At 41.1% G+C, this 121,896-nt stretch overlaps 2 protein-coding genes across 2 annotated transcripts; one reads left to right on the top strand and one right to left on the bottom strand.

The window, feature by feature from the left end:
- The first annotated feature begins 1,253 nt into the window (after positions 1-1,253).
- ACO1 (aconitase 1) lies at positions 1,254-37,107 on the top strand. The gene is made up of 21 exons (XM_084305459.1): positions 1,254-1,376; positions 11,988-12,108; positions 13,788-13,956; positions 16,432-16,569; positions 18,567-18,636; positions 18,744-18,927; positions 21,254-21,393; positions 22,453-22,624; positions 23,100-23,200; positions 24,212-24,328; positions 25,557-25,716; positions 28,917-29,052; positions 29,591-29,675; positions 29,930-30,086; positions 30,637-30,761; positions 31,530-31,634; positions 32,322-32,464; positions 33,698-33,845; positions 34,260-34,382; positions 35,370-35,555; positions 36,352-37,107. Exons 2-21 carry the CDS (start codon positions 12,012-12,014, stop codon positions 36,463-36,465), a joined length of 2,670 nt encoding a protein of 889 aa, XP_084161585.1. The 5' UTR covers positions 1,254-1,376; positions 11,988-12,011; the 3' UTR covers positions 36,466-37,107.
- A 1,799-nt stretch (positions 37,108-38,906) lies between these two features.
- On the bottom strand, positions 38,907-60,764 carry RIGI (RNA sensor RIG-I; the record flags this gene model as incomplete). The annotated part of the gene is made up of 18 exons (XM_084305000.1): positions 38,907-39,731; positions 41,483-41,629; positions 42,992-43,143; positions 44,733-44,903; positions 45,617-45,707; positions 47,043-47,191; positions 48,097-48,232; positions 48,554-48,711; positions 50,815-50,916; positions 51,780-51,942; positions 52,520-52,778; positions 53,651-53,804; positions 54,907-55,020; positions 55,859-55,984; positions 57,154-57,304; positions 58,282-58,460; positions 60,384-60,515; positions 60,659-60,764. The coding sequence occupies 18 exons, from the start codon at positions 60,762-60,764 to the stop codon at positions 39,417-39,419; spliced, it is 2,805 nt and encodes a 934-aa protein (XP_084161126.1). The 3' UTR covers positions 38,907-39,416.
- Between the last annotated feature and the right edge of the window lie 61,132 nt (positions 60,765-121,896).

Raw genomic sequence — 121,896 nt, 5'->3', positions numbered from 1 at the left:
GAAGTCATTGGCCTTTTCCTTCTACTACCAAATTACAGAGATAACTTCATTCCAAAAACCTGAGTCTTCTGAACCTCTTTGAGTAAAGGTTTGAATGGATGCCCATTTTCATGTCTGAGTTAACCGTTTCTTAAAGCCAATCAGTTGTTCTAAAGACTGATTTGATTCGAAAAAGAGAAGTTGGAGAATATATATTACTCCACGAGATACTTACACTGAACATAAAGCAGGCCGACCTGTAAAAGATTTTGAGTGATAACTCTAAAGTACTGTATTTTGTAGGTGACATGACATCTAGAAGTATCAAGATAATAGTAGGCTTAAGTACAGACAGACCTTAGAGGACATAATTATGCCACTTAAATCAAGACCAAGTGTATTGACGTAAAATACAAAAGAAGGAAGGAAAAATAGCAAGACAACTACGTATCTTCTTTGCTAGACCCTGAGATTCTGCCACCGATTTTCCCTGGCCTGCATGTTCCAGCTGGACAGTGCATAGGCAGGAGGATCTGCCAGCACAGGTCAGCGTGCAGAAATGCAACCGGCAGACAACCAGACAAGCTGTCTTGGGCATTTTATAGGTTCCTGCAGTCTTTTCCAGCAGAGAAAAGTGCTTCCATTTTCACTCTCTGCATCACCTCCAGCATCTGAGGTCCGCTCCTCTCCTGCAGTGTCAGCGAGAAGCCCTGTTTGTTCTTCACCTCGTGAACCTTCTTCAGGGGAAAATAAATCATCAGAAACAACTACAAAAACATTAGTGGCCGTCGGTTTCTGCTGGTGGTTAAGCAACAGGTCTGCTAGCCACTACTCTCCCAGCCGCCCCTCAGAGATGTGTGAGACAAGTACACCCTTTTTGTGTGATCCCCGCAGATCTTTAGCTCCCCCTTTCTTTACCTAATGCTTTCACTAGGACCAGATACACTTTAATTTATTCTTTCTTCTTTATTGAACGCTTTCCCTAGAATGAGACGAATTCTAATTGACGCTATTCGGGCCCCGTTTCTGTCAGGGGACGGGGGACGCGCAGCAACGCCCCCCCCCCCCCCCACCAGGCTGAGGTGTCGGTGCCGTGCCAGCCTCTGGGACACTCTGTCCCCGGACACCCCCTCCAGCACTGGCGTCACGGTATCGATCCCGGACGGGTTTTGTGTAACAGCCCGGGGCGGGGGGGGGGACAAAGGCCCGCTGAGGCAGTGGCAGGCCGGCTCGCCCCGCCGCCATGCCGGGCGGGGAGGCGGGAAGCCGGGGCCGCCATGCCCGGCCTTGAGGGCGGCGGGGCGGAGCCGTCCCGCCCCTGCCCCTGCCCTGCCCCTGCCCTGTCCCTTAGCAGGCCGGCAGCGGGGCAGCGCCGCTGGGTTCCTGCTGGCTCCCCGGTGAGTGCGGGGCTCGGCGGGGGGTCGCCGTGCCCTCCTTCGGCCCTGCTGGAAGCCGCCTCCCCCGCCGCCGAGGCGCCCCCTCTCCCGGCCGGGTGTGGGACATGGCGGCGGGCGGGCGGCTCGGGGGCACCCGGGCGGCTGCGGCGGGGCTGAGGGGGGCTGAGGAGGGTCCCAGGAGGGTCCGAGGGGGGTCCGAGGGGGGTCCCCGGGGTGCTGGGGGGGCTGTGGAGGGTCCCCGGGGTGCTGTGGGGTGAGGAAGGGTCCCCGGGGGCCTGCCCGCCTGCAGCGCGGAGCCGCCGGGAGCTGCTGTGGTGGCAGCGCTGAGAGGAGGGTTTGTGGGGAAGGAGGGCGAGAGGCGAGGCTGCCCTGCCCTCGTCCTGCTGTAGCTGTTTGGTGATTTATTATTATTATTATTATTGTTATTATTGTTATTATTATTTTGTTATTTTGTCTGTTGGAATAACGCTGGCCTAGCCTCCTCGCGTTTTCAGCGGTACCGAAATGCTGCGGGAGGGTGCGTGGCGCGGATACGGAGCACACGGCTGTGCAGTGGAAATAAAATAAACCCTTCCCAAACCCGCAGGACGCAGAAAGGATGGAGGCAAAGCTTTAGAGGCCGGGAGGAGCGGGGTTCACCCGGTGTGAAGGTGAGGTTGTGCAGGCACAGGTGCCCCATAGCAGCCGTGAGGTGGGAGCTCAGAGGCAGGTATTTGCGTTGCCCAGCCTGGCCGGGCAGCGTGGCCGTGGAGGTGCAGTGTTCTGGGCTGTGGATTAGGTATACGTCCAGATTAGTCCCTCCATATCTCTGCGGTGTATTGCTGTGTTTCATAACACCGCCGCGGCTCTCTCTTATTTATTAACTGCAGGTTGTACTTTGATATTTAGCTTCCACCTCTGAAGCTAGTGTAGGTGCGAGAAGGGGGAAAGATGTAGAGATCTGGCCTTCAGTATGCTTTAGTATCAGCAGGAAACTTGGACTAAAACAGAGGATTCTCTTACCCAAAACTTGGAATTGAATTAGTATCTCTGAGCACTCCAGTGTGTTGCTATTGTTCAGACTGGCTCATTATCAATCCACAATACTGCAGTAAAGGAAGACCACCCTAGAGAAAAATATTAACACTGGAATGTTTATTTAGTACTGCTTTGCTTAAAAGCAATTGTGCTCCATCAGAATGTCCTAATAAACTTCTGGGGATTGTTAACTTCTTCAAAGGACATAGGAAGAATTTAATGTGCATAGGGTAGGAAGTGCAGCTGACTCTTATGCCCTCCAGGATTTGTGGTGTGTTTGAGGAGTTATTTGAAAAATTGTCAGTACTTTACTGATCCTGGACATTGTAAAACAAAGACAGTTCCCCTGGAGCATTTCAGTGTGTGAGGGAGTCTGAGCACTTTGCTATAGGGATGCTTTACAAAGTATGTATGAGTATAGCAGATTAGTGCTGAACCAAAGGTTGTAGGTCTTTCAAACTCTATTTCCAGTCGCATGACACTTGTAATTTGGTGCTTTCCTCCTCTCCTGGTTCCCTTGAATGGAATACCAACCAATGAATGATACAATCCCACTCTGATATTTTTAATGAAGTTTTTATTGTAATTGTGGACGAGCTTTCACAATGATTGCAGAAAACCGCAGAATAAATATTACTAATATTTAAATAGTAAGAACAGCAGCAAATCTCTTTGGCTAGTATTTTTCAGCACAGACTCTCCCTGCAGGCTTTTGCCACACAATAGCTGGAAGTTTTCTTCCTCACTCCAGTAACAGTCCACTTCAGATCACTGGAAGGGTCTGAACTGAAGAGTGGTCCCTTTCCTTCTTTTGAAGCAGTGAGGAGGTAAAGATGAGTCGTTGTCTTCTTTTTTTTTTTTTTTTTTTTTTTTTTTTCCAATTTGCCTGTTTGTGTGAATAGGAGGTAAGAATTTTTCAGGGTTCTTGCTTTCAGTGTTGGCCTGGGGAGTGGTTAGCTCAGAAGATTTCCTCTGGATATTTGGCACGTCCTCACAGGAATTGGGACATCCCGCAATTTTAGGGTCAGGACTCCAGAAGCTTGTGAAATAGGGTGTTTTGTTTTGTTTTTCCCTAGCCTTTTTACAGAAAACTGTTCTGAAAAAGTCATTTGAATTAAAACAATGTTTGATGGAAACTTAATTTTATTCCCCTGGGAGCTTGGCTAGTAAGCTCTAGTAACAGCTGGTTGGAATTGATGAAATGTTATCAGATACCGAGTTGTTCTGCTTGCAGACTGAAAGCAAGGCATTTTGAAAGTTGGATTGATTCACCTACATGAACAGTAGAATAGCTGCTGAGATTCTAGGCAGCAGCTTTTATTGTGAGAAGATTATCTTCCAGTATTTCCAGAGTGCAAAGGCCTGAAAATTAGGGGAAAAACACCATGATGCCAGACTTATTTCACAACAGTAATAATAATTCTTTCATCAGTTCTTCATCCTGAAAGGACTCCTTCCACCTACGTATTTTTGATGGCTCTGGAACAGGTCAGAGTTGCACAGAAGGAGTCCTAGGGGAGCAGAAACGGCAGTTTACAGGGCTGATGTTGCTAGTGGGGCAAGTAGAAGAGGGCTGATTCACATTATTCTCATTTAGCTTCCACTTCCCATGCGCTTCTGCAGTCATCCTTCCAACTTTCACACGAGCCTTTTGAAACAAACAGACCAGTAATATGTCTTTTAATCCTGCATACTGAAATAGAAACCAAATTTCAGACCAAGCATTTGTACATGCTTACAACACTGTATTTCCAGCCTTCTTGCAGTGCTTCCATGTTAGCTTGTTGGTGGGAACGTGTTCTTGCGTGTTCCCCTGTATTTTTTTTTTCCTAACACTGAAAGCTGGCTCTTTGTTAAAACTAGTCCATGCTGCATATTTATTAATGTATAGTCTAAGACTGCTAACAGGGGAAATGAGCAGCAAGTTTGTACAGAGGTAGGAAGTAGGTTAAAGTTCAACATTACTCTTTCAGGGGAAAAAAAAAATAAATCAAGGCTTTATTTTTCAGCAGTAGCCTCCAGATAGGCTTCCTTGTGTCATTACATGTAATACTGCTTGTTTTCCTGCAGGAAAAAAAAAAAAAAGTCTCTACTTTTAACTAGGACACTCACTGGTGAGTCTGCTGACACAGCGCTCCCTTAGCACTTATGCCTGCTTAATTAGGATCTGGATTTTTTTTTTTTTTAACTGTAAGGTTAGATCACATTCCAGAGGCTGTCTGAGGATACTAGATATGTGTGCTTGTCTGGGTCATCAAAAGCTGGTGAGATGCACGCAAGAGAAGTGTTTCAACAGCCCCTTGAGCAGAAAGTGAACTAGCTTTCTGCCAAGTGAGGGAGGAGGAGGTAGCATTTGGCTTTCCGGAGGGATGACTTGGGGTTGAGCTTATTATCCGCATCTTGAAACTGAGCGCTCATTTAAACTTACAGCTCACTTGGGGCTGGAGTTTCTGCAAAACCCAAAGCCTTGATTTCGCAAGCATGATCTCTGAACTAAATTTTCAGTTCCTGCAAATGCGCTACAGCGCTGTTAACGACATGAAATTCTCAGAATGCTTATGATAGCCTGAGAATTATGTAGATTATAGGGATATGCAATTAGCAGACTTTCCAATGCGCTTGAAGTACAGCACATTGTGGTTTTGAGTAAGTATGTACTTTAGTGTTGCAGTCAAAGGTTTAGGCATTAGGAGCAAGCAGTAAAGTCGGTAATCCAAGGTCCCATTTGTGTTCCAGTACAAAGTTCCTTTTGAGCCTTCAAGATGAAAAGGGTTCCCTGAAAGCTTGTGTAGAGAGTTAAAATAAAAAAAAAAAAAAAAAATCCTTTACATATTGCTGGATTTTCTTCCAGTGCACAATAATGAAGTGGTTTATACCATGAAAATACTTGCTCAGCTGTCAAATTGCTAGTGGACTTCTCTTTAAGGATCTATGTAACTGTGGACTTCTCTGTGGAAGAGAGAAACACAAAGATGCTCTTTTCTCAGGTCTCTGGTAGCACTGACATCTCATCACAGACAGTTTACATCAGTGCTGCGCTCTGTGCTTCTTATATAGCGGCCTTATCTGTCACAGGTAGAGCAAATGTTAAATAGTAAGAGCTTCTTTTAATCAAAACAAGAAACCTGTGTTTATTGCAGCTGTAGCTGTACTCATCTGTTCTGGGTGCATACAAATGTAATTATAGCTAGATACATTATAAAACAAGACGCTGCTTGTTCCAATAGTGGTGTACTGGTGTTGAACTTAATCCAAGTGCCAGGGGCTTTTTATTTATTTTTTCAATACATGCCAAGATAGCAGAAACATTTTCCTTCAGCAACTTTATATTTCAAATATTTTTTTTTCTACCACACAAATATCTATGTTAACTTTTTTTTCTAAACTGTCTTGAATTACGGATGGATTTATTTGCCAAAGAATTATTACTGCAGACACCTGACTCATGCCGGAGAAGCTGCCTTTCCATATCAAACACATAGATTTCTGTCAGCATGCTTAGCATGGGTATTTTCAACTAAGGTAGGTGTTTATGCAGGGCATGTTGCAATTCCAACAGGACAGAACTTCCTACCTGATGGACCTGCTAACAGATCTTAGAATCACAGAATGGTTTGGGTTGGAAGGGACCTTAAAGACCATCCAGTTCCAACCCCTGCCACAAGCATAGACATTTCCTGCTACCTTCCAAATCTTGGTTCGTGGCTAAGAGATCTGAAACTTTCGTAAACTGAAATAAATGAAGTCATCAACATTTTTAATTAAGACCCATTGCTAAGCAGAATGTGAAAACATGAGTAGAGCTCTGCAAATTGTAGACGCTCATTTTCTGCTGGGGAACAGAGCAATAACCCCAAGTTTCAGAAGTGCTCTGTAGCTGTATGTAGTTCTCAGTAATGACAGAAACTGCGTGCTCAATATTGCGATGGATTTACAGTTCAGTAGTGTATTGCTCTGTGGCAGCTCCCCTGAGATTTTTTATACAAACATGCATGCATACATACAACATGTCAATTGTTGAGTAGACAAAACTGAAGGAAATAATAACTTGTGGGGGCAAGAGGAGGAAGATGATCACAACTGAAGATGGCAGAGAAGTGGTCAGGTTCAGCACAGGTGGTAAGTGCTGTGTTTCCAAGCAAGGCTGTGAGTGATCCATAGGTCTTCTGCCTTTTTCCCATCATCAGGCAAGGACTTTTATCATAGCAGTGCTGCCCGCTCACACACCCTCCTTTTTCCAGTTTTCAGTTGGATGTTTCTTCACAGACACCTGTCATACCTGCAGGTCTAAGCCTTCAATCTCTGTGTCTGCTGAGTGTAACCACTTCCAGTGGATTCCCAAGTTAAATTGCTCCTTTGCAGATTCTGTGCTGTTGTTCTTCCCAGCAGGGACAGAGAATGAACCTGCTGTCCAGGGAAAAGTCTGCTTCAGTGTGTCAAGCCACTAGATGTTTAATTTTATGAGTAGATGTTGCAAGTGATCCCTGCCTGCTAATAATGGAGGCACCTTTGCATAATTTGTAAGACAACAACCAAGAAACCAAAGATGAATTAAAAGAGACAGTGGTGGCATAGACTTGTTCCTGACCGTGCCTGTTATGTGCCTGCATTCAGACTTTATGGTCTGAAGTTTAGACAGAAGTTCCCTCATCCAGGGATTTTTCTTTTCTTTCTGCAGGTCAAACAAAATAAATCTGTGTGCTTGGTTGGTCTTCAGGCACTTCAGTAATAAGTGATTATTACTCTGCAAGAGTCTTTTGTTGACACTCGTGTAATACAAAAGAGCACGAGTTGCTATTAACATCTATTTCAGCATAAAAATACTACATATGCTAAGGTTTTCTTGTATTCTGGATAGCGAGAGATAAGTGTCTCCCTTGAGACCCCCAGAAAATCAGAACAATGTGGTTCCTGGTATTAATCTCGTTCAACAAATGAAAGTAAGAGCATTTATGTTTCAACATGTATATACAAATATTTTAGTGGTGCAGAGATCGTTCCTTTTAGTCTGATTAGCTGTATTCACTTTTTACTTTCAGCCTCTTCTGCAGATCTAAAGAGAGTAGAATAGTATGCTAAGGTGGTATTTAAAGTGGAATCTGTCATCAGGTTCTCTTCTATAAGTACTGCACCTCTTCCTTCCCTGCAGTCTGGGTGAGATAACTTCTGCAAGTGCAAAACTGCAGGATGCTTTTTCAATTACATCTGTTTCACTCATGTTTCAGCTTGTTGAGATTGTTCCAGGCTGCGCTGCTGCTTTTAAAGGGGTCTGAAGCCGAATCCAGGATCCACAATCAATTGAGAACGTGCTTTAATTAATTCCCCAGTATCCGGAGCTTAGTCCTTTTCCAGTTGGTGTTGTGATGCAACTAGTACTGGGTTTATGTTGTCAGAAAAGTTAAATCAATAAACTAAAAGTGTGAAAACACACACAAAATGTGTTTAAATCCCCTGTGAATTTTCTTAAGAAAAAAAGTGAAATTAAGTTGCATGTCTCTATCTTTTTTTTGAGGATTTTTGAGGATCCATGTGAGACTTTGTCATCCCTTTAACGTATTTGATTTAGTTGATTAACTCTGAAGAAAAGAAACAGATGGGAGGATGCAGATACCTTTTCCTTCCAGTCCCTTTGGGACTGTGTGTATTTTGTATGTGACAATCATCCAGCCACACGGTCTTCAGGCTGCCACAGAGGTCCGCGTGCACAATACAGCCCATGGGCATATTTGTCCTGGTCTTTTCTTGCAAGTGAGTGTCTGAGCACTGATGGTAAATGCTGAGTGTACTGACCTACTCAGTGCAGATGGCGTGAGGAATGTTACCGTACACATATTTTGCTAGCGTGATTGCTTTGTTAGAGTATCACAATACAAGATTTTGTTGCTGGAGAGATTTGAACCTTGCTGTGTCATATCCACGGATACAGTGTGGAACAGCTGTTTTAGCCCAGAGTTTGTTCTCTGCTCTGAAGGGCAAATGTTACATGCATGAAAAACAGTTTCCCTTTTTATATTTGGAAAGCTATGACCTAGTCCAAATAAATTTGCCCCTCTTGGTATTCATCGTTTCCATGCTGATGCTAGGAATCCTGCACTTTCGCTTCTGTGGGGGAGAGAGAGAGAGCTGGAGCTGGGAAAGCCAGAACAACAGGAAAGCCAAAACCCAGACTTTTCTGTGGTGAGCTGATGTGCAGACTGTGGGTAAATTCTAGATAATCTCCAGCAGGAGATGGAGGGGGTCAGCACAGCGCTGAGCATCGACATCGATAGGACAAGCTGAGTAGGTGACATCGATAGTTGGGGACTTCGGATTAAAGGATGACCAAACAGCATTAATGTGAACCCTAATTGCCAGTGCTGGTGGAATTGTATTAGCAAGCACAGGGAGGGCTAAAGTAAGGCTACTGTTTACCTGGTACACTTTACACAAGTCATGCAACCCTTTGGAAAGGTTCAAGTAATGGGAATATGCGTCTTGGCAGATGGTATTTGGAGGGGAATGTATAAAGAAAGGAGTGTCAACGACTTCAGAAAAACACCTCATGAAGAATGTGAAATTTGCCATGCTGCAAAATGGCAGATTTTCACTACTAATGCCTAGAAACTAAACATCCTTACTCCAAGTTCAACTTTTAGCATGTGCTCATGAAGACATGGATTCTGCGGGGCAGCTGGAAACTTGACAGCTTTTGCCTCAGTCACCGGTATCGTGGAGGTCACCTGGCTCGTGATACTTTTCCTTTCTCATTTGGTTAATCCTCCTTGTTGTGTCACACCTCAGAGCTCCCCTTGTTCCTTTCCCTGTGTCCAGATCTGCACAAAGGTGGAGGAAGAAGAAAGCTGAGGCTTTCTTCTTCAACCTGGTCCCCTTCCTCCACCTTCGTGGAGGAAGAAAGCTGAGGCTTTCTTCTTCAGCAGTGCAGCTCGTGCGGGTTACTTGTGCCTGTTACCCTGAAGCCCCTGGGTTCGTGCACCCCTCATCCTGAGGGCTGTCGTGAGGAATCCCCTTCCAGATGTGGCCTTCACGCCACCCAGGGCAGGAGATCGAGTGCTTTCTGTGGGGTGGCCGCTCAGCTGCGGCCATGCACAAGGTGCGTGGCCCTGCCAGCCCTCCGCCGACAGGTGCTGGCTAACCTGCTTGCGTATTTACCTTTCAGTGTCTGCACAGCCTGGATAAATACTCTGTGCTGCAATCACGAGTTAATCTGTATCCACTGCAGTGATTACTTAAGGTTTTGCTGCTGGAGTCAACCTGCAAAGTGTTGCTTCCTCGCGCCTTTTTGGCCAGTCAGCCAGAGAAGAGAACACGTGTTTAGGCCTTGGTGACCTCCAGCCTGGTGTATTTGTTCAACTAACTGATGATGGCAAAAACGCTAACAAGTCAATAAAGTCTCCATCGCAGGGTCTTGAGCTCACACGGGTTTGACAAGACACTGACTTAAAAGAGAAATGTTGCTGATGCAATTTATACTTACAGAATATGCAAAGTGAATACAGTGGCCTCATTACGGTCATAATGAAGATCTGCTGCATCTCTCAGCGAACACCCCAGAGTTTCCTATCTTCAACTGCCCTTTTGGCTTTCCCATGAGAAATAAGTATACATAAAATAAAGTTCTCAGCTTGGAAGGCAGAAAATAAAATCGGCTTGCAAGGAGAGGAAGGAAGCAGTTTATTTCAGTCATGCTCAATCCTAGAAGGACAGGGTTTGCTTCAGAAGAGGAATACCTGAGTAACTCATGCTGTTCAGAGAAAAAAAAACAAAATTTGGTGAGTTTGTGTAAGGGACTGGTATCTGCAAAGATGGGATGAGAAACCTGAGAGAATAACCTGTAGATAGGAACATGTGAGGTGATATGTCGGGCGCACTTGGTTCATGATAGGACAAATTCAAACGCACATGTAGCAGCTGAAGTTTTAGGGACACAATACAGGGTGCAGTGCAGAATAGAAATTGTTTTTGGCCTAATGCAGGCACAAAAAATCAACTTGATTTCTTTGCGGTAAAGGAGTGCGTTGTCTGTGAATGCTTAGGAGTAAACACTGTTCTCTGAAAGGTGGAGGCTTTTGTGAACTTCCAGATACAAGTTTATAGTTTACAGCAAACAGTGCCTCATCTTAACTTCTGTTGTTTTGGCATTTGCAGTCTGTTCATTTTCCTACCTTCCTGCCTTCTCTGGGCATTCAGCTTTTTCTCAAAAATTTTCCCTTGTTTTGTGTGGCAGAATGCTGGACATCTTCCTTTCTTCTACAGTATCTTAATGCCTTACATCCTTGATTTGTCCTCGTCTCTGCTATCTCTCTGTCCCACTCTCACTTCTAACTTGGTTGTTGTCTTGAAGCTACATGGGATGTGATTTGTGCTGGACTGCTTTAAAAGTCCTCCATAAACACATTCCACATACTAGAATTTCCTTAATGGTTAACGAGGCTGATGGGTGAAATAAACTAATTCACTCCTTGGCCTGGTACTCACTGTAACTCACAAATACTGGTCTTTGTGCATGCAGTCCTTCCCACCAGTCTCAAGGATGAGGATTTCATGCTGTGGTGTTTTGTTTTTTTTGCCTGTTTGTTTGAAAAAGCAAGGCAAAGGGGAGATAGTCTTACCTGAATGAAGATAAGAGCAGTGTTGTGTGAAAATAGCAATTGATCTGCTTATATATTTTCTAAAAAATAAAAAATCTGTGTATGTTTCCAGACTGGGGGAGGATAATTGCCCTTACTGTTGCATCGTTAGCTTGTTCCCAGTCATATGTTAGCCTAAAGCAGGGCTCCCAAGAGAGCCCTGGGCAGACTTCAGGTGCTGATGTCCTAGGAACTGTTGCAATAGGCATTTTGCATGCAACCATCTTTTCTGGAGATTGACAGATATTTCCAATTCCAGCCCTTCTATGCTAGATGGCCTTGATATTGGGAATATTCGTGTGTACTTTAATGTGTGTAAGTAACCCTAGCATTTGTAGGTCCCAACAGAGGGTTCTGGCCAGTGTGCCATTAGGGTAGTGACATTAAGAAGAAGTCTCAAACTGAAATGATGTTTAGAGTGGAGTCAGCTTTAATTTTCTTTTTTGTGGGGACTCAAGTGAATCTTACTGAAATCAAGAGGACTCCTTGTTTCTCAGATAGTCGATCAGAGTTTGTAGTCTTAGTGTGCAACATTTTCAGGCTGAAGTAAAAAACATCATGTTTTCTGTTTGATTCAGCTTGAGTTTTGAATGCAGATGCCTGTCTCTTCAGCTTTAGACTGCTGCCATGTAGGAAACAGGACCATGTTGTAGTGGTTTCTGGATCACAAATGGTTATCTAGAAGTAGCCCCAAGAAGATGATAATGCAGACAATGTGAATCCAGAAATTTGAGCTTCCTTTTTAAACCACATGGCGTATCATATGTTTTTACAATGCTCTTCCTGCAGACCTCCTACCTCTGAGGGCATGTTTCAAGTAGATTGTGGGGAAAGGGCATGACTAATGCAGTCTGTACAGTACCTTTTGTCTGGTATAGGTTTTGCACGTGGGATTGTGGAACATGTCCTTTTTATGTGGGCAGATACTGTGAAAATGGCTCTGATTTTTTTTTCTTTTGTGTTTTAGGGACACTAGGTGTCTTTAATAACCATGAGCAACCCTTTTGCACGGATTGTGGAGCCGCTAGACCCTAAACAGCCCCTGAAGAAGTTCTTTAATCTGACCAAACTGGAAGATGTGAGATATGGTATGTTGACAACATAAAGAAAGCATTTGGTTAGCACTGATGAGCAGCACCTGAGAAAGAGACATTGCAACACTGGGTGCTACTTGGTTTCTGATTGTACAGTCCTGGAGAGAAATATGAATTCAGAAAATGGTTCTTGAAAACAAACTTACAGCAAGATTTATTTCTGGAAACTTAGAATTACAGAAGTGCTGGCAAGTTGACAGTTATTTTTTCAACATGCTGTGCACACAAACTGCATGTTGCAGTCTTGTTTGTCCCGAGTGAATGAGGACTAGCCAAAACCAAGAGAGCAAATTTTCTCGTGTACCATCCTGCCACTGGGAAAGGCTGGAAAGGACCTAATGCTGACAGGACCAAATCATCCAGGAGGGCTGTTCACCTTTAAGAGGAAGAAAGAGTAGAGGCTAGAAGAATTGTTTCTGAAGAGGCTTTTTCTCTTGGTCTTCTGACATTTCCTGAATGTACTCAGGCATATTCCATGTGGCACTGGTAGAAATATTACATGCCATGCCACTGGCTTCCTAAGCCAGTATCTATAGTGTATATAACACAGCAGTCTGTGTTGGGTGTTTTTCCTCTTTCAAAGAGGAAACAGGTGATTAAGGAGAATTCAGTAAACAAACTTGGAGGAATGTTTTCTCCGAATGTCAGCAATACATATTCATTGCAAGCTCAGACAGGGTGTAAATGAGGAAAGAGTTAATGCTGGACTTTTATCTCTTAAAAGCAGAGATGAGTCTGAAGAAACAGGCAAATGCCTATATGGTATTATCAGTTGATTTATTCCAGAATCCTAATGTCCAGATTCTTTAAGGAAAAAAAAAAAAAAGTGTAAATCTCATTGTGCAGAAGAGAAATTGAATAACTTAGCAACTGGGTGTAGTGGAATTGAAAACCAAGCAACCAAAAAAGCCCCCACAGGTGTTTCTGACTAAGTGTCTGGGAAGCCGTGGATAGAAAGTTAGGACAGACTTCTCAGATTTTTGAATTGATATACTCAGACAAAATCAAACAGCTGTTATTACAGTGAATGAGGAAAGGGAGGGCAGAGAAGCTTTTTTTTTTTTTCTTCACACCTGTTGCTTGCAGTAGAGCTGTCAGGACTGCTCTAATATTTTGTGTCATCTTATATAAGTATTTCTGACTTGAACTAGAAGATCAGCAGATGCACAATCTTGCTGCAGTTCAGTTTCATTTTCCATCTCTGGAAAAGAAGAAACTGGTTAGACCATCAAGTATGTGCTTTCCATTTTGCCAGGTAGAAAATTTTGGTTTTCTGTGTTCAGTGCAAAGATTGAGAGGAAACTGTAGAGAAACTAGGTGAGCACAGTCTGTTTCCAGGGTAGAGTCACTGTGGAGGGCAGGGAGAGCAGCGGAAAGCAGTCCTTTGGCCATTACAGTCTACTGTCTCAGAGGGACAACAACAGATAATCTGTTGTAGGAGTTGAGTGGAATGGGTCAGTTGGCACTGATCTCCTGGCAAAGCTGGGAGATAGAAATGGGTGTCTGATAAATTGGAATAAAGCCTTGTCAGAATTCGGGGACAGCACCAAAGGAGCCATCTGCTCTGGGCATGGAACTCTATGCTTGTTGAGGTCTCTCTTTTTAATACAGTATTTGAAAAATCAGTCCCTAATGTAAAAGCTGAATTTGTTTCTTGCCTCTTACCCATGCAGCACGTCTGCCATTTTCTATTCGAGTCCTCTTGGAAGCAGCAATCCGTAACTGTGATGAGTTCCTAGTGAAGAAGCAAGATGTTGAGAATATTCTTGACTGGAAAGTTGTGCAACACAAGAATGTTGAAGTGCCATTTAAGCCTGCACGAGTTATTCTCCAAGACTTCACGTGAGTTTGATGATCTCCAAAGCCAGGAAAGAGGGGCTCTTGAAAGTCCAGCAGTGCTCAGCTTGGGGTGGAGAGGGTGAGCTGAGGGAAGGAATAGCAATTAAATGCTTGACAGGCATTTTTTTCATCTTTCCTGGATGTTATATGACAAACAGACAGCACCCGGGGAGGCAAACACTTGTGTTAAAAGCACTAGATGAAGTACTTCTGGGGTAGAGAAATAAATATCTTTATGAAATTTTTGAAAAATAGCAGGGAGGAAAATGAGATGGATAAATTTGCATCCAAATGAAGGAATTCAGAGTTAAAAGGTTTTCCTGTCATTGCTATTTTTTTGTATATTTTGCAGGGGCTCTTGCTTTCAATATTTTACCCTTTTCAATTCTCATTTATAACCAACATCATTTATTTTCTGTTTTGAATCAGTATTATTCCAAATATATATTTTTAAAGGCTTCTCTGCTTTAGAAAAAGTAAATATCTGCTTTTTCCCAGACATGCCAGTTGAGATTTCTACTTAATGGACTCAGAAAGCAAGGTGCTTGTATTGCAGTGGTGTTAATTTCCATATGTCAGTGTGTAATAATCCCTGATAGTTGTGGAAAGCCAATTTTCAGATGGAACAGTAACTTCTAACTCTTTTTAATACAGTATTTGAAAAATACGTAGTATGAATATATAGCATAGTATGGAAGTCCATTTTCCTTTGTACCTTTGTCCTGTACCTTTGTGCAGAGAGATTTCAGTTCATCTCTGGGAAGCCGCATGCTGCTAAAATGTGATTTGATTTTATTCCTCAGAACAGTAACGTGTCTTAACTGTCCTACCTTCTGGTTTTCCTAAAGGCACAACATAGGTCAAATTCTGAAGACATCTGGAAAAAACTGGCAAAGCTTCAGTTGAAAAAAAAATGCTGATTTCCTAGTGCTTTTTTTTTTTTTTTGTTTTTTTGCCTACCGGCTGTTGTTAACATTTGGAGAAAAAAAAATCGAGTACAGAGGAAGCCAAACTTACAAGCAAACTTTGTTCCCTTTGTTACTGAGTTTCTTTCTTGCCCCTTACTCTCCTACTGAGTTTTTAAAATCTCCCTGTAAGTCTGCAGAGCAGCTGCGTTTAAAAACAAGCTCTCGAGCATGCCCCTGTGAGGGAGCTTTCAGAAAGTGCAGCCTTTGCCAGCTTTACAGAAGCCATATGACAATTACATTCACAGGTCCTGGATTAGGATTATTGAATTTCCTAGATCTGACTGCTCTGCAAATATGCTGAGTTCCTGTATGAATGTAGAAGGATATTGTCTCTGTTTCTTTTCAATTGTATAATGTTGGTAGCTGGCAAAATAATGCTTCCTCTCACCTGCTCCCAAGCCTGCCCTCCCTCAAGTCCAGCCAGGAAGCATAATATAGCATCTGCTGTTTTTCTTGGTGTATGCATATTCTGGGACAGAAAAAAGCCTCCTTCAAACTACTAAGGAGCCAATTGTGTCAATGCTAGATAACACAAAGCCTGTTCTTGCTTTTTTTTTTTTTTTTCCTTTTTTTCTGTAAACACTAAGGTTTTTCAAACTAAAATTCTGCAGGAATTACAAAGCTTTTTCTTTCTTGGTACTGTTTAGTCTGGAGAAGAAGAGGCTCAGGGCAGATCTTAATATATAAAAGTACCTGAAGGGAGGGTATGAAAAGGATGGAGCCAGTCTCACTCTAATTAATGGTGCCCAGTGACAGGCCAAAAAGACTGAAAAACAAGTTCCCTCTGAACATTAGGAAGTAATTCTTTACTGTGAGGTTTCCCAAACTGAAATGCACTTTTGAAAATACAGGTATTCTGCAAAGGTGTTCTGCAGTCATGTCCTTTGTGATTTAAGAAGTGTGATGCCCTGCTTTGCCAGTGAAACTGGCAGAAGTATGGAATGTACATCTCTAAATAGAGAGAAGACTCTCCCGTGCTTCACAAACCTTGGAAGAGGTGGTCCTTGCCTTAAAATCAGCTAAAGAAACAGAGAATGGAAGGAAGGATATTGTTGTTTTCCCTTTCACCTCCCCCATTTCTTACTATTTTTTACGTGACTGGAGAGGAGAGAGAACAGAGCAAAAAAGAGAAATCAGTTCAAGGTCCCAAAGGAATGCTGAATAGGACCAGTTTTCTGGAGTCCCAGCCAAGCATGTTAAAATGCTTTTTTTTTTTTTTTTTGCTTTGTGTTTTTTTTTTTGTTTTTTTTTTTGGGTGGGGGAGGAGGTAGGGTTTTAGTTTTTCATTGTTACAATGCTCAGGATGTAGATACAGTTGTGTCTCTTCTATTCCAACTTCATCTTCCCAAGGGTAGCATCTCTGCAGTAGAGCAGTGATTGAGAGGCTTAGGGTCAGGCTATGGTTTGCTTCATATATGGCAGTAGATTTCTATTCTGAGTCCTGGGTTGTGTTTTGTTTTGTTTTTGTTTTCCAAATTGTTTCACCTTTTCTAATTCTCTTTCATTTCAGTGGGGTACCCGCTGTTGTTGACTTTGCTGCAATGCGTGATGCTGTGAAGAAACTTGGTGGGGACCCTGAAAAAATCAATCCTATCTGTCCTGCTGATCTAGTGATAGATCACTCCATCCAGGTTGATTTTAACAGGCGGTAAGGACACAAATTCACTCTTACTTCATAAGGTTAATTAGGAAACTAGTTCCTATTACTGGTAGTGTAATTGGTGATACTCGAGCATTTGGACCTTAGCAAGTGATTAAGTTAAACTGTTGTATGTGTTGCTGTTGTGAACAAAATGGATTTACTTTTTTTTTCTGTAGAGCATTTCTAAGTAGCACAAGCCTGGAATAAATGTTAATGGAAACAGGCTCAGTCCAGACCTGTGGTGATCACAATTTTCCATAATAATATTGCATTATTATTAGTTGTTCAGAAATAGCTTTTTTCCACATGCACTTTTTGACCTTGTGGGCCTTTTTGGAAAGGACATGCAAGACTGTCTCCTTTCTTCCTTATTAATATAAGAATAGACCTGAGCTGCCCTAACCCAGCTGTTTGCTAGTTTAGTACCTCCACAGAGAACACATTGATTAATATGGTCCCCAAAAGTACAGGAAAGTATAATGCTAATGACTCTTCAGTATGCTAGAGACAGACAAACACTAGACCTGCAAGTAAATACAATACATAGGGGTCATTTTAACCTCCATAGTCTGTAAACGTGTGCCTCCCAAAATACTCTTCAAAACAGATCCTGCAATTACATGTTTCCTGGTGGTTTCCTTCCATTTTCCAAACTTCTGAAGTTAGTTGGTCTGCTAAAATACTGTGTATTTATTTCTCTCCGTATGAGATGGTTTTGAAGCAGGCCACTTAAATTATAGCATTACAAGGAAAAAAAGTAATAGAAGGTGGAAATTAAAGAACATAAGGAACATTCTGTCAGTGCCAATATTTCAAGGCCTCTTCAGAATAAAAATACTAAACTTCTGAGCAAAAATGTATCATAAAATCTACTTCATAGAAGAAAGTTGCCAACAAGATTTTAAATGTAACCTTTTCTTACCTTTTCCTTTTTTAAACTGTAGACTCATAAGGATACAAATTCATGGGTGCCCTTTCATAGCTGATGAGAGGAAAAAGGCCAAAAAATGTTGACATACATTGCAGTCAAAAATCGACTCCTTTTAGTTTTTTTTTAGAAGTGCTGTATCTAAATCTTAATATAGCACTAAGGATTTTGGAAATAGACACAAAATTAAAAATAATTTCCAGACTGATCTCTGGGGTAATGGGCATTTTAACAGCAATCTAATAAACTAGAAGCATAACCTTTTTGGTTTGTAATTGGCATCTGTATAATTTTTAAGTTGGGAAACAGGGAAACTTGGGAAACACTGTATTCCTTTCTGAACAAGGTATGATTTTATCTTTACCACAGGATGAAATCAATTATTTTGATCGTTTTTCTGTGTATTATAATAACGTTCGTTTTATGTTATCATTACTCTCCAGGGCTCTATTTAGACAGTATTTTGCAAATAATGACTTCTTGTTTTAACCTTATTTTGATTCTGCCTGGGCCATGTATATATGTAGACAACGTTGGCCAGCCCCATGCTTCAGTTCTTTCTAACACCTCAGTCCTAAGTTAGGGAGCTGCTACAAGTGGAAAGCTTGTTAGCTCTGTCTGTATAGAAGCATGGGGGCTTCAGGAAGAACTGTACAGTCACTTACCAGTGATAGCCTCTATTTAACCACAGTTCCATGGCAGTTGTGTTCCATCTCCCTTTACTACTTTCCTGATTTCTCTAGATTTATGCGTTGAAAACTTCATAATAGAGTAATGCATGGTCTAGGGCTTCCCAAGCTACAAGTTTCAGGACTACCACCTGTATAATATGTAGATTAGTGTTTGTGTTATTACCAAACTTCAGGTTTTACCTCTAAGACTTCTTAAATGCTATAGGCAACTTACATCATAATTGCCTGTAGTTTTTGGCTGAGGTGAGATTAAAAGATGAGATTGATCAATGTTTAAATTAGCTAATAACGCTTTTTCACCTTTTGGGTATGTATGAGCATACATAAATTTCAGGTGGATGCTTTTTGTTTCTTTTCTGACAGCTGATTATTTTCACTTCCAGATCAGACAGCTTGCAAAAGAATCAGGACCTGGAATTTGAAAGGAACAAAGAAAGGTTTGAGTTCTTAAAGGTACAGAAAGAGTTGATCTTATTTGCACATCCAAAGATGGAATGAGCAGAAGTTCTTCCAGTGCTCTTGTGTGTTGAAAACTTTTGATCCACTTCTTTCTGTTTCAGTGGGGCTCTCAGGCTTTTAAAAACATGAGGATTGTTCCACCAGGCTCAGGGATCATCCACCAAGTGAACTTGGAGTACTTAGCAAGAGTGGTGATGGATCAGGACGGCTACTACTATCCAGACAGTGTGGTGGGCACAGACTCGCACACTACCATGATAGATGGCTTGGGAGTGCTTGGCTGGGGTATGTGCAGTAGCTCATCATGAATAGTCCGTTGGGTGATTAAGCTGTTTTTCAGACTGTTGTGGTTTGACCTCAGCTGGTAGGTGAACCCCACCCTCAGTCGCTCACTTGCTTCCCCCTCAGCAGGATGGGAGAGAATCAGAAGGGAAAACTGAGAAACAAAATCATGTGTGAAGATAAAGGCAGTTCAATAAGTGAAACGAGAAAAAACAGGAAAAACAAGGCATGCAAAAGATGATCACTTTTCACATACCATTAGCATACTGAAGCCCAGCCAGTTCCCAAGCAACATCTGCTTTAGAAAATTAGAAGGGAAGTGTTACAGGATGTCTGTTTTTGTTCCTTAATCATTTACCTAGTTCCAAAGTGTTGCCGTATCAAAAAGTACTGAAAAAGCTCTTTTGGGCTGAAGGTGCTGACTGAGTCTGAATAGGTTAAACATGGCCAGGGAGGGAGCTGAGGGAAAAAAAAAAGTGGTATGAAGTATGGTCTATGAGGTGTGGTCTGATATCAGTAGTTTGCAGCCTATTTTTTATAGAAAAAAATATAAGTAATTCATTTTTTTCTGCCAGTGACAAACTGCGGTATTCGATTATTGACTAAATAAATAGGTCTGAAATTAAAGTATTTGCAGTTGTCTTAGACATGGTAGCAAAAACTTGAGTTGAGCTTCTTATTTTACTGTGATACGGTCATAGGAGTACTATTGAAACACATACTGTACAATAATGCAAGGTATGGTGATCTTAAACACCATATGCTTGTTGTCAAAGATTCTTGTCAAGCTCTGAGTGGCACATGTGATGCAAAGAACTGTCAGTTTTCTGCCCTATGTATACCACTAGAAATACTGACTGAAGAATCCTGTCAAGGATGGAGGAATTTCTGCTGACCTGATTATACAGATACACAAAAGTTGACTTTGCTTAAAGCCATGACATCTTTGACATGGGAGATGTCTCTTTTATTATGTGTTTGGCTGCAGCTTGCACATGGGACCGTCATGCTCAGATCATGTTGCAATATACCAGTAGCTGCTTGGAAGAGTAAGCTTGTAAACTTAGCCTTGTGGTGCTCCAGAATTTGGAAAGTATAGGAGGGGATAGTCCATAACATACATACTCAAAGCATGCACTTTTGAATCCAGCATTTCTTGCTAATGGCTGGTAGTGCTGAACTTGCTTCGTGACAGTCCGTGGTAGCCAGACAGGTTTGCCCACCGGCTTGACTGTGGTGACAGCTGGTTCACCACCTAGTGAAAGGAGTCATGTGACTAGACCTTTCACAGGTTTCTCTCTTTAATTGATGTAGGTGTATCTTTTTGCATAAAATAAATTGGAAAGTATTATTCAGAACCATTTAGTGGGAATAATGATACGAGTAGCAATTTGGCATGCATAAGAAGGTATTACAGGCAGTTTTTCTAGTTCGGTATTAAGTAAACTAAACAAAATGTAGAAGGAAGTTTGAAAGTGCAAGATAAACACGCCAGGGACTTTCTACAGGCAGAGTCATAAAACAGATGCTTCATGCCCAACTAAAATCATGTGAATAAGAAGCATCGTGTTTTTAAGATTGCATATGACTATGAAGTCTTGACACTTGAGTAAGAGGAGGTAGTGACCTGAACAGCATTCTTCTAATGCAAAAGGTGTACTTACACAGAGGTCCCACCAGCACATGCCAAAGCCCTGTTGAGACTTAATAGATTTAAAGAAGATTGTCTTAACAAGTAGCTATTTTTGTTAGTAATCTTTATAACACTCTATATCCTTTAGAATCATAGAATAGTTTGAATTGGAAGGGACCTTAAAGATCAACTAATTCCAAACAACCTGCCATGGGTGGCAGTCTATAGCACTGACTCTAGTGCTCTTTCCTTCCTTTAAAATAACTTTTCGGGTTTTGTTTTATAGACCACAACTATTGGTTATCATACGTTTCACAAACAGTGCATCATGTTTCATGCCATATCAGGGTTTTTGTTCTTTGTTTATTCATTGTGTAGTTAAGTCATTAAATAAATCTTTTACATCTTGCGTTGTAAAAGTCAAGTCTCCTCAGAGTGAGTTAGATTTATCTCAAATTCCATCTATTAGCTGAGGAACAAGATTGAAAATATGAACCCAAAGGAAATAAGAAAGGCTCAACCTTGCAAAAACTGAAACAGGATGATGAATGTCTGTTCACAGAGGGGTCAATCTGTCTTATGGTGTGCCTTCTTCTCTTTCACACTTTAAATCAAGTAATCAAACATATCTCATGGGTATATTTGACACTTCTCTATCTTTTGGATGATCTGATTGTGTAATTCTGTTGCACCCAGGTGTTGGTGGCATTGAAGCAGAAGCAGTGATGTTGGGCCAGCCAATTAGCATGGTGCTTCCTGAGGTGGTTGGCTATAAGCTGTTAGGAAACCCTCAGCCACTGGTAACATCCACTGACATAGTGCTCACCATTACCAAGGTAATGAACATGTCTGCTGTTTTATTGTTTTTGCTGGAAGCTGTGCATGTACTCTAAGACAGAGCCGCTGTGCTGCATACTTAGGAGGCCTCTTTGTACTTCCATGTAGTCATTTTGGTCTCTTTTGTTTCTTTGTTTTTTAAGCTTTGTTGCTCTGTGGGTTGGAATCAACTGCCCAAAGACAACTGTGAATTTGCTATGTAAATCTGTTTCCCAAAAGCCAGATAAAATAGAACACAGAGCTGATACCTCACTGCCAGTTCAATTCCTCATGTACAGACCTATTTAGGAACAGCAAAGCTTGTGAAAGGTTTTCGATTCTTTATCACCTCAAAATAAACATGATGACTCTTTATTTGAATGCCTTGCTTAGAATAATGTAATGTAAAACCTGAAAACAGGAAGTGGTGCAGCCTGATTTCTTTGATTTACAGGTGTTTGGCTCACATGCTCATAATTTGGTCACAAGTCACATAGTAAATAAAAATATTAAGTGTATTACTGGGTCAGCAGTACTGTTAAGTGGGAGCTCAGAAATCTGGTACTTATAATATATCTTTATATTTATATTATACTTATATTATACTTATATTTATATTCATCCTGGAATGCTGGCTGTAGAAAGAACCTCCAGCTCAGGAAAGTTGACCTTCTGAGTTCATCCAGATGTTGTATATTTTCAAACATTTACAGTTTGTTTTGTGTACTTGTGCAGCTGGTTCCTCCTGTTTCCCCATCTTTCAGGGTTTACTGGAAAAGGAGACCACACTTTTCGTCCCTTGGAAAGTCATGTTAAGATAAACGCAGTTGTTCAAAGATAGACTCTAGTTTAATTGAGAAGAAGAGCAAGTTCAAAAGGAATACATCCCTGTGCTGTATCTTATTGAAACTTCACATCTCTGAATCCTCATCTTTGTGAAATCTTTCCTAAGGGTTCTATAGCTATTTGAAACCAGGAGACTTTGGCAAACTAAATCACAAAGTCAAAAGCAGGATTTCCTACCTTACATAGACAGGTCATTACCTAGCAATGATATAGTCACTGTATTTTTATAACAGCACCTTCGCCAAGTTGGAGTTGTGGGTAAATTCGTGGAGTTTTTTGGTCCTGGTGTAGCCCAGCTCTCAATTGCTGACCGAGCCACCATTGCCAACATGTGTCCGGAGTACGGAGCAACAGCTGCCTACTTCCCAGTGGATGATATTAGCATTGGGTACCTGGTGCAAACTGGTGAGTTGTAACAGAAACTAAAGGGGGAATTGAAAGCAGGGATCCCAAGTCTGTATGGTACAGTCAACGACACTGTTGAATCAGGTGGAGCCTTATAAACTTGAGTGCTTTTTAATCCAAATATTTACTTTTTCAAGCTGTTTCTTGCTTAGCATCCATGTTTCTGAAGAGCCAAATTTTAGATTGTTTTCCAACTATCTGCTTAGCGCTGCTTGAAGCTAGACTGTCCAGATTACAGAAGCAATAACCTAAGCTTTTGTTCCGCAAAAGCCACTAAGTCTGCTCAGTTGCTTTGTTCCTAGTGAGTCCCTAACATTTGCACCAAAAGAGTGTTTTTGTGCAATTTATAGTGTGATCAGTGTGAAATAGCCTTAGTCATGCATTTTTACTTTCTGTTATATATGAATTCCTGTTTCATTTGTTTCATTTGCTTTTTTTTTTTTTTTTCCCCTGCTATATCTGGCTTTTACCTTAGGCCGTGATAAAGAGAAAGTTATGTGCACAAAAAGGTATCTCGAGGCTGTGGGAATGCTAAGAGATTTCAAAAATTCCTCTCAGGATCCAGACTTCACACAGGTTAGAAGTTACTGCCTTTTGGCTCCTTGTTTTATATCTTGCTATATTTTAATATAACTATTGTCTGTTTTTCACAGAAACTAAAAATAATCAAGGGACTTTTTATCCTTCTATTCCTTTGGCTTGATCTGCACAACAGTCTTACTCCACTGGGCTCTGAGTTGAGTCAGCTGGTCTCCAGGTGTGAAAATGCAGGCATCAGTATAGACTGGCTGTCTGTTGAGCTGTAGCTGGTGCAGATACCATGACTGGTTCCATGGTGTTATAAGAATTTCAGTCCAGACTTGAACAGAGCTCTTGAAGATGGTGTGGATGTGGTCTCTGTAGGCCTTGTCCCAGGTTTACTGTTCGTACATTCAGCAACGTATTTTACTGTGTGAATCAGGACAATTAGAAGCTCTGTTTGGTAACTGCAGACCACACAAGTTGTATTCTATGAAATAGAATCAAGATCTTAGTTTTTGTCTAAATATAATAAATAAATAACTAACATAAATATAATAAAAAATATAATAAATAAAATGGAAATAAACTACAAAAACAAAGATGAAACATGGATGAGGAGTAAGAAAATAGGATAATCTCTAATGCTTCACAGTAGACTGTGAACATTTTCCCTAGAATCAAGACAAATAGTCTGGTCTGGTTTATGGCAATACCAGGATTTCTCCGCATCATTGTTTTATGAAAAGAACCCTGCTGCTAACGTGTGAAAGGACTTAATTCTCAAAAAGATGTACGTTGTTCAGATGCTTCAGTCACGCATCCATTTTTCAATAACTGGGCTACTTTTGAGAGCCATACCTGGGAGCAAGCAGGGTCTAAAAGTAGAACTGTTCCTTTGCTTTTGATCTTTCCCTTCTCATATGTCTCAGATAATTTCTACAAAAAAGAATACAAAATTTTCAGATTTAGCCTTGATTCAACAGCAGAGGCAAGTACACCTGTGGCTTAACTGGCTTCAGCATGTTATGCAGTACTGAACCCCTCTCTGTTTCTCTTACTGAATAGGTTGTTGAGTTGGATCTTCATACTGTTGTGCCTTGCTGCAGTGGACCAAAAAGACCCCAGGACAAAGTTGCTGTGTCAGATATGAAGAAGGACTTTGAGACTTGTCTAGGAGCGAAGGTAGGGACTGGGAACATTTGGATCTACAAAGTAATATGTGCTTCTAAAAATACATTTTGAGGAACTACATGTTGAGGTTAACTAGTGAGCTCTTTGCTTGCCTATTTAAAAAGTGAATGAGATCGTTTGGTGCTTGAATGCAGTTCAGAAAATGACATCAGTGTTCATTTTGTATATTCCTCTCGCATGAAAGCGTTCCTTTTCTACTGAACTATGAATTCCTTCTGATTTTAGACAGCTCTTAGGCCCAATGTGTGTTCAGTGTGCAGAAGGGATTTCAGAAATAACTACATTGGGTATTAGTAGTAGAGGGGTGAAGTAGATAATGCACTGACCTGTGTGCTAACTGCCCAGCTCTACGTTCAGCTTTCCAAGCGGGTTATGCTCTGAGCTCCACAAGGTAGTTTTGCTTCCAGTATTCAAATTAGATTCAGCAGTTCAATACTGCTTCTGTCTCCATGTCTCTTCCGCATTGGTGATAAAGACAGAAAAAAAGACATTTTGAGAAATAAATACTTCTTCTACCTCATTCAGTCAAAAGTAGGCATTGAAAGAAGAGCAAAATTTTATTTTGAATCAATATGCCCAGACATGCAAGTTTCCAAAATCAGTTTGAATCCTTCCCTGACATAGTAATCCTCTCTGGTAACCTTATACAGTAACCTTACCTGTTAGATGGCAGTACAGAACTCCAGTGATGTAAATGAAGAAACTTAAAACTGCAGTGAGTCTCATAATTTTTGATTTGTTACATGTTCCAAACTTAATTAAGCGGCCTTATCCTTCCCAATCTCTAAGCATAACGTTTTATGCTGCAAACAGTGGCTGCTTGTTCTTTATCAGATTTGCCTCTCAAGTCAGCTTGCAGCATAAGTTTGTGCTGTTTGATACTCACAGTTTAAAAATCTGACGTGTTACAGCTGAAATCTCAGGACTAGATTTTATCACAAGACTAGCCTGACGAGTCTTTGCTTTCCGATGTGTGGTCAGGAATCTGGTGCAAGTGGAGCTAGAAGCATCTGAGCACCAGTAAGCAGAGAATGGGATATAGGTCTCATGGAAATGATTTTTGTCCAATACTTTGACCAGAGATGCAAGCTTTCACCATCAGTGCAAGTAATTCGTGTGACTAACACACACTTCTCATTGATGAAGTTCGCATCTCATTGCTAATTTCCAGTCAAAATATTGACGACATCCTTTGTATTCTGCCTTTCTCCTCTTACAGCAAGGCTTCAAGGGATTCCAGATTGCCCCAGATCGACACAACAGTGTAATGAAATTTAATTTTGAGGGCTGTGACTTTGAGCTCACTCATGGTTCCGTAGTGATCGCTGCCATTACGAGCTGTACTAACACCAGTAACCCCTCAGTTATGTTGGGAGCAGGTAAGTACATTTGCTCAGTTTTATGCAGAGTAGTTTCTCCATGGCTCTGGCTGTGTGTTGTGAAGATTCAAATACATCACTGATGCTGTTTTCTTCATTTGGCATGCTAAAACAGAGATTAGTCCCTAAGGGGTAGCAGAATAAATTCTGGAAATAGTAGCTGGAAATGTGAGTTGAAGAAAACGTACTTTTCCTGCACTGTCTTCTCTACAGGACAAGCTGGAACTGAATTAGCCAGCACAGAAACAGTTATAAAGCTCTTCTGTGACTGGAGCTGAGGAGAGGCTATTGAAAGTCAGAGAGCCACGAGAAAAGGGACAGTAAAGAAGGGTCTGTGAGTTTAAGACTGGAGGTACTCTTATCTACCAGCAGACTACAGAAAATACTCTTAGCTAGAGATGTATTGAGCTGTCAGTGCAGGAGTCTGAGGGCACCTGGGGACAAGCAAAGGAGGAAAACTGTTCTCTGGGATTTCTGTCTTTCAGAGCTTTGTCATTTTCACATTAACTGCATCCAAGAAGTGGTCAGAGGTGTACTTTGTCCCCCACTCTTGTGCTTATCACTGATCAAACACTATAATACAGTTAGTATGAATTTGTTGCACGAAATTTCAAGTCATGAAAAGCAGTTACGTTTTGGTGGCAGAACATGGTTCATTTCTAACCTGTACAGTGTAAGCTGAAAACTGCTCATTGCAAATGTGTGCTTCTGGCAAGAAAGTATGAATGGAGTCAGCTGAGTGGGCTTGGACTGTCTTAGCCCAGTTCATCTCCCTTTCTCAGGTTCTTCAATATATGTCAACGTGTATTTCGTTCTCTCCTTTGCAAATATGTGCACAGAAGTTACCTGCCACTGTTAAGATTGTCACTACATTAGGGCTTCCTAGTTTGTAAGACTGTAGGATGTAAGCTTATTTTTTACAAAAATCTGAATGAATGTGTAATGGGTCATACAAGAGAGGATGTCTGAAGTTTCTTTAATTTCTCTTGAGTTCCTGTGTGGTGCTGGAAAAATCTTAATCTTGTGGACAACCTCTAACAACAGTCACTTTGTGTCTCGTTTGTCTGTGATGTGACCTGTCCTTGGGCTAGCATCTTTCTCTGGGATTCTGCAGTATCAATAGCTCACCCCTTTCACAGGCATGATCTGTCTTTTAATTCCAACAAGCAGGGAATGGGATGATCACCTTCCAGAAGCTGGGAGATGGGAAAGGGAGAGAAGACTCTTTCTTAGTCCTTTGAGAGGAACAAAATTAAAGTCTCTCAATTCACCTGCCCGTGACAGGACAACCAAATCAGCACTCTTTTTCTCAGGTCCATCCTGATCATGATCACAGAAGTTGAGCTGTGTTTATTTCTTCTGAGGATCAACAAGTAGGTTTCCTCCAGGCAGACTCTCCTTACTCTGTCTCGTTCCTTTAGTTCCAGGTGGGTGTATCCCTCAGTTGTTCCACCAGCACAGGGCACAGTTTCCTTAGGTGTTTGGCTCGCAGCCTAATGGTGTGCATTTTTAACCCTCTCCTCTGCGGCAGTGGTGATGCTGATCTTTCAGCTTGCTCAGCTTAATAGCTTTAAGGGTTTAACATGCAGAAAGCTCTGCAGCTGCAAATGAAGTTGGTACTTTGAACATGTTCACTGTAACATAGTGCACAGCAACCAGTTCTGCTGCCTTTCCATACAGCGAGCAGCACTTAAGCTTTGACTTTGTAAAGAGGGGAAGAAAAATTCTCTCAGTCTCTGGTGACTGTGCACTGTGATGTTTAGAACCCTCAGAGATGCTCACAGAAAAGATGATCATTCCACTTTCAAAGTGGGATTTCAAATTAAATTAAATAAAACATTCGGTGCACCAACACTTACGAAACAAGCTAAGAGAAATCCAGAATATGAATAGCTGTTTCAAACAACAACAGTGTATCCTGTGCGCTAAATGGTATTTGAGGGTTGTGTGTCTGTGGGAACAAGGAGTGTATGTTATAGAAGCTTTGTCAGCCTAATCTGACTCTAAAAAAGTTTTGGACTAAGGTTGCTCAAAGTAACTTAAGTTCTATCATTTCCTTGCCTTTTAGTGTTTGACTTTGCATTCTTTTTAGAGGTGGTATTTGCAGGAAAACGGAAGCCAGCACTTTCAGACAGGCTCTCAGGTTCAAGAATCATTATCTTGATCATGGTCACCTTTTGAAAGTTACCCAAGAGAACCGGAAAGCTCCAGTTTCCACAGCTTTCTCTGACACCTACGAAGCTTCAGCAATTTCAGGGATAGAACTTTTTTTTTTTTAAATATATTATCTACCTTTATGCCTCCAAATCTAATAGTCTAGTCCTTCTCACAGCACCGAAAGTGAAGGTCTCCAGGTCATGTCTAACACAGCTGCCAAATGGTTGACAGAAACAAACCAGTTTGATGATATCTTTCTGCTGGAGATGATGTTGGATCAAAGCAAAGATGACGTCTATTTTCTTATCTAAGTGGGTGTGTGAGAGAGAAAATGAGGCATGGGAATACGAAGTTTTGCATAGTTTGCATAGTTGCTGCTCGTTTTATGTCCATCCTGGGAAAGAGCTGGAGACGGTTTGTTTTCTGAACATTCCTCTGCATATGGCCTATTCATTTAAAAGGAAGAAGGTCAGGGTAAATATGTTTTTGGCAACTTAATCACCTCTATGCACATTACAAATCAGGAGTAGTAAAACAGCACTCCTGTAACAAGCTGCAGATTGTGAGATAGCTCGTTTGTGACAAGGGCCAGAGTTTCTGCCCTGAGATGCAGATGGTAACGATTGTACCAAGTCATATACTGGTAGTTATTTCAGCTCTGGGTCAGTAGACAGCCATAAGTGGGAAGGTAACAATCCTTCATTGCACTTTCTGTGAGATGTTTGTCTGGTGGCTGATGTTCACTTAACTGTTTGAGTTCTGGATGTCTACATGTTGCCCCAGTGTGAGTGCACCTTGGCAAATGCAACTTCATGTGGCTTTCCAGTGGAGCAGAAATTGCAGGCTGGATTTACAGTACGGCAGAACACTTGAGCTCTAGCTGGTTCCTCAGGGATTAGTGCTGTAGTTAGCTGTGCCTTTTCATTGCTGGAAATAGAATCATTTCTGTTTTCCAGCTATTTAATGGCACTGCTGTTGATCTGTTTATCCACCGAACTATATTACTTCCAGGAAAAACTACAACTATCATTTTCATTTTTCAGGATTGCTTGCTAAGAAAGCTGTTGAAGCTGGTTTGACAGTGAAGCCATACATTAAAACCAGCCTGTCCCCGGGAAGTGGAGTTGTTACTTACTATCTGAGGGAGAGTGGGGTTATGAGTTACCTTTCTAAACTGGGGTAAGAGCACTTTTCTTACTGTTGTCCAATGGCTGCTTAACTGCACTGACAAGTGCTGCAACAGAACAACCACTTCTTTGCACAACTTAAAAGCTATGTCAGGTGCCCTATGGCGTGATCCTGCACAAGTTAACACGTTGCTGTTGTGCTGGCTGACTTTGTGGTAACTTGGAAGAGTGATTGCTGCATTCTGTAGCTTCTTGAAGGCTCATGTTCTTACACAGGAAAATATTTTCTTTTTTTTTTTTTTTTTTTTCCCAGAATAATGATTTTTAAATAGCACAAATGGCAAAATATTATAGTCTATCTTGCTAGATAAAACATTTTCCTGCTCTTCACTCTGTTCACTCTGTGTACCTGGAGAATCATTGCAATGATAAAAATGGAGCATTCTTAAAAATTCTGTTTACAGTAGCAATTTATTTGTTAAAACTGAACATCTTCTGAAAGTAACCCTACCCAATTACTTAGTTAAACACCTTACTACAAAATTTCTTTTTTTTTTTTTTTTTGCTCATGATTTCTGTGCTCTGTCTAGGTTTGATGTGGTGGGTTATGGCTGTATGACTTGTATTGGCAACAGTGGGCCCCTACCAGACTCCGTTGTTGAGGCCATTACGCAGGTATGCATCAGTCAGATTTTCCTGTGCAGTTTATTTAGATAAGCTGTTCTCTGTTGTGTGCTGTACTTGAGCTGCATGCAAAGTAAATTCAGTTTATATTCAATTTTCTATGGGAGGTGCTTTGGGGTCTTGCGGAAGGAGAGAGCTGTGTGACTGTCCAGTTGTTGGTGTTGCAGCACAGGACAGCTCTGCAGACCTGTTGTGCATGTGGAGTCTGCAAGCTCTGCAGCTTCCTTTATCTCAAATTCTTGCAGGGAGACCTTGTAGCAGTGGGTGTACTGTCTGGCAATAGGAATTTCGAAGGGCGTGTCCATCCCAACACCCGTGCTAACTACCTGGCCTCCCCACCACTAGTGATTGCCTACGCAATTGCAGGGACCATCCGGATCGACTTTGAGAAAGAACCTTTGGGTAAGACACTGCTGGGATGCTTATAAATGGAACCCGTTGGAATTGAGCTCTTCAGAAATGCTTGTCCTGTGGAGATGCTTCAAATGCCTGAGTGTATGCCTCTGGGATACAAAGCATACCAAGTGTTAAGCAACAGAGTAATAATGGAGTCTGTATGTTGGAAGAAGGGAAAAAATAGGTCTGACCAATATTTTGATTCATTGGGGGATATTTTAATTATATCTGGGTGGTGGCCTCTCATGAATAGCCTGACCTTGCAGACTTTCTTTGAGTAGACAGTTCAACTCAAGACCCTTTCTAACCTAAATTTTTCTTCAAGTCATTCTGGCAGACTAGTGGAAATCACAAAAGAAGAAAAAAAAAAAAAAAAGACATTATCAAGGCCCTCTTCTGTCAGAGTCTTGTAGATGAAAAAGAGTGCTTCTCATGAGTCCTGGTTAGGCTAGAAGGACCACATAACTGAAGGACATGACAAGATATACTTTTTCTTTCTTCCTTTCTTTTTAATGGAACATTTATAGAACAGATATAACAATACCAATTTCTACAGGAATAAATGCTTCGGGAAAGAAGATTTTCCTAAAAGACATCTGGCCAACACGAGATGAGATTCAGGCTGTTGAGCGTCAGTTTGTTATTCCTGGGATGTTCAAGGAGGTCTACCAAAAAATAGAGGTGAATTAATCCTCAGGGAAGTGGTTTGATTGATGTGCTGTGCTATTCTGAAGAGGTCAGATAAGGCGGTCTTGGCAATGAAATGAATATTTTCCTTCTGTTCCTGTTGCTGTCATGTAGTTCATGACAAGTGTTGAAATGAGATTTTATTTTATTTTTTTTTTTATTTTTGTAATGGCTTCTGGTTAGTTAATTGGTTTTTATAGCGAGTCACATCCTGTAAATTGCTTCTTAATGATTTTCTAATGTAATGTGGAGATGATGGGCTCTAAACAGTAATTCCAGGCTGATATTAGAAGGTGAGATATTCCAGCCTCACAAATACTTCTTCCTGAGCTGACAAAATTCATCTGCATTACCTAATACCATTCATGCCAGAGGAGAACTTGTGCTTGGTAATATCTTTCTGCAGGTCTTCCTCAAGTGGTAAAACAAAATGTTCTTTAGGTTTACATGTTAGGAAAGCTTAAGGTTAATGATAAATACACTTGAGAGTTATAAAGTGCTATCTGTAAACATACCACAGACAAATGTCAGAAAACTGGATAAGCAGCTCTTCTGTAAGTTAGGGAGGGTACTTGATTTTAATAGGATAGGTAGAATCATTTGAAAAAAAATAATAATTATAATGTCATAAGAACTTCCCATAGTGCAAATGCAAGACTTCTTGCTGAAGTCAAATTTGTGGTTTTACCTGGAATCTGAAATGATTCCATTACTTCTGAAAACTTACAAAATTAATGGGATGTTTTTGTGTGTTTTTTCCAGACAGTAAATGAAGCTTGGAATGCCTTAGAAGCTCCCTCAGACAAGCTATACACTTGGAATCCCAAGTCAACGTACATCAAATCTCCACCTTTCTTTGATGGTCTGGTACGTGCACACTTTCCCTTTGAATCAAGGCAAACTTAATGAATGTTAAAGAGGAAGCAGAGGCACTTTAAGGGGCTTGGGAACATCCACCATAGCCTACTAAGACCTTGTTTCTCAAATGTTAGCATCACACCTGTTGTATTCTTCTGAATTCAAAGGCACAAGTGAAAATTGCACTGAAGATTGCAAGGATTCTGTCCCTTCAAGACTTTTGAAAATTCTCCTTTCTTTTTAAGCTGGAGTAGTATTAAGTAGTAATAAAGCAAGTGAAGGAAAAGGAAAAGAACCCAAAGATCTTTCTGTCTGTGTTTTACACTAAATAGTTCAGTGCTCAGATTGCAATTTCAGCACTGTTTAGAAGAAAATGCAAATTTCAGTGTATGCAGATGTCCTGGAATCCGGGATTCATGCATGAACTTCTGTGTTCATGCATGTTCTGTTGAAGCTCCCATCTAACTTTTTTTGCGTCATCTATTTTATGCATGCATGAACTTGCTGACAAGCACCCATAGTATCTGGTTTTGTTCAAGAGCATCTGCAATTTTAATAGTGTTTCTTTGTCTTCTAGCTTATATGAAAAGAGAAGCTCTATTTTGCAAATTTCTATACATATCTTGCCCTTTTGAGAAAGATAATGGAATTATATGTCATGTTTTAATGATTCTCTTTTTATATGTTGTGGCTTAGACTTTGGCTCTTCAGACCCCCAAAACTATAGAAGGTGCTTATGTCCTGTTGAGTTTTGGAGATTCTGTGACAACTGACCACATATCTCCAGCTGGGAATATAGCAAGGAATAGTCCTGCAGCACGTTATTTGACCAGCAGAGGGTAAGCAGTACTTCTTGTGATTTTTACAAATTGATAAGAGGAAACAAGCCACAATTACTACAACATGTTACAGGCACATGTATCTGCTGTCTGTTCACATACACTGAACATTGGATGGTGCCTGGAGAATACGTAAAAGAAGACAGAAAAGTATTCCTATCTCTGCTGTTTCAGCAGCTGCCACTGATCCTAAGAGCTTGTGTAGGGTATGCAGATGATATACAGGTGAGCTAAAGGCCTAAGTATAGAGAGGGGAAGATGATGCTAGTTTTTATAGTAATTCAACTTGTAAATATGGAAATGAGTATTTTTCTCCCTATGGTCATATTCCTTGGAGCCAACAACTGATTCTATACTCAGTTCTCTTAGCAAGTGCAGTGATACTGCATATGTGGGATATGAATTACAGAACATCAGGAAGTTTAGGTTTTGGTGCAGCTGGCGTACCTGGGCTTGCTGAGTCTACCTGTTCTGTCTTCACATGTAATATGTTGGGTTTATTCTCTGGATTAATACTTCTTACACCTTCAGTGGTATTTTGAGGGACAGCACTGACATTTTAGAAATATTTTCACTGCAATAAATCTGGAGAGGAAATTGGTTAAAACTGTGTGGTCTACTGACAAGTAACTGTTTTGGCCTCTTTGGCCCACTACTATCAGTCACTTTGGAATCTAAGTAGTTCCCCCACGTTACAAAACAGATGTTGTATTTCATAGCTGCCTTATGGATATAGCCCAATACAAACAGTCCATTTTTATGTCACATTCCAACATTTTTTTTTCTTTATTAGTTAGGATGGAGTCTTCCCATATTCCTATTTCCAAATGAAATTTTTCTTCCTTAGTTCTAACTTCCAGCAGGGCTTTCTCTTTGCCTTTTAGACATGTAGCACAGTGGTGTATCTATCTTTGACAACGCAGCTATATCTGTGTGTCATTATCAGAATCTATTTTGTAGGGCAAAGGGTGAGAATGCCATTGAAGCTGCTTTCTGTGCCCAGGCTAAGTAGGCAAACTTTCTCTCTCTCTCTCTCTCTCTCTCTCTCTCTCTTTTTTCTTTACTCTTTTTCTTCCAAGAAAACTGTAGAAGTATCAGATAACTGGATATTACTGCCATGATGGGAACTGTTCATATGTGCCTCAGAAACACCAGTTCCTCATTTTACCTTAAAATACAGAGTTCTTCAGTCAAAAACTAACACATTTTCATTTTTCTCTTTTCCCATAATAGCTTGACTCCTCGAGAGTTCAATTCTTATGGCTCCCGCAGAGGGAATGATGCTGTCATGGCTAGAGGAACCTTTGCAAACATTCGTCTGGTGAACAAATTTATTGATAAACAGGGACCTCAAACTATCCATTTCCCTTCGGGGGAAACGGTAAGTAATACATGCTGCTTTAAGATGAAGCTCACTGATGGCTGAATTAACACTAGCTTTCCTCCTTACAGCTTAAGTCATTTAGTTAAGTGCCTTTTAAATAAAGCTAATGAGGGGAATGGAGATGTATTGACTTAGGGCAGCAGGTCACACATACCTACATAATGAGGTGCTATCATGCTTATCAGTGGAGAGAATAACCATTGTAGAAGTGACAGTAAAATGTGCAGGTGTGTGGTAGGAATGAGTTCAAGCTAGAAGTCACATAGCGCTGTTTAACTAACATCCTTAACATGCAGCTCGGCAGAAAGTGTGGGCTTCAGCTCTTTATGTGATAACATTTTCTCCTCGTGTCCCCAGAACTGTATTTCTACCCAGAAAAAGTATATAAAGTGTTTGGTATTTTCATTCCAGCTGGATGTGTTTGATGCTGCAGAAAGATACAAGCAGGCTGGCCATCCTCTGATTGTGCTGGCTGGGAAAGAGTATGGTGCAGGAAGTTCCAGAGACTGGGCAGCCAAAGGACCATTCCTCTTGGTGAGTAACTACAGTAAACTAGAAGAAGGACAATATTTGGAAGTTAATTAATCTTTTGTGAAGAGTAGCTTATAACCAGTATCCTGGGTAGCTTGATAGTAAAAGTTAGTTTGAAATATACGTGTCCAAGAGCCACAGCAGAGTTGCAAAGCGATTTAAATAATCATAGAGCCCATTCAGGCAGGAAATCTTGACTGATCTTCATCTAGCCAGAAAGCCCATTTTTCTTTACTGTTGCATCATGCAACCCAGTACACCTTGGGTCTGCTTCCAGGTGCTTTTTTCAGCTTGCTTACCAGGGAAGATATAAAGTATAAGTGAAGAGTAGTATTAGTGAGCATGAAATTTAGCATTGCTTCAACACGCAGGTTGCAGGAATATTTACCAATATTGTGATAAGATTATAATACTCAGGTACAGTGGAGTATCTGTTTTCTCTGTCCTGTCCTGTACCATTCAGCAGCCTCTCCGAACTCTGATTCAGGTTTTCGCAGTGTGAGATTTTTGAATGCAATAGTTTTGTATATTATTATACAAGGCTTTAGGACAGTTAGTGTTTAAGATTGTTTGTCTAATTTTTTATTTTTCGCCTTCCTTCAGTAGTGAATTTTTGTCTTAACTGTATTAACACGCAAAAATGTAGAAATCAATAACACTGCAACCTGGAACATGTACTGTAGGAGGACAACATTGAATTAACAAGACCTAGAGAAATGGCTACAGGTGCTCTACATAAAACACATTAAAGAGGTACACAGGATTTCAGAAAAAGTGCCTGTAATTTTTTGACAATTTTTCTTTTAAATATGTTCAGAAATTGACATATAAGCAATTCATTCTGGAGTCTGCTGTTGGACAGACTTATTGCCTCTAACAGTAGCTGGTAAATGAAAGGATGGGAACTCAAACATACCAGTAGCCTTCCTTTGAGCACAGAAAAACTATCTTGAACCATGTAGATAAATATACATTTTGTGTACTTCTCAGGGTGTCAAGGCTGTGCTTGCTGAAAGCTATGAGAGAATTCACCGGAGTAACCTAGTAGGGATGGGAGTGATTCCTCTGCAGTATTTACCTGGAGAAGATGCGGCGACTTTAGGACTCACGGGAAGGGAGCGTTATACAATTATCATTCCTGAAAAACTAAAACCGCAGATGAACATCCAGATCAAGGTATGAAATGCCTAAGGGCTGAGTGTTCTACAGCACTATGATTTCAACCAAAGTAACTGTCTCTTCAAACAACATGCCTTCCAGTAAGCTTCTCTCTTTTTAGTAAGGGAAGAGAATCAAGACAAAGGCAGAGGGGATGAAAACTGTCATTCTAAGAGAGATTTGTTATGATGGGAGTTAAAAGCAGTATGACCAAACTCTTTCAATCAGCACAAAGTAGTCTATAGCAAGTAGTCTGGAGTAGTCTACAAAAGTTGTTTACATGTATATCTCATTAACTGTCCTGAAATGGAAAAGCCTTGATCCCAATGAATTCATCAGCTTATCTGGAAGAAACTAAATGAGTTTTCATTAAAACTGAAGTGGTTTTATTCACTTCCTGCACTCATCTTTGTGCTTTTCTTATTCCCATACTAAGCTCGATAGAAAGCTAATGAAATTAGTATTGCTGTTGTACCGTAGCCAGGAAAATGACCAGATAGAAAGGGTGATCAGCTTTCATGTCTCTAGGCTTGAAATCAACAATAAATCTAAGAGAGGCAGTAAATGCAATGCAAAGAGTCTGCTTACTATGGTTTGTTTCAAACAAACTTCCTCTGAAGCATCTGACTATGGTATAGTGTGGCACCTTGTCCTAAAAAAAAAAAATCTTATGTCTAGTCCCTCTTCACTTTGGCTTTCTATCACAGTTTTTTCTTTTGATTGTAAAACTGTCATAATATCCTCTATCTTATTATTATGTCCTGTAACATGTGGAAAGTTCTGCTGCTTGAATGACTCTCTTTGACCCCAACAGCTGGATACTGGGAAAACCTTTAACGCCATCATGAGGTTTGACACTGACGTGGAGCTCACTTACTTCCACAACGGTGGCATTCTGAACTACATGATTCGTAAAATGGCATCCTAATCAAAAACATTAAGCGAAGCCGTCCAGGTAAAGCCTGCTTCTGGTGAACGCAATAAAACCATATAGTTATCGTGAATTTAAAAGTGTGAACCATAAAATGAACAGTGTTGCTTGTTTGTTTGTTTGTTTGTTTTTTTTAACAAGCTTTTTGAAAGGCTTGTTCACAATGCTGAATGATTCTGTGTATCAGGAAACTGGACACCAGTTTAAGTCTTACCAGTTAAAGAAAACAACCTTTTATTACTTTTGTATGGTGGTTGGCTTGACTTACCTTAGAATACTGTGCAAAAGTCATTAAAATACTGATGGAATCTGTGGATCTGTTGGAGATAATGTGCTGATTTTATATATTTCGTCCATTTACTTTGACTCTGAAGTTCAGTTCTCTGCTCATATCAGTGGTCCAAAAACTAACTGACAATATACAATTAATTTTTATTCTTTCCTGATTACCTGATATTGACTCGCTTTCTTATTCAGTTGACCAGAATCTGAATCTAATACTGAAATTAATTATTTAGCTGTTTATTAATTTAAAAAAAAATGTGAACTCTGTTCCTTTTAAAACTTAAGCCTTTGTGAAAAGGTGGACCTATTGGGGATAATATTTCTAATGGATAAAATAAAACTTATTTTAAAGGAGCTTGGTGTATTGTTTCATGTTATCCTTAGTGCTGAGACACAGAACAAAGCTTTGAGCTTAAGCTCTACTGTCATTGTAGGAGCAAGATTCTACTGATCTTACATTCTCATATTTTAGTTCTTACTTGTTTCTTTGAATAATCTACAGGAGATAGAATGAATGCAGATGCTGTCTGGTACTGGCAGTCTTCTGTAACCCAGCAGAATAGGGCTGGTTTATTTCCCTGTTTTGTTATCAAGAAGACAATTTATCACGCTTTCAAGATTAATGTCAGCAATTTTATGGCAGTTACCAACCAGTGATTACAGTAATACATTTGTTGAAGGCAGTGGCTGCCCAATCCCCAAAACATGTATTTATTTATGAACAGATAACAGATAACTCAGAGATAAACAGGGTTAATAAAGCACTTACTCTTAACTGTATTTAGACCAACTGCTAAAACAACACAGTGGAAAAAATATTATACCCTCCTGTTGTATTTTCAGTGCACTTAGCTCCAACTGTATCTGAGGAAAAAAACAGTGAAATTAGTTCTGAAAGAAAGCAAGAGTCTTAGATGGAGGATAGAGAGTGCACTGTGCCTGCAATAGCCAAATGTTGCTTGATTATAACAAACAGCACTGCTGAGGTCACCTCTGGGGTACTATGTCCAGTTCTGGACTCCCTGGTAGAAGGGAAGGGTAAAAGAGCTGGGACTGTTTAGCCTAGAGAAGAGGAGGCTCAGGGGCACCTTGGCTATTTGTGTGTACAAATACCCAAGGGGAAAGCGTGAAGAAGGCGGACCCAAGCTCTTTTCAGTGTGTGCAGCAACAGGACAAGATGCAATGGGCCACCAAAGGAAACAGGATGTTCCCTCTGAATGTCTGGAAGCACTTTTTCACTGTGAGGATGACTGGGTACTGTCACAGGTTGCCCCAAGAGGCTGTGGATTCTCCATCCTTGGTGGTATTCAAAAGCCATGTGAATGTGGTCTGCTCTAGCTGTCCCTGCTTAAGCAGAGGACTAGATGGCCCACAGAATTCCTTCTACCCTGAACCATTCTGTAGAGCATCTTGAGAGCTGTTAACGTGGTCATAATCTTGAATGTTTTTTGGTAATAAATATGTAATTCTGGGTTCAATAAAAAAATAAAATCAGATACTCTCAAGGGCCAGCCTTCTTCCAGTTCTTTGTTTCTAGTATTTTTGGAGGGGTGGCATATCCAATAATAAATCATCTTTATTCATTGTTCCATGTTTCCTTTTAGAAGCAGCTATACGAACAGGACATTTACTGGGTAAAAGCTATATCCAGAATAAATCATTGTAGGACTGAAGTGTAGGCATTATGTATGGTGCTATAGAGCTTTCACAAGAAAAGGCATGGACCAAGATAGAACACGAAGCATCACTTTAAAAGATTTTTGCTTTTAATGCCCCGTGACAACGTTTAAAAGACCATCCCAAGTCTCCCTGACTAGGAATTAAGTAGTTTACAAAACATTTTCCACTCTTAGCTTATCATTTGAGGTGCTTTCTGCTTAAGAGTTCAAGTGTATAATTAAATGCATAACTCTTCTACGTTAATATCTTACTGCACTACTAAATGTAGAAAGTAAACTACATTTCATCTTAGTTCCAAAACCTTTGAAGATTATGTTCTTTGAAGGTATCACGTAGAATCAAGTGCTTTATAATTTACAGTTTTAACATCACCTTTCATAATTGCATCTGTAGCAACTTCTGTTTTTTTCTTAGAGAAGTCTGGGATCTAGGTGAGGGGAAGGGATTTAAACACTCTAATGTTTAAACTCAGTTCTGATTCCAACTCAGCTGACAGGGCACCTATAGAATCAATATCAACATTGTGAGAGATTTCAAATACCAACCCCTGAGGCAAAACATCAGGGTAATCACCATCTAAATTAAGCCGTCACCTATCTTAGACGGCACTGTCTTGTCTCCCTTGCAGCTCATTAAGGTAAGCAACACATAGAAAGGTATCCATTCTGCAACTTCAGCTGTAGCAAGCTGACAAATATGCCATGATAGAAAAATGCTACTATTTTAATAAAATCAGTAAAGATTAAGATCTAGATACTTAGGCATATGTTGGTCCATACTTACTTCATAAGTTCTGGTGAAACACTTAATAAGATAGCTTTTGTGTGTTTTTTTTTTTTGGTGGCCATACCAGCCTTTTGTTATCTAGACAGATGCCATTGAGGTACCTAGCACACACACAGTATAAAGAACAAGTATTTTGTATACAAGGAAATAGGAGATCATTTCCTTTTTCACATTAGTGTAGGAGAGTAATAGATGCACTAAAATGGTGGGTACAAGTTGGACATTTCTTCAACATCAAAATTCTTCAAAGAAGAATTAATGCTTTTCCATTTCTGAAAGTCCATTTGTGTTCCAGTTGCAGTACTCTCCATTACGAAGCTTTTGATTTTGATCACTGGCAGATTGTCAAATGTCAGGTACTTCACTGTGATTCCCCAGTCATGCTGGCAATTATTATTTCGGCAATACATCTTGCTTTTTTTCTCAAAACCATCAAACTGCATTGGTTTCTTATGAGGCTTTGTTATATAACGCTCCTTGAATGCTTCTCCTAGGACAATGTGATGAGAGTCCTGAAACAACGCACGTGCCAAAAATGGTTAATGGTAGAAACACCTTTTGTCATACTTCCTGACATTTCCCTTCCCCTCACAAATATCATTTTAGTCGTAAAGGGCTTCTCAATACTTGCAAGTCTCACCTTCCAGCCCCTCTTTGCCTTTTTTTTTTTTTTTTTTAATAGTTTGTTATATTTTCATTAAATACCAGGTACCAAAAAGGAGCAGGGCTGGGACTATCAAAACCAGAACTCTTACATATCACCAGCATATACACATTTAACTTAGCTTCTCTCAAAACCACGACTGCTGTTATTTGAGCCTTGTGCATAAAACTGAAAGCCATCTGAACAACAGATGACCTGAGAGACTCCTGCTTCCCACAGTTTTCTGTGAGTTACGATGCAAATAATTTGCAGAGGTAGCAAAAGCCACACTAACAAATTATAGAGGTTACAGTTATTTACACTTGTTTGTAACGTATTATCAAAGTTTTTTTTCAAAAAAAAGCAATATGAAAGCATATACAGAACTTAAGGTGGAATCTGAAAACTCTCAATCCCTTCTGGAAATGCAATTTCTGTTAAATCTGTTTAGGCTTGTAAATTGTCAGAACTGAGTTTAGAGGGATTATTTAAAATGTTGGGGGTTATTTGCATGACACTAAGCAAAAAATCTGTTTTCTGAGCTCTCAAAATTTGCACAGGTATTGGTGATAACCCAACACCGCAGGGAAAAAAAAAAAAGAAAAAAGTAACAGAGTTGCATGTTAGACGCATCTTGTTATTTGGCAAAGAAATGAAACTTTTTTTTTTTTTTTGTAAGGCTGAGCTATTTCAAACCCCTGTCTATTGACTTCACCAGGGCAGAGGAATAGTGAACTCCCATCAATAGTCCAAAAACAGCTGGTAAAAACAAAAAGGTTTTCTTGATTAAAAAGGAGAGTGCCTGGAAGCAAGTAATCATAATGCTCAGCTGTGGCTTGAAGCACCTTATCACATCTGTGCTTGTCAGAACAGCACGAATTAAAGAGAAGGATCTTCAAAAAAAAAAAAAAAAAAAAAAAGCAGGAAAGGCTCAGAATATCCAGATAAGGCTCTCTCACGATTACCGCACCCCATGTGCAGAGTATTGGCTTCCTAGGCCTACACAGATTCTTCAAGTTCAGAAGTACAACAAAAATGTTCCCGTGAGATACACAGAAACAATGTGAGCTACCTATAAAGAGTGGAAAACAACAAAATACTGAAGGATTGCAGGACTCCCCTTGCAAAACCCTGGTTTGCCTTGCCTTTCAATACACAAAAGTGGACCATAAACCAAGGTGTGAGTGGATCTCAGTACTTTGTGCTGATAATTTTCACTCAGCAGAAATAGTGAGAGAAATGTCAGCTGCAGGAAGAGGTCCAGGAGAAGCTTACATTAATAGGGAAAGTAAATATCCAGCAGTTACACTAAGAAGTTACATTATTAAACGTCACATGGTTTCCTGCAAAAATACAAGGATTTTGTCAGAAGGGAATTCAGGAATCCTGAACTGATTTCTGTCATATCACGTTTGCACACCTTGTACATCATCAGCTGCCACCATAATATGCTACAGAAGCTGTTATGACTGGTCCTGTGGCTTAGTGATATACCAATATTTTTTGTCTTCCCCAGTTGGCACAAAATAGCTTACTTTCCACACAGAAAACCAATGCTATTGGTCCAAAAATGCTGACTTCCCTGTAGTTCATGGATGCAGATTCCATACAGAGGCATACCTTTATAATTCTGATGTCATCTGTACTGCAGGCATATGCTTTGCATTTTCCACACAGGAGGTTCTTTTGGCCTTCCACTACTTTAGGTTTTATTTCTTTCCTCCTGGAATCTCGTAACACCCTTTCCTTCATTTGCAGATTATGTATCTTTAAAATTAACAGATAAATACAAATCAAGAACATAAAAGGCATCGCAAAATTCAGAGGAGCACCAATGTCTGAACACAACTCAAGATGGCTAAGTTCTCTTGGTAGGTAACATCTGGGGACCCATTACTTATGAGGAAACAAACCATGCCCTGTTCTAGCCCAGAAAGAACACGGTATGTATGTCAGATTAGGCAACCAATGCCAGAATGAGTCTTCGGGATGGGCAGTGTTCATGCCATTGCTCTCCCACCTGAGCACATGGCCCTTTTGGTCATAACACTGTTAAGGTCCTTATAAAATTTAAGTCATGTGAGACTCCCTACAGCAGAAACAGCACTGCTGCTCTGGGCAGTCCCTGGTTTGGAAAGAAGGCTCCAGAAGGGCCTCCAGTGAGGCCTCAGGTGGGAGAAGAAGCTCTGCAATGGCTACAGGGCCTTGGACACCCCTTGTTACAACTCAGACTATGAAAGCTCACATGGAAACAGGGCAAACTGCAAATCCACAGGGATGTGGCAGAACTGTGTACAAAGCATTTTTACTTGCAGTGACTGTGACTGGCTTCCTCCTGCCCTCCCTGGGACACTTGTTACTAAGGCCTAGGAGGATCCCCACCTATCCATCACAGCTGGCTTAGCCCAACACACATCTTTGCATGTCACCTCAGATCCAAGGGTTCCTGACACTTCTTCCTCTGCCCCTCATAATGTTTTCTGATCTGCAAGTGCGTGGTTCACAGCAGAGTTAATGTAAAACACTGTATGCATGCTGATTGTTCCTATTACGCTTGTTTTCTGTCAAATATTGCTCGTGGCAAAGATGAACAGTATTGTAGGCAGTACTGAAAGGGTCACCAGCAGAAGAGCATGCACAAACCCAAACATCATCCTGTTAATATCCTGGTCAATGGTTTCTTGAAATCGATAAACCTTAGGCATTACAGCAAATAACTTAGGAAAACACTTGTAGTGGCCTGCTGTTAAGGAAAAGTGCTTCTGGACATGGATATGGATGGACATATTACCACCAGCTGCACAGTTTAAGTAATCCCATCTGCCCATCCAGTGTCCCAAACAGATAAAATATTTTTCTTCTAGTAGACAAAATAGTTTATATTTTATTTTTTAAGCTGAGAAATTAATAAATTCTACCTCAACTTTTAAGGCTTCTGCAGTTCCAACCCAGATGACATACTGCTAGCTAGTGGTATACACTATCCCTTCTCTGCTGGTCCAGCCTCTGTCTGAAACCAAGCACAGAGCACACTTTCCTCACGTTATCATGTAGTCCTAGATAAAGCTGTGGTAGATGAAGGAAAATACACACTGTACGTGTAGATTTTAGGACAAAAATATAACAAACCTTTTTTGCAAATGTTTCTTCATCCCATTTCTGGATCTTTTCAACAGCTTTATTCATCATTTCTTCCTTATAACGGTTGCATTTTTCATTCTCAACCACTTCTGTTTTGCTTGTCACAAGGATGCACTTGCTGCCTGCTGCCCTTCCACGACCTATACAGCAACACTTTCATTCTCATTAGTTACTCTTAACACAATGTGCAAAACTAGTAGCTATACCATAAAAGAGCATTAAGGACTTTCCGTGTGGCTGCTCATGTTTCCCGTACTTGTCTTCAAATTTATATAGCACTGTTTCCTGAACAGCATTCTCTCATCTGTTTCTTCCCTGATCACAAACCAGAACAAATAAATTGTACCCTTCTAGGCATCTTCATGCCTATCTCCCAGCCTCTGCCGTATTGCCTGCTTCTATGGCCTGCCTCAGTTAAGCTCAGGCATGCTTGACACGCTTCATTTACTGTACAGCATCTTGCAGCCTTCTTTGGAAAAAACAGGGTAGAGCAGAAAAGTTCTTACTATTTTTTTCCTCTGCTAATTGGTGTCTATCAAAATAAACAGATAAATAAATAAAAAATATCACAAAACAAAACAATGACAACCAACAGCAAAGTAAAACAAACCAACAATGAAGAACTGGAAATACATTGCTGTCAATAAAAAGCAGGTGCTGTCTCTTCAATCTGTTGGTGCCTACTGCTTGTCTCCTTTTTGCTGCTGTGACACAGGCAAACATGGATTTCATACCAGTTCAGAAATACTGCACTTAGAACAAGTGTCCTCATTTATTTTTGAGCTCCAGTCCCCTCCAAAGTCATGACTTTATGCGGCGTAAAAAGTTACGTAGCTTATTTTCTTTGTATCTTCAATGGCATATTATGAACTAACACTACTCTTTCAGCCATAAGCCAAAACAAGGACTATTATTTCTTTATAGGACAAAACTCAAAAATCACAGCACACAAGCTCTGAAAGCAGAGATCTGAGTGCAAAAGAGATCACATCTCATCAGATTGTGAACTTAATTACTCAGGTGATATGATAAAATATTGCAGATGAATCCCTGAAAGACAGAGGCAGGTTTAGGACATCTGGGAATGTCAAGTAGAAGCAGTATTTAGTGTGGCTCTTTCTTCCCCTCTAGTGGCCATATAATAAAATAACCTAGGTTTGAGACTGAAGTCTTAGACTTCAAGCAAGCCAAGACAGAAGCTTTTTTTTGCTCTTGAATATTAGAGGTCTGTTATGCAGTGACCTAGTGCTTGGTGAATTATCAGTGGGCACAAAGGGAGTACCTGTGTTGGTAATTGGCCACTGAGTAGGGGAAGGTCTTTGGGAGAAAAGGCAATACGTGAAACTTGATTACAGCAGTCCTTTGTAAATTATCACAATCACTACAATTCGCACTATTTTTGGCTACAGTTTTTGTAACCATACTTTTGTTTGTATATTTGATTATTCACTTGAGGTTTCCTCTTCAATAGCTCAATAGCCATGTGTACCATGGTTAATTCACATGGCAAAAGAAAAGCCACACAACATTAAGGACTCCGTTCTATGAACAAATTTGTTACATCCAGTCCCATCATTTATCTGACTGTACTCAAAAGGCACAAAGGAACAACAGTAAGCAATGCACATATTGCTATATTATTTCTGAAGTGCCATTTAGTAGCACTTTTAAGTCAATTTCTGGGCCAAAAGAGTAAATAAAGCAAAGTAATAGCTCTGAATTTCCATACCTCTGACTTGGATCATTTTGGTCACGTTACCGGAGTATTCATAGAGCACAACAAGGTTGCACTGGACAATATCAATGCCTTCATCAGCAACAGATGTAGCAATGAGCAGCCTGTTGTCCTTGCTGGTTTTGAACGCATCCAGCACACCCTTCTGGCTTGGGAGGGTCATACCTACAGTACCAAGAAACTGAGTCAGGAAAAAACACCAAAAGGTTTCTTGAGCAAGCTACCTGTATTTGCTGTTGCTGAAGTGGTACATGGAAATTAGTACATCTTTTTGATATGGAAAAATACTTTAGGTTAGCATACCCCACTGGCTGCACACAATACCCACTGAACAGCAAATATGTTGATGTGCCACAATAATTGTCATCCTGGGAAAAAGCACCACACACACAGCACCTAACTGATCTTAGTTAATGAAACCCATGCAGATTACTTATTTTAAGACCAATCTAACTCTTAATTTAAGCCATTTGTACTTCATGTACTGTGATTCTGTGATTCATTTTGGGTGCTGCTTCCACTCCATCATAAAATGTCTTTGTACCACCAAATACAAAATTAGACAGGAGACTGTAAAAGAACAGGGAAAATATCATGAGAAGTAATCACAAGGAAAACAATTTGTGAATTTCATTTGAACTAGCAAAAGAATCCAAAAGGAAAGGGCCACAGATGTTTCTAACTGCTGCTTTAACCAAAGATCCTAGATGGAAAAAGCCAGCATCTACACAGAATTGATTAAAAGTCTTCTAGATACTGAAGAAATCATAGCATAAATGATCTTCTGCTGCTTAGGAACACAGGAGCAGTAAAACAATTTTAGCTCTGTAGCCAGAGCATGTCTGGAGACTGGTATTCCACAGAGCAGACCTGCATACCTGTTGTTTGATCTCTTCTTCCGCGTCCCATCAGAACACCTGGCTTTATGTAGCTAAGGATAGGGTTTTCCTCCATACACTTCTTCAAAGCCTGGAAAGCAAACCAGGGAGTTAGATTGCCATCCAGATGAAATGCCAGTTTGGGACAGCTATGCAGAACCTCCCTGTCCTTGCCTAGGCAATTAATGCTTCTGAGAACAAAAGGCAGAAAAGAAGGTAAAGCCATATTTCAGCAGGGAAATTCTACAAGTAGGTGAGGGAACACAATCACTATTGCAGCCCTGATGCCAGATCTGATCACGTCACAGCTGGTTTCCTCTCTTTTAACCCTCCCAACATAAAGGCTGGCTAAAGTGCAGGCAGCCTTTCACTGCTAAATAGTATGCATTCCTTTATTTTTTTAATGTTCTCCTGTAAGCCAGTAGATCACTGAATACTAGAGCTCTGGGATCCAAAGGAAATGAAGCACTACTTACAAACTGCACTTTTCCACTGCACAGTGAAAGTAGCATCTTCAAACTGTCCTTATGTAAGAACGAATTTCAGCCAGGCTAAAGTAGGCTTTTGCAAAAATCACAGAAAGCTGCCAGGAGATGCTTGGTGTTGTTAGTCTGGACCTTACCTTGCATTTAGCTTTTTTTTTTTTTTTTTTTTTTTTTTTTTTTTTTTTTCTGTTTTGTAATTCATCCAGCAAGTCTATATGCAAGGATGAAATGGAGATTGGGACACTCAGCCAATAAGTGTGTTTACAGTAGCCAGAGATTATGACACATTGCAGCAAATGTTTAGGAGCTACTGAAGCTAATGATTAGCAGCACAGTTACTTCAAGAATGATTTTGTTTTCTGGGAACAATGTAGTGGAATAGTGAAAAAAGATCACCCAACCTAGTTCTTTGATCCCAGGCAAATATAGAATAGATCAGTGCATCAGAAGGGTCCAGAGAAAATCTGTTCCACAAAGTCTTCCCTTTTCCTTAATCAAGAACACATGCTAGGGCACAGACCTCCTTTGGGCCTACAGGAATCCTCCAGGAAACCTAAGAATACCTCCTGATGTGCACAGTCAGTAAAAGAGCAGAGTTGCTAGTTGATAACACTGCTGTACCAAGGCCAAAAATCTTGTAAAACGACTAGCTAAAACTGACTTTGTACCTAAAATAAAAAACTGACAGCTTAATGATCAACTACAACCTGTAACAAGCAGAAATGATGAAGAACAACATCCCTTATCTTGTAGCTTTTAGGAAAAATAATAACCTCACCCTGCTTCAGAGCACCACTGCTTAGGATGGTATAGAAAGATAAATATTTGCTTAGGAAGACATGCATATTTTTACATTTCCAGATCAAAATGGAAAGGAAAATAGATGAGGCATTACATTTTATCATTTCCCATTGTAGGAGCTTTAAAAAGAGATGTCTTACAGATACTAAGGCTCTTGTCTTAGCAAAGAGAAGAGTGCGAGTCTGTGGGTTATAGCGGTATGCATCATCCAGGATGCAGGCAAGCTCTTCCAGTTTAGGATTCTCATTTGTTTCGTCTTTTGAAAGGGCAATCAGTTCTGGTTCTTTCTCTGGAAGAAAATAGCATTTTATTCAAAAAGAAATAAATCGCTTTCTTTAATGCAGGAAACAGAATTCTCACCTCAACCTACTTTCAAATGCCACCTGTATTCTCTTTAGCTTCTATTTTCACTTGTATTCTTTCAGATGCAAAGAAAAAAAGCTATTGATTAAATGTAACAAAACCCTCAGAAAACAATTTTTGAATCTCATTTCAGAATACATTTTGTAGCAAACTACAGGATCAGTTCTAATCAGGACAATCTTGGTTCTTGCAGAGTAACACCATTTCTTCAGAAACAACTGGCACTAGAGGGCAGACACCCTAGTGATGTAAAACTGCAGTCAGCACTGCAACACACCATGTCACAGCCAGGTTTACAGCACACTGTTGTGAACCCAGAAGCTAGACAACTGCTCAGCCTCCAAATTTCAGTAAAAGAGGTGTAGAGGTCTGCCTGCTGTTTGCCAGGAGCTCATGGCTTGTCCAGGAGCACTGGGCAGGGGGAGGCTAGGCAGTGCTGTGATCAGTGTATGTTGCCTTATCTAAAGCTGCCAGCACCCATCTGTCCATCTGCTTGTGAAGTATCCCTCAAAGGACACCATGGCCTTATCTCAAAGGCTGGCACTTAAGAACCTACTACAGCATTTACTTAAAGCTACCATTGCTTCCTTAGCTCCTGTGGTAGAGATTGTAATCCCAGAAAGTGAGGACCCCCCCACACAACTACCCTAGTACTACCTTTGTGCCCACAGGAATAGTACCAAATACACAGGAAAAGTACAAAACTTCTAGGGGAAAAAAGAAAAAAAAAAAAAGAAAAAGAATTACAGCTATTCTGAAAAAACAACTTGAATCACCCTACCAGAAGCCCTTTTCCTTCCTGCAGTTGTCAGAGGTAACTGTGTGAAATACCTTGAAATTTGGCCGTCAGGTGCTGCTCTAATTCTGTGTATGGTCCATTCTTGACATTTGTGAAAAACTCGGTCAGGTAGGATAAAGCATCTATGATGCGGGCATCTTCACTGATGATGAGGGCATCATTGTATTTCTGACCACAGAAAAAGACACACACACTGAAGCTTCACTTTCCATGGGACAAAGGATGAATGCAAATGTTATTTAGGTAGATTACATATTACAGAATTGTGTTGTTCTTCCATTTGCATGGCAACACAAATGTTACAAAGGCTCCTCTGTGTTATACTACGCTTAGTGAGTACCTGAAGACACAGTTCCTAGAGGATGCATGCTTTAGTCTGTTTCAAAAAAGATTATTAGGTTAAAAACCTGCTCCTCCATGCACATACCATTATCAGGAGGAACAGGAGGGCAGTATCTCTGTATGGAAGAACAGAAGATATACACTTACCCGCAGGTGTTCAGTGCAAATGAAAAGGGCTCTACATATCCTGCTCTCCTCCTCTTTGTCTTCTAGCTGCAGCAGTCTGCATTTCCTCTGAGTGACAACTATCCAGTGTTCATAGTTCTGTGTTCCAAAATCTTTCTTGCTGTTTTGGGAGACAGTATCTACAAAAAGGGAGGAAACAATCATTTGTTTGCCTTGTTCATCATCACAAATAAACAGAACAGTTGGCCAGAAGACAATGCACTTTCAATGAATTTAGGTCTAAAAAGCCTAAACAGAAAAGCACCGTAAGATACAATCACTGAACTGCTGAGGCTGCAAGCACCTCTGGTGATCTTTAGGCCAAATCCCTGCTCAAAGCAGGGTCACTTAGAGCAGATTTCTCAGGACCACGTCCAAATCAATTTTGAGTATTTCCAAGGATGGTGATGTCACAGCTTCTCTGGGCAACCTGTTCCAGTGCTTGACCACCTTCACAGCAAAGAAGTTCTTCCTGATGCTAGAGGGGGATTTCCTGGGTTTCTGTTTGTGCCCACTGCCTCTTGTTCTGTCTCTAGGAACCATCTGAGAAGAGCCTGGAACTGTCTTCTTTATTCTGTGCGTTTCAAGTTACACCCAGAGATTAGGCTAGAATTAACCTGGTACAATTCAGTTGAGGATCTATGTAGATACAAACATTTGTAAGGCTTTTACCAATAAAGTTGGAGTTCTCTTTTCCTGTAAGAATCCCACAGTATTCAAGACACTGTAAATGCATTGCTCCTTGGATTACCAGCTACTCAATAGTTCAGTAATCATCTGTTATATGGTCCATGGTACTTAAAGGTCTATTACCCAAAGGGCTGTTCTGGAGGCAGAACTAGCTAGTACCTCTTTGTTTTGTCCATACTCTGAGAACTTCATAAATATCAGTACTCTGAGGGTCCACAGAAGGGAAGGCAATGACATTTTACGCAAGAGGAACTGTGACAGGGAGATAAGCTTCAGAAACGTTTACTTAATTTACTGTACAGCTTGGAAAGTTTGTTGTGCAATTTGAAAACAAAAATTATTCTTTGTTTTTTATTGCCTTGTTTTGCTTTCTAATTCTCCCTTCCAGCCATGGAGTACAGTTCATTCTCCAATATCTGGAAAGTGGGGGAAAAGTAATTAGGAAAACACGGAAACAAGGAAGACAGGCTCAAGGCACCCTATTCAGTTTGCAAAGGCCAGTCTAAGTGCAAACAAAATCCTTTAATTCAGAGACGGACTCGATAGACCAAGGCGGATCCTGAGCATAACTCTTCAGGGGTGTCCACTTTGTGCTGTAGCTCTCAAACTGTATATAAGACCATTTACTGGACACCACTTAGGAACCCTGCAAAAGCAGACAGGATCAATGTCATTTCTGCAGGGCTGCACAGTTCAGTCTCCTGACAATGCCACCCATTGTTTCTTCTCACAACTGTGCATCTGCTTCTCTGCAAACCTGCACATCTCTGGCAGCTCATGAAGCTGGGATCCTGCAGACAAATGTCTCCTTTCTTTGGCAGCTGTATCCTCTCTCTGATGGTGCTTCTGTTCCACAGATCCTCTTCTGCAAAATTATCTTAAATGCTTTCATCAGGAAAAAACAGAGGCTTGGTAAACAAAGGAAACAGGGGAAAATGCAGCCAAAAATGTGAGAACAAAAGGCTGACCAGAAAAGGTGGTCAGGGTACCACTACAAAGAACTCTGTGTGCAACTCAGAGAGACCAGAGATACTGTGTGAAGAAGTCTCAGTACAGCAGAAGAGAGAGAAAACTTTCACGAAGAGGAAGAACTTAGAGCAGTCAGAGTAACACAGAGGCTGAGTCCCTTCTCACTTTCATTGACGGAGACAGCTAGGAATGAATCATCTGGAGAAATGCTTGAGTGAGAACTTCCAACTATCTCTCATCAACGAAATCCAGCTCACCACATTTTGAAAGCAAGCCTTTTGGTAGCTTTGTTTCCAATTCAAGCTGATGTCACAGTGTCAAAAACACACCATTCTTAGCTTCTAGAAACACAGGTTGAAATCCAAGCAAAAATATTGAAGGTTACAAAATTAATCACAAGTAACAGGACAGTATGTGACTCTTCTACCTGTGATCTCTCATGTAGGTAATACTGGTTAGAGACAAGTAAAAAGGAAGGAGGAGAAAGTCAGAGGAAGATAAGTGACTATTGTAGCAGCCACGAGGATTCACACTGATGTAATCGATGACAGAATCCCAGTTATAGGCATGTTATAGTGCCTTACCCACTGAGTAAATCGTCCTCATCAGTGCCTCTGTCTCGGACATCAAATTTGAGATAATGACTGCAAAGGGATTGTGAACTCGCCTCTTAACCAATCTGACATCTAAAGACAAAAAGCAGAAGTGAGTGGTCAGTGGCTTCAGTAAGTCAAATGTTTTCCTGGGCAGCACAGAACAAATCCTCATCTGGAAGAACACTACATACAATGCTCTGTGCTATCATAATGATGTTTATTGTTAGTAAGCATTATGTTTGCGCAGAAACAGTTCCCAGTCTTCACTGGCAGAACTGAACTGACTTTTCTGCCTTGCTAAATGAATACCAGACACTGCAGCTCAGCAAAGAGAAAATTTGTTTTTTCCTGCTGTTTTCAGTACCATCCCCTTCTGGAATGATGTTATGACCACATGGCTTTTCATGGGAAGAGCCAGGAGAAATTTAAGTATTTCCTAGGAGGGACAAAAAAAAAAAAAAAAAAAAAAGACACAACATCATCCACCTCATTTCTCTACCTTTCATCTCTCAACACATTAATCTCAGCAAAGTGGTGGCATGGCTGTGTTGACCCTGAGGTTGTCTGATGGGAGCTCTGTTTGCAGTATGTGACACAGCAACGTCATCTAGTACAGATGATGACTTGCAGCTGATGAAGCTAAGTCTACATGGTATGGTCTGCTTTTTCTGCAGGTTCAGGGATGCTTGTGCTGGCTCTTGTGGTGCTGGCTACATTGTTTTTTGCCTGGTCACATGAATGAGCCCTAAAACTGGATGCAATCTGTGCCCAAACTGGCATTGTCTTACTGCAGGGCAATGCTTAAGTGCATGCTCAGACCTCTTTCAAGCTATCAGGAAGCAAAGCTCCAGCTGACTTACAAGCTCTTAACTTCACCTGACAAAAGTGGGTCAGATAGCTGAGTTATTGGTGGTGCTTTGCATCTCAGAGGAAAATGAAAAGGAAACATTTACCTATTTCTGGCTTGTTCATGAACCTTTGCAGTTCTTGTATGTTCTCTCTGACAGTGGATATGGCCTGTATGTCAAGGTAGGAGCAGAGACTACAGATGTGCTCTATTGTTTCCTCAATGTTCTTGGCATTACCAACTCCAACAGAAGCAGTCAAACCTAAAATCTGAACACACACACACACACACATGAATAGCAGTGTTGGTCCTTTGTCACAAGTAAAAAAAGACTGGAGGTGCAGTTACCAACCAACAAATGGTCACTGTCTTCAAAAACAAGGAAACAAAGCAAGCAGCTGAAGTGCCTGAAGTCCTAAGTGCCAGGACTTATTCTTGAGAGTCAGACCTTGACCCCACTCATGCCTTCTCCATGTTGGTCAAGCCTTCTGTATTTAAACTGCAAATAAAATATCCAGCTAATTTAATCCATCAACAGCTGCATTTGCCTGTGCTCATCACACACAGAAACAGCAAATCCACACCCAGAGCTGTCCTCCACACCCACTCCGAGGAAGTGTCTTTACAGCAGTTTCTTGGCAGCTGAAGGGAAGATGCAACTGGGGAAAATAGTTTGGAGGTAGCTGAAGAAAGAGAGGAGTTGCAGGTGCTAGCATTTTCATTTGCAGCCATTGATAAGTGGGAGTTTGAACTAGACTAACACAGAAGGCAAAACTTCAGGCTTTGCTGACCACACTGCAATATGTTTCTCATTAAAGTTTCCACCACTGCCAGGCTGAGCCTTACCTGTGGCAGTTGACTTGCAGAGGAGTTAAATTTCTGCTCCAGATACCTGGTCATTAACACGTTGTAAGGGTGGTTGCCTGTAGTGTTGTGGCACTCATCGAATATCATCAGAGTGAAAATGGAGAGCGAGGTAAGGGACCCGTCCTCGAAGCTATTCACCAGGATCTGGGGTGTCACTACGATGATGTCACTATCCTCTATAACTTTTTCGACAGAGACATTTGAAAAATTTTCACCACTAATTCCTTGAACAGAATATCTAAGAAGAAATAAAAGATAATGTATGAAAAGAGGATGTTCTGCAAAGAAAAACAAACAAACAAACAGCTAGAAGGGTTAATTTTCAGCAAGCCCTAGAGGGAAGTAACTAAATTAAAAATGTTGGAACCTATAGTCTGACCTGCAGAAACTGAGAAAAACAAGTGCTGAGAGTAAAAAGCTGGATTTTCATCTCCCATTAAATAAAATATATTAGATTTGAGGGGTGGTGACTTTGTCCATTTAAGCTTCACCTGTCAGTTCACAGTCAAGTTGTATTTGCAGAACCTGCCCTTCACCTGTTTTCTGTGTACAGCTGGTAGCACATGACTGTTTTCTGTCCAGCAGCCTCCTTTTCCCATAGCTATAGGAATTCCTATATATTTGTTCAAAATCAGAAACTGCAGGGTATCAATACTCCCCTAGGAAATTTTCAGTTCCATCTGAGAGGTTGACTGCCATCTGAAGAAAGGTTGAAAGGTTGAACAAGTTAGGATCCTTTCTTTTGGAAAAGGAGATGCTGCTATTCGAGAACAAGATGCATCCCAACTCTGGTGCTTCCAAGTGGCTTGTCCCTGGGAGCAGAGCTGCAAGGAGCCTCCAGGGAAAAGACACGTCAGCCCTTCTCCAGAGGCAAGCACAGGTATGCTTTGGCTATTGCCACAGATGCAGTACAGCCAGTGTGTGAACTCACCAGAGCAGAGACACCACGCTCTTTTCACAGCACTTAGCATGTTGACTTGTCATTCTTACCACAAACCATCTCACATTAGTGAGAAACATTCCTGTCAGCAGTTAAACCATTACATTTTGCCTGAGCTGCAGCTGACTGAGAGTATAGCTTATCTTCCGTGGAGGCAGAATTACACTTACCCTTGTCTTTCAAAATGGTGCTTGAAGACATTTTTCTGCTGTTCATACACTGGGACTTTAGTTGCAAGAAAGACAACTTTCGCCTTTCGTCCTGCAGGCATGTTTTGGAAATGGTGTTCGCAAATCAGAATTGAGACGAAAGTTTTTCCAGATCCTTTAAACGAAGAACATGATGGGTAAGGCACTAGAGTGAAAGGTAATGCTTGTAAGCAGGGGCCTGTCCCCTGTGCTTGTCATCTGGCCCTTGAGCAACAGGGAGCTGGCAAAGGGACTGTAATACTGCCAGATGCTCTTGGTGCAGAAACAGGGCCTGCACATCTCTGTTGCAGGTCCCAGACAAGTTACACAGCTCTGTTCCACAATGCACAAAGCTGAGTTCATAATATGGAATCTCCACATACCCCAGAAATGATTACATGGAAAATAATGGAGTACAGAGGGCATGGGTGGCAGCAGCATCTGCTTCATGAAAGAAAATGCATATTCTCTAACATATTTTGTTGTTAGTAACGGACAATTTCTGATTTTTTTACATTCACTTATTCTGGTTCACCTCTACTTTTTTCCAGTGTTGTGCAGAGGAACAAGGAGAGTGCTATGCTGCCCTTTGGAGGCTGTCTTTTCAGCTAGGTGGTCATCCCTTTCTCTCCTGCAGTCTCAGTCTGCAGACACCAGGTGAAAAGCTGTCTGCAGTGTTATTTGTTCTGTTTGAAGTCACTAAGTGTATTTCTGTTCCTGGTGTGCGCTACCACATGAGGCCAGGCCATGGCACAGGTACCAGTGTTTTCAGCCTCAGTCCTTCCCGTTATAGCCTTGCGCCTCTCAGATTTCTCTCTTCCCCACTAGCATTCAGGCTCAGTGTGTGGAGCACCTGAGCTCTTCTTCGCTCTGCTGCCGCTACCCCACCTGCTTCTGCAGCATCTGGGGAGAATCAGGCTAGCAGCAGACAAAATACGGTGGGGAGAAAGAGCTGAGTGATCTCTCTTTTGCTGCTGATCTTCAATATCAATTCAGTACTGAGCTACTGCAAAAGTTCCCTGTGGTGGTCTGGTGCTGCAGGCAGCGAAGCACAGAGGATAGAAGAGTCTGATGGGAACTCATTCTGTTTTTCCTAAGGGTTGCAAGGCAAATTGCTCAAAGACTCTACTCTTGCAGGGATGTCTGCTTTTAAATAAACAGCTGGAAAAGTCTGACTCAGTCTTTACCCTCCTCTGTCCTTCACAGCACTCTCTTCCAAAATACTTGCATTTTCTTACCAGTAGGGGCACATATTAAGGCATTTTTCCCATTGATAGCAGGCTGTGCAAGTTCAATCTGGTAGCTCCGAGCCTTCTTTGTTTCATAGGCAGGTGGAGGTTTGCCAATTCCTTCTAGGAAAGATTGCAAAAACATGGATTAAGCATCATTTGTCAAAGAGTGTTTCAACAGAAATGGATAAAATGTATTGTCCCCCACATGCTTAGTATCCAAAATGATAGAGCTAGTGTCCTTGCAGTCTACACAGGGCATTCTCTGATGGAAAATGCTTTTTACAGGACACATGCATCAGACAAGAATTGTATGTACTTTTGATGGTAGGCTTTTGTTACGAGATTGTTAGCAGATTGTGCTTCCAAAAATGAAGTCATTCCAGCATCTTGGAAGACAACTCTCACCTTGACTGGACATCTTTAACTCAGAAATAAAACATATGGACATATTTTTCCCAAAAATATGTGTACTGAGTTCAACTTGTATTCCTTCAGCCTTCTGCTTCAAAGACTTTTAAATAACAGTCTTACCAGAGGGCTTGTATTACAGAACAGTATGTAGAATCCACAGGTGGGACAAAATTTCACATATGAAATATGTCAGCAAGTGTACAGATCCTTCACAGCCACTTTCAGCTACAGAAACTGGCTGACATCAGGTCTTGTGTGCATTGGTTGTATCAGAGAAGAGATATAACAACAGCCTGATGTTGGAAACTTCATTGATAATGTGCTGATGGAACAACTCTGCATTGGAAATATGGTAAATGGGGAGCAACCTCTAACACATGTAATGTCCAACATGCAATACTTTAAACACTGAAATAGGAGATAGCAAAATCAAGTCATTGATTTGTACTACATCTTCAGTGCCGTCCTTTGTGGCAAATCACATCCGCTTCCTCCAGGGGTCTAAAGGAATGAAGAATCCCCACTGTAAACTGTTGCTAAGTCTTACCTGCAGCTGAACCAAGATTTTCACTGAGATTATCATCAGGTTCTGCTTCTTCAGAATACGTCATACTGGCTTCAAGGCAGTCCTCAGAGGCATCTGTCATTTCACTGTCAACATCTTTGGCATTATCTGTACAACGACAAAAGAAAAAAGTCATGTTAACTACCCTTTTGATTTTAAAATGCTGTATTTGCTGGGATGGAAAGGTGAAAGAGATGGTTACTAGCATGGAAAAGCTACACTAAATGATGCTGCATCCAGGCTCCCTGTTACATAAAATGCATTGCATTCAGTGTTGGTCTTAGGAAATCCACAAACTCAATGCATATTTAAGTACCCCTTAAAAAGTAAGGGAGAGAATAGATGTGTAGAGACAAGATTACTGATCTAATGTGGACATTAACCACAATTAAACACATGTAGGAGTCCAAAGAAGCTTTGTAAATTCAAGACTTTGTTCTCCCTTTACCCTTATTCTTTGGAAGGACCTAGAAACTGTAGGACTATCTATATACTTTATTTGTATCTATCTATCTATCTAAAAGTATCTATATATATCTATATAGTATCTATATATATGTATATATATAGAGATACATATATATATGTATATATATACGTATACATATATATGTGTATATATATATCTATATATAAAGTATATATAGTATCTATATATAAAGTATCTATATACTTTATTTATATCTGTATACTTTATCTTACGTGATGATATCAAGACACTAAAATTTTCTTTCGCCCTGTAATTATTTACCTTTTCAAACAAATTTAAGTAGGCTTTGCAAAGAGTCTCACTGTGAACAGAACACACCAAGGCAAAGCACTGTTTTTGGAGAGGGGGAAAGAGCACAAATGTGCCCTAATCCAGTTCCTGAAAGCACGTTACCCAGGCTTAAATTCTACTGGTAACCCTCCTTAACTGCTAGCATTAAACAATCATTTATGGTTTGGGAAAAAGCAAATACAGACATAAAGAAATAGAAACCAATTTATCCAAAACCAATTGGCTTAATGTTTTAGTAGTGAAATACATATATTTAATTTTATATAAGAGATATTTTAATTTTTAAGAAAGAATATTGCTGGTTTTCTGTTTTGTTTCATTTTTAGCATTAAGGAGAAATGCAGTCTGATGGTATCCTTTTAAATTGGTCTTACTCTCCTGAAGAAACAACAAAACAAACAAAAAAAAGCAAACAAACAAACAAAAAAAACCAAACAACAACCTGTCTTGTTACAAGAAGAGAAAGAGAACATCATAAAAACAATTTGAAGTTTACCTTCTCTTACATCCCACAGTTCACTTGCACTGTAATATCCTGTGGTATCTAGTGCCAGCTGAAGGCTTTTTGGCCAGTGCTCCTTATCCGACCGACAGAGACATTCAATGAGTTTAGTTATGCCTGCTGCTTTGCTTCTGTTTTCGCTAATCTGCATGTACAACAAACAGAAGTTGCTGTTGCTTCTGAGCAATCAAAAGCAATTCTCTGACATTTTGATTGATTTATATTGTTTGATGTTCAGTTGAAAATTACATTTCCCTCCCACAGAAGAAAAAAAACAGTCTCCAAAAAAATGTGGTCATTTACCTACTACTGCTGCAATTCTGCCTGCCTAGGTGTATACTAAGATTAGCTGGACTACATCAACAGACAGATTACTTGCTTAAATATTTAGAACACCATAAAGCAAACTGTGTGGCAGGCCTGATATTTAGTCAGAGGCAACCTTCCTAAATGTTATCTCTGTAAAGAAAAAACTCTTTTAAGATAAAATAGCTGCAAACAACCCTCCTCAGGAGTCACAAGGAGCAAGAACACCTTACAGACTCCTTCACCTAGCATCATTAATTTATTATTACCAATCACTCATTAACTACCACAGGTTAGTGTTAATTGTTATCAGCCATCAGTCAGTAATGACACTGAGGTGGAGCTGGGTAACAGTAAAATTGCTTCACATCCAGAAGTGTTAAAAACATCTGTGACACTGCATTTAGCTAATGACTTTGGACCAGAAGGTTTATTTTACTCTATGGGCATCTCTTTGGGTGCTGACAAAACTAAAAATGCCATACAAAGTTTCTAGGGTTTTCCACAGTCCAGGTAATAGTCTATATGAAACCCCATTACAAGTAAGAATCAGTTTAGCTGGTATCTAATTGCCATTTTGCCTACATCCACCTCTATTTCTAGGAGGCTTAATGCAGCATGAATGCTCCAAAAAGGGGACTACTGCAAGGCACAGCAAGACACCCATTTGACCGCAACATGGCACCTTCCAGAAGCCCTGAGGTCTCTTCTCTGGAGCATCGACTCTGCAAACGTATGTGTCTGGGCACAGACAATGCCGAACATTTGTACAGCAGCAACACCAGGCAAATACAGGGGTTTTGCCATTAACCAAACCTGCTGGATCTCTTCGCACTCCCTGTCTATCAGGCACGTGTTTATGTAGGGAATGAGCGCTACTGGGTCGACTTCTAACATTGTTGCCTCTATCCGCTTCAACAGCTGTCTGTGTAACTCCAGTTTTTCCAGTTTGCTGAAGTCCCAGTTCTCAATTGCTTCTGCCAGTCCTGTGTAACCTTCAGGAAAAAATGGGTCAAAGAGTTACTATTAATTCAACTTCTGGCTAGAATACCCATGTGTGAGCTGCAATACACTTTCTTAGCCACTCTGGAGAAACTAAATTGTTTTGGCTTGTGACTGACAAAAGTCTAGGCGAACAACAATTTTTATGGATTCAGTGACTATTTACATTACCACACCTTCATATAAGTCCTGGTTTTGGCTGGAACAGATTTACTTTTCTTCCTACTGGCTGGTATGGTGCTGTGTGTTGGACTGAGGATGGGAAAAATTTGATAACACATGGATATTTCAGCTGTTGCAGAGCAGTGCTTGCACAGAGCCAAGGACCTTTCAACTTCTGGTGCTTCCCCACCAGCAAGGAGGCTGAGGGTGCACCAGGAGCTGGGAGGGGACACAGCCAGGACAGCTGGCCCAAATGGACCACAGGGATGTCCCGTGCCATGGGGTGTCACGGTCAGCAGTAAAACTGGGGGAGTTGGCTCGGGGCACTGCCTCTACTTGGGATCTGTCTGGGCATTAGCCAGTGGGTGGTAAGCAATTGCATTGTGCATCACTTGCTTTCTATATTCTATTGTTATTGTTTTCCCTTCATTTTCTGTCCTATTAAACTATTTTTACTCAACCCATGATTTTTTTCACCCTGTTTTGATTCTCGTCCCCCTTCCCAGTGGGAGTTAGTGGGAGAATGAGCAAATGGCTGTGTGGTGCTTAGCTGCCTCCTGGGTTAAACCAAAATATGTGGTTTAGAAAAGACTTTTGCTAAAAGAGCAGTAATACTTGCAAGGAGGACAAAAATGCTATAAAAGGTCACTGAGTGTGTTCCCTAAGTGGCCATTACAACCCACTTCCTTTGGTCCATACAATCCTCGGATCCATTCAGTCTTTGCAAATACTCCTACATAATTTGTCCAGAGCACAGACACTGCTCTGCATCACGAGAGCCTTTGGACCCCTTTGATTTTATTCACCATCTACGTTTTATTCCTGTCCTTGGCTCCACCCTCATTTAGTATTTCCTACCGTAATGCATTCATTTCAGAACCCTGACTGAGAACTAGCCAGACAACTTCTGCCTAGTTAGTCAGCAAACAGCTGAAAACAATGTAATGGGACAAAAAACAGCAGGGAATACCACATATCTGACTTGCATGATTTGTCTTGGTTCAGAAGAGAAGGAAAGCAGGACGTTACCCCAGAGGGACAGTGGGAGCACAGAACAATTTCCATAGCTTTTTCTTGTCTTTTGGAGGAGCAGGAGAGCAGTGTGGGTACTTACCATCATGGTGTCTTTAACCTGGTTGTCACCTATCTCTTCATTTGCCAAGGACAAGAGTAATGCTCATTTCTAGTTTATGGCCAAAGAGCTCTGTTAACTGTTGCAACCCAAAATGAAAGTGAGTAAATAGCACTTGGGGATAGCACTTGGGGTCAGTAGGCAGATGTTTTCAGTGTTTCTGCTGGACACACACCGAACCAAATGCTATGAAAATGTTTAAAGGGGGCATTTTTCTTGAATCCCGGGATCAACAATATAACACCATGGGAAAAAGTTGCACTAGAACGAATATTTACTTCACAGGGCGGGCGGGACAACATCCAAGCGGTAAGAAAGCCAGCAACAACTGCTCCCTGAGGTACCGTAGCCATCGATGCAGTAAGTGAAAGCAGAAGTGGCTTTTCTCATGAGACCTGTGGAGATGAGGTTTCTAACAAATCCCCAGCAGCAACCTGTGACAGAACCCACTCCTGGAGAGCGGAGATGCCAAACCCTGACCACTTTACGCTTCCACCATCTTTTTTTTCCTGCCACCTGCGGGGACCTCACACACCCAGCAGCCGCAGCTCCCCGGGGGGGCTCCCCGTGTCCTGAAGGGGGGGTGTCCCGGCGGGGGTCCTCCTCCTTCCCTCACACCCACCTGCGGCCAGCATCGCGTCCAGCATCCCTCGGAACCACCCCCGGGCCTCCAGCTGCAGCACGGCGTCCAGGAAGAGCGCGGCGGCGCCGCTCACCCCCCTCTCCTCCTCCTTGCGGATCCTCTCCCGCAGCTCTGCCGCAGAGAAGCGCTCCCGTCAGGGCTGCAACCCGACATGGGGGGAATCGGGGACACCCCCGGGGGACACCCCGGGGCCCCGCGGCCGCGGGCAGGGCGCTGAGGGGCCCTGGGGAGGCTGTGGGGAGGGGGCGGCTCACCGTCGGGCAGCCAGTCCGTCATGTTGCCCAGCAGGTAGACCGGGTTGAGGCTCCGCTCGATGTAGCGGCGGTAGCACTGCAGGCTCCGCTTCTCCTCCGCCGTCATGGCTGGGCTCCGCCGGCCGCCGCCCGGCCCGGCCCGGCCCCCCCCCGGCTCGGCACAGAAAGGCAGCGAGGCCCGGCGGGGAATGGAAAACGAAAGCGGCCCCCGCGGGGAGTGGAGATCGCGGCCCCATCCGCAGCCCGCCCTCTGGCCGCCAGCGGGCACAGGCAGCGGCTCGCAGCTTCGCGAGCCTCGTATCGCCACCAACAGCCCCACCGGGACACCGAGAGACGGGCCTGGGCTCCGGCACAGCCGCTCCCCCACTCCGCCTCCTCAAAGGGAACCGGGGAGAAAATGCGATGGAAAGGGCTCAGGGGTTGGCGTAAGGATGGGGAGAACAATAGAATTCATTGCCTATCACTAGCAGACTAGAGCGGTGAGAAAAAATAAAAGGAAATGAAAAACACCTTCCCCACCATCCACCATCCTCTTCCTCTTCCCCCCAAGCAGTGCAGGGGAATGGGGGCTGTGGTCAGTCCCCAACTCTTCATCTCCACCACTCCTTCTCGGTCCCTCTCTGCCCCTGCTCCCCGTGGGGTCCCTCCCAGGGATGCCGTCCTTCCCCAACTGAGCCTGCAGGGGCTGCCCACAGGCAGCAGCTCTTCAAGCACTGCTCCCACACGGCTCCGTCCCACGGGGTCCATCCATCCCCCAGGAGCAAACTGCTCCAGCACGGGTCCTCCATGGGCAGCAGCTCCCCAAAGATCCCAAATGTGAGGTTCTCTCACATTTTCTCACTCTCTCCCAGCAGTTGTTGCCCTAGGCTACGAATGGCCCTAGGCTAGGAGAGACTTGCATTTGGGCTGTTAGCTTAACCAGAGCAATGAGAAGAGAGAAATATCATGCACAGCTGACCAAAACACAGAAAGGCTACCCACTCCTAGACTGGGAAATGCTGAACAACTGAGAGAGGAAGTCTTCTGCATCAAGCAAAGGACAGGGGAACAAGCCCCTGTCAGTCATCTCTCCACCCCGCATTTTCAGTAAGATAATCTCTTAGGGCTTGATTTGCTTGTGAGTAACAAGGAAGAAGCGTTAGCCTCTATGTGAGTTGCCCAACATACCTTGTAGAGCATGGTGATTAGACTGACAGGTAACAAACATAGCAGAGGGGCATTTTTACTTGGCAGTGCCTATTGAGCCTATTTCCATGTGAGAAGTGCCTATTACAGCTTTCATTCAGTAATGAGTGATATTAGCACTCAGGTTCTGCTCGTCACAGACGGAGTGTTCGAAGATTCAAAGATCAGTGCTGAGGGTGGGTAGCAATCGCTCTGCCAAGCAGAAACCCAGTCTTGTCCTTCATCTGAGAAGAGGAGGAAATCAAACTCCTTGCTTGCTGCTTCTCCAGCCCTAGATGGAGAAGTTAATCTGCCCTGTGAAACGGACCTGCTGGGCAGGGTGGCTGCAGGAGGGGTCCTGAGGGCAGCAGGGATCAGTCGCACCAGGCTGGAGATGCACCTGGTGAGCACAGGAGGCTCTCCCAGGCTTTGTCATTGCAGGGCAGTGGTGCAGTGGGATGGGTTGTGGCCTGTGCGGTGTCTCATGCTCACATTCTCAGTGGCTGTGTTATGCTACATCGTAAGTGGTGGGTTGCAGTGGCCAAGCACATCGGGTGAGAAGAAGCTGCAGCACTGGGAAGACCTTAACCTGCTTGTGCTGCTGCAAACCATGGTGCCGAGCAGTTTCCTGGAGAACTTTCTAGGCAAGGGTGTAGGAAAAATGTTACTTTTTCCCAAAATCACTTGTGGCTGCCTGGAAGGGTCCCTGTGTGACCCACCAAGTCCTGCCTTAGAGAGTGTGGTCCAGCTGGTGGGAATAAATGCTTTTTTTGATTGGAATTATTATTTTTTCTTTTTCAGAGCATAGTGTGTAGTTGTGTTCCTCAGCATTAAATTTTGCATGTCCAACTTTTTGCAGGTCATCAGCTGTAGATTTTCCTCGTGATCACCACCTGGAAGCAATTGCCCAAATGGCAGAGAGCAAAACATCACAGGAGGTTTTGAGACTGATGGCCAGCCATAGCTGATGGGACCACAAGAAGAGAAACTAACAGGTGTGGCAAATGGGAGATGGAAAAGTGTGTGGCCAGGAGAAACTACAGAGAGCACTGGGAAGACTGAGGGTGACAAATGACAGACAATGGCAAGAGAGGGGAAGTGCTGGCTTACTGGTGTGGGTGGTGCTGTAGGGTCAGCAAATTCAGGTGCTAAGTTAGCAAGGCAGGGCCCAATAAGGAAGGAGAGAGTAAGATGGGTTGTGTGGGAACAGGAGTATTAGCTCAATGCCATCTATTGGATAGACCAAGTGTCTAAGGTCAGTTACTGGAGGGATCCACAGTGCATGTGTGTGTTCATGAGGGTCTTTATCCCACCTCCAGGTGCTGCTGAGACCAGTCTCCAGCCCTTTGACCCACCCCTGGACACACAGGCCAGGAGAAATTATCTCTAAGGACCCTGGGGCTTCTTCTTGTTGTGGGGGGCCGCACGTGCTCAAATGCATGGCTGCACCTGTCTGCTGGAGCTTGGCTCAGAAGCCACCTCCACAGTTGGCTGTACTCCCACAGGACCCAAGGCTGCAAGGATGAGTCCGTGCCAAGGAAACCAGTGCCTGGCATTACAATCTCTGAGCACATCTTCAAGGCCTTTCAATTTCCACCCTTGCTCATTCTCAAACTTCTTTTCTCCACATCCTCATCTTCTAATACAGTGACATTTAAAGCCTTTGTTATTCCAAAGCCTTTGAATCATCTCAGGGTCTGTGAAGGAGAAGCAGGAAGAAATTCAGATCTTCAGACATGTAACGTCCCAAGACAACTGCAAGTCGCTGAGGAGTTGTGGTACACTCAGCCCTGACACTACAGCTTGGATGTAGCATCCTCAAAGTACGTGAGGAAACAGGCCATTAATAATTTTATTTCCAGGTGGTACACTGAAATTAATACCCCAAGTCATCAGAATTTTTATCTGATTTTCTCTAAATGCTTAAGTACACATTTTTGTTTCAACTCATGGGTCAAGTTAATAATATGCTTGGCAAATCAAAGAGGCCAACAGAATTTGTATTTATACTTATGTTGTTCTGCAGCTGAAGCAAAGCAAGAAGAGGATTAGACATACAGCAGCCAGCACTGTGCCCAGTCTCAGCTCCAGAACCATGTCCAAGTGATTGCTCCTTCTGCTGAGGACACACAATGGGCTGGAATTAACAAATTGGGGTGGGAGGCTGGAAAACACGGAATTGAACGAAGAGAAAGCAGATGGAGGAAAACAGATGTGAAACAGAGATTGTACTTCAAAATATCACCATCATAAAGCCTCACAAATTTAAAAGAAATGAATTTCCAAAGATATAAATGTACAAATTCAAACAGAAGTTTTGAGATGCTTAATGTCTTTAAAATTGTTGCAGCAATCACCAAGGGCATTTCTTGATTGCATCTGTGAATAAAATTATAAATAAGATCAGAAATAAAAAATATAATTTGACCATTAATTTAGGTTTGAGGACCCAGTACAGAAAAAACACTTGAGCATATGTTTAATTTCAACCTGTTAAAAGCACATGTTTAACTATATTTATGAATCCTGACATTTCATAAGACATCAGAAAACTAGACGAAAAAGTTACTGAATCTTCATGGTAAGCTAACATGACAAGATTACCCCACATCCCTAACATATGCACAAGCCTTTCACTGCAAATAAGATGTTCAATAATTCAGTAAAAAGAAATCACTTTAAAAATACAGTTTAACAAGTGCTGCTAAATACAGTCTTTTTCATAACCCATTAACTCTTTGCTGTTGCCTAGCCTTGGCTGACTCCTCTGAGCATCCCCGACAGTCAGTGGAGACAGCAGCCAAGAACAAACAAGACAAACACTGATGTTTGCAGCAGCTTTTTAAATACTTGCACACACATGTACATAATTTTTTCCTGACCTGGAACAACAAAATGACTAGAGAGTGTAGTGATCAGTGGTCACTGCAGTCCTATGGAGAAGGCAGTGATTTTGTGTCTTGAGTGTTGTGATGGCATTGAACACGCGATGTGGCTCTCACCAACACATCCACCCAGAAGGATGATGCTCATGCCCAAAATGAAGGATATGCATGGCATATGTAAAAGCACTGTGCCTAAGAAGCATTTTCCATAGTCATAGGCCTTATCTCACACGGGTATTTCAGGTGAAAAGGAGACGGCAGCAGATTAAAACCTTTGGGTTGACTTTATTTGCTGGGAACTGTGCTCCCTTGTCATAGGTTTCTGCATGCAAACTCGTAGCGACTTGGGACTCTGTAATTTAATACCTGAAGGAAAAATTTCAGCACCAGCATGGAAGTGAAAACTGCCCAGCGTCTAAAATAATCCTCACAACCCCAAATCCTTCGTTGCGCTGAACGGGAGAGGTCAGGAGGTGGCGCTGCCTTCCCGTGGGTCTTTCCACGGTGTGGGCACGGTTTGGTGCACACCGCAGCCAAGGGACACGCGTTACAACGATGTGCTGGCTCGCGTTATTCAGCAGGCACGGAAAGAGTCCCACAAAGACCTCAAAGAGACTCCTAACCAAACACAATACCACTGCTGTTTTTCAGAAACCCAGGTGAGCTTCAGGTGTCCAAGCCATTGCACGTCTTCTACACTTGAAGACAATTATTTTTCAAAGGTCTAGAATCAGTGTCCTAAACCCATATCTCATCTGTGATCCTGAAGAGGCTTATTCACATTTAAAGTTTAATACAAGATCAACTAAATGCCCATGTTCACTGATTTCAACTAAACTACCTCAAATTTATCATGGCTTACCAACCCCTGTGGATCCACAGAAGCTCAATGTATTTAATGAAGCTTGGTCTGAGTATCTAGGAGAACAAGAGTATCTGCATTGATGGAGATAATAAATAAAAGAAATGTTATAGCTCCAAAAAATGATGAACAATCACTGGCTTCTTGCTACTGTAGCAATAACCCTTGAAGATCACGCTGTTCTTCATACTGATGAGCTATAAGAATGTGTTTTCTAAATCTTTGTTTTACTATCCATTGTCAAAAGTGAAAAAACAATTCAACAAATAAATTTGGTTACTGCATGCTCAAAAGGAAAAGGCACATCTGACCTTTTAATTCCTTATTTTTTCCTTAGAACCCAATTCTGTTTCTCAGTTCATAAAAAAAGGACATTTTGTTTCATTTACAAATCTTTCTAAAGATTTCCTAAAACTAAACTGAGATCACTTGTATCTCTGTTTTAAAAGTCAGTACTGGTTTGCAGAGAAGCTCCTTACAGCATGCATCTGGATAAATAAATACAGAGGGAATTATTTTTGCTTCCCCATGGGAAAAGGCAAGCAAACAAAACAAAAACAAACAAACAATTTTTCATGGCATTCTCCTACATTAAGCGTTAGAAGAAAATTCTAAAATTCTAATTTTAGTGCATTTAAGAGGCTTTGTTCACCATTTTTCAGTAATGAACTGAAAACATTCTGCCAAATCCAGGCTGATTTTCTGCCAACAGCAACACATCTCACCAAGGCTCAGAGGAACCCTTGACCCGTCTGTGGTTTCCAGCAGCTCCTTTGGACTGGCAGAGTGAGCACTCTTCTCCTTTTGCAAAACGTACACAGGAGGCAGCCCCCTCCTGCAGCCCCCCGTCATTCCCACAGATGGTGGGAGGGATGCCTCGGGAGGAGGGTGCCTTCTGACCCCGTGCAGCCCCGTCACACCTCTGTGAATCCTCTTTGTAAGTCACTGGCTGCCATTCAGCAGTCTTTTAGTGGCAGTTTCCCACGCAGAGTAAGTAGCTTGCACTTTCCGGGAGAAAATGTGGAGAGAATACTGGAGTAAAAAGATCAATGGGAAAATTACTTCTGGTGTGCACAGAATAAAAGGTCTTTCTCTGGTTTCAAAGCAGGGATTGTACAACTGAGATTCAAAACTAAAACTGACTATTTAAGGCTGTGCAACTTCAAAAAGAAAGTATTAATAAAAACAAATTTCTGATCCCATCCAGAGCAACACTGATTTCAAGGGGATACATTTGCAACCCCTTGAAGGATACTCTCTCCCCATGGCTTTGGAGCAAAGAGAAGATGACAGAGGAAATAGGCAAAACAATTTTGTCATGCCACAGAAAACAGCAATTAAAGCAAAATTGGAAAAAATAAAAATAATAATAATAATAAAAAGGACCATTGCCCACCCCTCCACAAAAAAAAAAAAAAAAAAAGAAAAAGAAAAAGAAAAAAAAAAAAGTGAAAAAAGGGCCTTGTTACTTTTAGCAGATACAGAAGACAGATGCCTTTTAGCATGAATTTAGGTCTTCAATGGCAGTTCAAAAATAACATTTAAAACTAGCCAAAGAACATACTTTCAAGGAATATATGCAATTATTCATAGTGAATACATGTCCCTCGCAGCAACCTGGGGCCCAATCCTGCATGGGCTGGCTGCCTGGCAGACCCCATCACTAAATCATCTGGATTTCCACAGATCTGTCCAGACCCAAAACTTTCCTGACCATGTAGAACTTCCTGTGAGGTTCTAGTAAAGCTTTAATCCTTGTTAAATCATTACTGGGACACAACATCAAATTCAGTTAACTTGATTAAATCATGAAGGTGCTAATATGTCTGGGAATAGCCCTCCTTTTGCAACTAAACTGAAAGAAAGACACAAGTAAATTAATAGTGTTTAGTTTTACAAGAAGTCACATTCCAGTTAAAATAAGGAAACAGAAATGTACATTGCCCAAATTATGCTAACTTTCAGCCTCACAATGAGCAATGCTGCTCTTTTTGGGGGGAACTAGGAGGGAGAGGAGTGGAGAAAAGGGCAAGTGTAGAAGCAAAGCCCCCAGCCCTGTGATGACTCCTGTTCAGACAGCCACAGAGACATTGCTGGAGCTTTGCAACACTCTGGGAACTGCGAGGAGTGTGACAGCCTGCAGGACTGAGACGCCAGCGGTTGTTTGCAAATAGTGATGCATGCATTGTAAAAATTTTCTGTTGACATTGCACTGTGAAATTTCACTTCTGAAACCGCAAATGAGGAATAAAGCTCTGAGCATACAAAGGTCTGTGAGGAGAGGCTGAGGACACTTGGCTTGTCTAGTCTGGAGAAAAGGAGGCCAAGAGGCAACCTCGCTGCTCTCTGAGGAGATGAGGCAGAGAGGGAGGTGCCGATCTCTGCTCCCTGGTGAGTGATGGGAAGACACGAGAGAACAAGAGAATGGCACAGAGCTGCAACAGAGAAGGTTCAGACAGGGCATGAGGAAACATTCCTGTACTGTGAGGGTGGTCAGACACTGGAACAGGCTTCCTAGCGGGGTGGTTGGTTCCCCAAGACTGTCAGTATTCAAGGAACGTCTGGATAATGCCTTTGATAACATGTTTAAACTTTTGGGTAGCCCATTGGCATCCTGAGGAAAAAAACAGCTGCTATGCAACACTTAAATGTGTCCTTTGTGACACAGAGCATATCAATGGTCAGATCTCACTGCTTTGGTCAGCAATTAGCATGGAGCTAAAATCCTCTTGCCTGTAGGATAACATAACCAACATATATTTAGGAAGCTGCTTTTCTGCTTGAGCTGCCCTTCATTCATTCATGGGGGCTGAGAGGGAATAGACAAGATAAATCAACAAAGTTGGTGCCTCACTCTCAACTAGCACAGTGTTGGTAGAAATTGGCATGAATTAGATGGCTTGTTGTGATGCAAGAGGCATGTTATACTGTTTGTACTGAATGGACAAACTGGCATCCTAAGGCAAGGCAGCTGCATTCATCACTGGGGTTTCTAAATACAATGCTCTGACAGCTCAATAGGAAACTACTTCTATTTATAATATGAATAGCCTCTCTCCTCCGAAGACAACAGGAAAAATCCTAAGACATGACCACACATCTGTGTTAGGTCATTCCCACGGACCACCCCATTCAAGGATTCTCCTGCTGAGGTGCCCTCCTTGACTTTCCCCAGCCACTGAATTTGAGGGTATATAAATGCCTTCCCCATCCTAGACAGGACATAGATGCATCACTTTGAAGAATTTGGTAGGATACATTCCTGTGCTTGCACAATCAAATTACAAATAGACATTAGCTCAGAGAATTTCTAATCTTTGTCTGGGAGTTAAGTAATGCTTAATGCTCAGAAAAGATTGGTAAAGGGTGAAGGAAAGTAAAGAAAATGAACCAAACCTACCATTGTGCAGCTGAAAGGCTCTTCTTCTGTCTTGCTGTGAGGACAGGAGGAAGAACCAAATTACCATGATTTGGTATTCTCTTTATTAAAAAAAAATAAAAAAAAATAAAATTACCCATTGCAGGGTTTCTCTCTCTCTCTCTCTCTCTCCTTCTCTCTCTCTCTCTCTTCCTTCCTTCTTTCCTTCCTTCCTTCCTTCCTTTGCACGAAATACCAGTTTCTTCTGAAAATGTTTGCACTAAAAAGAACTGCAGAATTTTATGAAATTATGGCTATTTTAATGACAGTTAGATCATTGGTAACATACTTACTGTTAGAAATTATATTTTGAGGGCTTTTTAATGCTTTCAAACAGTCTGGAGTAAAAGTTTATCTGTGACTTTAATTGTAGAGTCCTTGCGCTGAACATGCCACCATCTAGGACCTCTGTCATGACTTTAATCTTCTTGCTTTGTGGGCATCCAATTTGGTGATGCTGTGCTGAGAAGAGACGGGCCAAATGCCCTGCAAAAGCAGCCTTCAGTTAGATTGCACAAGGGTCAGCTGCCGGAATATTGCAAAACGCCTGCCTTCAGAACTAACAGATCAACCCCTTTTCCCTTTTGACTAAGGAGAAACTGAAAATCTAGAAAATGGCCAACCTCTGTATTATGTTGAGACTTCATCTAATTTTGATGCAAAACCATTTTGCATGAATTGTTTCTAAAGAATGCTCCTCCCACCATTCCTTACAAACCTTAATTAACTACATATTTAATTATAGCACAGTGGACAAACTGCTGCTTGAAAGACACACACAGATAGGAAAAGGAAAGGAGCATTCTTTCACGGTTCATTTATAAAAAAGCATGTGGGGCAATGAAAATAATGAAGAAGAAAAGAAGGAGCTAATTTAGGGATTAAAGCTGAAGAGTGATTTAGTAAAGAAGAACAAATATGTAACACTAGATGTAAAAGCTTAGCCTTTGGACAAGATTATTGTCAGAATTCCTGCTCCAAGTACACATGGTCAAGCTTTACTGAGGTGGGAACATTAAACAAAAAAAAAAAAGATCAACTTAAAATCCAATTTATTCTTCAGAGCACCTGATAATATCTAAGAAAAAAATCAACTGTTGATTTTTAAAATGTACTTTATTTTTTTTTAACCTATTTGAAAGGCTGATGATCTTACTTTTGTGTCCATATTATTTTCTTCTCTTTACATCATTGTGGTGAAAATTCCCCATAGATCTAAAGCAAATGATCCATATGTGCCAGAATATTTTACATCTGTCCTCAGTTTCTCCTGAATCCCAGAAATTCTAGAGGCAGCAAGGCACAACATAAAAAATGATGTTACATGACCTGCTTGTGGCATGGGTCAGCAGGGAAGGATGCAGCTGATCTTCAGAAAAGGAGTGAAAAGCCAGATCAAAACAGAACTCTAAGCTCTGGATGATATGTATACAAAAGCAAAAAGGTAAGGAGCACAAAAGCCATTACTTCACATTCTCGCTACAGGATAATGCCAGTGATGTTGGAAATGCACACAGGAGAACAGACAGCTGATAAGGCAGAAAGGGTTATAGTGAAGATTTGCCTCTAAATCACAGAATCATAGAATCAGTTAGATTGGAAAAGACCTCTGAGATCATCTTGTCCAACCTTTAACCTGCCAAGTCCACCATTGGACCATGCGACTAAGCACTACATCTATATATTTTTTGAAGGCCTCTAGGGATGGTGACTACTTCCCTGGGCAGCCTATTCCAATACTTCACAACCCTTTCAGTGAATATTTTTTTTTTCCGAATATCCAACCTAAACCACCCCTAGTGCAACTTGAGGCCATTTGCTTTTGTCTTATCACTTGTGTTGCTTGTGAGAAGGCTGTAAATGCTTTTTCTGCTCACTGACAGATTGTTCTTTTTTTCAGCATCAGTGACTCCTGTGAAGATTTTTCATCATGTCTGAAGATAGCGACATGGCCAAAATCTCACAAAATCTGCTTCCTAAAACTGTATTTTATTTTACTAAGATTTTTCAAAATTTCTTGCATTTTGAAAAGTGAAATATCTGACAACAGAAAAACTTCTATACCTCATTTTGGAAAAACAAGTCATGATTCTTGTGCCCAAATACAGCTTTTTGAGAGAGTTTTCAGAATCCTTAAGAATCACCCACATCCTCCATTAGCATTACCTGCTCTTAGCAACTCTGAGTGCAGTGCCTAAACTCAGAAGCTTAAGACTTCCAGGGTTAGTGAATGAAAACACATCTCTAAGCAGATTCCACACTCCCCTCCCCCCCAACCCCAGGTGGCAAGCTCTCAAAATACAAGAGAAATGGAAAAAGAACAGCGTAACAACTTTCTGTCATTGTATTAATTCTCCCAGACAAGAGAGTCATTCTGAGCTTACTACTTCTGTGATAGTTTTGGATAATTCAGACCTGTGATTTGTTTCACTCAGTGGGCAGCCATAACAGCAGGGATGTATGATTGATCTTTATACTCCTCCCTGAGTTTAAATCCAAAGGGATGAATGCAGGTGCCTTTTCTTTGTATTTACCTTACATTGTAGTCTTTCCATCAGACTGCTGAGGATATATTTAATGGAGATTCTGATCAATTTGGTAATTCAGAATCCATCCTGCACTCCGGGAAAGCAATTCTGTCTAATTCTAAATTCTAATTCTAAAAGAAGACAAGATTTCAGTGGTCACTAGAAGAATCCATAAAACCCATGTGTACAATTTTATCAGTTATGAACATCAATGAACACGACACCTTCACAATACAGTCCTGCAAACTGTTTGGTTTGACCAGCTCCTCCACCTTGACATGGGCCTCCAAACCAACAATGTTCTATAGATCAGAGAGTCAATTTCTGATTGAATACCTCTCTGTAGGAATTGTGCCACACTCTCATAGGTCAACAGAATCAACTGGAAAATATCTGTAAAGTTATTCCAAATCAGACAAACATGAGATGTCAGAAAGGTACTGATACACACAGGTATCTGTCACGCAAATACTGATATAAGCAGCATAAATCTGCACAGCTGTATTATCTTTAAGGTGTTGTGCCTGTTCGTAGTCATAACCTGCTTGGCAATGTTGATGGGTAGTGCAATATGGCTATTTATTTCAAAGAGCCATAGATGGATTTAGCAGGTTCTGTCAGTGGGGATCTAAAAGAAAATATTGTCCTGTTACCCCTCAGAAAATCACTATATTTTAAAGAAAGTCCTTAAAGTGCTCATCATATTTATGTTTGTCTGAGATGACTTCCCATTGGTTAAAGGTAAACTTAGTTGGCTTCACTGTGAATAGAGAAGACATGAATTTCAGCATCTTGTTATTTCTTCCAAGAAACTTCAACTAACTATGTGTAGGGTCAAGTGTTAAAACTGTCCTTTTAAAAATGTCCCCAAAATTTGCCTGCCATAAGATGTTTCTGCAAAATGGAAATACACTTCCTCTTCCATAGGGGAGAATAGTTTACATTTAGTAATTAGATTAGAGCAGGTTGCCCGGAATGGATGTGGAGTCTCCCTCTTTGGAGATCTTAAAATGCTATGTGGATGTGGTCCCAGACAATCTGCTGTAAGTGTCCCTGCTTGAACAGGGGGTTGGATTTGATGACCTCCAGAGCTCCCTGCCAACTTTGACCAGTCTGTGCTTCTATGATCTTTAGTCACTCAGCTACAGACAGATGGTGGCAAAAACTAAACCACTATTCACATTTAAGATTATACAAGACTGTTACTTACGCAACAACAACTCTATATTTTGGTGATCTTGCTAGGAAATAATATCATCCCTGCTGCAGACGGAGAGGTGAGTTTGTGTTTTGTGGAGTCAGTTGACTTCAACGGAACTGGGAGTAATGACAAAGTATGGCAGAATTCAGTGTGGAGTTGATTAAGTCCTCTTTGGTCCCCAAATGGCAGAGGTTAAAAAGGACAGATAAAGCCTTTTCAAAAATAGTATAGTAAGTATCTTTTTTCCTATCAAAACAAAAAGGAAAAAATAGCTTGATCTAAAACATTATGTTTCACTTTCTTCCTCCCAAAAGAAAAAAAAAAAAGGGGTGGAGGGGGAGGGAGGAGAAAAAAAAAAAAAAACACAACAATTTTCTTTTCCTCATTTTCTGACAAGTTCATTAGCTATTATTATCTATTTCTGCTCTGCTCTGCTGCAGCATATATGCATGATGAAATTTACACACACAATGCCCACAGTGAGGCGTGAATTACTGAAGCCATTTGGGTAACTATTGATACCTCAAATATTTAGATACAAATCCTCCAAAGTTTAGCAAATAAACTGGCATTTGCTTTTATTTTGAACTAAATAGTAGCAAAGGCAAAGACAACACTGAACTTTGAATTCTACACCAGTACCACAATGGTTTGCAGAAAAGTGTGCCTCAGTATGCAGGAATCCTTCAAGGAGAAAATACATAGTTTTCTGGAAAAAGAGGAAACTTTGCTGGAACTAGATGGTTTTTAAGGTTCTTTCCAACCCAAGCCACTCAATGACTCTATGAAATTAAATGTCTATAACACTTCTTCACAACCACTTATTATTTCATTTGAATGGATTTTTATTTTATTTTATTTTATTTTATTTTATTTTATTTTATTTTATTTTATTTTATTTTATTTTATTTTATTTTATTTTATTTTATTTTATTTTATTTTATTTTATTTTATTTTTTCTCAAAATGGAACTCCATTTTCTTCATTTTGAACTGGCAGTGGAAGTAGCAATGGCTACTACTAGTCATTACTCAGACACATACCAGTCTATAAAATTTCTTCAGATACTTTTCAGATCCATTTAACCTCTCTTCAGTTGCAAAACATCTTAAAAGATCTTAAAAAGTGCTTGCACTCTTTGGACTAGAAACACATACTTGTGCTCAGCTGTCTTAATGATTTATGGGTCTTAAAACACAGCACATTTTACAAGACACACGATACGTTTTACAAGTCCCATCACTGAGCACAATATAAATAATCCCATCTACTAGTAATAGGTCCAATGGCTCTCTGAATTTATTAACTCTTGGTCAGTTCTTGCCTCAGTCTCATTAGATTCATTGGTGTACTTATACCTGTTCTTGCCCAGGTGTCAGTGTAGTTATCTTTTCCTCCGTCTGAGGACAGCCAACTACAGACTTCTCAGTGGATTAGGTAAGGAAAAGAGCTTTTTATAAGATATATTCAATCATCCAGGTGAAGAAATGCTGAGCTCAGGATTCTGCAACTCTTGCATTATGTCATTGTCTTGACCTATTAAAACCCTGACATGATTTATAATATTGAATTTCAATTATTAAAGCCCCTGATTTAAAACAAATGGGGCATCAGATTTTCTGTGTTGATGCTGACTCCATGCATTGAACCAACTAGCTAATACGAGATACCAAATACCACCCTTACTCTGTCAAAATTTGTGTGCTGCCTAGGGACAGCATGGCATGCAACTGGCCAGACAGCACATCTCTGGGACACTTAATTCAGTGCAAGAGAAGTGTGTTGGCAGGTATTGCCAGTTCACTGCACTCACAGCCATAGGCACCCCCATTTCAATAGCCTGTTCTTTTGGTGTCAAGTTAACCGTCCAAGCAGGGAGGAGGCTTTACGTATTAGAAGAAAGCAGCATAATATGCTTGTTTTTCCTGACTGCCCATGAAACAAACAGAAAAGACTGAAAAAGACAAACATTTTATAATTTGAAATTTTCAGTTAGGTTGGTGCATAAATAATAACAACAACAGCTCAGAAAACCTTCTTTCAGCATCCATAGATTTAGACTATTCACTGCACCAGGGAATATCTGCTGCCAGATTTCTCAGAGACTTCTCATGTGACCAGACCTCCTAGTACCAAAGCACTGAAGGGATCACATACTGTGGTTAACAACATATTCTACATTATGTCCTGAGAAGTCTGTGGAAGACATTTAGGGAACATATGTCATTCTCTACTTGCTATTCCCAAACTTTGCTGTTGAGGCATGCTAGTACAAACAAGGAAAGCATGAGCTTTCTCTTACTAGGAATGTATCTGACCTCATTAAGAATGCCATACCTTTTCCTCCCATAGAAAATACAGAAATGAAGAAATAAGATATAATTTGCTCAATTTACTCCTAAAACAAACAAACAAACAAAAAAGAAAGACAAACAAACAAACAAACAAACAAAAAAGCAAACAAGAAAAGAGGATAAACTTTTTATGGGACACTTTTTGAATGAAGGCTGTGCTAGTTCTCTTGCAAGCCAAGTTTGCTTGAAGAAATTGCCAAGTTCCAGAGCGTTACATTCTTCATTCTTGGTAGATGCTAAAAAGGATGTCATGTCAATTGGAAAACTTCCAGCTACAGCTGTCTTTTCTGTAATGCAGTACAAATGGACACAGCATAGAATTTAGCTTGCTGCTGGTATTTGTTTGCATACTGCCTCCAGAAACTGCAGCCATGTGGCAGGAGGCAGATGCTACTCCAGAGAAGTTATATTTAGAATGTACAGAGTAACTGGGATAGGGGAAAAGCTATATCATGTCAGGCCTCAAGACTGAAAAAAGCAAAGTAAAATCCCAAGAGATTTTAGAAATTATTATTAAAGAAGACATACAGGGTTAGTTTAGACCAGCATCCTCTCCCCAATACCACCCAGTACCCTTTCCTCAGGAGATGCAAGACCCTCATGTTAGGTGGCTCTATGACCCATCCAAATTTCTGATAGAGATTAGTTGAACCTGAAGAAGGCCATTTAAATCTTTTCCATTTTTTTTTTCATCAGTCTTTACTATTATTATCTCTGAGGATTTAATTATCCTACAGACATCCAGTTCTGTATTCAATCTGTGAAGTCTCTCTCAGGGCTGAAAACTTCATGAGATTGTCTGTACAAGACTGGCATAACCAGGAAGCAGTTGAGGTGTGCTTGTGTTTCAGGTCAAATATTGCTGTTAGACACAGAGATGAGGGCCCCACAGTTTAGAATATTCATGCTTGCAGATGTCTAAGCAGACTATTTTCCAGCATTACTCTGTAAGAGGTTTTTTTTTTGTATGTTTTTTTTTGTTGTTTGTTTTGTTTTTACCTGAAACCAAATACTATAGTTTTCACAATGATGTTTTCCTTCATTTTCAGTGTCTAAAATAAAGCACATTTATTCCCCCCTATTTCAGTCCTATTAGTCAACTGAGATATAAGAGAACACAGCTATTATTTGTCTGTTAATGTTTTCACACTGCTGGAGACAATAAGCACCCTCTTGTGGTTTTTGTGAAAAAGTGTTACAAGCAGAAGCCTAGAATTACATTTGATAGCCTGTTTTGACCAAATGTTATGGGACTATTAGAACAGGTTCATAACAACTGTTGAAAAAACAAACATTTTTCTTAGACAAAAAAAAAAAAAAAAAAAAATGTTTACCATTAAAGAAAGGGAAATAAATAGCTACACATCAAACATCGTTCTCAAGCATCTCTTACATCCACCAGCTGCTGTGCTTTTTGATCATTGCAAAGTCAGCGCAGACTTCCCCTTAAACCAATACTGAAACTCTTTCCTTTTCTTTGCACAGGGTGCAGTTTAATGGCTTCAATGCCAGTAACAACAGCATCGTCATTGCCTGTTGTCTTCTGTGTGCTCTCAGGTGTGTCACCTTATGGATGTCCTCCCCACACCAGGGCGAGAACAAGGATACCAGGGGGAGTTCAGGCTCTAACAAAGTTGTCCTCTTACCGATCTCATTGATCAATCCACTGCTTTCCAACCACATACCTTAATTTCCCACACCTGCAAACCAGACCTGACATGAAGAATAGGGCATCCAAGGTCTCCAGCATGAACAGGAGCCTGAGTAGGACACAAACCCCGTCCTGTCTCCTGCCCTGACCCTTGATGCCATGTCACCCCAACACTTCTGGGGACGTTGCAAAATTGTCAGCTTCACTGACCCTACACTTCTCTCCCAACGTACAACACCATCTCTCCAGGTTCCTATGGTGAGTCCTAAGTGCTGACAGAGGCTCGTGCAGATACAGTCACTTGCACTACCCTTTTTCTCCATACAAATCCTGAGGACAAACAGCAGATTTCAGTCTCTGAGACCTTTGGACCAGGATGATGGCATTCTCTTTTGAAATTGGCTCCAAAGCATTAACCTCTTTAAACATTTGTTGTTCCAACAGAAAGAAAATCCTGTCAAGCAGGTAGTATCTGTGTTCTTATGGCAGCTCCAGTGGTGGGTGTGAAGATGTTGTGTTTCTTAGAGCAAACACATGAGCGCCAGACATCTGCTGACTCTGAGGTTCTTGGTTTGTCACTGGGTTTAATGCAAGCAAAGCTCTTGTTATGGTTGGCAGTCCTAACCAGCCTTTAATAGAACCACTTCTTCTGCCTGCAACTCATACCATATAAAAGATTCACCATTTCCTTACAATAACATCTTAATAAATTATCTAATGTCACAGCTTTGCCAAGTGTGGCCTTGAGTACGTATCTCAATAGCAGCACAACAGCTCAACAGCAGCAGTGATGCTTAAAACTCACTACAGTTTCTTTTTCCCCATTTACCCTTCTTTCCCCTGGAGATAATGATGTCCTGCATTTACTAAAGAACTCCATCTATTCATCCTCTGTCACGGCCCTGAGTATTCAGCAATAAGTCTGTCTCCCACAATGAAAACACACATTCAAATACTACTGACACAATGAACAATTCATATTTTGCTTCAATAGAGTGTATGTGACAAAACTGGTATTTTTATATAGCAACCTTGTGAATTATATACATGTTCAGTGTGGTCCTAGATTTTTTTTTTTCCTCCCCACCAATATCAAACTACTGTATAGTGAATAAAAACTGATTGCTTAGGAACACTCCTTTAATGTGTTGCAAACAATGTTAAAAAAATAAAGTTTTTTTTTTAAGGAGTGAAATGGTGAAAAAGGAAATAGTGCTTATGTGGTTGACTTATAAATTATATTAATAATGATACAATCCTGTGTCAATACTAATAACAACAACATATAATAGAACTGACATATAACAGTCACCTGCTTAGTAGCTATTTCAGCTTTTATTAGATTTTTGATGGTGTGTTGCCTAATCAATTGACATTATAGCCAGGCTCTTCTTCCTTACCCTCATCCTAATCATCCCAGTAGTCATGGAAAGACACATCTTTCATCAGGGGCAATTGAAATGAACCCTGAGCTGAGGGGAGATTGAAGGACAGGCAGGAAGCAGACGGGGACATCTCCATCCTTGGAGGGTCTGGACCTGGCTGGTTGAAGCCCTGAGCAGCCCTGTCTGGCCCCACAGCTGAGACTGCTCAGGGCAGGGGGCAGACTGGAGGCTCCCATGGTCTTTGCCAGCCTGAACTGCCTGATGATCCTATCAGCACGAAGGGGAGAAATGCCTCACAGACAGTGTAAGCTGCTCATTCCCTTTCCCCAAGGGCAACACACCCTCATGCTGGCATTGACAAGTGACCCGCGCCCCCTGGGGATGGCAGACTTACAAAGAAACAACGAGGTCCCAAGTGCCTCTTGAGGACTGCACTTGCACTGGGTTGTGTGACTTTTGTGTTGTGCAAGAGGAATTAGAGCTCAGAAAAATCAATACTCTGCCTGCTTTCAGATGCATCCATTAGCCAGGACACAAATGCTATTTTCAGAGACGAATGCCTGCAGCTCACAGTGAGTCTCTTTGACATGATACCCCAGTGAGCTAAGCAGGGAACAGGGCCACATAAGCTCACAGAGCCATGTCCAGATGAAGTAAATGCATCTTCTTATATTCTGCTCACTCACTACTAAAAATGTGGATCACTCTTTGTTGAAGGGCTCAGGATATTTCTACTATTTCACTGTTGCCTGTTACCAAGTCACTCCCTTTCTGTCTTCTTGCCATTTGTATATTGTCTATCCAGAAAAAGGATGGTACTAATTTTCTCGTAGAATTGGTCCTATTAGCTATTGCAGAATAATTAAGAAGATACCATTCTTCTAACTCCTACTGGGTTATTGAAAGATCTCAAGTAAGACTAACTAATCAGCACGTCTGACAAATTGTTTTCTAACAGCACAGGACTCAATGACTGAAGAGGTGTCATGAGATCATGACCAGGAGTAACAAAGTGGTTTCTGCACTTCTCCTGAGAGATTTTGTAGCAGATGGATGAATACTGCTGCTTCCTTAGGTGGAACTTTTTCTGTCCGTGAATATTACTCCATGGTTTGATATTTGCTAGCCTATGAAATGGTGATATGATGACAGTGTGTAGCTTGTACACCCTCCTTTGTTTGATGTTGCTCCCTCAGCTTGTTCCTGAGGGATAGTTTTGGGGACCAGGAGCTCTCAGAAATTGTCCTGTTTAATGCAGGTGTAACCCAGGTACAGCTACGACCCACTACCTGAAATGTGAGGATTAATAACAGTTTGTTCAAACTTGTATGCCTAATCTGATTTGCCTAATTTCATTTTTGTGCCTCCAGAAAGGGCAGGTGAATGCTGAAGTTTCTCCCCCTAGGGATACTTTGTTCCTTGCAGTGTCCTCAGCAGTTTGCAGCATGCACAGACTCCTGCTCAGATTTTACCTGGCCAAAGAGCACAAGAACAAGTACATCTGAGACCAAGGAGAGCCCTGTGATGACTGCATGATGTTATATGGATGGTGCATAGTTAATAAACATTAACTATAAATATCAGTGCAAAATGACTTAGATCTGCCAAGCCACTGGTGTTTTATATGGGAGGCTGGACCTGACTGTAGTTAATATATTATGCTGTAGCTCCCTCTGCTGATCCAGACTTGCATCAGACCTAACTGCAATATTCTGAGCACAGTTTGCTTCCTGCGGAATGAATTAGAGATCTTTAAAACTCCATTTTATGAGCTACTCAATAACAGTTCACTTTGCAGAGAACAATTAATTAGTAAAGATTTATTAAAGGTAACCATTAAGTTCAGAAAACTCTGCAGTAACCTGTACGAGGAGCATCACTGCAGTGCATGGTGTATCCCTGGCAGCCTCCGCTTGCATGATCCTCACATGTCTCATGCTCTGAAGCAAGGTTGCAGAACAGCGTATTTGGATAACAACCCTCTTTCTTCTTCCTTGGTGACTCCTCTGCTTGATTCTATTGCCGGTTAACCTGTAAGAGCATCTGGTGCCTTTTAGAAGTAACGTTTGGCATGAGATGTTTTACCTCTCATGGGAAGAACGTGGCCTTTGTGGCTTAATCCCCTCCCCCCCCCCCCCCCCCACCTTAAAACAGTGTTTCCCCTTTCTGAAGATTTCTATACACCACCATTCATGGAGGCATGGGAAGGAACCATGCAAAACTCTTAGAAGACAATACAATTATACCAGAGCTTATTTTTACCTTTGGCAAAGCAAAGAATGAGAACTGAAAGAAAAGATTATCTAAATTACCTTTGTCTGTACTATGTCAGGAAGTCAGCACGGTTCCTGAGTATCTTTCTAACAGAGAAACAAGCCTGGTTGCCCTCTTTTTATTATTGATAGATTGATTCAGGAAATTAATACAGTTACTGTCATTTGAAGGACTGATTTTCTTCTAATGCTTCCAGCATTCCCCTGTGAAATTAACATTATCTTTCTTTCCAACGTATCTTGTCTGAAGCCTTTTTCATCCTCAGGCAATAAGGCAGAAGCTAAACTGAGGAGTTTAACATACAAAGGAACAGTGGGAAGAAGCAGAAGGGTTGATGACTGTCATTAATGTTTGTGGCCAAAGAACCTGGTGCTGCTGACAGCTGCTCACTGAAAATAAATAAATAAGTAAGTAAGTAAGTAAGTAAGTAAATATAAAAGGCCAACCTGGCAACCACATTTAAGTTTTATTATTAGTTTCCATGAGGCTTCTTAAGCGTCCACATTCTCTGTTAACCAACGTGTATGACATCTCTGCTCTCTTTTTCAGCAGGCATTTTGTATGTCATAGTTGTCTCCTCCAAAAAAAATGTAAAAGCCATTGTGCCAATATTTTATTTTAAATTCTGTGAAGTAGTGCAAGAGAATAATAGTAATTTGTGACTGAAGGCAACTGACAGACTTGAATTTTTCATTATCTCAATTATTTTACTCCCCACTTTTTCATTAGATGGATCTGCAGTGGAAAACAAATCTCGGGGATAACTGTGTACACTGCCTGCATTATTCAGTGCACGTGTTCCACAGAAAGCAAGAAGAAATTATGTTCAACCAATTAATGTCCATGAAGGATATAGCAAGCTAGGTGGTCCAAAGATCCTACCTCCTACATGAGGTAGTGAACAGAAAATAATCAGAATAATCATCAGGGTTGACTTTATGTGGACTTTACATGTGGCCTCAGTGAAAACAGAAGTATAAGTGGATAATGCTGACTTGCATATGAGCAACAAATCTGAGCTTCAGGCAGCATGTTGGGGAGGTTTGCTGTTAACCTCATGGTTAGCTGAAACAGACTTTAGAAAGTGTTCACTGGTGTCTCAAAGTTGTGTATATTCAGGCAGTGGGATGTATGTCCTGGTCAGTGTCCTTGGTGGGGAGAATTTCTGCTGAAAAATAAATAAATTATTATGACTTCTACCTGATCCCACCCAGAAGAGGCACACTGGCAGGAATTATCCATAATACTCCTGTGTTACAACATTCTTAATTTTTTGAATTTGTGTTACTGTAAAAAGTTTGAGAGGACATGGGCATGCTTTTAAACTTACACTTCTCTTACAGTTCAGACTGACAAAGATGCAAAGAAGAGCAGTACAGCCTGAGCCCTGCAGCCTGATAGGTGCTCAATTTTTATGTAAATCCTAGGATTTAGAAGTCCCAAGTGCATGCTGTTACATTTCAGGCTCAAAATCTGATGTCCCTTCTGCACAGTCTTACTGCGGAGATGCATTTAGGCTGTTCCTTGCAGATCAAGTGTTTTCACAATGCTGAAGCCCACCTGCACCCATGGGGATACATGGTTCCCACAGTGTGCGCCATGCTGAAAGTATGCGTTGTTATTCAATGTTAAAACTTCCTTCTGTAAACACAAACGTGCAGTTCTGGTTAAAGGAACATACCCAACAACTCTTTGCTTTTCCTGAATTCTCACATGTGATCCTACTGACTGGTCACTGGAAAGTGGCTTGTGGAAATGCCACGACGTGAAGGCTAACTTTCCTGTGAAAAACAGGGTGCCAGACTGATTAAACACGTGGAAATCTGGGTTTGACTATCAAATTGCACAAATACATTTCTGCTTTCTGGTACGCTTTAGAAATACATCATCGTTTAATTCATGTTTGCAGAGTGGTCTGCTGGCCAGAAATTTGTGGTATGTCATGGTTCATGGACTTGGAAGCTAGGAAACCAGTGGTATCTGCAATCCTCAGTGGCTCGTACAAAACAAATTTTTAATGCAAGGCAATGTCTTCTCCCCCAAACACAGGCTAAGACAGAAAGAAGACAGCAGCTTCCATGCTGTCCTGCTCCCACAGCGTGAGCAATTCCTGCCGATGTCTTACCAGGGATGAGGGCCAGGAGCTACTGTGCCAGGCAAAGGCACTTCCCAGTGATGTGCCCACCCTTCAGCTATTCATTGGGAATATGAACTAAACAATAAAATATTTCTAAAATTTTCATGTTTAAAACACTGTGTTGCTCATACTGAGACAACCGGTGAGTATGTATCCCATGGTATTGAAGCTAGGGTCTTATTCAGATTTAATAGTTCTAATCATCCTAAAAAACATTGAGAGTAGTTTTCTAGCCAGTTATTAATACTTTGAACTTTGAATCTGTGACATCATTGTGCAGGGCTACCACTCAGCTACACAGAGACATAACTGTACGTGGGAAAATGCCCCCTCACTTTGTAATTCTGTAGTCACAAGAATTATTAATGTGCTGAGTGGATGCCACTGAGTTTTTATTGGAAAATGCAATTGAGGAGCCAGTTTGTTACTCTTCTCAGGAAACACATCTAGAATGTTGAGAATACCATAAATCCATCCCTGCTGGCTGAGCTTGTGTCTATGAAAGCTTTTCTGAACAAATTATGAAGTCCAAAGCACTTCAGCTAATCATTTCAGATGTCATAACATCAGGTGATAAAGTAGCATGAGCAGAAATGGTTTTTGTCAGCTAGGACTGGATGATGTAGCAGTTTGTGCTCGTGGGCAGCACATCAAACCATTACAGCATGCCTGAAAAATGTGCATCATAGTTCAGAGCAGAATTTTACCGTGAAGCTCAATTCCATCGCAACTCTGGGAAAAAAAAAAAAAAATTGAAGTGCATTTTTCAAAATAAGCTCAGTGATCAAGGGACAAAGGTCCAGATCTACAAACTGGCGTAGAATCAGATGGGGCTTCTTGGCACATCCATCATGATGGTGCAGGCAGAGAGAAAGCTGCCAAGGAACCAGCCAAAAAAAAAATGAAATGATCTTTTTGGAAATCAACTGAACAGGAAAAAGAAAGTAAATATTATGTCACACTGTCCTTTCTGTCCTTGTAGAAAACTGGCAAGTGCAGCACATATCACCAAAAAACAAACAAACAAACAAAAGAAATACTTGACCACAATATCAGTTACAGATCTTCTGTACTGGAAGAAGCTAAAGCCTGGTAGTCAGAGAAGTTCAGCTTCTCAAAACAGAATTTTTGAAAGCACTTAAAGAGGTAAGGGAGCCAGAGAATCAGAGAATATCTGAGTTGGAAGGGTCCCACAAAAATCACTGAGTCCAACTAATGGGTCCTCAAAGGACAAACAACCCTCCCATCCCCCCCCCCAAAATACACCAGACCATGTATCTAAGAGTCCTGTCCAAACACTTCTTGAACTCTGGCATGCTCAGTACTGTGACCACTGCCCTGGGGAGCCTGTCTCAGTGCCTGACCACCCTCTTGGTGCAGAAGTGGTTCCTCTTTAAGACGTTGCACCTGCAGGAAAGGTATGACCTCAAGAGCACCACAAGCTCAGTGTCTATGCATTATTTATCCCTACTGCAACCTGCTTTTCTTGCTGTAATTTCCATGCTGTTTGCTGAACACCAAAAAAAAAAAAAAAAAAAAAAAAGACAATAAGCAAAATAAAAACGAGGGTGGGAGAAGATAAGAAGGGGGGAACCTTCAATCTTTCAGATCCAATCCAAGCATGCATGTGGATTATTCTCTCCTGAATTAAGCAATTAAGATACATATATTTTCCTCAAATATCAGCAGAATCAAGCCTTAAGTGCGTATTACCATTACATTCAGCACAGAGTGCAGAAAACTTTACTTTAGAGAGACCGATGTGGACCTGCAGGTCCCTGATTCATGCAGACAAACCCTGCCATGAAATTCGGGAGGGCTCCCCCCGCACCAGGCTCGCTCATTTGATCAGGACCAGATCTGCCACTGTCCTATCTCCTGAAAATATTGTTAGCAGGCCCTCACACCAACACGCCTCTCTTCTCATTCCCATGTGGGCGTTTGGGGAAAACAGGAAAGGAGCAGCACATGCCTGTTTACAATAATCATTACCAGGAACTAAGGGATAAAACTGTTTCAAATGTCATTAACTAAGCACGTATTGCTAGAGGGAGCGGGCTGGGAGGGACAGAAATCACTCTTTTAACTGTTTCTGAGGTTCCCGGGCTGAGATCAGGACGGATGACTTTGCAGGAGGTTTACCGGCACCATCTAGCGTTGGCACTAGAAAAATGCACGACATGGCCCAACCCGGCGAAAAGTCCTGGTGGACCCCCATCACTGTGCTGGTAGCAGCTAAAAAGGTGGGAGGAAGATGTACAGACTTTGCTACTACATCGTTCATCGGGACAAAGCATAAACCAAGCAACCTCGATGACAACAAATGGCATGCTGTGGAGCCCATCTTTCTGGGAAATGAGGTACAACGTGGTGACAGCTTCAGAAAATTGGGCAGCTGATGAGCCTGGACACCTTTGCTGTGCCGAGCTTTGCACTCCAGACTGGTCTTGCTGAAGCCTGTGGTTCAAGGCTAAGAATTTTATTTATGGTTTATTTATGTTGCTTAGACATAGTGTAGCAACGGGAAGGCTTGTTTTCATAACTGTTTAAGACCGACTATTAGAACAATATCTGAACACACACAGGTTTCGCAGGTGAGTCTTTCATGAGCAGTGTATTTCACATGAGCACCTGTGCACACAGCAGCCACTGCTATGGCAATAAAGAGGTCTTTTTCCCAGCTCCAGTCCCCCAGCCACCAGATAGTAGGTCTGGCAGCATCACTGGGTCCATTACAGTAGACTCAGCAATTTGGCCCTCAGGGTCCAAAATCAAAACAAGTCAGCATTATGCATTATTAGGTCTTTCACCAAGAGTTTTGTGATCCCTTCTGGGTACTCTTAGAACTGATATTTGGAGTTATAGTCTTGGCACAAGCCTCCACCAACAGGTAACCTAGTCGGAGTTCAGACTGGTTTGCCCTGTGTCTGCAGGAATAAATGAGAGGTATTCAAAAGTGCACAGACAGGGCCAAGAGACTGTACTGAGCCAAACAGGAAAGTCACAGGCAAATGCATGGGCAAGTATTTTTATTTTGCAGCTAAAATAGATAACAAATGTGTGTTATTCTTTTACATTCTGTATACACATTTATAATTACTTCCTGCATCATTTGACTAATACCTTAGCACAGAACTTTAAACTTACTTCAAGATAGAGAACACAGAAGACAAACATAAGGGGAAAAAGTCCATTCTGTGGTTAACTCCATTCTGGTCTGACTTACTAAGGGTAGCTTAGCCCATTGTTCTCAAAATTTGCCAACAATTAGTCATTTAATATTTGCTAGTTTTATTCTTAAGTAGATAAGTGAGCATTTCCTCTCTAACATTTGTCGTATTTCAAGCAGACTGTGATGAATCCCAGCCCTTATGAGGATGGATTTCCATCTAGAGTGAAAGCTGCTATCTTTCTTTCATCTTCAAATCACTTGTCTTTTAAAAAGTTATATATGATTACAAATGTTTGTGTGAAAATAATAGGTTATAAAAAATAAAGAGGTTATAAAGGCAGAATCAATGAGAAAATCTGAGCACAAAGTGGTTAAAGCAAAATTAACATCTAATGTTTATTGAACTTTTAACTCAGGCTGTTTTGTTGTATTGGAAAACCTAGTGTTTCTGTGAGGTTTTGCATGGTTTTCAGATTGACCACAAACTTCCTTATACTGCTGAAAAACTGAAAGATAATGATTATGACCAATTAAGCATGCATGCAAAAGGATTTTTTTAGCTTGATATCAACCTATGATAAGACTCATTGCATACATATATTAAAACAACAACAACAACAACAACAACAACAACAACAACAACAACAAAAAAGGAAAAAAGAAGAAGGACAAGTTTGAAGCTAACAGGGAGTAAATGCAGTGTGTGCTACATACATCCTTACTTTTGGAGATGTGGTCATTCTCACCCACATCACACTTTGGTGGTAAATGTATAAATGTATCTTTTTCTTTCCCAATTGCTATAGAAAGTACAGTTACAAATTACTGTTTTCCATTCCTTTCTCTCCAGCACTCCCTGTTGCACAGTAAATATCAATGTGTTAAGCTGTGTTATGAAAGCTAGTTTAATAACACATTTTTTAAAATATACAAAATATTACTTTCTGCTTATGTCCTTCCTACTTCTATTGCTTTAATAATTCTATTTATGGCCACTCACTTGCTTAAGTGTTTAAATATGGTGAAGAAGCTGAAGACATCCATCACCATGTAAAACACTTTGATCCTTGTTTTTCTACATCAGACTGGGAAATCCCCATGAATAATAAGAAAGGAAATCTAGGGGGTTTCCCTGAAGATCAACAGACTCTCTGAGCGTCTTCCAAAGCACTGTGCAGCAGGAGCGCTAACAATTGAGCTGAGTACTGTGTATACGAGTAGGAATGGTTCAGTGGGTATGTGTTGGCTAAACTTTTTCAGGAAACAAATAGTAACTAAGACTTATCTCTTCAAGTAAGATGTTTCTCTTCCCTTACTCTCCATTACATCCAGGGAACAAAGAACCACAGACAACATCTAAGTGGCTTACAGCATTGCATGAAGCACATAAGTGGCTGGAACAGATGGATAAAGCATTCAAAATAATTGTCACTTCACTGAAAAAAAGAAGTAGTGCAAGGACAAAAATTATTCAAAAGTCATGAGTAAATTCATCAAAGTGTGTCTGAAGAAAAAAAAAAAAGCTTAGGAAGATTTTTAAGACATCACAATAATTTGTTTTCCAGCATTACCCAAACTGAAAACTATGTCATTTAGAAAATTTCAATATTTGTTCACCTTTATCAAAACATAACACTTTTACTCCAACTTCTGAAAATGCAGTTGATTGAGAAAGGGACCTAATTTATAAACAGGAAAAAAAAATAAAGGGTTAAATAATCTAGAAATGGTGAGGAGGTGAGGTGTCAGTGTAGAATATGCAAAATGTTTGGTTTGAGGGAGAGCAAATAAATCTGGGCGTAGTTCTTGGTTTGCTTTTCAGAAAGCTGTTTTGCTTCAGGCTGACCTCAGCTGATTTCTATTCTTTGTTCAGCCAGGAGTTCTTCCTGTTTAGTGAGCATAATAAAAGTGAATTTACCATATTAGTCTGTAATAACCTCTCTAATTACAATTCAAAATGTTGCACACACCTAAGTGCAGGGATCCACATCCTGAAGAGTTAATAACACTGGTTTTGTTGCATCTTCCTTACCTCAAGCACCACAAGATCTGGATGCACTTCAGGCTCATGCTGAAATCCATGCAGCCTCCACCAGGCCACATACATCTGCATTTCAAACAAACCTTGTGTTTTCCCTGGGTGAGAAGGTATAATATTGCTGAGTAAAGTGAGGGGATGCAGTTGTCTCATACTACTGGGAGGCAGGCAGTATCTGATAAGAGCAATAAAAAACTTATATGTTACAGACAAGCTGCCCTGAAAACAAGAATAAATGAGGAAGCAAAGCATGGCATCATACAAAAGATTATTTGCCATGGGGTTATTTGAGAACTTGTGCCAATAAATACTGCCAGTAGAGAAACTAATGTGATGGGTGAAAAAAAGTTCATTGGGCTTTGCCCAGCTTCACCGACACCAAACACAGGCCAAAGGTAGATGCCACAACATTCAGGTTAACAATGAAATATAGTAATACCTTGTTTTTGTAGTGCCTCCACCTAAAATGTTGGTGTTAATGTACGTATTTTCTAATGGAAAATACAGAGTCCCTGACTGGTCAGTGATAACTCTGTGTCTCAGCTCTGATCCTAGTATCATTTTCTTATCCTACATTAAGCAGACTTTGGATAAAATGGAGAGTAATTATTGGAACACAAATATTTCTTCTTCTTCTGTCTGAAGGTCAAACTCCTCTTTCTCTTTCTGCCCTCATGCATGCTATTGTATGCAATACCGCATGTGCAACGATGCTGTGAGAGCAGCTTCTGAATCAGGATACCCCAGGAAAGTGTATGGAGACATGCCCCATTTCTGGAACTAACAGAGATGTGAAATACATGCAGAACACGCCTCTTCATGTTAGTGTAGGTCTTAGACTGCTCAGAGACACAGCCCGTGGTTCCTAATAACTTTCAGGTAAAAACATACAAGAAACATGTAGAATTGGTGCTAGAGCACATAACACAGTATTTAAGTAGTGACTCCTAGTTCTAACTTTAGCTTCCTTCCTTTTCCTAGACTGGAGGGGATGGAGGGGACACACACAAAAAAAAAAAAAAGAAAAAAAGAAAAAAAAAGTTTGTAAAGGTTGTAAAGGCAAAACGGTAAAATCTGAGAACAAAGAAACAAAGGGATTCAAAAACATTTAGCATTTAATGTTTATTGAACATTTAGCTCTGGCTGTCTTGTTTTACTGGAAAACTTAGTGCTTCAGGACACAACAAAAACTAAAAACATAAATTTATGCACTTCTAAATTGATATAAGAGAAAAAAAAATCAATAGTTATTAATCTAACACACTGCAGGTGTTTTTCCAGTATTTCATCAGTTTATTTGTTGCACAACCCTACTTGCAATTTCCTTAATCAATCATCTCTTTTATGTTCCTTTCACTTGCATGTTTCTTTCTGCATCCAAACTTATCTCCATGAAAGTCATCTTTGTTTTCCTGACTTCCAAGGGTAGTGATCACTAGCACCTTATTTAGTAATAAGATTTAAATCTGCTAGATTTTTTTCAGTCATGCATTGCAACAATTAACACAGCATTAATAGAAATACGATGTTATTGCAAATGCTAGAAGTTCATACACTTAAAGGATACGTGCTGCATTTTAAGCCAAGTGATGCATTTTTAAGCCAACCTAATTGGTGTCATCTTTACAAACTTCCAGTCCTTCCCATTAATATCTTCCATGTTTGCTATTCATAAGGATTATCCTGAACAGAAATCTACCATTGTTTACCAAGCAGCCCACAACAATTCACTTTCATATTCACCAGGCTGTTTGTCTCCCTGAGACCCATGTGCTCTCTTACATAAATTTTTGCCTTCCTCTTTACAAGGATATCGAACCATAATGTCAAGCCATGTACATCCGTACGTGCAGAAATAAGCTTGCCTTATTGTTGTTGTTGGGTCTCCTGAACGTTGAAGAATTTAGGTCTTGGGGTGTTGTTATCTTACGCTATGCAGTGGGAATTTACAAACTAACCACAACAGACTCTGATTCATCTTTCTACTGCTGAATTTCACATTCCTCTCTCAAACACCTGAAAAGACCATTCTTAATCATAAAGTAAAACAATTTTTACTCACACACACAGGGTAAAAGTGGGAGTTTAACTGTTTGCTTTCCTTCAGAGTAGTCTTGTTGACTATGTTTCTTTTCGTATGCTCAGTTCCACTTCGCTGAATTTCCTTGCTGTCTTTCCACGCCCTTACAGAGTGGACACAGTGCTCTCTCTGGTCATTTCTCTAGACCATATCTCTAGGTCATCTCTCTCATGTCTCTGGCAGCACTTAAATGCTAGCTCTGCTTTTGCTCTGTCCAATGCACAAATAAAAAGGTCCACCTATCTCCACCATGGCTGTTGACTAGGTAAACTGGTACTTTGAAGAGGCTGAAGAAGACCCTGGAGAAACAATACAAGTGGAAAAAGGGAGCGATATCTCCTGCTGCAAGTATTGGTCAGACACCCAGGAGAAAGTGTGGGAAAAATTGGAAAAAGAAATCCATGGACTTTTGGCCTTGGTATACCTGGTAGTGAGGAATAACAATGGATGATCATGAGAAGGACAGATGATTGAAATCCAAATCAAACTGTAGTCCCAAAGATGGAGAAAAAACAAACAAAAAAAAGCAAAAGCAAAAACACCTTGAAGAATATGAAACCTTGAAAACCATGAATATTCATGGCCCTATCTGCAGTAGGATGTTCTATATTAACAGAAATCCCAGTGGTCTTCAGGGATTCTCACAGGACCATGACCAAAAACAGATGAAAGTTCACTCTGTGGATGAAGCTGAATTGGTATAAGACTGAAAAGTTCTTCCATTGCAATTTTGCTTTGGTAAATGACAGAAAGATCAGCCACTCTCCAGGTACAAGATGACAGTAGGAAATGCAGAAATTAAATTAATCTTCTACATCCAGAACAAGTAGTTGTGAAGGCTGGAGCAAGCTTCTCTGAATGAAGAGGAGCTTTACCATTGCTTTCTTCCTTGAATTTGAGACACTCTGTGATTCTGTAAAACAAAAGTAATTATCAAGTAGTAACTTAGCTGCAACACTTAGTTTAGGAAATAAGGGTGGATGGGTATGGCCTGAGGATGGCTCTCTTCTCAGACAGCTCTCTTCTTGATGCCTATCACTTCTACTGCTCATAAAGGCTTTGTGGATTTTTTAAAAAATTGGATATCCTATTGATTTCAAAGTGTAGTATCTCTGCTAATCTACACTAAAAGCCAATAGATTAAAAAAACAGAGGTATCAATAAAACAACTTTATGCTGAGGTAACCTGAACCACTTTGCTTCATAAGTTTAATATGCCAGCACAGGCAATGAAGTGAAAGACTAGGTTAAAACACAGACACACGCATGCACACACACGGTTTGAAGGACTTCTGTTCTTGTTGAGATTCTTACCTTTTAAAATCAGTGGGATTTTTTTATTCCTACTTGATGTTCATTTTTAATAACACACAAAATCTAGTTTTTAAGAACTACCTCCCCCATCTGCAAGGCATGTTATGAAAAGAACCTTTATTGGTAGTGGAGTCTCATTGTGAAGGAACTACTCTTAAAAAACAACATGGACATAGTGTGTTAAAGGATCACAAAATGCCAAACATAAAAATGAACATATTAAACCTACAAAAAATGTACACTTCTAAACATCCCTAAAGAATTCTCCAGAAGTTCTACATCAGCTGGCAACGGATGCCACTTATCAGCTGCTAAAAATGAAACTTTACGTGATGGTTTGCAACGTCTTAATAACCAGTAGGAGGGAGGCCTGTGCAATCCTGCAGTCCACTGTAGGCAGGTGGATAATAATATGTACAACAACAGTAATAATATGTGCAAAGCGAGTGATGTGCAATGCAATTGCTCACCACCCAGCCTGCCCCAGAGCAGCATTTCTCCCCACCCCTGCCAGCCAACCCAAATTAATTGCTCAGCATGACACCACATGGTACGGGACATCCCTTTGGCCAGTCTGGGCCAGTGGTCCTGGATGTGTCCCCTCCCAGTTCCACATGCAGCCCCAGTCTCCTTGCTGGCAGGGCAGCTGAAAGGTCCTTGTCTCTCTGCAAGCACTGCTCTACAACAACTAAAACTTCAGCATGTTTTCATTGTCATTCTCATCCTAAACCACAAATATAGCACCATACCAGCTACTAGGAGGAACATTCACTCTATCTTAGCCAAAACCAGGACACAGCAAGACACCTGGCATCTGTAATTTTTCATGTAAGGTTTTCCCAGTAGTAGAATACCCCCAGGGCAGAAGTATATCCTCCACAGATACTATTTCTGAGTGAAATAAGTGCTCATAAAAATATCAGTCAAGTAGGGGTGGAAACAAAGAAGGGAATCTCTTAAAATATTTCAGCTGTTTTGGAGGGACAAAACTGATCTTTATATTCATCCTCACTGATCTTTGAGGATGTCAACAAGAAGGCCAGTTCTGGTAAATCATTATGGCTTAATTCCATATTTACCGAACCTCAAATAAATACATGTACACCTGCTGACTCAAATCAGAATATGTTTTGTACTTCTTCTGAGGTATTCTGTTATTTAATTTCTTTCAATGAAATAAGTTTCATGTAGTGAAGAAAACATCCTTTATAATTTTTTCCTGACTTCACTCAATATTGGATAGAAAATGTAAGAAAATACTTTGTGCAAAACAGGAAGGAACTCTGTATTTTGTGATTCAGAACAAATTACATGGTAATAAAATAACACAAGATCAACCACAGTCCTTTACACCCATATCAAAGGCCTTAATTTTCTAGGGCTTTCATTTTACTTGTAACTTCAGATTGCTCCAAAATGTAAAGCAGATTGCAAAGTACCTTGTGTCAAATTCCTGGCCAATGCATGTGACACAGATGATTAGCAATAGCACAGTATTTCTAAGTAGTTATAAGATTGCAAAAGTGAGCTTTATGTTTTTAGAAAAATGATGACCTACTAAGTAACTCCAAATACTCTTGTACACTTCAGTGTAGTACATCAGGCTCTGTGTTGAAAGCTAAGTGTTTAGTTACAATTCCTATGGTTACTGAAGAGGACTCCAACATAGCACATGACTGGTTTTCTGTGCATGTCTTGGGAGATTTATGGAGAGTCCCCACCAGATTTAAGAATGATTCAGTATCCTGTAGAAATCTGTAGAGTCCTCTGTAATGGCATCCCAAATACACAAGATCTTAGGTTAAACAGAGTTCAGCTTCATACTTCTGGGTAATGCTGCCTGCAAATTTTTGCTGTTTTCCAAATTAACCATCTTTTAAGTTGCTCCTCCCTAAATTGCTGGGTTCAGAATTAAAGCAAAACACTGACCATATGAAAGTCAATGAGTAGTCTGCCATATTTACCTCAGCTGAGAAGAATTTCACCAACTGTACTCAACTTTGTTATTACTGGTACTTTGTTGGTTGCAACTTGTTTCTTCATTGTAGTTCTACTTAACCAAAGACTTTGGATGTCACCCAGAAGTTCACATAAATTATATTGTAGTTTACTTGAGACTGACCTCATTTATGTCCTATGGCCATAAAAATCCATGGCAGTCTTTTTTGCCAACTCTCTTTTCTTTCTAAGACCGGTAGAATCTCTAATCATGCTTTCTAGAAGTGATGTGTATTTTTGTTTTGTATTATTAATAAAGCAACTATCAAGGTAAAGGTCATGGTGAGAGTAAACATCTTTTAAGGCAGACTGCAGAAAGAAAATCTGTAATTAATTCAAATTGCAACACGCTTTACTACACGGGTTGGGCTATTGTTTTCTTATTCATATATCAAAAGACTCCAACTTAAAAAAAATAGCACACTTAAGTGTCACATACTTGGTTACCTTGTTCCAAGTATTTGCATAGGTATATTTGCAAGACAGTGGTGCACAAAGCAGCTGTGTAGTCTATACTACTGCAATATGGCTCCAGTTGTTCACCTCTTTCACAAAGTCATCAATATTGCTAGTGTGGTCTGTGTGGTATGGCAGGGTACTTACATTGTGAACCTCCAACCTGGCTATTGTTTATAAAAAACACAGAAAAAATGTCATAAGGGTATCACTCCAAATTCAGCCTATGCACACTGTAACTCATACTTCAAATATTACACAAGTCTTAGTGTTCCAAGCACTTCCTAGAATTGGGATTTTTCTCCAAGTCTTGAGAAGATCTTTTTTTGTGGGATGAAAGATCATTGAGAAGGTTACATGAATTTATTTATTCTAAATAAATTCACATGCCACAATTCTCCAAGGTGCTGTTCAACATCACAAGCTTGCTGAATTAGTCAGCAGTAATTAGTTACACCAAGTTATTTTACATCCTCTCCTCTCCTCTCCTCTCCTCTCCTCTCCTCTCCTCTCCTCTCCTCTCCTCTCCTCTCCTCTCCTCTCCTCTCCTCTCCTCTCCTCTCCTCTCCTCTCCTCTCCTCTCCTCTCCTCTCCTCTCCTCTCCTCTCCTCTCCTCTCCTCTCCTCTCCTCTCCTCTCCTCTCCTCTCCTCTCCTCTCCTCTCTCCTCTCCTCTCCTCTCCTCTCCTCTCCTCTCCTCTCCTCTCCTCTCCTCTCCTCTCCTCTCCTCTCCTCTCCTCTCCTCTTCTCTCCTCTCCCTTTTTCTCCCTTCCCCTTTTCTATCCTCTCCTTTCCCCTCAATATCCTCTTCCCCCTTTCCCTTTTCTTCCTCTTCTCTTTCCCCTTCCCTTTGCCTGTCCTCTTCCCCTTTCTTCTTTTCATTGCCAGGAAGAAGACAGTTTTCTCAAACGGCACGTATGCTTGCTCAGTGAGAGACCTCTTAGGCATATACACCCTAAATATGTCAGTGAGAGTGTTCTCCTCATGTTCTTTCATGAAATAGCTTGGTAAAGTCTTAGAGATCCCATACAGTGATAGCTTTGCTTTGGACATAAAAGCCAATTAGGCAGATTAGTTTAAATTCTGCATCCTGTCCATTCATTTTGTTAACCTGTTCTGTCACAACAATCTGTCACAATGACAGGACCATTAATATGTATTATATATTATATATATATTATATATATTATACCCCTGATTTCAGCAGGGTATAAAGACACAGAGATCAATGGTACATGCTAAGAGCCATCTCAAGAAAACATTACAAGAAACTTTGTAATTTTACAAGAAACATTACAAGAAACATTACAAAACACTTTGGGACTTAACTTACCTAGCTCATGTTCTTAAGGCACCAAGAGAAAGGCAGTGACAATGGATATTTTCCCTCTTTTGTGACGCAAGATGTACCTTGATTGCTACTGACCAGTATCAGACAGTGGCGTATGAACTACAGCAGCTCAACATTTGGGCAACCATTGAGGATGGCTTTCTTGTTCCAGAGAGCCTTGTTTGATGAATCTTATTTTATTTGGCTCATAAGGAGATTCTCCTATTTGCAACGCAGCAGCACTTCTGAAAAATGATATGTATCTGTGATGCAAAGCCACAGAGTCCTTGTACCCTCACAAGGCCTTCAAACAAAACACCAAACCTACAGGAGAATTAAAAAAAAAAAAAAAAAAGCCATCAGCGGACACTTCCTATGAAATAATGAACTTCCTTATCATTTTATTTTCAAACTGCAACTTTTGCATGATGTCTGATAATCACAGAGAGCCCTTCTCCGCTCAGGATACACAAACCACAGGATTCCGATGACTCACACCAAAAGAGCTTTTAAACACACGAAGGACGGAAGGGCATGCTGTTTCTGCATTAAAGCTTCCTGCCAAAGTCCGAAACTAAGCGTACATAAATATATTTGGACAAAGTTTTAGCAACAACGAGAAATTCACCTCACTGTAACCCTTCCGGTGAGACAGTCTTGCCCATCTTATGAACTGTCAGATTGCATCCTGTTTGCCATACACTTCCCTTTCAACAATCACAGCTGAAAGCAAAATACTTGTGAAACTGCACAAAGGTGCAATATTGACTTTTTGATGCAAGGATGGCAATACCTCTTGTGTTCAAGCTGGATGTGGGCTAGCAGAAAGGGATCATGCTGAAATTTTCAGTGCTCTTTGCCCTGTAGTTGATTATATTTTTATATGGCCTTTATCACAATAAGCTCCAAAATGTGAAACTCTTGGTCTAGCATCAAATGTACATTAAAAGCAATGTGAAGCTCTCTGTTCTTGGAACTGCAAAGATAAATACTATAGCTATGGCAGCTTCTTTTCACCAGAGCAGAATCACTGAACACAATACCCTTCACTCTATGGGAATCCTTTGGGGAAACCATAAAGAGAAACGTTTGGCAAGACCTAATGTACTTCAGGGTGTCACATTGTTGTCAGTAAAACCATTTGATCTCTTTCCCAATGCTTCTCCAGGGACCCACACTCATCTGCTGATTGACACCTAGATAGTGTTGCAGGAGAAATAATGAAGGATGTCAGGCCACATTTTTAATCTTAAAGTAAAGGCTTAGTATCGCCGAAGAATTTCTTTCACTGATCTTAGGTAATTTCTCTGGCCGTGCTTTGGACTTTGATGGAAATGAGTCAGTGGAAGCTCAAGCAAAATAGAGCAGATGAGCATGACTGGTTTGCAAAACAGTAAACTTCAGATTCAATTAAAAACAAAAACAAAACAAAACAACAACAACAAAAACAAACAAACAAAAAACAAAACAAAACAAACAAACAAACAAACACAGAGGCCAGCAAAAGATCTGCATTCTCAAATTATTTAAATAAAATGGTATGCTCCCTAGATATACATGTAGCTGATGTTCTGTACAAAAATGAACACCAGCCTTGTCCCAGAAGTATAGAGTGAGGCACCAAGGGGCTTAGAAAGGACCTCAAGTTTTGCAGCCTGAAGTGCACTCTCTGCATCTGCAAGAGCACTGCCTCGAGTAATTTAACATTAATCTCCATTTGCTGCAGTCCCTGATGTCTGAGGTGCCAACCTCTTTGTGACTGCAGCTCTGTGACTGAGGACAGAGGTAGGTGTTACAGCACACAGACTAAGTGTCATATAGACAAAATGTCCTGGCAGGGACAGAGCAGGAGGGATCCCCAGAAAGGAGGACTGGTGTTTTTTGCAGTAGGATGATACGTATTTGTTGGGAACATCTGGGCTGCTGGCAGGAAGACTATGTGTATACAATGCAAGGGTTGCAAGGTACAGTGAGGACAAGAGAAAGGAGGTCTTACACTTCAGGGGGATTATAGCTGTCTTCCTTATCCACCCACTTCACAGCCTCATTATTATTACTATGTGGAGAGCAGATGACAACTATTTCTCTGGGGTGATGAGTACATCCATCAGTTTATACTTTCATCACTCCCACAGGGAATTACTCCACTCATGTCCCTCCTTCTGTCAGCTGCAAATGCAGCTGATACATCTGCAAATTATACAGCTGTTTATTGTTCTTCATCTAAGATATCAATGAAAAATTCAGGGAATTTTAAACCATATCACAAATATTTAATAGGCTTTCCCTTATGCCATTTTTGCCTTTAAATCCTTCTACTCCATTCTGATGCATATGACATACCTTTATCCATACAGATACTAGAATATTCTTTGCAAGTGCAATATAAGATCTATAAAGTGTCTTGAAAATAACATCTTATATATGTACAGTATTATTTCTGTAAAAATCAATTCATTTTATTTGTTTACCATGCTTGTACTAACCTCCCACACAAACTAATATTCCCTATGTGAATGCTTTCCTAAGAAACCAAAATCACTTCTCATGCAGATAACAAAAGCAATGGTTGCAGAACCAGCTAGAGCCAGCTGCTATTTTCCGTTTTGCTATGTCCCTTTTTGTAGTTCAGAGTCTGCATCATTCTGGAAGCATAAACTTAATCAAAGATGTAGATTTGTACATGAACATAATAGGGCAGTAGGTCCTGGAAATAAAGTTAAAACACATTAGGTATATTTAATCTGATACGCATTTCAGGTTTTTTTGAGGTCCTCATTTAAAAAAGGCACCTGAAACACAGTTTTGCATGACATTCTCTTAGGTGAACATGGTTTAGATTCTAGTGTCTAAGGTGGCTGCTAAGCATTTTGGAAAAACACACTCCAAGCAGTGAGGACATCAGTGTCAAACAAGATGTATGTATTGGGTAAATTGTCCTGGGGCCTGTCCCACAGATATTCAGTGTTCTCATTAAAAGTTAATGATGAAAGAGTGAATTTCTTTTGTGCATCATAAATGTGTTATGACCTACAAGGTTGGACATGATGGAGAGCATATTTAGAGTTTGTCATAATTTTGAAAAATTAAAGAAAAGGTTTGAAAATACTGTTAAATTTTTGGTAGTGACAAGAGCAAAATTCCAGATAAACAATGGCAATTAAATGGCTCAAATGTGGCATGAGAAATGATAGGAGGCTTTAGTCCTGCAGAAGAGCATCTGAAGGAAGGTGGTTTCTAAATTAAACAAGACAAAGTCTTACATTGCTGAAAGAAGGGTGAAAAGCTCACTCTGGGATGTCTGATCAGGTGTCTAATTTGAGAGAACCAGGGAGAAGTTCTGTCTGATCCACTGACACATCTTTCGCCAATTTCTCTGCCCACTTACAGGTGCCCTCTCTCAAGAAAAGTGAAATCTATGTACAAATGTATGCTTTATGACAGGAGATTCAGAGGAGAAAAATAAGAATGATCAGGAGGTTAGAAAACACAGCCTATAAGGAAAAACTTAAAGAACTGAAGTTGTCTGCTTCAAAGAGGACAGAAGAGAGAACAGGACAAGAACAGGCTTGACAAGCTTAGGTAACCTGCAGAAAGGGAGAGGAAAGTCAAACACTAATGGCACGATCTGGATAGCTCACATTACCTGTGGAGTCTGTGAAAGCTCCCGACCAAATATTCTTGTAGGCACTGCCAACAAGTAAACCTCACTAATAACTGTCAGAAAGCATAAGCTGAATAATACTCATTGCTGGACCTGCTCCAGTGTTTCCATTATGCCACATGGGAACCACACCATGGAGAAGTAGTAGAAAAGCTTTTACTACTTCTTGAAGTTGGAGGAGAGTTTAGACAAGCAAAGATAAATAGTCAGGATATCCTAAATTTGGCTAGCCTTGAAGGCAATATGCCTAGGAGTTGTCCAAAATGAGATCTTCAGAAAGGACAAAAAATACATTAAAATGAGAAAAGCTTAGTTTTAGCAGAACTGAAACTAAAACACTTCACTTTATTAATTGAGGAAACTCTAAGCAACTAGGTCAAAAAGATCTCTACACACATCTCTTCCCCTGACCATTGCATCTCTGTAGGCAGAGACTCATAGCCATGGTTGATTCCAGCCAACCCATCAACTTTTTGAGCAGCAGTAAATTCTGCCTAGCTCCCTCCAAAAATACCCTATATTCCACTCCTCTGAGACTTTTATGTCTGGTTCCTACCTAGGCAGCAGCTACCTACTTTCTGTTTGCTTCTAGAAGGTTCAAACTAACTTCATCACTTCCTAATGGAATGCAATATATCACTGAAAACACAGGAGCAGCATAGATGCCATCCACCACTTCTTCATGTTGGAAAGCACACTAAATTAAGATCACAGACCAGGCATTTCTATAGTGTAAGGCAAAAGGGAATCACTTCAGTCATTCATACTAACCTCTTGAACAAAACATCACGAAATTTCTCTACACTATTTCTTATTTGTCTGGAGCAGACTTTTTTTTTTTTTTTTTCTTTTAGGCAACAAAATTCCAAATTAAAACTTTCATCTGAAGAATCTACCACATTTTTAAATACATTGTTCCAAAGTGTAATTAGCCTGGAGGCTGAAAATCTGCATTTCTTCTCTAATCTGCTTTTGTGTTGCTTGATCTGTCTTGCTCAGATGCAGAAGAACCAGAATCACTGGTTCTTCTGATACTTTCATCTGCCAGATTTAAGAGATGAAAGTCAAAGGTTTGCTTTGTGAGTGCTGACAAGCTGTGATCAAATCATCTTCCAGCTTCCTTTCTGGTAAACCAACTATTTTGTGTCTCCTAGAACAGGACATATTTTTCAAGTTGTTACTCATCCCTGTTGCTCCTCAACGAATTCTCTGTATTTTATCAGCATTTTTAATAGTACTGCAGAAACAGCAATATCAGTGGCAGATGCAGGAGAAAAAAAGAAAAAACAAAAACCAAACCAAACCAAACAAACAATACCTCTGCATTTGCATTTAATACTTCCCAGTAGACTTCTTACACTATTTTTTGGCCCTGCTGTTGTGGGGGAAGCTTTCATACTACCCACAAGGATCTTATCAGGGTGATTGGTCCCCATTTAGACAATGTTGCCTGCATTTTTGCTCTGAGCTATCATACATTGTTGTATATAATTTTCTATAAAATTCAGAGTGTTAAATCCATAATACAGCCTCTACACTGTTTAGCAATTATCTAATATTTGTGTCTCATGCAAACTTTAAATACTAGTCATTTTCATTTTTCTTTCTAAGTAGTTTTGATGGAAATGTCAAATATGTTAGACTTAAGCTTAATGGAATGGAATGGGAAGAGCATTTCAAGATCTGACCCCGAATTTATAAAACTCTGATAATCTGCAGGGCATTTCAAAAGTTTATTTCATTTCCTTTTGAAATAGGTGTTGATTTTCAGATTTTGTAGGAAATAAAGCATACTGTACCCAGCCTATGCTTCCATTTGCACCTCGGTCAGTCTTCAACATGCCGTGGGCAGGTCACAAGGTCAACAAACCCTTCGATGCTGCAAAACAGGAAGGAATTGTATAACAGGGTAGCAGAACCATGACTCAGGCGGATGCCAGGCCTTTGGGATGGTATGATTCACACGCCTTATTGTGCCTGCTTGCAGTGCAGCACCATCTCACCCGGGGTGGAGAAAAGCACTCAGTGAGCTGCCCACTTCCAGCTGCAAATAGGACATATCCGTTAATACCAACTGTAAATAACGCCTGCAGAAGGAAAGCCCCACTGAACCTCCGGTGCCCAGCCCTCTGCAACCAGTGCCCCTGCTCCCCTGGAGCCTTCCCAACACCACATGTGGGCACTGTCCAGCAGCACAAACAGCACAGAAGACCAGCTGAAGCTCTGAAGTCCCACCAGGATGCGGTGAAGACACCACCAGAGCCTCCTTGTCCTTGTCCAAGACCTGCCTGTGAAGTCCAAAACTAGCTCAGACAAATCAAAGTAAAACTCCACAGCAATTATTTTGCCCCCACAGGAGGAGCAGCCTTGTCCCAGACTTGTGCATCTGCAAAATGTGTGGGTGAGCAACAAAGCCAAGGGGCACTGTCTAGACAGGGAAGTCTGAACTACCTCCAGGGTTGTGTGTACTTTCTGTTAACTGCAGTGTAGCTGATAGGACTTTTTGTTTGCTTTTCACCTTTCTAATTCCAGAACGCCCTTTTCCATCCATTTACCATACTCAGAGACACCACACTCACCACTAGGTCTTCCCCCAAATTGATGGGATGTGCTGGAAGAAGCCTGTGAGGTGGGAGATGTACAGGGCACATGCCTACCAAAGGTATGGATGGTGGTAGCAGAAGTCCCTTCTCCTCGAAGTGGTTTTCAGATGATATCTCCTGCCAGCATTGGCTCACCCCACTGCTCCCTCACATATCAGGAAGCCCTTTTCTTTCCCCACACCTGTGAGTGCACAGAGGGACCTCAGCTGCCCAGCGTCTGGAGTATTTTTCCAATGAACAGTAAGGATTTGTTTACGTATCTACCTTCCTCACATAGGACAAGCACCAGGTCTCCAACACAAAGAAGGTCATTGCCACATAGCAGTGGGGAAGAGGGGTTTTGGTAAAACAACACCAGGAGCAAAGCCTGTCCTCTTGGATGTGTGGTACTTGCTGTCATCAGCAAGGGGCAGAAAAGACAGCGGTGTTTTACAGACTGCGTTATCAAGTTTAAAGCTGATGAGGAAGTGTGTGGGTGGTGAGGGGCAACAGAAGTTCCTCTTTTCACAATTACCCAACCATACCAACCTCACAAAGACAGAAGTGTCCCCATTGAAATAATATTTACTCTGGAAGCCCTGCTTGTTGCACTTCTGCTCAGTGCCAAATCTTCTCCCTGGAGCTCATCTTCAGCACCTCCCAAACACTTCCTCCACCTGAAAATTATAATGTTAAGTCCACAGCATAGCTAAGTAGGCAAACCCACTACATTTTTTTTTCCTGCTTTTTTTTTTTTTTTTTTTCCTGAATTACTTTTTCTTGTATTTTTCAGGGTCTATAGAGCGTACTTCCTCCTCCTTCCTTCAAGGTTCCTGTATCCACAACGATCTGTGAGAATAAGTCCCATTAACATTGTCACATGCTTAAAGCAATTTAAAAAAAAAAATACAGTGATATTCAGTTCTGCCTGCAATGGGCAGCTCCCTCAGCTACTAACATAGATATAAGCAACATACCTAGAGACCAGTTTTTAAAACTCTCCACTCCGTATCACTTGGCAAACTTTGCCAAGGACGAACAGAAATTTTGAAATGGGTAACTAGTATTCACTGTCATCAGACCATACATTTCTCTACACATACAAACATGTGCTAAATATTACTAATTTTTGCTATGTCACAAAAGCACAATGCTTCATGTAATTGTCTTACTAGCATCTTTTGAAGTTCGTTCTTTGATAAAATTGCCAAACAGTTTCAAGAGCATTGGGTTTGGGTCACTTTAAGGTTTGACTGAGCCTTTGACACTATGTCTGTGCTTGAAGAGCCTCCTAATTAGTAGTCAGTATTTTGAAAATAACAGTTGACCTGTAGCTACATATTCCATAAATATTTATAATTATTTATTCCATAAATAATTATAAATTTAATTAAATTTAGTTATAAATTAAATTAAATTTATAATTATTTATTATAAATAATTATATTAAATTAAATATTTATTATAAGTAATTAATTAAATTTATAATTATTTATTCTATAAATATTTATAAATTATTTTATTTTCACAATTAGACATCTGCCAGAGCCAAAGAAGAGAAATTTTTAAACAGATAAGACTTGCTGTGATCAGAATACGCATCTAGCTCTACAAAGACTTTGGAATATATTGGGTATTTTGACTAGTCAGAAAAAAATGTATCAAAAAGCATTATGACAGGGAAGGGAAGGGAAGGGAAGGGAAGGGAAGGGAAGGGAAGGGAAGGGAAGGGAAGGGAAGGGAAGGGAAGGGAAGGGAAGGGAAGGGAAGGGAAGGGAAGGGAAGGGAAGGGAAGGGAAGGGAAGGGAAGGGAAGGGGTGCAGGCATATAAAAAACAACAACAACAAAAAATCAAATCAAAACAATAAAAACAAGAACAAAAGTAACAAAGATTTGCTTTTCTTTTGAATTTGTGCTGACATTTATCAAGGTGTAAGTCTATTTTATTATTTTCTAGGATACTGGGTCTGTATGTTCCATCTGATAATTATGTTTTAATAATTGTACCAAAGCACTGTGTGCCCTCTAAGAAATGCAGGTAAAAACATCTGGTATTTGCTTAGATTGTCACAAAACTGGTACAACAGCACCAGGATCTCAGCTGATCCGTATCAGATTAAATTCCATGCTGCACAATACTTTGCGTCATTTTAGTGACTCCTGTGGTCAGACAGGGACTGACAAGGTCTGGTACCTTCAAGGAATGGCATTAAACACAAATACATCTAGGACATAGATAGTATGTCTGGCCTGTGACTCAGCTTATCCACACCTGTTTCTTACAAAATCAAGGCTTACATGTTGCTGCAGGTTAATGGGCTCAGTGAGAAACGATCTCATCTTTCATAACAGCAAATGTATTTTCACAGAAAAACTTTACACACTGCAATCTGCCTTCTGTTCAGACCGATTGTCTACTTCTTACGACATCTGCTTCTAGTGCTTTATCCAGCCTATTTTCAGCAGCTAGGTACTGAGTTCCTATCACAATGCTTATGAAACTCCTAATGAGTCACTGTTACAGAAAACCCATCTCAATCTCTAGCCCTTCCCATGCCATGCTCCTTCCAACCACAACAAGCAAAGGTTGATCCTTGGCTCACCATTATCTGCACCTGCCTTCCAACTAGCCTTAATTTCTTCACCCTCTCTCTCTGTGTTTATATCCCTGCATCAAAAGCTGCCTCATCCCCTCCTAACCAAGCTTCTCCGTGAAGCTGGAGTGCCTCCTGCCAGCGTGGAGTGGGGCAGGAGATGAGGTGGGAGTAGTACCTCCAGGTGTAGTTTCTTGTGCCCTGGGCGCCTGCTGCAGGTGCAGCGATGGGCATGCTGCCATGTGGCCGACTGCCACCGACACTCCCTTCCCCGTGGCCCCCATTTCACCCTGCCCCTGAGCTTCAGGAAGCTGAGCTTTGGCGAACTGGCAAGGTTTTCATGTTTACAACCAACCACTAGGAATCAAGTTGCTGTCTAATGGGCTGGAGCAAATGACAGTCATTATTCTGACTGTAGCCACAGTAACCACTTACCTGATTAACCACACAGATGAAACGTGCTTAATCAAACACCTGCCCATTTCTCTCTGCTGAAACGCATGCAGTGAGTGCTCATCCCACCACTGTGGGTTCACACAGCAGCCCTTCACTGCTACTTGTGTTGCCTTGAGCTTCAGCATTTGGGGCTAAAGAGATGTGGTAAGCTGCCTTCTGCCAACTGCCTGTGAATGAAATTTGGAGTTGCATATAGACACAGACACACGCAAACAGCCCAAAGCAGGTACAAGCACAACAGAAATACACAGAATATCTGTGAATGGTACAACTGTTTTTCCAGCCACCATGTACAGTGGGAGTGGAAGGTCAAGTAAACACTAGCTAGTTAGTTCTCAGGCTGAATGGAAACTGTAATATGCAATGTCCAAGTTTAATTCATTCAAACAAATGCCTTGTTGCACTCAATGTATCTCATGGGTCTAGTTTTTACTACTTTAGGAAACAATATTGTACATGCTTTCTTCCTCTTCCTATGTTTTGGATTTACAATCTATTTTGGATCTAATGAGAGTCCTGGGATTTTTCTTCCTGTTACTCATAATAATTACTGTTTATGTACTACAGGATGGAAAGCTTTCCAAATTACTTTTTCCTTTGATTATCAATCATTACCTGTTGGATGCTTTGTCTTCTTTTTTTTTTTTTTCTTTTTTTTTTTTTGGCTTTCATAACTCAGTCCTTCCTTTGTGTACATTTGGCTGCCCCTCCCTAACTTGATAGGCCTTTTCTCCTATAGTTTTTGGCACTTGTCCTTTAAAGCCTGCATTTTCTCTGGGTACTTCTGCCTTATCCTTTGGCAATAAAACTGTTCAAATACCCAACTGTTATCCTGTTGTTTCTGTGCATAAGCACCTCTGATTTAGCCTCTGTTCTAGACAAATTAAGTTTTGTTTCCTTTTTGACCTTGTTCCTGACATTCTTCTCAATCATTATGAATACCTTTGAACCCTCCCATTTCATAGATGATGTATTCAGCTTATTCTGCTCTGAATACACAAATAATTTCTTCTTTCATTCTGCTTTCATTTAATCCACTGCCTCTGGCTTCTCTTCTCAGAGAAGACCTAATGCTAAGACAAGGTAATATTTTAGGTTTATAATTTTATCCACATCTCTTCCATTAGCTCTGACCCCATTATAAAGTTTTACTGGCTTCTATTTTAAAAGCTTTCTGAACATGGTTACTAATCATTTTTTCTCTCTTATTCTGCCATTTCTTACCCATTGTGCCGACCCCCTCTCTGGTGCAACCTTGTCTTGCTCATTGATCCACAAGCATCTTTCACAGTCTTGTCCCATATAGCTACCTCATTATGATGAGATCTGAAAAAGTAAAAGCACTGCATACATGACAGAGGACCAGTGAAAGTGGACATACCAGTAGACTCTTGTATGATTTTGGCGTAGATCTACCTTTGTGTAGATTTCCCATTTGCTCTGCATTCATATGGGCTACAATGGCTCAACCCATGGCATTCATTCATGGCATTCATCACCACCCCAGTGGTGTCACTTCTCTGGAGCCTGCCAGGGAGTAAATCACCTGCTTAGCCATTAAGGGCGGGCTGCATCCATTTACACACAGAAAAAATTTTCACCAGGGATTATCTATCCTTTGCTATTCATTTCTGCAGCAGCAATTACACAGGTTCCACAACTGTGTGGAGCTGTTTTAACCCAGCTAATAAAGAATACATTTAAGTAATTCAGATTACCTGACAACTCCCCAGTCTGAACCTGTGTGTTTCACTTAGGTGTCAGTATACCCTCTGAATTCTGGGAAAAGACTCACTTGATGCAAGCTGCAATTGTAAATTCCAACATTAAAGGGATTTTATTTAGATCATTCAGTCATTACTTCTAAAATTTTTAGATTTGTATAATCTTTTTTAATTCTCATATATGAAAATGAGACATACCTTGCATATATCTTCAAAGAGAACATAAGACCAAGGATCATGACCCATATGTGCTCCTTGGTGATGTTCAATGGCCAGTTGGAACACATTGGTTATTTCCTGGATAGGGGAAAATGTTTTTAACTGAACTGCTGAACGCAGGCATTTTTGTTACTTGTGCCCATTCATACAACTTTTAGCCTTGGTACCTCATAGGAATTGAGATTCATGACATCAGGACCCCAGTGTAAAGTGTGATTGCTAGTAATATGTCTTATATCTTCTTTCTTTCCTAAAAGATCATGCACCTAGAGGCAGAATCAAGAAAATGCAAACCTGTCATAACACAATTTCTGAAGCCAGAGTTAGCCAAAACATCTTTATACATCATAGAGAAAAATATATAGTGAAATGTGCTCTGGGTGAGCACATTGAGGGGAGCTGGACTAGATGATCTCCTGAGATCCCTTCCAACTTCAACCATTCTGTGAAACAGCTATCTAAAAATAAAAATTACAAGATGAATTGATCAGAATACCAGCAAAAATCACCAGCAATTCTCATTGCTCCTCTTAATAAGTGTTCAGCGGATCCTTCCTTTTCAATTTTAAGGGACTTAGCAGATCTTCTAAATACCCTAAACTTCCTCTCTCCTCCTGACTATTTTTTTTCCACTGAAGCCTCCGGATATTTGTCTCTCAATAATGATACAAACGGATGCAGCCACCCACAGCCACAGCCTTGTGGTCAGTCTTTCAGAGTCATTCTATGAATGCCTACATGTTCAGACCCCTTTCTAATCCCGTTTCCTGATTAAGTGCAATGTTAACCATGATTAGAGGGGCACTGCTAAGATTAGTCAAGGAAAAATCTTGAAACATGCAGGCAAGAAAAAGAATGGAATTTATATTAAAATTCATAAGTCACAATGCTGATAGCTGGAGGCTCAGTGTTAAAAGGAAAAATGAAAAATGTTTTCCTTACGGATGTTATGCAGAAAATTACCCTGTTTTGCCGATATTATGCAGAAAATTACCCTGTTTTGCCTATGTACCTCAGCTTCACATTGCTCAGAAGTTTGCGTGACCTAAGAGTGAAAGGCTTCATTAGTTCATTCATTGGTAACAGATATCAGATTTCTCAGTAAGGGTGGCCAAAAATGTACACATTTCCACCAACACACACAGGAGCAGTGAACTTTTAGTGCCTTTGAAAAGAGGGCCATCCACTGGAACTAATTAATCCACAGAGTCTGATAAATGAATTGTGGACACCAATTTTATGCTGATTACTTTTCTACTTATTTCACTAATTAAAGAGCATAATAGCTGGAAATGGCTGGTAAAAGCACACAGAGGCTGTCTTTCCAAACCCAGCAGTCTTTGGTCAAGACCAGCTCCAGCCAGATAGTAGTGCATGCTGATGTGATGTAGGCACGCTGCAGGAATGCCGTTGATGACTCTGGGATGGCACCTCTTTAAGCAGAAGGGAAGGGTGACATTTGCCTTTGCTGCCACTCCATTGGCCTCCAGTCACTCTTCATCTCAATGGGACCTTGGCCTAGGCTTTTCCACTATCACAGCAGAATGCACTTGTTCTCCCCTCTGGAGGTTTTCACCTAACAGTCCTGCATCTGTATGGAAGAGAGGTCCCAGGTTAAGAGGTTAAAGCAGAAAACCTCGTGCTCACAGAGAAAAACAGAAGATCAGGTCAGAAAGATTCTTACTATGCAATTTTCACCTCAAACACTTGAGTGTACAAGGTTCTCCACACTGAGTCAAAGAGCCTTATTTTGAACAGACTCCACTTTACTCCCTCTGTCCTCCACCAGGTGAAATGCAACACGAGTAAGACTCCGCTGTCCTGCTTTTCCCTGTTCACTAAGGTCTAAACAACCAGGTGCTTTGTTGTCAGTCACAACCTCTATGTGACTGAGTACGAAGGCATTTACTGTGGAAATCCCTCCCACACTTACCTGCCTAGAGTTGTCTTAATCGCCGGTGTTCACACCATAGGCATTGCAAACCTAGAGGAGCAATTTTGTGCTGAGGTCATTTGGAAAATCGTTGGTCTCCCATCCAGTGGCAGAATGATAGCTAGCTGGCTTCTGGAAGAGGGTGATAAGCTTATTTTCCCCTGTTGAGGGATGGAAGTAGCATCCCTTGTGACAGCCAAGAAACACAGTAAGGTGAGTTTGGAAAAAAGCTCCTTTACAGAAGTAACAGCATGCCAAAAAGACCAAAATGCATCACAGGATGGAGGATGGTGTTCTGAATGTTGAAAAGGACTGAGGAACAGCCTTTGCCTGGTCCATGGGAGACCTTAAAAGCAAGCAACAGAGGATTTAAACAGGTACGTGCTTACAAGCACACAGATGAAACACAGCTGGCAATAATCCAGCTGTGCATGGTTGGAAGCATAATCACTGGCTGCATGCTCATCTTATTATTTGTCTTACAAAATAGTGTAGCAGTCCTGGTTAACATTTGTTTACCTTTGCTCTGGCCGTTCTTACACATTTTCTGGGTACTATTACATATTCTATGCAGGAGTAGTTCCTTCTTTGAAGAGATGATAGTTATGCCTATATACCCAATATATTACTGAGGATGAGGCGCATTTGGCCAGAAACCTCAACAAAGTGAACACAAGTATTTATTCAAGTAAACTGCATGGATTCACTCTTATGATATTCCTAACATCTTTAAGATACTGCTCGAAAACAGAGGAGGAAACTCCTTTTTCTTTGCTGGAGCTCCAGAGCTAAAACAAAGGATTGTGGATGCAGTAAAAATTTGGATTGAGATGGCTTGAAATAGACATTTTATGTGTAATTGATTTCATTAAAATTGTTTTGGTGCCTGAAACACAGAAAGTACTGTAAGCAATATACATGTAGTATTAATTATTACACGTAATATTAATTATTATTTACATGTAAATGATTATTAAGGTTTTCAGATTTTCTGTGTATTTTATGGCATGTAATGAGCTCCTGCTATGTAGCTTACCAACCATGAAGCCAAAGAAGCCAGAAGAAATGAAATAGGTGCATAACTAAAATATTTGCACACATTTTTTCCACATGCCCTGTGGCATGTAGTAATGGGCAAAATAGACACTGCATAGGGAGATAGTAAGATTTATTGCTTATTACTAACAAGCTAGAGAAGTGAGAAACAAAGGAAAGAAACCAAATGCACCTTCCCCCCCATCCACCCTCTTCCACCTCCTCTCCCCGAGCGGCGCAGGGGGACGAGGGAATGGGGGTTATGGTCAGTCTACAGCACTTCTTCTCTACCGCTCCTTCTCCGTCACTCTTGTCCTCTGTGCTGTGGGGTCCCACCCACGGGACACAGCCCTTGATGAACTGATCCAGCGTGGGCTTCCCACAGGCAGCTCCAGATACGGGTCCGTACCACGGGGTCCATCCCTCAGGAGCAAACTGCTCCAACCTGGGTTCCCTACGGGCAGCAGCTCCTGCCAGGTCACCTGCTCCTGCGTGGTCTCCTCTCCACGGGCTACAGGTCCGGCCTGGAATCTGCTCCGGCAGGGGTCTTCCACAGGCGGCAGCCTCCATCGGTGCAGGGCCACCTGCTCCACCGTGGTCTCCTCCATGGGCTGCAGCGTGGAACCCTGCTCCACCGTGGTACTCCATGGGCTGCAGGGGGACATCCTGCTGCACCATGGTCCTCACCACAGACCACAGGCGACTTCTGCTCCAGCTCCTGGAGTGCCTCTCCCCCTCCTTCTACACTGACCTTGGTGTCTGCAAGGCTGTTCCTCACTCCTCTCACTCTCCCAGTTAATGTGTGGCGCAGTGTTTTTTTCCTGTCTTAAATCTGCTCTCACAGAGGCGCAAATAACATCACTTAGTGGATTGGCTCTGGTCAGCAGTGGGGCCCTTACCTAACACGGGGCAGCTTCTAGATCCTTCTTACAGAAACCACCCCTATAGCCCCCTGCTACCAAAACCTTGCCATGTAATCCCACTACACAGGTTAACACCATGTATTGGGTGTGTTTTCTGGAGTAACCTACCTATTGATTTAATTTCCTGGTGTTAGCCTGCTAGTGTCGATCTGTGTGAACGGCTGAATAATTTTGCTATTTACTTTGTTTTGTAGAATGGAAGGGCATAGCCACTTTAAAGATTGTGTCTTCACATAATGTCAGTGTTCAAATGCAATCAGTTTTGTACCACTTCCGAGATCTGAGGTGATAAAGACTCATCACCTTTTAGAAGTCAGAGAGGAGATGCTCTGTCATGCAGGAGTCGGTATTCTTTGTATTTTCCACCTTTATCATTTGCTTTTCATAAATGTAAAGAACACCATTGGCACTCTAAAATGCAACTATTCTGTTTCTAGTCAGGCAACTGCAAATCTGAAGTTATTTCTTCATGCTACAGTTTAAATTTTTAATTAATTAATTAATTACCCTGAGTACTTCAGATGGACTCCAACTTTCTGGGAAAAAAAGACTTTTACTGCTGAAGGACTTCTCCGGATTATTATTTTTTTCAAGTTAAAAGATATATCTACAGAGAAATGACACTCAGTGTGCAATGTTGTTAACCTCTACTTCCCCACTAACAGCTGTAGGCTTAACCAGAGTCACCTATACAGTTACTTTCTGTGAATGATTCTCCCTACGTAACATCTCCCCACTTTGGCTTAGAAGCAACTGCTGCAAGGATGCTCCAATCGTACATTTCAACAGAGAAAATCAGTGAGTTGGGCCAGTTTGAGGGCATCACTTTTCGTCCCATGAGTAGCCACCCCTTCCCATGTTCACTCTGGTGCAGAACCCATGTACTACCCTTGTCTAGCAAAGCTCTGGAGACACCACTGAACTCCACTATCTCTCCATGAACCTAAAGGTGACAAGATGGGGTCTCTACCAAACTGTACAACCACTGTTCTGGGAAAGGTAAGTGATAAACAAAATGTCCAGCTTGATGCAACAAGATATCCAAGAGGGCTTAAAATTCCCTGCACGTTCAACAAGAGTCAATCTTACCAAGAATGAATAGTTCCAGTTCTTCTGACCATCCACTAATTTATGTATGAAGTGGCAGCTCTCCAGGAGAAAAGAATTGAGTGGTCTTGGAAGAAACTCAGGACTTGCAAGATGATTTGAGTTACTCTTCCAGCTGCTTCCAGATGTTGTGCTTTTTTTTTTTTTTTTTTTTTTTTTTTCCTTTTATTAACTAAATAAATATCTCAAAATTTCAAGAGAGAAATAGTTTCTGCTTCCCAATACAAGTTTTCAATGTAGAAAACAAGTCCCAAGCCTAGTTAGGAAAAAGGTCAAAAAATTAAAAAAAAAAAAAAGAAAAAAGAATTAAAGGTGGAAATCTGGAAATTCCAAGTGTTATGACAAGTTTTGTTTTGATTTTGACCACAGACTTATTCTCAATGGTCTTTGATAACTAAATGATTGACCATAAACTTTTCAGAATGATCTTTGAAAGAAAACTCTTTTAGAAACAAAGATTGTACTTTTAAAAATTATCAACTGAAAAGAAAATGAAAACATTTTGATGACTTGTAAATAACTTGTAAATAATTTTTCCTTATGAATATCTTTGGTTATTATGAATGATATCTTTTTCTTGACAAATAATTATTTATCTGAAAAAGCATTACACTGGTCTTTTTATCAATAAAATTAAACCTCAGAACAAGCACAGCATAGACTTCACATCCCATCAGCAGTTCAAGACACATGCTGAGCTAAATCATTTCTCTTGATGAATAACTGTGTCTTTTATTCCATAGTGACTCAAAATAACATTCTCTGCTGTGGTCACGTAGGAAGAATGAGATTAACCATTTTATTCTCTTTATTGTTTTCACTTTCTCCAAGAGTATTATAGCAAATGCTTAGCAGGAAAGGAGGGTGGAGGTAGAGAGAAAAATGTGAACTGTGGAAGCCTTCAAGATGCCAGTTTGAAGTGCTTCTTAGGGGTTCAATTGCTGTGTAAAACCTCATCTGGTCAACACACTGTGGGTAGAATATACATCTACAGCTACATTCTGGGAAGTGCCTATCTTCAATCTGTTGTTTTATATAAAACCAGAGATATGCACTGTAAAGCTCTTATCTGCTCATTTCTTGGTTATAGTTATACATCGCTGTGTCACTGGGGACATATCATACAATTAATGATGAATCAGGTGGTGAAAGGTTAAGTAAACATTTCTATTTATTACAATAACCTTGAATTGCATTGAACTTTCTGACAGATTAAATAATAAAATGTTCTCACCTTTGTCCTGTAACTCTTTAAGTTACTTCTAAACTTGCAGCCAGCATTTCCTGGAGGTGTTTCCCCAGGCTTTGGCATGATTGCAACCACCTAGCAATGACCAGAGGAGCTCTGTGCCCACAGCCAGCCATGTGGGTGTCTTGCATGGATGCAGGTGGGGAGGTGTCTGGGGCTGACTTTCTCCATTCCACTGCTGAGGGAAAGCCAGAGCATTCAGAGATAAACTTGCTGGATCAGGATGGATGGGAGGTGCAGTGAGAGAAGGGAAATACCCTCCATAAAGCCTCTGGCACTTTCTGCTGTAACCCATGAGTGGCCTCCTCCCAGGGCACTGCCATCCCTCCTGGTCCACTTGCTCACACCACAGGCTGGCTGCCCAGGGGCATGCTGCCTGCAGTGTGCATGCTGCCCATGGAGAAGGCTGCTGCAAGATAGCACGCAGGGCTCGGAGGTGTTACTGAGCCAGCTGCCCACCACATCTGCCATGCTGATAATTTTCTTCCAGAAGCCAGGCAGCGTCTGTCATGTTCTGCAGAGTGGTAGAGGGCAGGCATTCTGGGGAATTTTGCTGTTTGTTTTGAAGGTGTGTGTTAGGTTCTCCAGAACTTTCCATCTGTTGTAGCTTCCCTCTGTTTTCAAGCCTCCATGTCTGTGGGAAGGAGAGAATTCCCTAGGCAGAAATTCTCCCCCTAGTTCCTCAGTTTGTAAAACTTCAGCTTCTGTTCTTCAAAAGAGAGGACTGGTCAGGTCAGTGGTGGCAGACCAACATCCACCCACAGAGACGTCTCTGGCTCTTTTAGTGTGTGTGTACTTTACTGTACTTTAGTTAAGAAGAGAAAAAATAGCAAAGCAAACAGGCTGGGTAAAAGTTTATAAGAAAGTGTTAAGAGCCTTTTAAAATGAAAAAGTCCTTTTTTTTTTTTTTTTTTTTTTTTTTTTTTTTTTTGTTTTAGAGTGAAACAATTCAAGCAAGTTATACTTGCTCTTCTTTAACACTAAAATCACTAAAATGAAAAAATGCAATCATTCCCCCATAAAACAGGTTGAGAGTTCTCTGACTGATAACTGTAGAAGCACTGAAACTCCTGATAAACAAGTATTTGTTTTCACAGAGTCCTGAGTTCAGGCTCACTAGGAAGTAAAATTTCCCCCTGCACAGGATGAAATAAGGAAATCATCAGTTACCCTAGCAACACCAAAAAAAAAAAAAAAAAAAAAAAAAAAAGCATGTGTACCTATCCAAAGGGCAACTAATCTAATTATAAATTATTGTAAAGGTTATGTGAAAGACAGTAGCAAGGGGAAGCCATGATTCATTATTTCAGTCTATGGGAAACGGTATTGCCATTGTATTCCTGCATGGACCGCTCTGCTGCTGCCTTCTGCAGACTCTCTGCCAAGAACTCCCATTTCTACCCTGCGCTGGCTGAAGTGCCTCTCCTGGCTGGAGTCCATCTGTTCACCAGTGCTAGCTGGTGCAATTCGTACTGCTGAGAGGCTGCACCCAAAAGCAGCCATTTGCTCTTTCAGTGCTGCAAGTTGCTCTGGCCTGAAACCTTTCAAAAGCATTTTGAATCCCTCCACCCAAGTGCAGCAGAGGTCTGCCTGCCCTTCAATTCACCATCTACGTTTCAGTAGCCCCACAGGAGGTGGGCAGTGATGTGTATTTATACCATTTGGCATCACTAAGAGTGTTCTTTTAGTTAACATTTCATGACAGTTTGGAGATGGAGTCCTGGAGCAGAGGAGATCTTGCCCCAGACTTCAGCTTTTAGCTTTGCTTTTAGCTTTTCACCAACATCCTCAAAGAGCTGCAGGCTTCATGTCTGAGCAGAGGAGAGCAGGCACGGTGAAAAACTAGGGTCGAATAGAAGGAGGACGCCAGGTTTCAGAGTAAGCCCTCTGGCAGGAGAACTGATCTGTTCCCTTCAGCAAGAACATGGTTTAAAATAGGTGAGGCAGAACTTCAGGTTCATTGTTTTCTAAACATGATCCTTACTTAACAGGAAAAAACACAGGAACTTCCAGGTTGCATCTTCCTTAAACTGTTTCCTGAACTCCTAAACCAATGCAAAAATAAATAAATAAATAAATTCCTTCCTTGCCAGGTTTCTCAAACAGCAAAGTGCTGGTGTGAAGTGAACTGGTTCACCAGTTCATTGTTCAGCAGTTTTTCAGCCTGATCTTCCTGAAAATCCATGAATACAAGCTGTGATCCTAATAGAGGGGTGGTAGGCATGAGTGGTGAGTTAGTTTTTATTTACAATAGGTTGGCAATGGTTGCACAAAACACCCTTGGTTCCAGTGTGCTGAGGAGAGCCTGCAGTGCCCATCCTGTGGCGTTGGGGCCTTCATGGGGTACCCATGTTGCTGGGCATGAGAGCACACCTGCCACGTCATGGTGGGATGCTGGATTTGCTCACCAGCCTCCACCCACACTGTCCTCCAGAAGGAAATCCCATGTGCTGAGGGAGGCAGAGGCAGGAGCTGGGTGATCACAGAAGCAGGACTGTCAGGTGCTCACCAGTTTAGACATGGGGGAAGCTGGACCTCAGAGACACTCCTTTACTGCCTCTGGATGCTTTCAGCTGCATGCTGGCCATGTGTTTGCCCTCTTGAGTATCACTTGAAATTCACCACTTTGTTGTCTTTGGCACATGTGCCACAGATGGCCAAACTTGCTACAAGAGACACTTTCTGTGCTCAGGCTGGGAACAATATTTCTGGAAAATCCCTGGAATCATGTCAAATGTGCTGCAGTGCTCCAGTATGGCCATGCACAGCACTTGGTTAGCAGCTGGGAGGGCATCTGTTGAGGTGGAGAAATTGAGAGGGTCACTTCCCATTGCCTTCACACAGAAATTCAACTGTTCTAACCTGGGCAAAACGAAGGCACAAAGCATGTTTTGCAGGCATGGTAGGATTTTACATCAGTTTGTACAGGTGTGCCTAGACATCAAGGTATCACCCCTTAAAATCAATGTCAGAAGAAGAAAACTATGGAAGATATAAAGGCAATATTCTCAATTGTCTCCTAGGAAAGGCAAAGGGGATAAGTCTACACAAACCTAAAAAGAAACCTGGTGTGGGGATGACTCATCAATATGCAGTTTTGGTGGTCTGAGGACTGTTTCCTTCATTTACCTCCCACCCCTGCAATGAAGCTTTGACACCTTTTCTCACCTCTGGGCTTCCTTAGCATCGCAGAGTGCCAAAAAGACCATATTTCTCCCAAAGCAGCCTCTCCAATGTCTGTGAAAATGAAGGCAAAGGAAAAGGGAGTGACACACTCCTCCTCTCAGCACAGGAGAGGGCACCCCGGCCCTCTCACCACATATCAGGAGTTTCCCAGTTCACAGAAGGACACTTCAGACTGCCAGCTACCCTGACATGGAGCTGCAAAGAGTTTCTGCAATCTGAGTATCGGCCTGGCTTTGCCATCATATCTATTATCCAGCATTACAAACGGGAAACGGAGGTACGGGGGAGTTACAAGGTCACACAGGAAACGTGCAGCTCAGCTGGAAATAAAAACATAGGTCTTCTGACTACTGTGACCAACAAGCTTTTTCCTTTCTGCAGTAACAAAGGCTACTCTGCAAAATGTCTTTAATTTCCCTAACAAGGGGAGGTTTTGTATGCAGAAATTTAAATGATTTTTTTTTTTTTGGTTCTGTGCTTTTAAGAAAGCTGTTCAGAAAGTCTTCAAAAAGGGAATTTCAGCTCCAGATCATCTTCTTTCTGCCTTAACCTTCTGTGCAAAGAAGTAGTTATTAAATCTGCACTGGAGACATAACACAGTATTTCTCAGTTGCAATCCTAAACAAGCAGATCTCTGTCCCATTCAGGCCGTTTTACCAGCTCTGCCTTGCGATATCTTCAGTATCAGAAGTAATTTAACTGGAATGCCAGCAGGAGGAGAAGCAGACCAAAGCATTAAGAAAACTGACTGAAATCTGTTTTTAAAATGAGGTGAGGTTGGCGGGTGGCGGAATGAAGCGGGCAGGTGGACCTGCCCCCAGCGCAGCGCTGTGTTTGCTGCAGGGCCCAGCTGGTCCCTGCAGGGCTCAGCCGGAGCCTGTGGGGCTCCCTGGAGGTAGTCCTGGCCTTCCAGCCTGACCATCGGTCTCCACTGCATCTCCCTGGGTTCTTCCGAGGGCCCACACACAGCACTACCACTGCAATGCCCTGCACAGGGCTTGATTTTGCTCTTGGCTGCCCCACAGCACTGGCATGCCAGGACCTCTGTCCCTCCCAGCCCAGTGGCACTGGGCAAAGAGACCTGCTGAGGGAAAACTGAGGACAACTGCGTGGGTTTTCAGTTGTGCAGAAGTGCTGAAAGTGCAGTTTCACTGAGCCTGGCACCGTTGGTTTTGCGTAGGCCGCTGTGAGTCAACCATCAAAGCCAGCGGCAGCATGATGGGCTGCTCAGTAGGAGCAGGCAGCAAATTCCTTGACAAGGGTGCAGCCGGGCAGGTTGCTTGCTTGTCTCCCTTGGCACAGGTCAAGCCATGGCAGCATGGGTTGGGTGAGACCCTGCTGAGGTGCGGGGAGCCCTCATCTTTCCCGACATGAGGACTGCAGTGGGGTGAGCATCTGCAGGAAGCTGTAGCAAGGTGACTGCACCGTGCTCCCTGTTTCAGGTCCTTCCAAAACCTCTGCCAACCTTGCATGAAGCACCACATCATTTTGCAGAAAGAGAACCTTTTTGTCTCAGACAAACATCTCCCTGTGGCAGAGCATGGGATTAAAAAAATACAAGTGTGTCACTCACAGTTCACAGTTTTCTCTAATTTTTTGTTTGTTTGTTTGTTTATAATTTATTTTTATTTTATTTTTTTTTTTCTATTGCCTCAGATAGGGGTAGCTTTCTGCAGCAAGACAAAACACTAAAAAGGACAAGGAGGTGTTGTACCATTGCAAAACCAGTCTGGAGAATTTAGTAAAGGCCATGGAAGTACGTCCTGAAACTGCTCTACAAGATAAAAGAGGGAATGCACACTGGAACAAAAAGTTAGATCTTCACTTGTAAACCCAGCAATGAAACATCTCTCCCAAATTTTAATGAAGAAGATGGGTTGCTAGGAAGTGGGAGTAATTATGGACCTGTGCTCCCAATGATTTGTCCAAATCACTGATATCCATTTCATACAAGTATTTACTGCAGAAAAATATTTACACTAAAATATTTTTGAGACTGATGTGCCTTTGGCACTATGTAGTAATGTTCAGTGCCATGCCAATAAATGACTTTTAAAGACAAGAATAATGGAGCAATGTCGTGTGAAAGGAAATGAGAAAGAGCATACGCCCTGATCCACATCTGAAGGCTTTGTTGCTAGTAGGACTTGGGCTTGGGTGTTTACCAGTATATTTCTTTTTATGTCTGTGGTTCTGCTTCTGCGCACACCATAGCCACTGAGCCAGTGCTCAGCTTGTCAATGCCTGTATCACACGGTGCCAGTCCTTAAAGCAAGACCCCTTCGACATAAGCACTGTGAGAGTCTCAACCCATTATCACAGATATTCGCAGAGCATAGACACAGCAGGCAAGCAAGCAATACAGCCTGCAGGCTTTTTTTTTTTTTTTTTTCTCTTCTTCTTAAAAACAAACAGGAAAGGATGATAAACTTGCTAGCATACTTTTAACGTACACCAATGGTCACAGCCCGCACACAACAAGGATTCTCAGGTGTGACTCCATTGCCATTTTAAGGCCAGGGAAAGGATTCAGCACAACTGATCTCTGCTTCATCACAAGTGAAACCTTCATCAAGGGACCTACAGAAGAGGTCCCCTTCTCTTCTGCAATGAAAACACTTCATCTACTTTTCCTTTAAGCTACGGTCAGTGTCAATAACACCTTGAAGATATTTCCTTTCTCTTGCAAGGGAAGAGGGATGGTGCCAACCTCTCCTGCCTGTGGGCATTTTTCCAAAGTCTTGTCTCTTAGCCAGCACCAGTTACAATACTTTACTGCCCTGGAGAACTCACCTTAGGTCTCTAAGAGGGAGTGGCACATTCCTCTTGTGTAAGTGATTTTCAGACACTCTCTAAACATTGATAAGAATTGTTAATTGTTTCTTCTTTTATAGCTGCTGTATATTCAGTGTATGGCTTGAAACATGATAATTATGAGTGAAATGTGGATGGAATTCAACACATTTTATTCTTTTCCATTTAAGAATTCTGTTTGGCATTTTCTGTTCAGCTAGGCAAGCATAATTCGGGCTAAAAGCAAAAATCCCAGATCATTCAGAGCAGATAGAATGTGTGCCTTCTGCCTACTTCAAAGGGTACCTTGATTCTCTATGCATCTGTATGTGGCACAGACCCTGGCATCCTCCTATGGGGAAGCATTACTGTTTGCCAAAGAGAAAACTACAGTTCTAGTAAAAAGCATCATCCCAGCAGCAAGGCAAGCTTCTGTACCTGTAAGTATCATAAAATATATTTGGTATGATATATTTAAAACATTTCTCATAGTTAAAACAATTCTCCCAAAACATTTGTCAAATTTGTTCTTAACCACTTCAAACTTGTGCTTAAGAATTCATTTTCCTCCAAATTTATTCTCTAAAGAGTTAGACTCACTTTAACTGAAGTAATTCAGCATAACAAAGTAGTCACTGGATAATTTATATTGGAAGGGAACTCTAGAGGTTGTCTACTTCAAATCCCTGCTAGAAGCAGGCCTAGTTAAATCAGGTTGCTCCAGGAGTTTGAGGTTTGAATGTCTCCAAGGTCATCTGAGGTTTGAACGTCTCCAAGGATCACACCAGGTCTTGTTATAATATTTTACCATCCTCATGCTGTAAATGCTTTTCCTAAAGCCTAATGGGTGTTTCCTATATTCCAGCATGTGCCTGTTTCCTCACATCCTATTGCTTTGCCCCACCAAGCAGAGCCTAGCACCCTCTTCTCTGTAGCTTCCCACCAGACAGTTGCAGACAGCAGTGAGCTCTCCCCTTTTCCTCCTCTTCCCCAAACTAAACCAATCCACCTCCCTTTGTATACCCCTCTCTCCAAACTCTACCATCACAGGAGCTCTCCACTGATCTTCTTCCTGTACGTCAGGGCTTGTCGTGCACCAGGAGCCCAAACCCCAGAATGGCACACTAAGAGCAGGCTTACAAGTGTTGACCATCCCATCAGGATCCCTTACCCTTGCTCCTTGCTGGTGCAGCTTAGCATGCGGGGACTGTTTTGTTGTGTTGGTGCACTCCTGCCTCCTGATCACACCGTGTTCCACCAGGGCTTTTTCTGCAGAACTGCCCTCAGCTGTATGGCCGCAGCCTGTCCTGCTGCAGTCCATCACAGAGGTCCAGCTTTGCACGGGCTTTCGTTTAACAAATGTCATGAGTTTTCCATCAGCTAATTTCTCCAGACTGTACTGCCTTATGAATAGCAGCCCTGCCTTCCAACATGTTGACTACTGCTCCCTGCCTTCCAACATGTTGACTGCTGCTCCCCATTCAGTGTCCTGTCCAAACTGTCGTAGAGTGTGGTCCAACTCATCATGGATGTCATTGAGGAAGGCTTTAAACAGTACTGATCCCACAGCCAGTCTCTGAGGCACAGAACTAGTAACCAGCCACCAGCTGGTCCTCATGCTGCCATCACAACCTTTTGAACCTGGAAGTCCAACCAGTTTTCCACCCGTTTCATTGTCCACAGACCCAGCCTATATCTCACAGGTGTGGCAGTAAATAGTCTGCAAGACATCATGCCAAAGTCAAGTTGTATAACACCTGCTGCCCTCACCTTTTCCACACACCCATGTCCCTGTAGAAAGCAATCAGATTGGCTGTGCAGGATTTGCCCCTGGTATGTAAGTCATAGGGCTTCTCCCTGTGGCCTTCTTATCTTTTCCATGAGTGAAAGTAGCTCAGATGAGGATTTTTCTCCCTCACCTTCCCAGGGACTTAGCAGGAGCTGACCAGTGTGTAGATCCCAGGATCCTCTGGGAGTCTCCTTCTTGCCTTTCTCGAAGATGCACACAAGGAATCAAAGTCATCAAAGATGTTAGAGATTAAGATGGTAGAGAGCAAGCCTTGCAAGGACACAGGCCAGCTCCTTTGACACCTTTGGGTGCATCCTGTCTGGTCTGACTGGCCTGCATGTGTCTAATTGGCTTAGTGTTTCATTTCCACAGACTATGTCTGTATGCTCGGGGGGCTGGATAGCCTAAAGGCAAAGCTTTAGGCTTTTTCTGGTGAAAAGTGGGCCTTTCCTCTGGGTGAAATAACCTAGGATGGAGTATTTAATCTTAAATGGTTTGGCTAAATAACCATTAAAGAAGCTGCTTTAGTGGGAGCTGAATCACTGAATATGGTTGAAGAGTCAGTGTACAAGAGAGTCATTTTTCTCTTGGAGATTACCCAGACTAGAAATTTTGCAGGAATGTTACTAAGGTAAGACCCCTTGGAGTCACTTAACATGGTGGTAGCAATGTGACCTGTGTATGCACTGTTGGAATTACCATTCTTCTGCTAGTAAGTTCCCATGAAAGAAATTATGGACTTTATTTATTTATTTATTTATTTTTAAAGTCTGTAAGAAGGCATTGTATTTAGTCTAGAGAGGATAAATACATTATGCAGTGATCCTTATCTGTTGGGATGTCTTCTATTTTAGGGCACTGAACTTTGAAAGAATAGCAGAGGCAAAATCTTAGTATCTTGGCACATCTTGTTCCTAAATATTTGGAATAAGAAGCAAATGAGTCCCAGAAGTACATATGGCTATATATATTTTAATAGTGGGGAAGATCAATAAAACAGGCCTATGAGTCACACTGCAACAATCATATGTCCTTTAAATCAGCTAAAAGCAATCTTGAGTTGAACACTGAAAATTCCTGTGGTTTTTGTATTTTTGTGTTAACAAGTTAAGATATTTAAAAAAAAACCCTTTATTTTATTTTTAGCAAAAGATGAGCTATGGGCAAGACTGATGGCTGGCTACTCCAGTCAACAAAACAGAAGCAGGATTTCTTTTTTTCTAGTGAATGCTTCAGACATTCCTGAAATTTTCCCCTTCTAACCACAATGTTTTATTTGGCAGTTGAGAACTATGAGAAGAATGTGTATAAAGTCATTGCTTATCAATCAGGAAGTCAATAGATCTAATTAAATTTATTTAAAAGGTACCCTACATTCTAAATGTAGAAGACTACCAACTCAATACTTCCAGTAGTTTAAAAGGTGAACAAAACTGATCAAATACTGCCCAAAAACTTTACAGTAATATTAGCAACTAAAAGGGAATAATTTTTTAAAGGATCAAATGTGAAAACAAGAACTAATTGCAATTGATGATAGTACAGCCCTCATTTGGAAAAGAGAGTTGTTTTTCATCATAAAAATTGCTGAGATGAAGCTCTCCAGCTGAGGTCTACGCAGGTATGAGTACATTTCTGTTCCAATGTTGCAGAGGACAAATGCAGCCTAGTTTGTTTATTCAAAACCAGGATATGGTATGATCTCCACCTTTTGGATGTGACAAATGAGGAAAAGAGAA

This window comes from Netta rufina (genome assembly GCF_964035555.1).
Source record: "Netta rufina genome assembly, chromosome: Z".
Taxonomy (NCBI): domain Eukaryota; kingdom Metazoa; phylum Chordata; class Aves; order Anseriformes; family Anatidae; genus Netta; species Netta rufina.
This window is presented reverse-complemented; position numbering and strand designations above follow the sequence as displayed.

Bases quoted from the DNA above. Each gene is read 5' to 3' on its own strand.
- ACO1 (XM_084305459.1), top strand. From the start codon at position 12,012: ATGAGCAACCCTTTTGCACGGATTGTGGAGCCGCTAGACCCTAAACAG. The intron at 18,928-21,253 runs GTATGTGCAGTA...TGTTGCACCCAG, and splicing joins CTTGGGAGTGCTTGGCTGGG to GTGTTGGTGGCATTGAAGCA. The intron at 34,383-35,369 runs GTGAGTAACTAC...TGTACTTCTCAG, and splicing joins CCAAAGGACCATTCCTCTTG to GGTGTCAAGGCTGTGCTTGC.